Source organism: Gopherus evgoodei, chromosome 3 (genome assembly GCF_007399415.2).
Source record: "Gopherus evgoodei ecotype Sinaloan lineage chromosome 3, rGopEvg1_v1.p, whole genome shotgun sequence".
In the NCBI taxonomy this organism is placed as follows: domain Eukaryota; kingdom Metazoa; phylum Chordata; order Testudines; family Testudinidae; genus Gopherus; species Gopherus evgoodei.
In genome coordinates this window covers 217,824,588-217,967,200 of record NC_044324.1, presented here as the reverse complement: position 1 = coordinate 217,967,200, position 142,613 = coordinate 217,824,588, and the positions used below count along the sequence as shown (strand labels likewise).

The 142,613-nt window shown below is 47.2% G+C and overlaps 3 protein-coding genes across 6 annotated transcripts; 1 reads left to right on the top strand and 2 right to left on the bottom strand.

Moving 5' to 3' along the window:
• Positions 1 to 30,313: 30,313 nt before the first annotated feature.
• BANF2 (barrier to autointegration factor 2) lies at positions 30,314 to 83,708 on the bottom strand. Of its 3 annotated transcripts, none has more exons than XM_030558084.1 (3): positions 83,599 to 83,708; positions 32,296 to 32,424; positions 30,314 to 30,506 (listed from the first exon to the last, which is right to left on the bottom strand). In XM_030558084.1, the coding sequence occupies exons 2-3, from the start codon at positions 32,419 to 32,421 to the stop codon at positions 30,360 to 30,362; spliced, it is 273 nt and encodes a 90-aa protein (XP_030413944.1). In that variant the 5' UTR covers positions 32,422 to 32,424; positions 83,599 to 83,708; the 3' UTR covers positions 30,314 to 30,359. The 3 variants fall into 3 exon arrangements, with proteins under 3 accessions (XP_030413944.1, XP_030413943.1, XP_030413942.1); XM_030558083.1 differs by lacking the exon at positions 83,599 to 83,708 and adding an exon at positions 50,466 to 50,683; XM_030558082.1 differs by lacking the exon at positions 83,599 to 83,708 and adding an exon at positions 36,007 to 36,758.
• Positions 50,858 to 109,359, top strand: RRBP1 (ribosome binding protein 1). 2 transcript variants are annotated; one of them, XM_030558080.1, is made up of 24 exons: positions 50,859 to 51,026; positions 66,012 to 66,710; positions 74,773 to 74,918; positions 76,207 to 76,329; positions 78,916 to 79,068; positions 79,873 to 79,991; positions 81,760 to 81,913; positions 85,793 to 85,931; positions 87,103 to 87,290; positions 87,480 to 87,517; positions 88,934 to 89,024; positions 89,590 to 89,682; positions 90,510 to 90,602; positions 90,706 to 90,786; positions 90,951 to 91,040; positions 93,021 to 93,113; positions 95,236 to 95,307; positions 95,535 to 95,630; positions 98,639 to 98,722; positions 102,055 to 102,147; positions 103,484 to 103,567; positions 105,429 to 105,527; positions 106,892 to 107,035; positions 108,864 to 109,359. In XM_030558080.1, the coding sequence occupies exons 2-24, from the start codon at positions 66,032 to 66,034 to the stop codon at positions 108,900 to 108,902; spliced, it is 2,991 nt and encodes a 996-aa protein (XP_030413940.1). In that variant the 5' UTR covers positions 50,859 to 51,026; positions 66,012 to 66,031; the 3' UTR covers positions 108,903 to 109,359. The 2 variants fall into 2 exon arrangements, with proteins under 2 accessions (XP_030413941.1, XP_030413940.1); XM_030558081.1 differs by lacking the exon at positions 102,055 to 102,147 and having other exon boundaries at positions 50,858 to 51,026.
• A 12,163-nt stretch (positions 109,360 to 121,522) lies between these two features.
• On the bottom strand, positions 121,523 to 136,211 carry DSTN (destrin, actin depolymerizing factor). The gene is made up of 4 exons (XM_030558079.1): positions 136,004 to 136,211; positions 123,676 to 123,983; positions 123,305 to 123,381; positions 121,523 to 121,814 (listed from the first exon to the last, which is right to left on the bottom strand). Exons 1-4 carry the CDS (start codon positions 136,004 to 136,006, stop codon positions 121,705 to 121,707), a joined length of 498 nt encoding a protein of 165 aa, XP_030413939.1. The 5' UTR covers positions 136,007 to 136,211; the 3' UTR covers positions 121,523 to 121,704.
• Between the last annotated feature and the right edge of the window lie 6,402 nt (positions 136,212 to 142,613).

Here is a 142,613-nt window from a genome sequence, read left to right as displayed (position 1 = left end):
CCAACAAAACACTGCCTTAAGAGACTGATAGCAGGCTTACTCATAGAAATACTAATTTTACAAGTGCAATTATAGTTTTTTTTTTCTCAGTCCTGGCCTCCCACCTGTCAATAATTAACAGTTAATGAAGGGTTAGGATAGGACAAAGGTATTTGTGTGGCCAGATGTGGATATTTTTGTCATATTTGAACGAAAATGTCTGTATTTAAAAATACTCTTCTTTTCCCCAGGTCACCTTTCATTTATCAACCGATTTTGATAACATTTGAAATGGAATCCGTTTTTTTCTTTTTCAGAGGCCCCTCATATTGTGAGGCCCTAAGCTGTATCTTAGTTATCTTATGCCTTAATCCAGCCCTGGGTGCACATACCCCTGGGGCGAGGCAGCGGTCTGCCAGGGGGTACATCAACTCATCTAGATATTTGCCTAGTTTTACAACAGGCTACAGAAAAAGCACTAGCAAAGTCCGTACAAACAGAAATTTTCAGAGTCAGCGATTTTTCAGTAATAGTGGCTGTGACACCTTTGTATTTTTATGTCTGGTTTTGTAAGCAAGTAGTTTTTAAGTGAGTCGCAACTTGTGGGTGTGCAAGAGAAATCAGACTCCTGAAAGGGGTACAGGTGTCTGGAAAGGTTGAGTGCCATTGCTGTAAGGTATTTAGGCTCCTGAGTTCGGTGGAAGTTAGGAGCTGAAATAGCTTTGAGGATCTGGGCCTCTAAGCACTTGCGACAGCTCTGCTTTATTCTGTGAGCCGACTGCGCATAACAACCTGAGCTTCTGCACCATCCAAGCTCTCTGTCTAGGAAGCTCAGCCCTTAAAGGCACAGTCCCCAATACAGCATCAGCTAAGATGGCCTGTCGCTTGTACTTTGAAGCCACAGGTCTGCTTGTTTGTGCTTTGAGGCTGGCTGATAACTCAACCAGTGAATCAGTGTGTGTGTGTGTGTGTGTATAGCAGAGAGAAGTGAGTTTTAATCTGTATTATCAATATAATGAATCTGGCCATTCTATATTATTGGTTCCTGTCCCCTATGGAAACTCGATAATTTAATTCATTTTTTTCTTAGTAAATTTCTTGTATTATCCTTCTTATCACTTCCCCCTTCCTCACCCTCCCTTTGACTTTCCACTGGCTCATGCCACCTCTCCCTCTCCATACCCACTGAGCCCTCTTCTCAGCACTCACATTGCTTCCCCATTAACAGAGCGAAAGGCTGCGCAGCTGACAGTACGGGGCTATGGGCAGCCTGAGGCTGTGAGCTAAGCCCTACCCTGCCTTCCCGGGGAGCTGTTATAGGCTCCCCCTGCTGGAGGTGCTACAAGGGCCTTCTGCCCTCTGTTGGGGGGCAGGGGGTGCACTGGGTTGGCCTGCTGAGGAGGCTGGTATTCAGTTCTGTCGTGGATCAGAGACCTGCGAATAGCTGGAGAGTAGCTAGTTGCTCTCATTCCCTGCTGTTCCTGCTACTTTTTCTCTCTTTCTGTCTCTCTGTCTCTGGTATTTCCAAGGCTCCCAATGCTGTGGTATCTAACTGCCTGCAACATTTTTGTGTGCAAAACCCCATATTTTCACAGGCAACCATGCCCAATGAATTCATACCTCCCTAGCCTAATATTTAGAGGTGGCTCCAAGCCACAAAATTTGCATGAAGCTTTTGAACACCCCAAAAAGTCTGGGCAAGGCCCAGTTTTGGAATTTGTCTTGGTCCCATTAAAACTAGGGGTCATATTAATTGAGCAGACCCCATTCTGAGGTCATCATGCCATTATCTTCAGAATCTGCTTTTGTGGTTTATGACGCCATCAAAATCCCCTGATGTGTAAAATTACAGCCTTGTGTTATGTGTTTGCATAGGAAGCCTTTACAGCATAGTATTTGAGATGGAGCCTAATGAGGAATTTCTTCATCATAGTATGCGTCCTGCCATCCGTGTAATATGTATACACACTGCACTGAGAGCAAAATCCATTGTGTATCGACTGTTCTATGTATTGCTAAAGCGAGTTACACATTTGAGAATTCAACAGACCTAATTCCCGGGAAGGAAGACTATTTAAAAGGTGGACAAGTAAATAGGCACGAGGGGACACTAAGGAAGGGAACTTGTCTGTGCAAAGTCAATGTGAAAAGATTGGGAAGACCTATTCTTTTCAGACATCGGTGAAATGGTAACATAAACTAGGAACTGGCTAGTGTGTAGAGATAACCAATGATCTGGGGAAAAGGGTCTTATGAGGGGATAGAATCTGAGCATGTAAAGGAACCAGGAAACCTGACACTTACCTTCTACGTGCTGTCGATGGCGAGGACACAAGTATAGACAGGACACGGATAGCTTTATACTGTTCAGAGCTAGGTTAGGCAACGCAATGGGGAAAATTGTGATTATCCCACATCTGCCTAATACAAGGACTTTCCTCAGAAGTACGTGGTGCCGACCACCGCTGAAGAGAGGGTATTGGGCTAGATGGACCTTTGGTCTGATATAGTCTGGCAGTTCCTGTGTGCCTACATTTCAGTGCTCGGTCTACACTAGTGCTTCCACTGTTGCTTCCATCAATGGCGCTGCACTGTATGTCTGGTGTAGATGAGGCCAGGGGATTTTCAATGTTGCATGCAAAGGAGTTGGGGAATTTCTTGATATTTCAGAGTTCAACCAGGGCTCAGGATGAAACACATCTATTTCACTGTTAAATCAAAAATGGGGACTGAGGAACAACTGGAACAACTGGCTATTCTAGTTCAAGCCATCTCGTGGCCTGGGACTTGCCAATCCCATATCCCCTGAGTTAAGTCGGGGACAGTGGAACTTCTTCAGATGACGTGGCACTGACTATGTGATGACACAGTGTGCATGACCCTACACATCCATCGCTAGAGCAGAAGTGCAGAACCTTGAATAAAGTTAATTGGTGAGGAGGGGCCAGGGATGAAACTGCACAAGATTTCCAGCTGCATTGAGGGGGACATCAACAGGATAGCACATGTATCCTTGAATGTTTCCCACCTGTTGTAGCTACCCTCTGGAAGTTCTGCTGCTTTAGCAGTAGATTGTGCCGTTAGAAGTAGCCCTGTGATCATGGTAACCTTTCCGTGTCACAGTTCCTCCTTTGCACCCCTCCTTATGTGGGGGTGTGTGTAGCAATTTGCTACTGGCCTATACCACCAGCAAATTGTCTGGAGTGGCTTACGACCATGAGTGCCAGCCTTAGGGCAGACTGTTATGAACCAGGGCACAAACCCCAAACTGGCTGTGGTTTCTAGCTATGCATTTGTCAGTGTACAGTAAGGCTTAGGGGCCCTGGCATGAGAAGGCACCTGGTCTGCCAGCGTCACAGGGTAAAGCTAAGCTTCCGCCCTTTCTCCGTCTGATCCCTGCCCACCTGCTCTGGTGAGGGGGGCACATATCCCCACTTACTCCTGCATAGCCAGCCTCAAGGCACAGGGAAGTCTTGCAGATAAAGGGGTGGGAGTGGTTCTTATTTCTCTACCTGGGCACGTGATCCCAAGACACAGTTTTGAGTTGGTTGTGTGACGTTACACCCCATATTCTTTATGGAAATATGCGTATGATATGGATATGGCATAACTGAGATATATTTTATGCATGATGGGTCATATGAGGTATCTTTGGAAAGGTTATGATTTATTGAATGTGATTATCCAATTTGTATGCATGTATCATTTCTGTATCTAAAGTTAAGAGTATTGACAATGTAACAATTACAACTGGGTGGGCAGTTGGGAAACACCCACCAGACAACAGGCCATCAGCCTTGATTGGCAATTAGGAAGAAACAATAAGACTGTGAAGATACTAATCTCTCTCCTTCCTGAGAAGAACATCCTGGGATGTTGCTTTGATACTGCTAGGTCAGGTGGTCATGTCACCAGGTATTAAACACCATCTTGGACTTCTAGTAACTTTCCACTAAAAGGAGAGGGAGGTCAGGACTGGGAAACAAACGATTCCCATCTTATGTAAATCTTATTTAAAGCTGGGGAATAAGTTGATCTGGGTTCACTCTTCACTGAATCCCTGCCCAGGATGACTGCTGGGAATACTTAAGGTCAAAGAGAAAGCAGGAGGAGTACTGAACCCAGGCTGGAAAAGGGATCTAGTCTGTGAATAAGATACTTGAAGAGTTAAGCCACAAGCAGGGGAGCTGACCTTCAAGAATTTCTGCAACCTGCCCAAAGTCAACATTTAGGGTGAGAAATTACTTCTTAAAACCAGTCTTTCTAAGATCTTAAGCTTAGTATGTGTCTTTTGTTTTATTTGCTTAGTAATCTGCTTTGTTCTGTTTGCTGTCCTTTATAATCACTTAACATTTTCCTTTTATAGTTAATAAACTTATTTCTTCTTTATAACAACCCAGTTTGTGCAATTCATATTGGGGGTGGACAAGAAGCTGTGCATATCTCTCTCCACATTGAGGGAGAGGGCGAATTTTTATGAACTTGGGCTGTGCAGACTTTTCTATACAGCACAAGACAATATTATTTTGGGTTTACACTCCCCAAAGGGGGTGGTGCAAAGCAGTGGCCTCTCTCCCAGGGCCTCCAGCAGCAGTTGGGCCCTGCCTCCCTCCAGAGTCACAAACTCTGGAAGTGCAGGCAGCTGATGAATTCCCCACTTTCCCAGGGGTTGGGGAGGCAGGCTTTGGACATGGAGCGCTGGGTTCTGTCCACACAGGGGCAGGCTCTGGTTCCAGATTCCGGCCTCAGGCTCATCAACCCCGTCATTGTCCTGGGCTCCTCTGCCTCCCTGCCCACCTCCCCCTTCAGGGCTTAATTTGTCCCAGGGCTTGCCAGGGCTGACTAAGTCTGCTGTGAAAAGTGATATTTACAAACAAACGAATATCACTTTTCACAGCAGAAGACTTACCATCTAGCAAGTCTTTATTACTGAGTCTGAAAAAACCTACATAAATAAATCACAATGATTTGGACATGTTTATGTGCATGTTTATTTGTTTGTGCATGTTTATGTGCATGTGTATTTATTTGTTTTTTCCTAAAGTTAGTTAAGTATTTTAGGAAAAATTGTCAGTGCAGCCGGCAGCAAGATTCTAGTCATGTCCCATTAGCCATGGGTGGAGATGGGCCAGCAGGCCACAAGTATAGGAAACTCTTTGTGATTCTCTTTTACGAATGCAACTCTCTCAGCCTGCTCGGAGCAAGGCTTTTCAAGTGCAGCTGTAATCTCCTGCTGACTGTGCATAAGGATCCAAACACCTTTTCCATGTGTTCAAAATGCAAATAAAACAGAGCGCCAGGCTGCAGCCAGCAGTGGTCTTTTACTTTTAGCTCTCTTTGGCTCATCATGAGGGAGCGGAAGATGTTTCCTGAGTCCTACTTTAGATCTTTTTATTATTTTTAATCGGAAATTGAGAGAGCATGAGGTCAACAGAGCCGTGGAGAGAGGGAAGGTCTGGAGTGGAGTATGTCTCTTGGGTGGAATGTTAATAGTTACACCTGAGTACAGAATGTGTTCAAAATGGGTATGCTAGCCATTATGTTTCACATTAACATTTGCCACCCAAAGGATCATGCATTGGGAGCACTGGGGAAGTGGCGCACTGGAAAAGCTTTACAATAATGCAACTTCCATGTAGAATCCACTCACACTGGGACAGAGCCTGACACCAGTGTACATCCAGAGCAAGACCACTGAGGTCATTCAGGATTTGCGCTAGTGTAAATTAACACAGAATCTGTTTCTCTCTCTCTCTCTCCATTTTGGCCTTGGAATGAGGTTTGGTGCTGCAAGACAGAATGGAAAGGAGTGATCTGAAGGGCCAGAACATAGTCAAAAACAGGGTGGTGAAGATATGACCATTGACTAGGCTAAGGAGCTCAGCTGGTGTAAACTGGCATAGCTCCACTGACTGCACCAAAGCTGCACCAGTTTTCACCCGCCGAGGTTCTGTCTCATTGGCTTCTCTGTTGTAAAAAGTGAATTACTCACTTATTGTGTTGGAAAAGGCTTGTGGATCTGCTGAGGGCGGAAGGAAGAGAAGCATTGATGGTATCAGATAATAATATCTAGCTCTTCATAGCACTTTTCATCAGTAGATCTCTTTAGCCCCATTTAACAGATGGGAAACCTGAGGTTTAAAGAGGTGAAGCCACTTGTCCAAGGTCGCCCACCAGGCCAATGGCAGCGCTAGGTGTAGAACCTAGGTCTTGCGAAGCCAAAGCTGTATCCACTAAGCCCATTGCCTCTTAACTCCATATTGTAACTGGGATATCTCACTGAGATGCAGTAGCCCAGATGAAAGCTTCACAAAGCTAGGGCTAACAGGGGGGAAGTATGCCCATATCATGGTAGAAATGGTTAATCCAGGGGTAGGCAACCTATGGCATGTGTGCCGAAGGCGACAGGTGAGCTGATTTTCAGTGGTCCTGGCCACCGGTCTGGGGGGCTCTGCGTTTTAATTTAATTTTAAATGAAGCTTCTTAAATATTTTAAAAACCTTATTTGCTTTGCATACAACAATAGTTTAGTTATATATTATTGACTTATGAAAAGAGACCTTCTAAAAATGTTAAAATGTCTGACTGGCACACGAAACCTTAAATTCGAGTGAATAAATGAAGATTCAGCACACCACATCTGAAAGGTTGCCAACCCCTGGGTTAATCCCTTAACACACCCCTCAAACCACATCTGCCATTCAGAAACCCTTCAGAATGGAATGACGGACACCGTTGGCCTTTGGCTCCCGTCCAGTGTGTGGTGGTTTCCGTGCTGAGTTAAGTGTGTAATCAGAAGATGGCTCATGCACCTATGATATAGACCATGGTGAAAGTGTGGGTATTGGCCTAACCTCTGCGGTGGTTTTCCTTTCTAAGACATCACGACCGAGTCCATGGGCAAGAACAGCAAGGGGATGTTCCCAAGTCACCTTTGTAATAGCTCCCAGTCTGGTTTGCTGCAACACACGGTACTAGGGAGCGATAGACCCTTCCCACAGTGGGCAAGAAGCCTCGGAGTGGGTCGACCTGGAAAGCCGGATTCTTCACCGCCGTGAACCATCCCCAGAAGGGAGAATTCCGTAAGTGTTAAGAATGTATTTATCATCTTCAAGGCGAGTCCCAAGGGGTCTCCTCATTGGATATCGAGCCCATTAGATTGATCTGCAGCTAGGTTCTTAAGATGGTCTGACTCATGGTCAATTTTGTCCATCACTGGCGGTCTTACTACGCCACCTGGGCTTTTGGCAATTGCATGATTGCCAGCTGTGTAAGGGCATTCCTTGGTGAACACACTTCTACCTTGCTGGTAATTTGCCATTTATGTATGTTCCTTCCACCCTCACCTTCACAGTTCTGTGCAGCAAGCATCCCTAGTGCTTCTGGCCCTTTCCCAGGGCCTGAGAGGAGCAGAGGTCTCCCTTTGTGAAAGCTCTGTGAGACTGAGCTCAGCTAGTCCCAGTCCTCTCTCCTTTGCTTCCTTCCTGTGCCCTTCTTATTAGTTACTCTTGGGGGAATTCTGCGCCAAAAAAATTAAAAATTCTGCACACAATATTTTAAAATTCTGCAAAATTCTGCACACTTTATTGGTCAAAATAACACTGTATAACCACACTAGTTTCAATTATTTTGTTAATTTATTTCAAAATACCTGTTAGCAAGTATGTCTGTAACAATACATACACACACACAAAAATTCCCCCAGGAGTAGAGAGTTAAAGAAACCCCAATGACAACCCAGTTCCTGTTTCTCTGCCCCCTTCCCCACCCAGGGGGGTCGAACACTCACAACCCCTCTCCCCCTCAGAGCCCACCTGCAGGACGTCCCCCTAGCCAATACACCCAAACCCCTTCCTTCCCAGAGCCCAACGGTGCTGCCCCCACCCAGATATCTGTCCTTTTCACCTCTAGAACCCAGCCATAGGGCCCCCAACCCAGACACCCGCCCCTCTAGCCCTCAGAGCCCAGGGATCCAGAGGGAGAAACAACTTGATGCTTGGTCCCAGGCTTGCGTGGAGATTCCTGCCTGCTGCAGTCTCTTTCCCTCAGGATATTCTGGGAACTGCAGCTGCCAGGATCCCTCCAGTTCCTTTCCCCTCCCTCCGCCCTTGTCTTCTAGTTGTGAGCTGGGCTCTGGGTCTAGTGGCTCCTAGAGGCAACCAGCAGCACTGCAGCCCATTTCTGTGGGGAAAGGAAATTCTGCACGCACAACATTAATTTCTGCAAAATTCTGCATTCACAGTGGCACAGAATTTCCCCAGGAGTGATCAGTCTTGAGCTGATGGGATAATTTAGCTCACCCAGCCTCCACCATAAGATAAAGCACTTCAATTACCCCAATCAGCCTTCTCCCCAGGAACGAATTGGTTTCAGAATGACCAGAGTACAGGCTCACCTGTTAACTCCCTGCACTCCATGACAAGGGCTTCTTGTAAGGTAAAGCGCTGCACCATATGAGTAGAGGTTATCGTAATCTGGCCCTTATTTCCCTGCCCCTCTTGCAAACATTGCTAGCAAGATCCCCAAGCACAATCTGGTCTTTTCTAGTCAGCACTGTGCCCCACACCATCTAACCGGTGTTTCATTCTGAGTTTGTCTCATTGTTCCTACTTGTTGGTACACCTCTACCCCGATATAACGCTCTCCTCAGGAGCCAAAAAATCTTACTGCGTTATAGGTGAAATTGCGTTATATTGAACTTGCTTTGATCTGCCGAATTGAGCAACCCTGCCCCCCTGGAGCACTGCTTTACCACATTATATCCATATTAGTGTTATATCGGGGTAGAGGTGTATATAATTGTCTTCCAAAGGTAGCCCCATCCCTAGCTTCCAGGACTGGCTCTCACACACAGCTAATAATAATAATTAATTAATTAATAAAAATTCAGAAGTCGTTTTGAGAACAATGTCAAGAGTTTGAACTTGTTTTCATTTTGAAGGGTTCCAGATGGAACTGTTTTTCAATTTCTCGATTTTTTGGGGATCTTAACAAAAAAACAGTACTCCTCTCCCCCCAACACCCCACATTTTTATCAGAAAACATTATCAAAACCTTTTGTTTACCAACAAGCAAGGTTTTTTGGAAATTTGCCCAAACCTTTGTTTTGCTGGTAAATAGAAAATTACTCGAAGCATTTGGATAATGTTCTGATAAAAATTGTGTTTGTTTGTGTGTGTGGGGGAAATAAAAAAGGTATGGATTTTTTTTTACCAAAAACATGTAAAATTGTCAGCAATTTTTCATTAAAAGTCATTTTAGGCAAAAGACTTTTTTTAAAATGAAAAATCTTTTGGAAAAACATTAATCTGCTCTACCCTGCAGCAGATGCAGGACAGACCAGTCTCAGGAAGGGCTGGTCTAAGTTACTTTGCTATAACTATGCCAATCAATTTCCCATTGTAGACAAGCCCCAGAGCTCTAACATAGCGGCTGAGCCCAGATGCAAAAATCTGGAATGCATTTTTCTAGGTGTCACCCCGGGCTTCTTGGCTACCTTCCTTGGATTTCTAGGATATTTTACTGTAGAATTGCTTATGGGAATAACATAGGGATGGGCTGTTTTGCATTTTTAGGGCCTGATTCAGAGCCCATTGAAATTAGTGAGCAACTAGCCATTGATTTAAATGGTCTTTCGACCAAGCCTCCTATGACTGGCTTGGTTTCTTTTATATAAACACTATAAATATATATATGCCAGTTCCATATAAATCATATACGTAATCCTTTATATGGGGGAAAGAAAGTAGTCTGTGGTTTTTTAAAAAAGAGGTGTCAGTTGTCCCTAATTCACATGTATCCAGACACCAACTGAGATCATTCCTCTAGGCTACCTAAAAGTCTTCATAGTGTTTGGACAGTTAAAAACAAGCTTGCATTTTCAAGTGGCTGTATTCGATTTCTAGTTCCGTAGGGTAAATGGCTTTTTCCTCATTCCGCCTGCAATTTGAAACCAGCCCAGTTCGTCTCAGGGCTGTTGTACTGCATTGACCTTTTTGCTTTTAGGATAAAGATTGAAATGTCTTCCTGAACTTGCAGCGTTCTGTATGTATACATCTGACCTACAGCAAGACATATCCCTGGCATGCTCTGCCTAGGTAGATGCCATGCTCAGTGCCTTAATACTGGGTCACCTTGACAGCTTGGTGGGAAATACAACTAGCTGTGTTTTGATAACTGAATGTTGTCATTCGTCCTTTGAACTGGAAGATGACCACGACATCACTGATTGGTTTGGTTTCTGTGAACATGTGAGGCCAATTTGAGCTTTGAACAGTCTGTGGCATACTGAACAAGAGATGCCACTAGGGGTGACTTGATTAACAGTTTTCAGTGGTAGCTGTGTCAGTCTGTATCAGCAAAAAACAAACAAACAAGGAGTCCTTGTGGCACGTTAGAGACAAACAAATTTATTTGGGCATAAGCTTTCGTGGGCTAGACCAGTGGTTCTCAAATTAGGGCCGCTGCTTGTTCAGGGAAAGCCCCTGGCACGCTGGCCTGGTTTGTTTACTTGCTGCATCTGTAGGTTTGGCCAATTGTGGCTCCCACTGGCCGCGGTTCGCTGCTCCAGGCCAATGGGGGCTGCAGGAAGTGGCGCGGGCTGAGGTATGTGCTGGCCGCCGCCTCCAGCAGCCCCCATTGGCCTGGAGCAGCAAACCACGGCCAGTGGGAGCCGCGATCGGCTGAACCTGTGGATGCGGCAGGTAAACAAACCGGCCTGGCGCACCAGGGGCTTTCCCTGAACAAGTGAAAGATACAGGAGCAGGTATAAATACGTGAAAGGATGTGGGTTGCTTTACCAAGTGTGTGAAGTCAAGAAACAGATTGACAGAGCCAGAAGGGTACTGAGAAGTCACCAACTACAAGACAGGCCCAACAAAGAAAGTAACAGAACGCCACTAGCCATCACCTTCAGCCCCCAGCTAAAACCTCTCCAACATATCATCAAGGATCTACAACCTATCCTGAAGGACGATCTCTCACTGTCACAGTCCTTGGGAGACAGGCCAGTCCTCGCCTACAGACAGCCCCCCAACCTGAAGCAAATACTCACCAGCAACAACACACCACACAACAAAACCACAACCAACCCAGGAGCCAAACCCAGCTCCAAAGCCCTTTGCCAACTCTGTCCACATATCTATTCAAGGGACACCATCATAGGACCTAACCACATCAGCCACACCATCCGGGGCTCGTTCACCTGCACATCTACCAATGTGATATATGCCATCATGTGCCAGCAATGCGCCTTTGCCATGAACATTAGCCAAACTGGACAGTCTCTACGCAAAAGAATAAATGAACACAAAATGGACATCAGGAATCATAACGTTAAAAAACCAGTTGGAGAACACTTCAACCTCCCTGGTCACTCAATAACAGACCTCAAAGTGGCAATTCTTCAACAAAAAAACTTCAAAAACAGACTTCAAAGTGAAGCTGCAGAACTGGAATTAATTTGCAAACTAGATACCATCAGATTAGGTCTGAATAAAGATTGGGAGTGGTTGGGACATTGCAAAACCTAAACTTAATTTCCCCAATACTACTTTCTCCCTACTGTTGTTACTCACACCTTCTTGTCAACTGTCTGTAATGGGTCACTCTCTTACCACTTCAGAAGTTATTTCTCCTTCCTTGGTATCCTGCTGATTTATCTCGTTAGACTGACCTAACACTTGGTAAAGCAACCCACATCCTTTCATGTATTTATACCTGCTCCTGTATCTTTTACTTCATACATCTGATGAAGTGGATTCTAGCCCACAAAAGCTTATGCCCAAATAAATGTGTTAGTCTCTAAGGTGCCACAAGGACTTCTTTTTTTTTTTTTATTAACAGTGGATATGCTGCTGCTGAGAGATTTACGCTGCTGGTGCTTCTCTTCTGCCTCAGCAGTTCTCCTCCCCTCACAAACTGTAGCTCCAGTAGGGATGAGACTTCACCAGGGAGAACAATCATGAGCGAGATCTTCCCAAAACTTTAGGTCGATGTCGAAACACATCAAGGATAACTTGAGGGAAACGTTTCTTCTGGCCTCCCTGAGAGCGCTTGGTCTCTGTTAGCTCATCATAAAAGATCTTCTTCTGAAGTCACTCATCCAACATTCTGGTGACATGGCGATCTCACCTGTGATTTCATCAACAGAGTATGGATAAGACGAATACCCACCTGTAGGAGAACCTTAGTATCTGGAATCTTGCCTTGCCATCTTACCCTCATCAGTTTCCTCAGACAGCCTATAGAAAGGTGATTTAGCCTCATAGCATGGCGTCTTTACACTGTCCAGATTTCGCATGCATACATCAGAGTTGGCAATGTGGTGGCTTTGTAGACCTTCAGTTTTTTCTATGACTAGTGCCTCTGTGCTCCCACACATTTGCACATAGCCTTCTAAAGGCCACACTTGCTTTGGCAATTCTGGCATTGGTTTCATCGTCGCCGTGAACTGCACATGACAGTGTACTGCTGAGGCAGGTGAACTTCTCCACAGGCTGGAGGATTTGGCCTTTCACTGTCATAGCAGGCTCTACGTAAGTCTTTTCTGGTGCAGGCTGGTGCATCACTTCTGTCTTCTAGATGTTGATTGTGAGACCAAAATTGTCACAAACTGAAGAGAAATGGTTTGTACTCTGCTGCATGTCAGACTCAGATGTGGCATTCAGGGAACAGTCATCAGCAAACAGAAGATCACAAACAATCACTTCCTGTACCTTTATCTTCACCTGTAGTCTCTTCAGATTAAAGTTTGCCATCAGTCCTGATGTCTGATGCCAATCCCAGTGTCACAGTCATTAAAGACATCTGTAAGCATGGCAGAAAACATCATACTGTAGAGGGCTGGGACCAATACACAGCCCTGCTTGACTCCATTGGTGACTGGGAATGGTTCAGATGACTCACCCTCGTCCATAACACAAGCGAGTGTGCCATCATGGAATTGCCAAGTTATTGCAATGGATTACTGAATACTGACAATGCTATTGGCAGTATTGTGATGCTGGATCAGTTAGGAAGGAGACAATTACACCTTGATACAAGCCTGGAGCACTGCTCCGGAAATCCAGCCCCAGAGAGATCTCGCCAGGCACCTCATCCGTACTGATTGTTTTTCTTGGACCATCTGTAATGAAAGGGATAACACAATTTATTAGATTTGGCATTCTGAGCACCCCTAGCTTGGAATCTGGCCCAGTGATTGAAAATCATTACCGTCCATAGCACTGCAGTGGCCTGTGTGAAATGAATGAAGGACACTTGTCCATTAGGAACTGAGCTGTGGCCACCAAGGTTGGCAGATGCAATGGAGAAGACAAAGAGCAGCGAAACTAAACTAACCCATCAGTCCTAGAGACGGGTGCTCCTAGTCAGGGTTGAGGCACATTTGCTGAGGCAGGCCGGTTGTCCTGCACCTGTTCTGTGGCTGTGAATGGGAGGCTTCTTTCTCCAGGGCCGTCAATCTGGCACTGGATCTGCTAGGACCTACGTTTTCAAAAGTGACTAGTGATTTTGGGTGTCTCCCTTTCCGAGTGCACAACCTAGAAGATCTTAAAGGGAGCTGTTTGTGAGAAATGCTGAGCACTGACATTCCTGATAATCGGGCCCCTTTAAGGTGCTTCAAACTAGACACCCCAAAATTGAGACACCCCAAATCACTAGTTGCTTTGGGAAATGTAGGCCATTTTTTTTTTTAAAAAAAGGAGTTATGGTGGGTTTTTTCCCCTCCTTGGCTCTTTCAATGATCTTCATTTTAAACAAGTGGAGTAATTGTCAAGAGAGGGGAAAATCTGACCTTATAATGGGCAGTCCAGGAAGCAGCTATATATCCAGCAGATAAGGGGACATCTCTGATTGCATGTTTGTCTTTGGGAAACATCCTGAGCAGCTGCCCCTGCCAGTTCTTCCTTTGCCTGCAAAAGGACAGCAGGACAAATCCACAAGGTTGGCTTCAGCATCACTGAGCCAGCAGTTACTGAAAAAATAATCCCCGAAAGACTGGACCTGGAAAACGATGCCTTAATCTGCTAGGTTGGTTGCAGAAGGGGATGCATCACGGGGGGCATGCAGTTTTCCACCACTGTGCTCAAATTATAAACGCAATCCCCCATGTTTCCAAAGAGAGGAAGGATGGTGCAGCGTGAGGATCAGTGTATTAAAGATCATAAGGTGTTCAGATAGATACTATGGTGATGAGGCCATATACGTACTTAAAATAAGATATTACAGAATAGCTATGCTGGTCAATTTATCCATGTAGACAAGGCCTTATTCTACAGAGAGGAGATTCAAACCTCTCTTTTGTAAACTATTAGATGCTTGTCTGCTGGCTATATTGTAATTTCCTGCTCTTGCATTTTTTCTCGCATTTTGTCTCTAGCATTGGGGCAGTCAGAGTATTTAGGCTGGTTTACCCCAGTGTATGCTCAAGGGGTTTTGTCTATTTATTTCCTTGGCAATTCTGAAGCAAAAGACAAAAATAACCAAGTGCAATCAATACTCCGAGCTCGGCTGTCTTGTGCACAATCTGCCTTTGCAAACAGGATGCGGAAAGCCACTGGCCTAGCAGAGAGATGTTTGCACATTGGGCTTTTCCAAAACAAACACATAGAATTACTGTACTTTGTGTGCCGGGGAGAAAGCAAAGCACAAAAAGAATCCAAGTCCAAGGGAGAAGACTTCACGGAGCTCACTTCCGAGCCAGAAAAAAACTCCTGCATATGTTTTGAATGTCAGGCGCAGATTCAGGCCTGAATCGTTTATTCAGAATGCTAAGAAACCGTAAGGAATTACAACTTGTCCAAGAAGTGTTAAAGGAACATCCATCCAGTGATTCAGGGAAATGAGTTAGTGGGGGTGGCTTTATTAAAATGGTCATTTACCAGGGCAAAAAGAACGAGGTCAGAAGGAATTTAGCCCTAAGAACGTAACCCTTTAGGTAATGCAGACATATGTGACTCAGTTACAGCTGCTCTAGAAACTACCCCCTGAGAATACCGCCAGCACAGAGGCCTCCCTTGCTGACATATATCTGGCATTACAGTTCTACATGAGCAGGGTTGCCAGGTATCCAGTTTTCAACCAGAACGCCAGCTGAAAAAGGGACCCTGGCGGCTTGGTCAGCACTGCTGTCTGGGCCATTAAAAGTCCAGTCAGTGGCACAGCAGGGCTAAGGCAGGCTCCCTGCCTGCCGTGGCTCTGTGCAGTTCTTGGAAGCAGTGGCATGTCCCCCCCTCCAGCTCCTAGCATAGGGGAAGCCAGGCTGGGGCTCTGCACGCTGACCCTGCCCCAAGCGCCAGCTCCACAGCTCCCATTGGCTAGCAACCATGGCCCATGGGAGCTGTGGGGGCAGCGCATGTGGACGGGGCAGTGCGCAGAGCTGCTTGGTTACACCTCCACGTAGGAGCTGGAGGTTGGGAAAGTGCTGCTGCTGCTTCCGGGAGCCACCTGAGGTAAGCGCTGCCCAGAGCCTGCACCCCTCACCACCTCCTGCACCCCAAACCCCTGCCCCAGCCCTGATCCTCCTCCCACACTCCAAACCTCTCAGCCCTAGCCTGGAGCCCCCTTCTGTACCCCAAATCCCTTATCCCCACCCCCACCCCAGAGCCCATATCCCCAGCCAGAGCCCTCACCCCACCCCGACACTCCAACTCTCTGCCCCAGCCCGGAACCCCCTCCTGCACCCTGAACCCCTCATTTCTGGCTCCACCCCAGAGCCCTCATCCCCTCCTGCAGCCCTCACCCACTCCCACTTCCCAACCCCCAATTTTGTGAGTATCCATGGCTAGCCATACAATTTCCATATCCAGATATGGCCCTCAGGCCAAAAAGTTTCCCCATCCCTGGCTTAGTTGCTCAAAGTTTTGCAGGAAATGAAAATAAATCTGAGCAAATACTGACACTCTCTCTGCATTATTCACCCAGCTGTAAAAAGCACCATATAAGTTGTCTGTCTGGAAAATAAATTTTGTACTGTTTTTGTTTAAGCACCAGTTTAATCATCGAGGCCTAAATTTACAAAAGTGACTGGAGAAGACACATTAGCAAATGAGGACAGTTGGTTAAGCCAGTGACCTACGCCTCGGAAGATCTTGGGTCAATTCTCAGCGCTATCCCAGTGTGAGCTTGTATGCAGCTTGGTGCCTCAGTTTCCAATCTATGACATGGGGGTCGCAATCCATCCTTCATGTATTTAGACTATAAACTCTTAGGCACAGATATTGTCTCTAACTCTATGTTTGCACTTTGTATAGCACAACGATCCCATTCCTTTTTAGGCACTAATACACTGCTACCTCGATATAATGCCACCCGATATAACACGAATTCGGATATAACGCAGTAAAGCAGTGCTCCGGGGGGGCGGGGCTGCGCACTCTGGTGGATCAAAGCAAGTTCAATATAACACGGTTTCACCTATAAAGCGGTAAGATTTTTTTGGCTGCCAGTTTGTGACTCCTTAAATCAGGGGTAGGCAACCTATGGCACGCGTGCCTAAGGCGGCACCCGAGCTGATTTTCAGTGGCATTCACACTGCCCGGGTCCTGGCCACCAGTCCAGGGGGCTCTGCATTTTAATCTAATTTTACATGAAGCTTCTTAAACTTTTTAAAACCCTTATTTACTTTACATACAACAATAGTTTAGTTATATATTATAGAAAGAGACCTTCTGAAAACGTTAAAATGTATTACCGGCACGCGAAACCTTAGATCAGAGTGAATAAACGAAGACTTGGCACAGCACTTCTGAAAGGTTGCCGACCCCTGCCTTAAAGGGAGGTGGCTTTCTTAGGACGGGTGCTGAGTGCTTTCTGAAAATCAGGCCTCGGGAAGGTGACCTGAGTTGGGAACCTACAAACTGAGGCATCCAAAAAGCACAAGCCACTTTTGAAAATATAGGCCTTGACCTGGAGACAAACAGCTTCCAAAGTTTCTCCTTGAGAGCCCAACTCCCCTGGAGAGCGAGTGAGCAGAGTGATGTTGGGACTTTAACAAAGCAGCTAGTGAAGGGAGAAGTGGGTGCAGATAGCTGGCTGAAATGGAAATACCTGTTTGGCAAGTGCAGCAAGTCTAGCAAATGCAATCTGGGAAAGTCGTCCGTTTATTTGGCATCTGGGATTCACATTCTGTTTTACTGAAACGCTGCAGCTTTGATTGTCAGCCTGCAAGCAGCCTGACGGTATATGATACAGCTCTTTCCATGTGTCTGGCTATTTTGACTCTTAGGCTTCCTGAAAGCATAGGTCAGATCTTCTGCCTGGTTATTGTGAGCTATAAAATGTAAGCGTGTTGTGAAAAGCCGCATTTAATGGAATAAATAATTAGAAATGACATTTCTGATTGGCAATATACCACTTACTATCCAGGACAATTGCTCTCCTGAAATGGCAGCTTTTTATAGCATACAGTCTTTCAAATTTTGTCTGAATTAGACTTTATTGTTGGGCTTCTAAAGATTCAGGCCAAGATTTTTTCAAAAGCGACTAGGGAATTTGGTGCCCTAGTTTTTGGGTGGCTGAATCTGAGACACTTCAGGGGCTCGATTCTCCAAGGACCAGGACTCAGCACTTTCTGAAAATCAGACTTCTTTTAAAGCGTCTCAAGTTGGGCGTCCAAAAAACACATCCAACATCATGAGTCTCTTTTGAAAATGTACGACCTGGCGCCCGTTAAGTAACACAAGTCCCAGGAAATAGCCATGCTTCTCTGTCCCTCCTTGGCAACTCTATGTGACTGCCAGCTGTAGTGAGATGGATTGTACAATCCCTAATTGTCCTTCCCCCGAGGCAGCCTCTTGTATCAAGTCCTTTGATTTTCTCAGCCTGGAATGCAGGTGTTGATTAATGAATACAGCTTTATGAGTCCTGCCTGAATCATCTCCAAACTAGTGTTAGAGCGGGAAGGACTTCCGAAGTCCTTAGTCTATTATTTACAGTAAATCTCCTAATCTATAGATTTGTTAAACAGTTTTCTTTTCCATTCGGTCTGGCTCAATTATCCTACTGGTGGAGGCTCTTTATTCCCATATTAGAGGGCTAATACCATCCAGGAAAGACATAAACTCACTGCCGTGTGGGAAAAGACTAGAGTTTAGTTTCTAGTCTCACATTCTAGCTTCTCAGACAAGCAGGAGAGATGGTCCTGTTATGTTTAGGACAGTTAACTGAACCGTGAGATCCAGCCCTTTGCTTCCCCATGGAAAATCCCACATACTGCATAAGAAGTCCGATTTTCAATCACAGTTAAGTAGTTCCTGCAAAATATGCACATGCGTGTGGGCAAAAAGATGGTTGCACATAGACCTGTGCAAAAAGGCTGTTTTCCGGTTCAATGGGCAAACCGCAAAAATCAGAAAAATACATTGTTTCTGGTTAACCCAAAAATGAAAAACTTCCAACATTTTCAGGAAACTGGAAAAGTTTGAAAAAAGTAGTTTTGAGTCAAACAAAATAGTTTATTCAACCTGAAATGAAATGTTTCCTTTCATTTTTGAGGCTTTTTTTTTTACCTTTAAAAAAAATTGAAGTAAAACTGAAAACAAAAAGTCAATTGGAATCGCAAGGTTGAAAGGAAACATTGTACCTTTTCCAAACAATTTTGAGACGAATCTATGAAATATTTCGTTCGACCTGACACTGCATTTTTTTGTTTGTTTCATCCTAAAAATGTTACCCAGCTCTAATTGCACATACATCGCTTCCACTGGTGAACATAAGGGGCATAGGTCCCTGGGTGAACCTGCATAGCCACTGTAGATACAACATTAATTACCCATTCTGTGTGTGTAAATGTATGATTTGCGCACACAATTTTTTCTGCATGTACAAGTGCATAATGTGGGATAGCACTAGTAGCTCTTTAGGACATTATCTCTTTAAGATCCTTTCCTGGACTGGAAGTTAAGGCAGTGATAGGTGTTTGCTGTGCACAACAGGAACATTCGGAGCCAGTGCGAAGCAGATATCTGATGGTAGGTCTATGAACGCCATGTTCAGTGTTGGACTTTATTTCACGAAGCAATGGCCCAAATGCTCTATGGAGTAAAACGGTGCAGTTCTATTGACTGTAACGTAGCTAAGCTAATTTACACCTGCTCAGGATCTGAGCCATAGTTTTGTGATGCATTTCCAGGCTGAAAGCTGTTGTTAATATTCTAAATTAGGCCCTCTTTGTTCTGAAGGTTTATAAATGTCTAATTCTTTTCCAAAGCACACTAATATATCTAGGTACGTACACAACCCCCAGCAGTGCATTATCTAAACACCTCATGATCTTTAATGCATTTACCTTTACAATACCCCCTATGAGCTAGAAAGTGCTATTTTCCACTTAAGGCACAGGATACATATAGGATTACCAGATAGCAATTGTGAAAAAATGTGACGGGGTAGGGGATAATAGGCATCTATATAAGAAAAAGTCCCCCAAAATGCGACTGTCCCTTTAAAAATGGGACATCTGGTCACCCTAGAGACACAGGACTGGAATCTGGCTGTTCTGAGCACTAGGACAGTCCCTTAATCACAAGATTATCTTTCCTCTTTATTGCCAACTTGTTGCAATTTTATCGTGAGACTTATATGTGCTGTTTTACTTAAGGCCCTAGCTCCTGGAGTCATGTGAATATGTGAGATTTTCTGCTTTTCATTAAAAAATTTAGTTTCTAGCCTCCTGGCTATGGAGGAAATCTGGGGGGCTGTGGCTCAAACACCAGAAGGCAAATAAAAAGAAGCCAACATTTATTATTTTCAGGATTTTTAAGCCTGTCTCATGATTTTGAGGGCCTAACTTGTTATTGAATGTTTGGGGCTGGCTGGAAAACAATATTTCTGGTTTGTGAAAAAAAAATGGAGGTTTCTAAATTTGTTACACTTTCAGGGGGAAAAAATAGCCACTACTCCAGTGTTTAGGGCACTCGGTTGGGATGTGGGAGAGGCAGGTTCAAGCCACTGCTCTGAGTGAGCGTGCCTTCACCAGCAGAGTATAGAATCAGTCTCTCTCTTTTTCTCTGGCTTAGTGGACACTTAATGATTTATGCACAATAGGAGGACTTCACTTTATAGCCCTGTGGTTAGGGCACTCGCCTGGGATGTATGAGGCCTAGCTTCAAGCTCCTGCTGCAGAGTACGGGTGTGAACACATGTCCTCTACTGCTCAGGCAAGTGCTCTATTTTCTTTGGTTTAGCCAGACATTTTAGCCTGGACCTGAGAAATCTTCTTTGTTGACGAATACCCAGCTGACTGTAGTTGACAGTTCTGCTTCCTATACTATTCTCTATGAGCTTCACAGGTTAATTATATGTGATATAACTAGAATTGGCAGATTTTCATTTTTTAAATAATGTTGATGCATAATATTGATTATTTGTAAGCATTTTTTCAGTGTTTACCTATTTAAATTTTTGCAGTTGCAGGAATCGGGGAGCGGGAGAACGGGGAGGGGGCAGACATTGATTATTTAGTGGAAATAGACACAAATTCAAAAAGTTAAAGCTTTATAGCCATCAAAATACAAACCGTCAACATCACATCTCAAAATATACAAAGTAAATAGCTTTAATTCAAACTATAATGAGTTCTCAAGCAACCTTTTCTTGGCCTATCTGTTAATTTCGATCATGATCAATGGAATTATTTTTTCCATTGGTTTATGTGTGTATAGTGAAATTGACATTGACTGACGATTGATAAAAATCTAATCCCTTCAAGCCTATGTATAAAAAAAACCCCTAAATCACTTCATGGTTTTATACTGAAGTTCTAATGCTCAGGGGGTGTAACCAGTAGAGGCCCCACTGACTTTAATGGAGCTGTACTGCCCGTTTACATTAACATAGAATTTGGCCCTATATGTTCATGCAGCTCTCTCTCATTGGAATACGCACATCTGGGTGCTACTGTGATCATGTTATTGTCAGATCAGAGCTTAAAATGAGGTGCTGTTCACACAGGCGGCTGATATCTTACAAAGTAAGTTGCAGGCCTGTCTGCCAGTCACTCTCAAGTATTGTTTCGGCAGGTTATTGTGTGGGAAACAACAACAGACGGCAACCTGCATTGCACTGAGAAATGGTTTTCCTTTTGCATTTGGAGTTATTAGCCCTCCCGCCAGGACCTGGGCCCTCCCTGCAGACAACCAGATCTACTGGAGTTTTGTCAGTCGGCATTGTTTGCTCTTGGTTTCCAGGGAGTATGTAAGCGTAAAAGGCCCCTGCCTACGAACTGTTCAGGCTCACTGACAGCATATCATGGGGTTTCCTGAGCGATGTCAAGATGACCGTGTTTCTCCCCCTGCCCTTCACTTATTCAATCTGCTGTTATTTTTAAAGAATTTGTCATACACCAAAAAATGTTTCCTTTTGCCAGGGCGATCACACACCAAAAGTCAGCTTGGATCGGAATTACAGAGACATATTGTCACAACCTTCCAGCTCTTCGTCCCTAAAGCCAGTGTTCTCAGAAGGTGAGTGAGTGTGTTGAGATCCCAGGCAGGGCACTTATCAAAGGTGCTGCTTGTGAGCATATTGCATTGCATGAAGGCATTTAGCAGGTCAGATAAAACCCATGTTATCTGTCTTAGTTCAGAAGGACGTCCAAGCTCAGCTATTACTGTGTTTATTAAGGTAGCACACAGGAGCCAGTCGAGATCAGGTCCCCACTGTGCTAGGTTCTGTACAAATAAATACTAAGAGATACCCTCTGACCCGAAGAGGCTATAGCCTGACTAGACAAGAGAGACATGGGGTGGGGTAGCACAAAAGCAAAGTAATGGTTTGCAAGTGTCATGTTAGTGCCATGAGTTTTTGTTTGCCTGTTTTTTGTTTCAATCCATTTAGTCCCTATGGCTGAGAAGTGAGTATGGTGAATTTTACCTTGGAGTAATTTCACTAGTGCTGCTTTGGACCTGTGCCTGCTTTATTGTCTTCCTGTTTTCTGCTGCCTTTAAAAAGACTGGGCGAGAGCCTCAACTGGTGTAAATTGGCCTAGCTCCATTCTCCTTAATGGAGCTATACCAATATACATCATCAGCTGAGACTCTGGCCCATGGAATATAAAATGAAACACAACAGATTACTGGGGACGTGGGGCCGACAGTTCAAATAAAGTGAGGCCACTTTCTTCTTCTCTGTTAAACAAACAATACCCCCCCTCCCAGTTCACCCAATAAAAACCTAAATGTTCTGAGGTTCAAAAAACCATTTTTCTGTCATTATTTTTCATTTCTGTAAAGCTGTAGCATTGTAAGTGGCCTGGGAATAGTTAAAGCAGGACCAGCTCCCTCCCCAAGGTAGGGTGGGCTAGAGGATTGGGACTCAGGAGATCTGAGTTCTGTTGCTGGATCTGCCATGGGTCACCTGGAGCAAGTCACTTCCTCTCCCCATACCTCAGTGTCCCCAGTGGTAAAATGGGGATAATAATGAAGTGCTGTGTCACCTACTGATAACTGAGCAGGCCTAGAATGATTTCTTCAGAAGCATGTTGTTTGCTCTTCCAACTTGTCCTCGCTAGGGATCGCCGGCGGCAGGAGAGACTCTCAGATGATAATTGCAGCGTGCTGGGTTTGATTAACGGTTATAACTAAATATCTAAAAACAAATTAGACTTCCTGATTCCTAGTGTCTCCCAGTAAGACATTATCTCTGTTTGCAGCTGCTGAGTCTGGCTTTCCCCTTTTGCTTTCATTGTACAAAGAAAATCCTTCTCCAAATCTTTCTCTTTCCTTTCTGGATCGTCTCCCAGAAATTTAGTAGCAGTCCCTTCCATCTTCACAGCCTGTCCACGGGGAGATCGTCTGCTCCCCCCCAGATTGCAGGCAAATATTGTCCTAATGAAACATTTGACTAGTTGCATCTTTCAAATCTGCAATTCAGTCCCTATGGAATAATAAAAACGAATCGGAATACCTTACGCCTACTTAGTGACTCTCTGTTCTGTTCACTACCCTGTCTGCCCCTCGCAGACGTGGCAATGGCAACAGGCAGTGTAAGTTACAAAGAACAATGATTTTGCAGAGGGCAGGAGCGCTGGAACAAGGCAGGGGCGGAGAAAGGACCATGGCTCCATCACTTTTAAACATGGGGGTGGAGTCTTGGGGGAGAGAGAGTGTAGGGACAGGGCCTCGGAGGAAGGGGAGGTGTGAGAGCGGGGGCTCGGGGAGATGGGCTGGTATAGGGGCAGGGTCTTGGGGGAAGGGGCAGGGCGTCACATGGGCAGGGATGGGGCCACGGTTCGGGCACCAGTGGCCCCTCACTTTTAGGGGGCTTACAGTGCTTCTGGCTGAGAGGCATCTTTCAAATCATCCTCAGTGCTTTGGTTGCAAAGTTTTCAAAGGGGAAGTGCAGAGTAGCTGTTAGGAGGTCATGCTGTACCAACGCATGTGGAGATACTTTTCAAAAGGGGAAAGTGCTGTGGCTGAATCACAGTGATTCCTGGCTATTTTCTTTCTCCCAGACACTGCCGGAGTATAAAGTTCCTTGGGACAGAGTGAGAATCATGCTTTTTATTCATATACTCGGCACAGCCCATGTCCGTGCCTGAGACAGCTGACAAGGAAATCTGCTTTTTAGTACAGGATGTTTAGAGTGACATCGATATTAGACCCATAGAAATGTGGGGCTGGAAGGGACCTTACGAGGTCATCTAGTCCACCCCCACCACGCAGAGGCAGGATTTAGAATACCTAAGACCCAATCCCTGATGGGTGATTGTCTAACCTGTCCTTAAAAACTTCTAAGGATGGGTATCCCACAACCTCCCTTAGTAACCTATTCCAGACCTTCTCTCTCCGTATGGTTATGTAAGCGGGGGAATGGTCCTGCTATTGTGGAGAACTTTCCTGGCTTCTGCACTACCCAGGTGAAGTGGGCTAGTGAAAGGATCTGAGTCCTCGCTCCCACTTCCTTTACCCAGAGGCCTCCCTGCCCTTGAAGACTCCCCTTCCACTCTCCTGTCTGGCAGAGTCCTCGTAACCCCAACAAGACTGGGCCCAGGATTCCTGAGGGGCTCAACCCCCAACCCTGCTATGGTCACCCGGGACAGGGGCTAGGGTGTCCCCACTCCGGGGTACTCTCTTTGCACTGCCCACCTCCCTGACCCACTGCTCACATCATACAATTTAAAGCAAATACAAGTTATTTAATTAACAATTAATTAAAAAAAAGAATAAGGAAAAATGGAAAAGGTTAAAGGAAAACACATCACCCCGCGCTGTGGCAGGGACCATCACAAACAGTGTCTCTGGGCATCAGGGCAGTTCACAGTCTGTTCCTGGTAGGTCCCAGGCCTCCTTCTCAGGCCCTGGCTGTGCTGCAGGGACGCTGCGGGTTGGACACTTGCTCTGGTGGTAGCCACACACTCTCAGGCTCTGGGTGGCAGGACCCTTCTCCCCAGCATCACCCCCGCTCTGTCAGGGTTATGATCCCCCTCCAAGTCTGGCCTGCAGAGGCTCTTGGCTGAGGCGTCTCCCTGTGCTGGGCCCACTGCCCAGGGTCCCCCTCGCTCTCCCCAGCTGCTCCCCGCACCCGGCTCTGGACTGCTCCAGCCCCAGCTCCACACTGCCTCAGCACAGCTGCTGCTGCTCTGCCTTCAGCTCCCTGGGCTGCTTCTCTGGCCTCTCTGGCTCCAGTTGCTACAGCTCCGCTCCCAGGGCAGGGCTGCTCTGCAGGCTGCTTCTGTGACTCTGCTCTGAGCTCTCACCTGCTTCCTGGGCTGCTTCTCTGGCCCCTCTGGCTCTGGTGGCTGCAGCTTCCCTCCCAGGGCAGGTCTGCTCTCTCTGGGCTGTGCTCTGGTTTTTTGGGCTGCAGATCTGCTCCTCGCAGCTTAGCTTAGGCCCCTGCTCTCACCTTAGCTCAGCCCCACTCCGTCTGACCCAGGCAATTTCAGCTCAAACGGAGGATGGGACCCACCCTGGCCTTCTGTCTCTTTGATTAGCCTGCCCGCCCTGTCAATCAGGCTGACCTGGAGCATAGGCCTCTCGCCATTGTTCCTGGGGACTGTCAGTCTGAGGGTCCTGATTTGTCATCAATCCCTCCTCTTTTAGTGCGGGGAGCTAGCAACCTAACACCCCCACTGAATGTTTAGTAAGGGGATAACAGTCCTCTTACAGTTAGAAAGTTTCTCCTAATATCTAAACTAAATCTCTCCTGCTGCAGATAAAGCCGATTGCTTCTTGTCCGACCTTCAGTGGGCATGGAGAACAATTCATCTTCAGCCTCTCTATAACAGCCCTTAATATATTGGAAGACTGTAATCAGGTCTGCTTGCCCCAGCCTGCTCTTCCTGCACTAAAACTCTTTCAGCATTTCCTCACAGATCAGGTTTTCTAAAACTCTTACCATTGTTGTTGCTCTCCTCTGGACTCTCTCCAATTTGTTCACATCGTTCTTAAAGCACAGTGCCCAAAACTGGACACAATACTCCAGGTGAGGCCTCACCAGTGCTGAATAGAGCAGGACAATTACCTCCTGCGTCTGTCTTACAACACTCCTGTTCATACATCCCAGGATGACATTTGTCTTACTCTCCCTAGCCCGGCTGACTCCTTTTCAGCTTGAGATCCACTATAACCCCCAATCTTTTTCTGCCATAGGGCTGCCGAGCCAGTTATTCCCCATTTTGTAATTGTGTGTGAGACATTGCACTCCGTGGTCTTTATGAAAATGTGCTTGTGATGTGAAAATGACATAACTGAAATATACTTGATGCAAGATGGCTCATGTGAGATATCATTGGAAAAGTTATGACTTACTGAATGCGATTATCCAACTTGTATGCCTGTGTCATGTCTGTATCTGAAGTTAGGAATATTGACCATGTATCTGTATTTCAGCTATGCTGTTGTGGGTGATCCCCTCCCTCCTGCTGGCTAACACTTCAGCTACAACAAGGAGAAAGCTGGACAGTGCTGATGGCCCATCAGCAAGAGACAAAGGAGTGTAAAAGAGCTTAATCTTCCTGTGAATGTGTGGGTCAGCCTGTGAAGAATGGCTACTGGGGCCCTACAGAGGCTGGTGACCATATCACTTGATACTGGAACCTGGATAGGTTTGAGCGTTGGCCTGCTAAACCCAGGGTTGTGAGTTCAATCCTTGAGGAGAGCACTGGGGTGAAAATGTGTCTGGGGATTGGCCCTGCTTTTGAGCAAAGAGTTGGAGTAGATGACCTCCTGAGGTCCCTTCCAACCCTGATATTCTATGATCTTGAATTCTGTACTTTTCCACGAGAAGCTGGGGGATGTATTTCAAACAAGGGAAACAAAGGAAAAATCCTATTTAAGGGTGGGGAGTGAGGTGAACAATAGGAAAAATCCTATTTAAGGGTGGGGAGTGAGGTGATCCAGGCCATCAGTTCTACCTGGCTACCCCACCCAAGATGACTGCTGGAAACAATTAAGACTGAATTGGGGGAAAGAACTGGACCCAGGCTGGAAAGGCATCTGGCCTGTGAAGAAGATTATTAGAACCACATTTAGGGTGAGAACTTACATGCAGCCAGTTTCTTTAGTGTATTAAGCTTCATTTGCGTGCTCTGTTTTATTTTCTTAGTAATCTGCCTTGTTCTGTCTGCTACCTCCTTAACTACTTAAAATACACCTGTACTAGTTAATACATTTATTTCTGGTTTATCATATAACCCAGTCTATGTGATTTCTACCTGGGGGAGCGAGAAGTTGTACCCTCCTCCACACTGAGGGAAGAGGTGAATTTCATATACTTTGGGGTTTGTACTCCAAAGGGGGATGGATATCTGGGTGCTGTGGCAAGTCCCATAAGCTAAGCCTTCCCAGAGCGGATCTGTATCTGTCTGTGCAGCTGAGTGTGTCCCTGCCTGTGTGCTTGGCTGGAAAAAGCCAGGGAGCCTGGCCCAGCAAGACCAGGTAAAAGGGGGTCCAGACTGGCAGAAAAGTCTGACTCAGTGGTGGCCCAACACCCCAGGTGACATCCCAGGGGGTCCAGCCCATCACAGTGTGTTTGATTTTTAGCTTCCCAAGTGTAGTACTTTGCACTTCTCTGTGCAGAATTTCATCTTGTTGATTTCAGACCAATTCTCCAATTTTTCAAATTTTTGAATTCTAAGCTCCTGACCTCCGAAGGGCTTGAAACCCCGCCCAGCTGGTGTCACCTGCAGGTTTTATACGCATCCACTCCACTCTGTTATCCAAGTCATTAATGAAATACTAGACCCAAAACAGGCCACTGTAGGACCCCACCAGATATATCCTCCCAGCAAACCATTTGGACAGCAAACACTCAATAAGTATTCTTTGAGAATGGTCTTATGACCAGCTGTGAATCCGCCTTACAGTAATTTCATCGAGATCACATTTTCTTTGTTTGTGTATGAAAATGTCACATGGGACCATGTTACAAGCCTTATTAATGCATTAAATTGCAGCAAGGGCGGTTTAGGTTGGACATTAGGAAAAACTTCCTAACTGTCAGAATGGTTAAGCACTGCAATAAATTGCCTAGGGAGATTGTGGCATCTCCCTCATTGGGGATTTTTAAGAGCAGGTTGGACAAACACCTGGGATGTCAGGGATGGTCTAGGTAATACTTAGTATTGCCACAAGTGCAGGGAACTGTACGAGACGACCTCTCGAGGTCCCTTCCAGTTCTATGATTCTATGTGCAGATGCATCACATCTACTGCTCCTCCTGCATCCATTAGGCTGGTTACCCTGGCAAAGAAGAAAATAAGGTTGATTTGCCCTGATTTGTTCTTGACAAATCCACTTTGGCTGTTACTTATCAGATTATTATCCTCCAGATTTGAACAAATTGATGTCTGCTATTAAGCCAAGAGTGTGAGTTCAATCCTTGAGGGGCCTATTTAGGAATCTGGTGCAAAAATCTATCTGGGGATTGGTCCTGCTTTGAGCAGGGGGTTAGACTGGATGACCTCCTGAGGTCCCTTCCAACCCTGATATTCTATGGTGATATCTTCAGCGGCCTAGGGAGATACACAGAAGAAAGAGCCTGGCCTCTGTGCTGGTCAGAGGGTTTTCTGAAGAAGGGAAGATGGACCTTGTTGGATTTCTCCTCCTTTGCAACACTGGAGATGTAGAATTGGAATTCAGCCTGCCACTTTAACTGGAATGTGACCCTGGAATCTGACAGCTACATACAAATAGCACTTTCATTCTCAGCTAATCTGCTCCTTGCATCTAGTCAGAGTCCCATCTGCTGACTGCAGTGACACAAATAATATTTTCACTGCTTTTTCCTCCTGCGAGCTAGGTCAGGCATATCCATCTTCCAGGAAAGGAGCTGCAGTCTGTTGCTTCTTGTGCATCCTCATCAGAACTGCTTGTTAGTTTCTAATCTAGGACACCTGTGCTAGCCCACAGGTGTCACAGACTCTGTTCTCGCTGATCACCACGAACAGGAAATAACCCAGCTCAGCTCGGAGCCCTGGCTGAGTTTGCAGGGCTGGAAAAACCCAGCCTATCCTTTTATATGTAAAGCGAGCACCTTTGAACTGCCCTCATGGGCACCACAAACATGGAATTTCACTAGCTTTTTTTTTATGGAGCTTTTCCAGCGCAAGCAAAACTTTGCACCAGGAAGTGAAGCAACAGAAGAATCCTGCATCAGAATGCCAAGCAAACCAGATGGGGAAAGTCAGTAGGGAGAGGCAGAGCACCTCAGATTATAGCAGTGGAGCATAGGTGCAGGAACTAGGGATGCGGTGGGTGCTGCAGCACGCCCCGATTTTGTGTGGGGTCCCACCACCCTGCACCCAAGGTCCTGCCCCGCACCTGGGGTCCCAACTCTCGGCTGTCTGACCAGCATGCAGGGCTCTGTTCTCGGCCCCACACATAGAGTCCCAGAGGCCGCAGGATTTGTGCCCGAGGCTCTTTTCTCAGCCCCACAAGTGGGGTCTCATCCCCCTTATCCCTGTCCACGTTCCTCCCCCCCGAGCGATGGCCCAGCTCCTGGCCCCAGGTCTGGAGGGTGGGAGAGCATGGACTGGAGTTAAGCAGAGGGTGTGAGGTAAAGTTTGGGGTGGGGACCAGTGGCTTTCAGCACCCCCACTGTAAAAAAATTTTCCAGTGCCACTGCAGTGGGGAGACGCATATGAAAGGCCAAAAGGGGGCAGAGGGCCCAAGAATCTCGGGGGGAACTCTTCTGCCCTCCCTTTTACTCAGAGGTGGTACAGCCTAGCAGACAAAGGAGGCTTTAAGACACCTCTGCACCTCCCAAATTCTGGGTGCATCTAGTGTCAACCAGAGCTGCTCTAGATTATAGCAGCTTCCCCAGCCACAGCTCTGCCAGCCTGGACTAGCTGGGACAGCATGCTCAGGCTAGTAGACCTGTGCCCCTGGCAGGCCTAGACCTGGAGCAGCGAAGGGTCATTGTTGTGCCAAGGAAATCCAGCTTCTTTATGCCATTCCAGCAGCATCGGGGCCAGGGTGTTCCGTGCGTACTTCCACTGTGCTTATGTGAAGAGCTCCTGTCGCTTTGCAAATATCTGTATGAACACAGCCTCCCTTAGAGGTCGGGAAGTGGGTTACCTGCTTTTACAGAGCAGGAAGAAGTTAGGGCCCCTTTCCAGGGCAGTCACTGAGACATCTTGGGCCTTATTTGCTGAGGAGCTGCTGCTCCTCCCATAGAAGCAGCAAATTCTCAGCATCACATGCTCAGTGTGTCATGCAGAGTCAATGGCTGATTTTGAAAGTGTCGGCCTGAGTGAATGGGCCACGGTCACACAGGGGAGGCTGGAAATGGGACCCAGATCTCCTGGGAGCCAGCCTGGTGTCTTAACCACAAAACCAGCTTTCCCCTTTTAGCAGGAGCGCCACCAGCATTTTTGCCACACTAGGCGGCAGAAGATCCCGCCCCCAAAATGCTGCCCCCAACAGAGGCGGCAGAAGATCCAGCCACCACAGTCGCCGCCCCCTAAATGTTAGTGCCCAAGGCGATCTCCTAGGTTGCCTAATGGGTTGCGCCGGCCCTGCTTCTTAGGCTCTGATTCGGCTGGGTACTTAAACCCCTGACTAACCTTCCAGTCTATAGGTAGCCCAGTGACCCCAGTCAGGCCATTCCTGGGGTCAGCGTTGGAGCACATGCTTTTCTAACTTGCTGAGCCCGGGTCTGAGAGAGAACAGCTCGGTTAAGAGTGAGAAGTTCCAGGTTGCCCTGTGGGCAGGGGGTTGTTGGGCCAGACTCTCAGTGACTTCAGTGGGGTAGCTCAGGAATAACAAAGGACAGAATTTGACCCACTTAATCACCTCGCACAAGAACATACAACAGTTCGTACTGGGGGCAATAGAGACTCTCTTCATCTAAGAAGAAGACATTGAGGCTGGACAGTTCAAGGCAGGAGAGACTTTATTGCACGCTGCAGAACACACCATGAGGGCTGAGCAGCCAGCTCCCTAGAGGAAAGCATAGCACCAGTCCATTAGACAGGAGGCGCACCGCTGAGCCTGGCTCGGACTGGCTCCATATGCCCCTTTCAGCCACCTTTGGAAAACCGCATGGTCCTTTTTTAACAGGAGGAATTGGCCCAGAAGGATGTATGCCTAGGGGGAGGAACAGAACGAGTTAGCACTGCTAACGAGTTTCCCCCGCCCACCCATTTGACTCCATACCCTGGAGGAGCTGGTTAATTTGAAACTCTGGGCCACTTTATAGTCTAAGCTTTGCCAGTCAAGTAACTGCTTCTCTTCCTCCGATTACTTCATTAGCGGTGCTCTGCCAGGATAAGGAACTGTGCCCGTTTTTAGCCTGGTGCTCAGCTCTCCAGAACAAAAGGGGGGCCAGGTTTACTCGGACACAAGGGGGTGATAGGCTCCTCTTCTAATGGTGCTAGGAGCCTCTCTTCATTTCCTTTCTCCGGGGTAGTATCAATGCTACTACTGTGTGCAGTGCAGCCTCGGGCCTTGTCTGACCGGCTCCCTCGAAAGAGGCTGTTTTCACGATGCGAGGCTGTTGCAGGTTAACTAGGGTGACCAGATGTCCTGATTTTATAGGGACGGTCCCAATATTTGGAGCTTTTTCTTATATAGGCTCCTATTCCTCCCCCCTCCCTCCCCCCCGGTCCTGATTTCTCACACTTGCTGTCTGGTCAGCCTCAGGCTAACTCCACCCCATACCCACTGGAACAAGGTCTGTCCTAACTATTGTGCCGGAGGTGAATCAGCCAGGAACTGGTCCCCACTTCGATCCACTCTTACCCGTTTTGATTGCAGCCTGAAAGGTTAGCTATTGTAAAAAACAAGGACAGGCTCAGGGTTGTTGGGCCTAAACACTGAACTGCCTTGACCGTCACTGTCTGCTAAAGGAGTTAGCTCACGGGTTCTGCAGTTGTCCCATTAGAACTCCAGCAGGAAATGGACCAGGCAGTACCAGGTGCCCATTACCTGATCAGCAGCACAGCTCAAACCCTGCCGTCACCTGGTTACTACAGTTTAACAAAAGAAGATGGCATCAAATATCTGTTGCTGTCTGACTTGCTTCCCTTGCATCCCATGGTAACCAAAGTGATGCACGTGTACTAGGAGGAGAGAAGGCCACGCATACAGTGACCATAGCAGTCTGTTCTGCCCTAACTACTTGACTTGGTAGCGATGTTACGGGTGCAGACGGGATCCAGTAATTACACAAAACTGATCCCCAAGACAGATAGGTGGAGCAGGGTTTACTCTTCTTGAAATCTACACAGAGATCTTCCCACACCCCTTCTGTTCACTTCCTTTCAACCGACATGCACAAAAGGTTAACTGGCCTAGAAGTGGAAAAATGTTTTCCCTGTGGGGGAGATGGCTAACTAGCATTCAAGGAAAGTAGTAAGAAAGCAGAGGCGTCAGTTTCCCCAGTGATGGAATTTCCCAGGCCAGCACTAGAAACTTAATAGCTCAAACTCCTTTAGCTTAGCTGCTGCCAGACTCACCATAACGAATGCCTGACATATATATTTTTAATTCTGTATTCTCACCCTCCCATGGGAAGTCCTTGTGGCTTTCTTACAAACAAATTCTGCAACAGGGGGAAAAATGGGTTTAAAAACCCCAAAGGCATGAATATTTCCAGTTGGACTGTAAAGAATTCTCATGATGCATTCAGTTTAAGATTGAAGAGATTTGAGTTTGCCCCTTTGAACAACATTCAGTCTTGCTCCTTTGAATAATTCAGCACAACTACCCTGCAGAGTTTAGAGCAAGTGATGGTAATGAAGTGCCTTTAAGACCATAATAGCAGGAGAAACTGTCACAAGAGCAAAATCACCAGAACAGTCTTAAAATCAAGTCCTTTCACAGTCCCCATAAATAAAACAGAGGTTGGGAAGGACTGGGAGGAAAAGATGGTTACCTTGTCAAAACCCTTTGCGGCTAATTTTAGTCCAAGCTCGTCATTAATGCCATCCACTGTTGTAACGTCCTTATCGCCCATCGGCTCAGACACAAATGTTTTGAACTTCTGAGTTCTGGTCGCCATGATCTGCAACAGCGGCAGCGCGAGGGTGGGAAGGAGGCAAAGAACAATCAAAGGCCAATGTTGATATCACACCTCTGTGTCCCCCTGGAAGACCAACAGTCCCACAGAGCAAGCGTCTCCCAAGCATCCCTCCCTTGTCTTAATCCCAACGTGAGCCACGTTCCATACAAAGCCAACTCCCCATCTCCCTGCTTTGATGGCTGAAGCTTATTAACATCAGGAGTAAATTAGCATGAACCTGCGGTTAGAGAGTTGGATACTAAAGGTGCATCATTGCATGAATAGTTGGCATGTCCCTCATTTGGGTTCTTTAGCACCCCGCATTTGGGCACCAGCGGTGCACCAGGAATGCCTCAGACACCTCCCAGATAAGGCCCTTGCTCCCTGGTGACTGAACAATTTCTGTCCTATATAAACTTCATTTTCTATCCCATTTAAAACAAAAGAGAGACACTCTAGGTTACACCTAACTTGATATCTAACTTGTAATAACGTTTTGCTGCCTCTTCCGGCTCAACAGCATGTCTGAAAAGTCAGGCTGATGTCTGAGCATCAAGGCATCCAAAGTCAGGGGCCACTTTTGAGACTTTTTGCTTCAGTCAAGATGCATCCTTCTGTATCTACATTGGGAAAATCAGCGCACGTTTTCCAGCCCCGGTACAGTTGCATTGTTGCCACCAACAACGTAGATGGGGTTTATCCACCCAGTCGTGACAAGCTGCTCAGCGGCTGGTAGCAGCAGCACAGCGGCACCGCTGCTGATAAACCGGGCACTGATTTCCCCTATGTGCAGGCGAGCTCAGTGTCTAATGAGCTGCATGACCCCACAGAGAAGAGTAGCAGAGTCCTGGCCCATCCCGCACCACAGGGCAGAACCCAGGGCTCAGCTGGCTAGCTAGTTCCCTGCTGCCAATTCTAGCATAGCACCATCATCCCTCCTGTCAGTCCCCTTCACCTGCCCAGCTGGTCTGATGGGGAGAAGCCATCTGCAGAAAGGGGACGGCGGCGAAAGCAAGCCAGAGATACTGGGGCCACTTCTCTACCTTCTCACGCACCTTGGGCTTTAGAGGCCTTGATGGAGAAGCAGCAGCAGTAGGTGCTTCCCAGGCCCAAACTTCAGGTTTGTGAGTACACCTCCCTCCCCACCATGGCCTGGGCTGGATATGCCCTGGCAGACTTCAACTGCCACAGGCTTCTGGAACCCCTGTCCCTATGACATCACTGCCCCGTGCCACGGGAAGAGGCCTGTTGCTCGGCCCGGGTTTTAGCTGTCTGCAGTTTCTCCACTGAGAGAGTCCTGATTGCAGCCGATGGGCGTTTAGCAGGAAAAGTGGCTGCGGGCCCCAGGGTGAGCACTCAGCGGCTAGGAACACTCCTGTAGTTATAAATATTGGACAGTGCAGTGCAATAGAAATCAAACCCATAAATACAGCTAAGGCAGGTTACACCGCGTCCCTACCCACAGAAGGGGGATATTTTCAAGTAATAAGCAGAGAGTTTTAGCCCAACCCCGCCCATTCATTCATGCATCAGGGCCTGACTTGCAGAATCCCTGAACATTGACGACAGCGGGTGCTGAGCACTTCAGAAACTCAGGCACAGTTTCCAGCTGGGCTCAGCAGATGCAGGCTGGGCTGATTGTTGCCATTTGGGCACCTCAGTCAGTGCTCAGCTCCCAATGCCATGCCTCCCTCTCTTAGAGCTGTGGGAACCTGAGCTCTTTGGGGAGTTGGGCCTTGGCTATGCCAGTCAAGGGCTCACTCCTCCCATTGACCTCATGTGCAAGGCCAGGCCCGAACACCACCTGCCTTAGGATGGATGGGGCACGTGGCAGCGAGGGGATAGCTCTGGTGGGACATAAGGGAGAAAGAAGGTTGCTGTTTCTCCTTTGCAGATGAGCACCCTGCCCTTGGGCTTCTCCAACACCTTTTTGATTTCAGTGCCGGGAGGTGGAAGCTCAAGGATTTGTGTGGAGTGGAGGGGACTCACGGGAAGGCAAAGAGAAGGGTGTTGGACTGTCCCCGGCATGGGGTGCAGAGGATCTGGAGGGACTGTGGACAGGTGGAGATGATATTATGGAGGTGGCATCTCTTTCCACCTAAGGCTGCCTGTGTGGGAAGGGATCCCGGAGCGATCTGTTCACAGCCCTCACCAGGAAATCTGCTGCAAAGGCAACAGAGGCCCCAGCTGTGTTAGCCCGCTACTCACTGAAACCCTTTCCCTACTGCATGGAGGGATGTCTCTTCATGTCTACACTACGGTCGCCCTGGCAGGAAGCTGGAGGAGCAGAGACATCTCCAGAGCCACAGGATTTGGAGGTTGGATCACCAGTTGGTTCCATGCAGAGCCAAGACAGCCCCCTCCAGACACAGAGTCAGAGGATGATTTACAAGGGAGAATTCACAGGGTTTCGTCTCCCAGGCCCCACACCAGATTGTGCCAGAGGAGGACATGATCTGCCCCATGATTGTTGCCTGGCACAGTTTCAGCACAACAGACCTGGTGCATTTTCTAAAGATGGGAGCCACATAGACATTCAAGGTTATAATTAAACCAATAGTCCTAAAAACCCTAGATAGGTGCACCACCCACCAGCACGACTAGACACAAGGAGCCAGTTATCTGATACAACAGTTGTTTATCTACCCCTCTTAATACTCCATCACAACACCCTATGCCACACTAAATTGCAACCAGTAGTAGAAGTTTCCACTGCCCTTATACACCAGTCACTTCTTAAACCAAAAAGCAGAAACCACTTGCAAAACACACAGGGAGCCAGGGAGCAGGAGGAACAGCCAGCAAGCAAGGAAAAAGCAAAATGCCAAGGCTCCTGCTTTTATAAGGGGTAGGGGGAGGTGGCTGGCTACAGGAGCTCAAAAGGGACAAACTAGAGAAGTTAAGTGCACTAGGCTATACCTCTTAACTCTTTGTGCATTGTGCCTATAGCATTATCTAGCCTCCTAGGTAATGTATCTGTCTTCCTCTGGCTAAAATAGCGCATTCAAATCCTACAAGAGTTGCTTGTATTAAAATTTCTGCTAAGTTTTATTAATTATTATTTATTTTATTTGTGTATTTCTATAGCAGTCAAATCATGGTCAGTGCTATATAATCCTACCAAAAGAGCCCATGCCCTGAACAGGTCACATTCTAAAACCTTTATTCCATGACTGCCTCTAGAGATATTTCCCATAGCAAAACACAAGGCTTGTAAGACATGCTCCAGTGTTAGAAAAGAAATGCCGAGTGGCTAGATTGGACGGGAATGCTGCTTTGGGTGTGACTAATGTGAGGCGTGGCGTGAGGATCGTGGGCCTTATCCCACAACGAAATCTACATGAGCAAAAACCCTGCCTCCCCACGGAGCCTTGCTCATTGCAAACGCAGGCCTAAAAGTACCTCCCTGAGACATGCTTGATTTTAAGTAAACTAATAAATCAAGTGGTGAGATCTGGAAATGCACCAGCACTAAGCAACACGGCTTGCCAAAGCCTCCCTAGCTAGCAGCTAGAGGCTTAAGGCTATAAAATAACTTATCCTGTTTTAACCTCATCATTGTACAAAGCTTTATTATTTACTCACCTGATTCTATTCCTTCTTACTTCCCCCCCAGCTGGGTGGCTTGGTTGGAAACACAGAGCAACAGCCGCCTCCAATGCAGATGTTGATCAGTCACCAGGGGCCGCTTTGAGCATAGAGGTGGAATTGTGTGGCTGACTATGCTATGCTGATGGAATAATCTCTGGTGTCTGTCGGGGGCGTGGGGGGGGGAGTTCATTCTCTGGTGTGTCTTCCTGAATGACACCTGGATCAAAGTCACAGGGTGAACTTTTAGCTGCTCGCTTGCTCATTAATTAAGGGGACTCCAGAAGCCCACCATGTAGTGCAGCATTCAAGGGAGTGTAGCTACCCTTCCTCCCTGTCGCAGTATCAGACAGTTGGGGGCAGCAGTGGGAGTTGCAGTCCCATCCTGCATGGATCCTTCATCTGCAAGATGGATCCACTTGTTTGTTCAAAAGACAACTACAAACAGCCCATAGGGCTGAGATGGAAAGCAAGCTGGGCTCAGCGGTCAGTGTCCCTGGAGCCCTGTGGGCATAGGAGGATTTCTGGTCACTCAGTCACTGAGGCCATGATCCTGCCATGATCCAGTGCATTGCCCCCAGGGGTTCACGCAGGTGCAGGGATCTGCTTGCACTTTTCATTGTCTTCTCACGCAGCATCTGATGCTGCCGGCTTAGGTGCACTGGTTCTAATGATTGGATCTGAAATCCCTGCAAGAAGGTTTATTTCTACCGTTTGCATTTCCTAATTAACAAGGTGCGCCCAGCTCCGACTCCTTTCATTTCCCCCTCAGATGCAGCAAACCTTCCCTTCGTGCCATCACCTTGGGCAGCTGTTGCCAGGTCGCTGCGACATGGCATCGAACAGTTGCTTGGTTACATACCAGGATTGCTACATGTGCCCACTCTTTTAGGGGTCTGGCTGTGAACTTTCAGCACCGCTTTTACCACAGAGAATACACTTTCCTTTCGCTCTTCTCGTTTGATTAAGCTTCAGCGCTGCATGACTTCACAGATCAGGGCCGGTCTCCGGTCAGCTAGGTCTGTTTTCACAGGCACAGCGCTGAATTCTCTTCACTTGGCGTTGCTTTCTTGGCTACACGAGGACAGGAACAGACATTGCAGGTTGGCAGTAGAGCCTTTAACACCATGGGCCCCTCAGGCCCAGATCCTCACAGAGATTTTGGCACCTTGGTTCTGATGGGAAGATCTGGGCCTGACTCCTTGGGGCCAGCACAGATTCACAATTGATCGGATTTCCTCCTCTGGCTGGAGCAGAGATGGAGGGAACTCACCATCAGTTTACCCCATCAGCAGGAAGGCTGGTGAGGCACAGATATCCCCTCCACCTCTCTAGCTTGGAGCACCAAAGTTTGTAATGGGCGCCCTGGTCCAGCTTGTCTCAGTTAAATCTTCTCTAGGAATAACTTTGGGGGTAGTTAAGATGAGTGTCACTGGAGGAATAGAGCCATATAAAGAGAATCTTCCCCCTCTCCCTACTCCCTCAAAAGGTGTTATGCTTAAGCGGCTTGGGATAGGGACCGTCTTTTTGTTCTGTGTGTGCATAGCACAATGGGGTCTTGGTTCATGACTGGGGCTCCCAGGTGCTACCATAATACAAATGAATAACAATAATAATAATCATTAATAGCTGCTGCACAGTATCAAACCCAGGGGCTATCTACTACAAATTGCTTCAAGGAAGGTACAAGAAAAAATGCAGGAGATAGTAATGGGATAATCTGCTCCCAAAGAAAGTTTCCTCCTGACTCCCATTAGTTTGAGGTTGGTTTAAGCCCTGAAGCATGTGGGTTTATAGTCCTGCCAAAACTCTTGAGTCTTTTTGCTTATGTATTATTGTAACCCTAGATATTCTTTTTAATCATATAATAATAATTAATATAGCTTATCAAGTGCTTTTCATCCACAGATCTCAAAGTGTTTCACGAAAGAGGTCAGTAACATTATCACCATCTTACAGATGGGGAAACTGAGGCACAGGGTGGGGAAGTGACTTGCCTAAGGTCACCTAGAAGGCCAGTGTTAGAGCTGGAAACAGAACCCAGCTCTTCTAAGTCCCATTCCAGTGCTCTGTCCACTAGTCAACACTGCCTCTCCAATTCCTTTTCTGCCCCCTACTATTCTCTTGATTTCAATGATATCTTGTGGCAATGAGTTCCACAGGCTAGTTGTGCATTGTGTGAAAAAGTATTTCCTTCTGGGCACCAATCAATGTTTGGTGAGACTGCCCACTGTTGGGAAAATGTTATCACTGTTATGGCTGACTAGTCTCATAACAGAGAGTGACGAGAAACACTTAGTAGGATGTATTCGTCCAAACCAATAAAGAAAGTAAAAAAATCAAATGAAAATTCAGTTCATACAAGTTACCATCCTGGGGTGGCTGATGGGATGGATCACAAGTGCCAAGAGAGCAGGGGAAAGGTTCCTGCAGGCCTAGCAAGCAGCAGGTGGGCTCAGTTAAAATTATGGCCAGGGCCATGGGCATTAAATTAAACCTGGGAATTCCTGTGTCAGAGGGGTAGCCGTGTTAGTCTGGATCTGTAAAAGCAGCAAAGAGTCCTGTGGCACCTTATAGACTAACAGACGTATTGGAGCATGAGCTTTCGTGGGTGAATACCCGCTTCGTCGGATGCACGTCATGTCATGTCAATACATCTTTTAGTCTATAAGGTGCCACAGGACTCTTTGCTGCTTTTTTTGGGAATTCCTGTGGTTGACAGATGAACTAGTTGTGAACCATAAAGGGAGAAAATCAATCTCACCTTGTGACCCTTCAGCAAAGGCATTTCTTAAAGGGACAGCATCCAGTGGTGAGAGTTTTCCACAAGATGCAACTTTCCCTGCAGTGTCCTTGAGACAATGGGCCTGATCCTCCCTTGACACTGCACTGGAGCTGCCCTGTTTTACTCCAGCTGAGGACTTGACAGGTCTCCATGAGGCCAGCTTTGGAGCAGCCCTGATTGCAAGAGCTCTGTGGCTGTTGCAATCCATCAGTGGCTGCAGAGATTCAGGGCAGATCATTTAGGGTCTGGCTTCGAGATAAATAACGTGCAAGCTAATAAGAACTAATGTGCCAAAGACAATTAGCATAATCAAGCAAGAGTGCTGTGCTCCAAGATCAGGGAAATGTAATTGACAGGGGCAGCCAGAGGCTTAGGATGTGATTTCCCAGAATACCCCAGAAGATAAAGACCCCCAAAGAAAGGAAACAGAGATAAGAAGCAATATGGGGCTAGACAAAACCAGGGGAATATTAAATGTAACAATGTAAAAATAATCCCGGCCTGCCACAGATCAAAAGCCATGTGACAATGGGAAACCTTCTGCCCATGCCACTGGAAGAAGCGGATTGAGGGGTGGTTCAGTGGGGTGGTTCAGCCCTGCCATGCTGTGAGTGTTGTTTTATAGACGTGTCAATCGGAGGCCTTGAAGACTTGTTGCTAATATAGAACTTCGGGGCATTTTTGTTATGCAAAATCAGGAGGTGTCCTGGCAGAATGCTAGGGGAGCATATGCTGCCTATGTACGGTGCCTCCTCTGCAGTCCGCTGACCAAGGTATTCTTTACTTTCTGCTGTGCACAGTTGTACTGTGCTCGGTACTGAAGGGGAGGTTGCTTTGCAGTGTTGAGTGACAAGATGCTTATGCACAGAGGTCCCCTTACATCTGTGACATCAATGGGCTGCACAGGTGTAGTTTAATAATAATAATTTGAGCTATACCTATCTCATAGAGCTGGAAGGTCATTGAGTTCAGCCCCCTGCCTTCAATAGCAGGGCCAAGTACTGATTTTGCCCTAGATCCCTAAGCAGCTCCCTCAAGGATTGAACTCACAACCCTGGGTTTAGTAGGCTAATACTCAAACCACTAACTAGCCCTCCCTCTAAGTTGGGCTTAGAATGTGACCCACGGTTTGGAAATCAATTTGTAGAGCAATTTTGGTAGATGAAGGGCACTGGATAAATTCTAGGGTTGCCACCCATCCAGTTTTCACCTGGACAATCTGGGTTTCGGCTTGTATGTCTGGGTACCATTTGACAATCCTGATGTCCAGTTTTTTTGATCTGGGCAGGGGAGAGACAGAGAAGGGGGTGGAGCCCCAAGGGAAGAGGCAAAGCAGGGAGAAGAGGCGGAGTGGGGTTTGGCCTTGGAGGAAAAGGCAGGGAAGGGGGTGAGGCCTTGTGGGTCCAGTTACCACCAATTAGAAAGGTGGCCACTCTAATAAATTCACCCATTATTATTACTTTGCAAAACTGGGGGAATATGCAGGGCAGGGCAGAAGGATCTGACCATTTACAATCCACTAACATTAATAGGAGACATGCAGCTAAATCACTTGACACTGTACTGGACGTGTGTTTGATGAGTTTTATTAATATTTACATTATTGTAGCACCTAGGGGTACTAAACACTGTACAAAATAAGAGGCAGCCCATGCTCCCAAGAGCTTATAGTCTGACCTGAAGCACCACGCCCGCTTCACGGGGGGGAAGTGAGGCACACGCAGATTAAGTGACTTGCCCAAGATCACACAGGAATTTTAAGAAGCAGAAATTGAATCCAGCTCACTTTTATTCCAATCCAATGGGATAAACATAAGACCTGCCTTTCTCTCCACCTTCTTTCTTTAGGGTTACAGGCTGTTCACATGATGCACCTGGAGTGCATTTTAGTTGATTCATTTAATCAGTGTGTTTAGATCAGTGCCCTTTTTGTGTGTTGGTGGGGAGTGGGGGAGAGGAGGGGAGAGCAGCCCCAGTCCTATAAGACCCTGGCACCACGCCTGGCTGCAGTATCCAGGAAAAACATGAAAGCCCTGGAATCTCTCGCAGGCGCTGAGAATAGAGCGACTATTCTGGGATGCCATGCAGAAGTATCATTACCATAATTAGCAGAAAGTGCTCTTGATTAGCATATTTTTTTCATTTCTTTCATCACATCTGTTTGCGCAAAACACTCACTCATTCTCATCTCCACTGTGGCGAGATGTACTAGGCAATCAACGAGACCCATTGACCTTTGACAGCCCCTCTTCAATAGCAGGGCTTGTTTTCTGCGCACCAGGGGAAAGACGTCTGGCCATATCCTCTGTGGGTGTAAACCAGCGTAACTCCATTGCGGATTTACATCAACTGAGGATTTAGCCCCACAAATTCAACAACATTTTAAAATTATTTTGCTTCCCCACGCGCTTCCTTGCCATCTTGACGCTGATTCCACGAAAATATTGAATTTTAATCTCTCTGGGGCAGGGACAGTCTCTCACGATGTGTCTGAACAGCACCTACGGCACTGGAGCCTCATCTCTAATTGCTCCTGTAAAACAAATGATAGTAATAGAACATTTATGGATGTAGCCGTCAGCTACCCATTTTCCTCTTCTTCCTTCTATTATCAAAATTGCTTTTCCTCTCTTTGATCTCAGACAGTAAATGCCTTCGGGAGCGAATCCAGTTACGAGACTGTACGCTAACCGTTCTGTCTCTGACCTTACACTAGTAAGATGCGACAGCACTGACTGGAGACTTGTGTCACGGTCCTTAGACCAGTCTGGTTCCTGCCTGAAAGTTTAATCGAACATTTAGTCAGAAGTGCAGTTTTTCAGTCCTGTCACTCTCTAAGTACCTGATCCAATGCACTGGTGCTACTGCTGCTGGAGTATTGTGTCCAGTTCTGGTGCCCACAATTCAAGAAGGATGTTGATAAATTGGAGAGAGTTCAGAGAAGAGCCACGAGAATGATTAAAGGATTAGAAAACCTGCCGCATAGTGATAGACTCCAGGAGCTCAATCTACCTTAACAAAGAGAAGGTTCAGAGTGACTTGATCACAACCTGTAAGTATCTACATGGGGAACAGATATTTGATAATGGGCTCTTCAGCCTAGCAGCGAAAGATTTAACACCATCCAAAGGCTGGAAGCTGACGCTAGACAAATTCAGGCTGGAAATAACAACGAAGTTTTAATAGTCGGGGTAATTAACCATTGGAACAATTTACCAAGCGTCGTGGTGGATTCTCCATCACTGATCACTTTTAAATCAGGATTGGATGTTCTTCTACATGATCTGTTCTAGGAATTATTTTGGGGCAGTTCTCTGGCTTGTGCTATACAGGAGGTCAGACTGTGATCACAGTGGTCCCTTCCGGCCTTGGAATCTGTGAATCTATGAATGCCTATTGGAGTCACTTACTGGCTTCAGTGGGTTTTGGATCAGGCCCTAACGCAGTAGTTGCTAGTTGTTCCTGTCCTGCAGTCGGGGTGACACAGGGGCCAGCTATGCCATGACTGCAGCCATGCCAACTGGAGACTCCCATGCACCAGGGGAATCCTCAGCTGGCTGGATCTGCCTACCTTTCACAGCAGCACAAAGGGGCTGGAGTGGGGCTCAGGACTCAGCCCAGCAAATCACATTTGTACAAATGTTTTTAGTAGGAAGTAGGCAGTGAAATCCTAGATACTTTCACCCCAAATATACCCCCACACCTCGAAATCAGCCTCACCAGTGGTGGCTTTATCCCTAGCTGATAAAGATGCTTCTGAAGGGACAACGTTCTTTGCCAATTCGGAGGCACCAGTGGGAGGGTGTTTCTCAAGGGAAGATATTCCCAGACCCCTCCAGCAGGGTGCCATGCTTACAACTGGCTCACTGCACATTACTGGCTTTGAACACAGGGGCAGAGTCAGAGAGAAAGGATTACGAAAGGACGGGGCGTCATTGACATCACATGTGGAACTAGTGATGAGGGGTAATGTGACCCTTAGCAGTGCTAGACCAGAATCCGCTCCTGGGGCAAAGGTTAGGGGCTACCCCTGGTATGGGAAAAGACTGAGGGGTAGCAGGGACTTGTCCCTTAAGAGGTGACCTAGAGAAAAGCAGAGAAGAATCACACTGGTTTGACAGTCTGCAGCCAGTGCTGCTGACGACACTCAGATATTTGGGTGCTGTTCTCACTTTGGCAGCACGTTTGGGTGTTCCTCATTACCTTGGTCATGTTGCAATCTGCTGCTGCTTCAGGAATCATGCTCGTCTGGGAATGGAGCTGGGCTGGCAGGAGATTCTGACTCGCTGACTTGGGGATGGTGCCACATCTTTGGGAGGCAGGACCTAGGAGGGCATCTGATTAATGCCAGGTCTATGCAAGACAGTTAGGCTGACCCAGCTATGTCGCTCAGGGGGGTGAAAAATCCACCCCCGAGCGATGTAGTTAAACCGACCCAACCCCCGGCAGAGACAGCGCTAGGTCGACAGAAGAATTCTCCCATTGCCCTAGTGCTGCCTCTCCTGGAGGTGGATTAACTCCAGCGATGGGGAAACGCCTCCTGTGAGCAGCTGCAGTGTTTCTAGTGAAGACATAGCCTGAGAATCAGGAGACTGACAAGATTCTGTCCCCAGTTCTACCACTGACCTGGGGTGTGATATTGGGCCAGCTCTTCGTTTGCTTCATCTCTTTAGATGGGGAGTTCTCTGGGGCCGGGGATCTCTTCCTCTGTGTTTGGAGGGGTTCTCATCTTAGATGAGTCCTCTGGGTGCTTCTAGCATATAAATAGTCCAATGGGTGTGTGGAGTGGTGCATGTAGTTACTACAGGTATCATCAATCACACATTTAATTGGTACTCCTAAATGGGATATATTTGCACAAAGGCTATGACCCTGCTAAGGACTGTCTGTGAAATGTAAAAACCATCCAAGTGACCCTAGTTGTTTCTGACAGTCACCAGCACCAACACAGAGAATTAAAACTGCATATGCCAAGTTGGAGGTGTTATTTAAAAGTGTATGGTGACATCAGCCTCACTTTTCATGGCCAATTGCTGCAGCTTTGCACCAATTCAAACAATTGCTTCTGGCCAGAACTGAAATAGTTTTGATGGTCTCATCCCACCTTCTAGTTGTCTACATATAAAAACTGCATCATAATATGATGTGATTGACAGCATCTGCTCGGGACCAGACAAGAAGAAGTGGTTTAGGTCTGGGATGAGATCAGGAATGAATTTCTCATGAAAAGGCAGGGGGAGGACGGGAAGGGAGAAGAGCTGGACCCTTTCAAAGCTGCAGCCTAGTTGCAAGGTGCGATTTCAACCAGAAAAACCGTACAGCAATTGGAAACATCTAAATAAAAAAGTCCAGTAAGCTATTTAACAGGACAAAATGCAAGAGAAAAAGGACACCTGCAGAAATGGAAATAATGCAAATTTGAAATTGATCAAAGGCAATACTTTTCACACAATGCACAATTAGTCTGTGGAACTCATTGCCCCAAGATATCATGGAGCCCAAGAGTTTAGCGGAATTCAGAAAGGGATAGGACCTGAGTAACAGGAATATTCAGAGTTATCACAGGAAATAGGAAAAAATTAGGACGTTTTGGAAAGGATATAAATAGACTTGGAAAGATTAGATTTTTATCGGTAAATGTTGATAAATGTCAATTTCACCGTACACATGTAAGCCAATGAAACAATACACTTCTACCTCGATATAACTCTGTCCTCGGGAGCCAAAAAATCTTACCGCATTATAGGTGAAACCGCGTTATATCAGACTTGATTTGACCTGCCAGAGTGTGCATCCCCGCCCCCCGGAGCGCTGCTTGACCGCGTTATATCCGAATTCATGTTATGTTGGGTGGTGTTATAATGGGGTAGAGGTGTATTTCCATCTATAATAATTAAAATATATGTACAGGTAAAGTAAGAAAACTGTTGCTTACGAACTTTGGAATTTGATTTAAGAATATTTACTTTGTCAACATTACATTCCAAAATAATCATCTGTGTTTGAACGGTTATAAAGCTTTAACTTTTGGAATCCCAGCATCTACTGTCATTAAATAATTATTGCCCGACAACCCTCCCCGCCCCATTGTCTAACCCAGCTTAAGTTTGTGCAATTGTGAAAATGTAAATTGATAAAAATGGGGGCTGGAGGGAGCTTAAAAATAAATATTGATATTATCCATCAAAATGATAAAAGAGATGAATCAATCAAATTCTGGCCACGCTTAGAAATGCCCTCCCACCAGAAACATTAAGGGTATGTCTACACTTCCCGCCGAATCGGCGGGTAGCGATTGGTTTATAGGAGATCGATGTATTGCATCTCATCTAGACGTGATATATCGATCCCCGAATGTGCTCCTGTCAACTCTGGAACTCCATCAGCGGAGTCGACAGGGGAAGCCGCAGCCGTCAATCCCGTGCCGTGAGGACGGGAGGTAAGTCGAAATAAGATACGTTGACTTCAGCTATGCAATTCCTGTAGCTGAAGTTGCGTATCTTACCTCGACCCCCGCCCCCTAGTGTAGACGAGGCCTAAGGGTACATCTACCCTGGTGCTGGAGGGGTGAATTGCTGCCTGGGTGGATGTACTCATGCTACTTTGCATTGAGTTAGTAAACGAAAATGGAGCAGTGTAGCCATGAGGTGTGAGTTGCAGGAGGGTAGCTGCTGAGTTAGTGTCTAGGGTCCTGGCTGGGATTGTGCTCAGGGTGGCTAACCCATCCTGCTGCCTATTTATAGCAGCTAGCGTGATCCCAGCTAGCATGCACGGGTCTACTGGAGCTCCAGCTCGAGTGTCGAAGTAGCCTGAGAGAAGATTAGCAGACAATGGAAGGAGAAAGGGTAATGGAGGACATGGGATAATGGGGGGGAGAGGCAGGGTGTGGGAAAGTGGGGAACATTGCAGGGGCAAAGGAGGGTACAATGGTGAAAACAATCATTTCGAGGCTCACAATCATTTGTTGTCCCACACTGAAGCACTGGGAGACTGAATGTTATGAAGGACCCCTCAGGGATCACGTAAGCTGGGTCCCCTCGCCCAATGTTCCTTTTGGGAACCGCATGGGATTGTTTCCTAAAGTTCCTTATGGGGAAAATGCCTTTTCTAGCCTTATGGTGCAGCCTAGGGCACGCTCAACGCCAAGTCAGTCGCATTATCAGAATTGTTTAGGGGCGTGCCTACTTCTGTCTGCCAATTTCATCTAGTAGATGCTTTGCCACCTGCCTTGAGCATGGTTCTTTTACATCACTTTCAGTCAAGTAATGGAAAACACAGCGTGCTGCTCGGAAGCAAACAAGGGCAGTGCTTCCTGATAAGCCAGTGGGCCACAAAGCCATTGGCACCGTGAATGGTGGGCAGGAAAAGAGGGGGGGCCTTTTATGCCATGCTCCACACAGCATGGCCAAGCTGGAGAATGGCTGTTGCAAAGGAATTTCCTGAGGGATCCCACTGCATCTGCACAGCTGTTGCAGGAGGGGCACTAACTTTCCGGATGCGCACGGCGGGGTGCAAGCCACATAGGAAGCACAGCTGCCGGCAGCACCTGCTGTCCCTCAGGGAGCGGGAGAGCAGTGCTGAGTTGAGACCAGGAGCTCTCTCTCACTGCAAGAGGTTTTGTGTCCAGCTGAGCATGTCAGAGGGAGAGCGGGAGTGGAGCTGCAGGAGAACAATCTCCCGTGCCAGGCTGGGGATTCAAAACCTTCAGCAAATTCAGTTTTTCCACTTGGCGTCTCTGCTTCCCCTGTCTCTTCCCCCAGCGTGAACAGGCTGCCGGGGCAGTGATGCGATCCAGCTACAGTAACCCCATGCCCTTCCATTACTGCGCTGAACTGCTTTGCTTGTTTTGTACCCGTGCAACTAATCAGTGCCACTGCTAGCCAGTTCCTCCTCACCATGGCTTTGCCACCAGGCCCCACTGGGGATGTAAGCAGTCTTCGACGCTCCTGATTAAACACTCCCCGAAATCAATGGATGGACATCTTCCCATTGATGTCAACGGACCCTTACTCAGGCTAACATTTCGCTCCTCCTAGGTATTAAAGCTTATGGGCCAGATAGTCCACTCTGCTTCCGTTTGAGGAAGGGACCCAGATAGCGTGGATCTGCTGGTGGGGTGCGACACGTGGGGAACTCTGGCTTTTGGATGTTACCCGTCTTCACCTCAGCCAACAGAAGTGTGTCTGTGGATCCGCTCAAGCTTTTTGATACCAGGGACCAGCTTGCTGCCTTCCCAAACTGTGTCAGTGAGATCTCAGTGACCTGCGCCAGTCCCTGTACTGGTCGTTGAGAAACACTACCCTAAAGGAACTGAGATGTACACGTGTGTGCATGAGGGATGGGGCAGGAGCACCAGCAGCCACTTTCCATGACATCAGGACACCAGACCCAGGAAGAATCTCTAAACCAAATCAGGCTGCTTTCGTCACTATTACCATACACACTGTCCCCCTGAGCTGTGTGGACTTCCCTGGCTCTGAATAAAAGGCACTGGACTCCAAGGAGCTCTTGGGATACATGCAGATCTCAGGGTATAATAAAATGGAGATATAACTATCTCATAGAGCTGGAAGTGACCTTGAAAGGTCATCAAGTCCAGCCCCCTGCCTTCACTAGCAGGACCAAGTACTGACTTTGCCCCAGGTCCCAAAGCGGCCCTCTCAAAAACTGAACTCACAACCCTGGGTTTAGCAGGTCAATGCTCAAACCACTGAGCTACCCTGAGAGGGCTCAGGCCAATGCTGGGAGAGAGGAATGGAAACTCCCACCATCTGATGGATTAATGCAGTGGAAACTCACTGAATTTCCTGTCTATTTGTAGTCTCCCCCAACTCCTTTCCTCCTCCTGGCAGAGGACAGTCCAGTCTTATAGCAGAGCTGGTTGGGAATTTTTTAACAAAACATTTTTTTCCCTGAAAAAATCCATTTGTCAAAACTGAAACTGTTCGCGGCAAAGAGCCTGTTTCCACACCTTTCCTGTCTCGAAAAATGTTGGAAAAGTTTCCAAATTGCCAAGTTGTCCTCCTTTGATATTGTCAAAATGAAAAGTTGGGGGAGTTTTGGTTCAAAACAACTTTTTGTTTAGAATGTGCACTGAATTTATACCAATAATTGGTTTGAAAAAGAAAGAAAGTAAAAAAGGGTCAGATTTGTATTGAAAGGTTCCAAAATGATCAAAACCAAACACGTCACAAGACCTGAACTGAAACTTGGTTTGGTTTGTTGCCTTTGTGAACATTTTGAGATTTCAACTTTTCGTCCTGTTGTGTGATGGGAAATTTTTTCAAAATCTCAGAATTCTCCTGGGACAGAAAAACCATTTCCCACCTACTCCTAGTTTATAGGATTATACTAATTAGAGATGATGTATATGAAAAGTAAATACATCCAGCCTCCTGGATGCACCATAGAAACCCTCACAACTTGGATTGCATAGTGTTGAAGCTAGATGTATCCATTGTGTTAAATCAGCCCCTTGGCCTAATTCTAAGAGGCTAATGCTGTACTATCTCTCACCATATCCCACTTGAAATTAAGTCCAGCAAAGGAGTCTTTCTTCCCAGGGAATGTGACAAGGAGCAGGTCGGCAGCGTTTCACCAGCACTGAGAATGCTAGATATATAAAATAATGATTTAGGATCTTTTACTTCTTAGTTAGAATTAGGCTTCCACACCTGTTTGTGCAGGTAGTAATTTAAGCTTTGAAAGATCCCCTTCCAAACAAGCTCTAAAGTTGCGATGGTAACTCGAATGGGGAAGATTTTGAAAAATAACGGATGACTTTTATATATCTCATTGAAGCACACACACAAAAATCCTACACCAGCCTTAGTGTTTTAGGTGGTGCCTGCCAAAAAATTTTTCACTCTCCCACTCCCAGAAAGTGATCACGCAGGACTGAGCTGAAGACACCATGGAGGGCCAGCGAGGTTATTCTATAGGGCACTTAACCGGCTCATTTTATATAAGAAGACGATGGGATGGCCAGAGGTCTGAATGTCACCACCAGCTTCCTGCTGTATGAGGCAGCACTACATGTGTGCTGGTGTTCTTCCACAGCTGCCTGCATTTCCCAAAGTTGTGTTAGGGACAGCTGTCCGAACAAGCCACTAGCGTGATGGTTGGTACTTAGGCGCGGATCCTCAAAAGGGACGTAGGCACCTCCCTCCCTTTGGCCCTGACTCAGCAAGGTTCTTAAGCACATGCATAACTTTCATCACGTGAGGAGTCCCATTGGCTTCTGTAGAAAAACTCATGTGCTTAAAGTTACACAGCTGCTCAAGTGCCTTGCTAAATCAGGCCCACGTGCCCTGATCCCAAAGCTCATGCAGAGTTCATTGCAGGATCAAGGGCTTTACAGGGTTAATATTGGGAGGTCTCACTGTATTTGAAATCACAACAACTGGAGGGCTATGGGGGAATTGTAACACTTTACACAGTGTTTTGCAAACATTAATTAATTGTGACAATTTCTGGGAAGGGGCGGGTTGTGGGGTTGGGAAGAGTATCCCCATTTTTACAGATAGGGAAATTAAAGCAGAAAGGCCAAGGCCAAATTTTAAAGTGTCCAATAATTTTGGATGACCGACTTGGGACACCAGGGCCTGATCTTTCAGATCAGCTGGGTCTAACCAGAAAGCCCTTAAAATTGATCCTATGTGAACCAATCTCCTTGTGAATAGATATGACTTGTGGGCAGGTCTGACAAGTCTACTTATTAAGCTAATCAGGAATGTTTCATTATTTACCTTGCTCTCCTTCCATTTGTTTGTTTTATCCATCTGCTCTCTTGGTATATACAAGACTGTAAACACTTAGGGGCAAGGCCTATCTTTTTATGATATGTGTGCACAGTGCCTCGTACAAAAGTGATCCCCAAACAGGACCTAAATGCGCTTCTGAAATAATGTTCCAGGATTTGACCAAATTGAACATGCCACAACGTAATACCTGTGATCCCAAACCTTCAGTCCTTTCCAAGAGCCCAGTTCTGATATGATTTAAGCAGGTGCTTATCTTGCTTAAGCACTTGGACACAGCATGGTCCTACTGGACAGAGCACTAGTCTAGGACTAAGGAACCAGGTTTCTATTCCCAGCTCTGGGCAAGTCATAGTCCCACTGTGCCTCAGTTTCCTCATCTGTAAAATAGCAATAATGATACTGACCTTCTTTGTAAAGCACTTTGATCTCTGCTGATGAAATATAATATATAAAAGCTAGGGATTATTAATTTAACTCAGAATTAGGTCCATTTATGTCAATGGGATTATTTGTACAAGTAAAGAAAATCATATATTTAAATATTTGCAAGATCAAGGCCCTAGCTAACAGCCCCCTCCCCTCACTTTGAAGTTAAGGAGAGTTTTTCCTGAGTTAGGATGGCTGAATTTTGGGCTCCTGTAATCATTCCAGAGTATGAATTATATACTCATTTCATTTCTTTCGAGTGGAATAGCACTTAGGAACCCCAGCACAAAAAGCCCTTAGGTGCCCTAACACATAACTGATTTTGCAATCATCAGCCATAACCAGATACTATTTGTAGTGCCTAGGACACTCCAGCCAGGATCGAGGCCCCCACTGCGTCAGGTGCTGTACAATTGCATAGTGAGAGACAATCCCTGCCCCTCAAGTGCTGACAATCTTTTATTTTCACTCCTGCCACTCACCCAGTTGACAGAGGAGGTCAGAGCCTGGAGAGGCCGTGTGCAGCGCAGAGGATGCCCTAGTAAAGCGTGTGTAACTAGCAGGTGTAAAAGGGAATGCCCTTCCTTGGGGCTAGTCTCCAGGTCAAAGCCTGCAGCTGGCAAACTACAACTCCCATCATTCCACTCGCCTTCAGCGGCCCCATTGGCCTCCCTGCTCGTCCACTCGCACGAGTCCTGGAGCCCTCCCTCCAGCTGTCTTCTCGCTCACTGGGCCGCCGCAGGCTTGACTGGCGGGGCTGGCACCAACCGCAGCAGGCCCATGCTGAGCGGCGGGGGCGTGGTGGAGGGAAGCCTTGGGGAAGGCTCCGTGCCAGCGTAGAGGAAAAAGTGCCACGACTCCACAGAGGCGGCGAGCGGCGGAGGGGTGTTGGGGGGGCTACGGCCGGGGCAAGGGCAGCAGGGCGCCTCACCCAGCCAGAGGCGCTGTCTCCTGCAGCCTGGGCGTTGCATTGGCAGCCGCAGAGCTTGCAGCGGGGCGTCTCGTTGCCGGGGCGAGAGAGCGAAGTCTGAGGCTCCAGCCAGGTAGGAAAGTGGAACCCCCAACGCCGTCCTCCCCCCATTGCCCCTGCTTGCAGCGAGGCCGGTCGCAGGGAAGCGGAGCCCGCGATCTCAGCCTGCCAGCGCCAGCCGTCCGAACTCGGGGGCGCTCTGCGTTCCATGAGCCCGGGTCAGCGTTCCATAGGGGCCCCCCAGCGTTCCATAGGATCCCCCCAGCGTTCCATAGGATCCCCCCAGCGTTCCAAAGCACGCCGGGCCGGGACACCCCACGGCGGCGGCTGAAGCGAAGTGGGACAGAATCAGAAGCGGGGGGGGTGTTTCGTGGCGCAAAGGGTAGCGATACCTCTCCCCCCATAGATCTAATGGGGGAACCCCCCGGCTAACACTACGCGCCTACCCAGCAGCGTCTCTCTCCCCCCGGTAGCTAGTGGTCCGTTCCCCTGGAAGCGCCGGTGAAGTTGTGTGGCTCCGGCCACGTTCACAGCTGGAGCAGGAAAAGGTTACATGGCAGGAGCGTTCACAGCTGACGTTGCTTGACTGGAAGTCTCCAGGGGATTCAGATGCCTCCTGGAAGCCTTAAGCCAGGGCTGGATCATTGCGTGGAGCCAGGGACCGGCTTGGCGTGAGAGCCGCGGTGAGGCGGCCCCTGGACGGCGATCCTCTTGGAGGAGGGGGCTAGAAAGGTGGGCACTGGGGCGGCTTCAGGCGTTGCAGGGACGTCACGAACTGCGGCTTCGTGCCCCAAATCCCTGTGCCCGCCTCTCCCTGGCCTGGGGCGCCGGGGGGCAGGCTGCAGGGGGAGAAGGGGATTAAAACGTGGCGGCGGAGTTGCAGAACAGTTTAAGGCGGAGTTTTTCGCCTCCCAGTCCTGTCCCCGGGGCGATCCGTGCCCTGTCCTGCCGAGCCGCCGCCGGCTCCTCTTTCATAAGCGGATGGGTTTGCAGGGGTGCCGGTCCCTTCCGGATGAATGGGACCGCGCTGTGCCAGAGGCGGTGCGGAGTGGACTGACGTGCTCAGTCGGGGAGGAGGAGCGCTCCCATTGACCCGGACCCAGGGCATAGCGGACGGAGCCCGCTTGTTTCCTTCTCTGCTGTTCAGAAGCCGCGTCCCCAGGGCCCTTCGCTTCAGCGCTTGCAAAGCGGGGGTGGCCGGCCAGGAGCTCTGCCTGCTCCTTGAAAGTGCTCGAGGAGTCCCCGATCGTCCCTCGCCTGCAGCCGCTGGCACCCCTTTCCCCGATCGCTCGTGGGCCGCTGGCTCTGGCTGCGCCGGCTTCGGATGGATTAGTGGCCGAGCCCTGGCCGCTGCTGTCGCTTGGTGCAATCATAAGGCTGCCCCAAATAAAGGACCGAAGTGTTACCTTCGGGGAAACTGAGGATGTCTGCATTTCCCTCCGCCAGAAGCTTAACGGAGGGGGGGATACCAGGTAAGGGTTTCACAACCCAGGGAGAAGGATTCACCTCAAAGCAATATTTGCTTACAAATACTTAGCTACAGATGTGCATTGTGCTTCTGCCTAGCCTCTGTTGTAGCTGGTCTTATGAAATCCTGGACGGGGAAAAGTTTTCTCTTATCTGGCATACCGGACAAGGGGAGTTTTCCCCTGGACACGGAGCTGTAGTAGCTGAGAGACTGTCTCTGAAATAGAATATCCTCAGAGCTAACCTCTCCCCACTGAAACAGTCATGGCAAACTTTTAACAATCCCATCTGCTGCAAATATTTGAAACAAATTTCTCTGACCATAGTTAGAGCTGATCTGGTGAAATCCTGTAAGCTGATTAAATACAGTTACAAGAGGTCACAACACTGACAGGATTTCTTTTTTAAGGGAACAAAGGCTTTCAGCTGCGTTAACCCATAAAATGAGCCATTGACTGGTGCAGAATTAAATGAGGATAGCAATTCAGTACAGAGGGGATGCTAGAGATGCGAAAACCAGGAAGAACAGATTTCAGAGTAGCAGCTGTGTTAGTCTTATCCCCAAAAAGAACAGGAGTACTTGTAAATGTGTTAGTCTCTAAGGTGCCATAAGTACTCCTGTTCTTTTTTTTTTTTTGTTTTTTTTTTTTTTTTTTTTTTTTTTTTTTTTTTTTTTTTTTTTAGTAAGAACAGAGAAATTATACAGAGTGAAATAGCAAGCAGGACTCTGATTCTGTAATTGACTATATGACCAGTCAGGCTTGTCTGCATGTTGTCAGTTGAATGATTGGGACCTAGAGGACAGGCACTGGACTGAGACTCAGATCTGTGTTCTATTCCTGATCTACTGGTGGCCTGCTGGGTGACCTTGGGCAAGCTGTGTCACTTTTCTGCCTCAGTTTCCCCATCTGTAAAATGGGGATACTGATACTGACTTCCTTTGTAAAGTGCTTTGAGAAAAAGTTCATTAGAAAAGCTAGGTACTATATGCAACCAATGCATCTGGGGTTGTGTGGAAGAAGAACCAGATATCTACAGGAAGGAACAAAGTTCTAATGATGGCCTTAAGAGAGAGAGTGAGTATAGGAAGTACCCATGAGCTTGCAGTGAGAGGTCTCTTTGGGTTGGGTATACATAATGTAGAAGCAGAATAATAGTCTTGTGCCAAGTAGCTCTAATGTGACTGCTTCTGGAGTATGGCATTCTTCTTGAATAAGGTGACCAGAACTGATGTCCGATTGCATCAGAACAACAAAATAAATAGACAGGTAGAAAGGAGACACAAGAGTAGCATAAATTTTTCATAACACCTTCTTACTTGAAATACTCTGTAGTCACCTGAAGCTGCGGATGCTAGAAGGCCCTAGCCATGAAGAAGGGAGATGTATATTGGAAGACTTCAGCAGACTATCGCAAACTTTTTAACAATAGCTACTGGAGGATTCCTTCCAAGGGAAGATGTGAAAGTTCCACTGTTTGGAATCATTAACACTAGACCAGTGTCTTTCAACCTGTGGATCCATGAGACTCTGCAGACTATGCCTAAGATTTCTGAAGTGCTCAGCACCTCCATTCAAAATGTTTTAGGGACCTGCAAATGAAAAAAGGTGGAAACCACTGCACTAGACCAAGCACAGCACTGCCAGATGTGTAGTAGGAAAAGTATCCTGCCTTGACAAGGAGGAATCTAGAGATCTAATTCTCTTTGTGAACCTCAACTTCCATAGTCCTCCTAAGTCTAAACTTACTTATAATGTGATTTGTATTGATAGTAGTTTTACAAAGACCGTAGCTCTTTAAAGAGAACGATCAGGAAAAGCTACTGTCATTGTAACATCTAGAAAATAACAAGAGTACATCTTGCTGAAGCAAACACAGTGGAGAGAATGAAGGGAGCGTGTCATCTCTTTTTTACAAAAATAACTCTTTGGAAATGAATTCCAGACTGTTTCCTTGCCAAAAATCATTTACTTATGAGAGTGGAGGGGCCGCTTCTGAGTTCTGACAATGAACCGCTGCCTTTTTTGGGGGTATGGGATAAAATTTCAAGGACTTTAAAAATGTGTTTTAAAAATAGGCAACGTTTTAAGACCCTAACAGGGGCCTGTTTGACTCCTTTTAGTAAAAGCTGCAAAAATATACCGGAGGGGAAAAATAAAGTGTAAAGCTCCCGCTACACAGCTGCAGCTGCCTAGCTTTTGCAGTGGCTCATTAGAAGTGCCTACGTAAGCTTAAGTAACTTATAGCTGTAATACGTGGGTGGGGTCTCTTGTCTGAAAGGTCACTGCATCTCAATGTCAGTACTGAACAATATTGAATGCCTCTTTGGAATGTTAATATGTAAAAATGGAGCAGATCTGAGAGAGGTGTATACTTCTCTCCTTCTTAAACCGTGGCAGAATCTTCCTTCCAGAAGTGTGTGCAGTGGGGTAAGGCTCTGTCGGAGGTATCATCTGTGCATTAACAAACCACTCTGGTGTCCCTTTCTGGCTTACGATGTTGCCAGAATCCCTTGAAAGTTTCTGTTTGCAGGTTCAGGATCACACTCTCTTTGCAATGGCCCAGTGATCTTAATGGGACAATAAGAGTAAAGACTAATTCTAGAGTAACTGACCTTTTGAATGCTCCAGACTTGAGTTTTTTAAAGTATATTATTGCCTACTGTGTTTGGAAGAATGAGACTGTCTCTTAGGATACTAAAGAAGCAGAACACTCAGTGTACGGTTTGGATGGTCAGTCAGCATCCACCTCTATGGATTTGTGTGAAATGCGCTTTTTAACCTGTTTGAGGTGGCTCCGTCGGCCAAAGGCAGCTCTGTTGCCTGCAGTCATGCATGGCTGTGGAGCTGGACAGAGAGTGACTCCAGTTCACTTGGTAGCTCAAGTGTAACTTCTTTCTCCCTTGTGTACTTTTAACTTCAAAAGCCTTTGTGGGAAGGGAGGGGGGCCTTCTCTCGCAACTGATGGTGAGAATAAAGCAAAGTATGGAGGGTGTGATCAGTGAGATGTGACTTTCTCTGCAATAAATATCCTCCCTCCACCCATTGTGCAAGTTTTTAATGTTTTTTTAATTGACAAGGTTAGGAGCTTCCATTTAAAAAACTAGTGGGTGGAGGGCAGCTCCCCATCAGAGTGGGGTTAGAGTTCAGTAGCACTTTTAATTTCTACATCAAATATAGCTGTTTTCTTGTCCCGAGTTGTTGGCTTTCTTAATAACTGTTGTCCTGCTATGGCAAACTAATTTGCACAAAGAGTTTTTATGCACCTTTTCTCCACAGGTGTTAATTGAACTACTCGTAAGTAACAACTACCTGTGTGAGTAAAGTTCTGCAGGATCAGGTCTTAGTTTGCCATTCTATTGGAATTTACTTCTTGATTTTTAAACTTTGACTTCTGTTCTGCTAAAATCATCCCTGGTTGTTATGCTGCTAAACACGGCAGTAAATCAGCTTGGAAGACTCCTCCTGGGATTCCTTTTGTGTCTTTCACTTTCTGGTGTCCCTGGAACTGTTTTGTGAGTTATGGCACCATCTCTGATATTACAAAACGGCTCCTTCATCTCTGGCATTATTGCATTAGTCCAAGGTTACCATGCTGTGATACCAGATACTCCATCCACTCATGCTCTAGCTACAGGAACGAGCTGCAATATCACAGATACTGCTTTGAGGTAATTGGTGATCACTTATGAAAGTCAGTTACTCCTGGAAACCTACATCATTCGGTATTAAGGAGCCACCGAGCCTGAGTTTTTAATGGTGACCATGTTGCTGTAGGTATCTTTGGAAAGGCAAAGACAACTCTTCCAAATAATTTTATGCACAGATCTTTAAAAGAGCTGGTGTTAGGGTAAGCACATGAAGTCACCATAGTCAGGTTGTTCCGAGTAAACTTCTGGTGCCTTTCCTTCTGTCCTAAAAACTTGATGGTTCACTAGGGATGGCAGGATTCCTCCACTAAATTACATGGAGTCCTCCCTCTTTCAGAAACTCTAATGGGCGTAGTGCACATGTTTAACACTAACTCCTTTTATATTAAAATCATCTCCTTTTTCATAACTACAAATCATACCTCTTAGTCTTTGCCTGAACAAGAACAATTTTTGTGGGTATACTAGACCCCACACACACACACACTTCTGAATTTATAAGCATTTTGGGAAAAAAGGTTATATGTAGCTGTAATTTTGTGTGGTGAATGTGAAACTAACCCCTTAAAAATCCACCATCAGTTCTGCCCAACTAAGCTACCTTGGTGACATGTGTTCTCCCTCTTCTCCAGACAAATACTTTAAATATTAATCAAAGTAAACATGTCTCTTAAGGAGCTTAGAAGTCACCTTTATGGCTCAAATTGTTATGTGAACTAAAAACTTTAAGTTTAGGCTGTTTGAGAGAATCTTAAGGTTGTCTGACAAAGCACAAGATGGGAAATACATAGTACCCACGATTTTAACTCTGCCAGTTGTTTATGTATTGCAATATATTCTTAATTATGCATTTTCATCCTAACTACTCCAATGCACTACGATATCATGCAGTTCTGTTAGATGCAGCTGTAACCTCAGCTTTAATGGTCATAGTAACGCAGTATATCTGTACTGACTCAGGGCCAGGTCTTGCAAGTCTTACCCCAAATTATCCTACACTGGTGTATCTACACTACAATAAAACCCTGCAGCAATGACTCTCGGAGGCCCGGGCCAGCTGACTTGGGTCATGTTGTCTGGCTGTGGGGCTATAAAATGGTAGTGTAGACATTTGGACTCAGCTTGGGCTCTGAGACTCTCCCTCCTTGTCCAAGCCTTAACGTCTACAGTATAACTTTACAGCCCCGCAGCACGAGCCAGAGTCAACTGATCTGGTCCGACTGTATTTAATACAGGGTAGACATGCCTTTGAGCTGCACTGCAGTCAATGCTGAACTCTCTGCAGGACTTAGGCCCTGTGACTTCATATGCTGGAGAGGACAAACCTTAAGGCTGGCTATTGCCTAGTGATTATTAAAAATGTCTTATTTCTGTCTTCTTGGTCTGCCCTCCTTTGAGTATAATTGGGGGGATGAGGCTCTCTATGAAGCTCAGCAGCCGAGTGTAGTTGTCGATATGTTGTTGTGGAGCTAGGGAGTAGCAGGTTCCTATTAAGCTTGCCTATGATTAGCTGGAAGCAGGAGTAAAATGTGTTTTTTTTTTTGTTTGTTTTTGTTTTTTTTTTTTACCTCCCTTCTTAAGCGCAGCAGCAGGGGTTCTCAAACCGGGGTGGCCAAGGCTGGTTGCTGGGGCCTATGGCCGAGGCTGAAGGCAAAGACCCATCCCATCCTCCAGGGCCAAAGCCCCTGGGAAGGGGGCCTAAGTTATGTGTCTCCTGCCCAGGGCACAAGCCCTTGGGCTTCAGCTGTGGCCCCCAGGGCGGCAGGGCTGGGGTGGCTTTGGGCTTCAGTCCCTGCTCCTGGAGTTGTGTAGTAATATTTGTTGTCAGAGAAGGGGTTCATTGGTGCAGTGGAGTCTGAGAACCGCTGCTCTACAGACTAATTTCTTTTGGGAACTCTTGCAGTAAAAATGTTTTTTTCCTTTCAAACACCTTGGACCAGTCTTTCAAATTAGATGGTTCCCTCCTCCCAATCCCATCTAGCAAATGTCTGTCTGTGTGCTTCAAAGTCCCTGGCTAAATCAAAATTAAAATATACGTGGCATGACACTGGATGACCCTTGTGATCCCTTCTAACCCTATGATCCCATGGGAGACAGGGTGGGGCTGGAAACAGTAACATTTAGTATTGCAGTAACATCATGATAGAGCTTCCTCATGTTAGGCGCTGTACAAACATGGGCTATGCTCTTATGGCCGAAATGGGTGGATGGGATTGTTTTTAAATAACAAGATAACTAGTGCTTATTTATGGTGGGATGTGCCAACCCCACACTGGGCCTGGGGGGGGGGGCTAATGAGAGCCCCGGGGGTTAAGTCAGCCTGGCCCTGCATGGGGTATGTGTCAAGCTGGGTGGGAGGAGTTCAAAGGGCTGACCAGGAAGGAGAGCAGCCCTGCCTCTCTCTCAGGGGAAGAAGTCGGCCAGGGTCAAGGAGCTGAGCTGGGTGAGAGCCTGGCTGGAGGAAGGTACCCAGGCAGTTGGGAAGTAAAGCGGCAGGAAGTGAGTCTGCCCGGGATCCATTGCTGAGTCAGAGACTGCCCTGGGAGAGGAGGAAACTCAGCAGAGCCAGCTGGGTGGCAAACAGCTGTGAAGCGCCGCAGGGAGCCTGGGAAAGAGGCTTAGAGAGAGCTGGGCTGATGTGCTGGGAACCCAGGATGAGGCTGGAGCAAAGGCCCAAGGCAGTGAAAGGCAGAAAGTAATCCTGGGAAGGCAGCATTAAGTCTGTAGCCAGACCTTGACTGTCCATCAAGGGTCCCTGGACTGCAACCCAGAGGAGAGGGAGGGCCTGGCTTCCCTTACAAGTCCTGGTGCGCACACTTTACAATGAAGACATTGCTGTAGTAAGATGCTCTTGCCTTCAAGAGTTTACAACCTAAACAGAAAAGGCAGAGGGTGGGAGGGGAAACTGAGGCATGGGGTGGGGAAGTGATTTGTCTGGGGTCACCCAGCAGGTCACTAGCAGAACTGGGGAAGGAATCCAAGTCTGCAGAGCCCTATCAACCTGTGTTGGAAGGCAGCGTCATTACTCCTAAACTTGTCACTGGCAAATCTAAATCTACCACTGGTGACTGATAGATGTGGGAAGGTGATTTTAAAAAAAGGACTTTGTGAAATGAATTGGTGATCTACTCTTAGAACCCAGCATTCCTAGCCCTTATGAGTGAGAGAAGAGACCCTGTTTTCTTCTCAGCCATGAAGGTTAGAAATACACCTTTATACTGATTTCGGAGCATTCATTAGTCAACAAATTATAGATGCTGATGAAGTGGCAGTGCCAGTTGTGCTGAAGTTAGACATGACTTGTGGTGTTTAATTTCACAACTCTCACACTAAATAACCTTAAAATAATCTGTCCCCATGGACCTTGCTGCAACCTAGGACTGACATTCCCAGAGGAGAATTCCTCCAGCTGCACTCTAAGGTCTTTGGGCTCTTCCAGCTTCATGTGAGATTTTCTGAGAACCAGGCAGAGGAAGCTGGAATATTGCTTTTAAAGCTTTCTCCTCTGGGCATCTGTACCTCTCTAGAGGGAGCTCTGAACACTGATTCTGTAGCCCCCCTTCTGCCCCCATATCATTTAATCCATCTCTCTAGCCTTGGATCCTCTGCCTCCGTATTTGCCCATACACCTCTATCCCGATATAACGTGGTTCTTGGGAGCCAAAAAATCTCACAGCGTTATAGGTGAAACCACGTTATATCAGGGTAGCAGCGGCAGGGCTCTGACAGTGATTTAAAGAGCCCCAGACTGCGGCTGCTGCTGGGAGCCCCAGGCCCTTTAAATCCCGCCCCCAAAAGACCTAAAACAGATATGAATGTCTGGTGTTAATAGACAACTGCCCTCACAGACCTCTGACTTTTTGTAACGTGCCAGTTTTGGTTCAGGACAGAACATCTTGGAGGTGCATAATGCATTCGATAGCTTCTACGGTAACCAGCCAGCAGCATGAGACCTGACCAATCCACTGGATGGGAAAAGACTGCCAAGTTGACCAAATTAAATGGAGTAATTTAAAATCATAATGTAAATATCTAGTAAACATTATCTACAGCAACACCGTACTAAACAATAGGGTGGATTGATTTTAAACCAGCAAGGAGGAAACCTTGACTGAAATAAGTGGTTTTCATCTTGTTTTGCCTTTTTTAGTTCTTTTCCTAAAAAGAGTCTCATTCTCATCGGTTTGTTGGATAAATATTTGGTCTATTCACAACAGATACATCCTTTACACTAAATTTGTTGCTACTGTTTGCTACATGTGTGATACACTGTTTCCATGCACATTTATTTAAGCAGTTAACACACACACATGCGCGCACACACACTGTCTCAGATTTTTTGGTTAGAAATTGGTGAATGCTGCACGTTTTTACTAGTTTACTTAGTTTGGGTCAAGCTGTACGTGAATGGGAATTGGAATTCAATTAAAAATGTATCAAAACATTTTAAAATTTGTTTTATTAGTTAAATAAAAACTACCTTAAATGTGCTGGGTACATACAAAGAAAGTGAGTGTATCAAAACATATTTTGCATTTAAAACTGACTTACTAAATACAGGAAATATTAACTGTGGTTAGTGAATTGATTTTTTGGCACATGAGCCAGATTTTTCTATGCTATTTGGGCACCTAAAGATGCAGACAGATGCTTTAGGAGTGGTTTCAGAAGCTCCTATTTGCATCTTTAGGTGCCTGAATGCTTTTTTTGAAAATTCATGTCCTTCAAGGTTTTTAGAATTTTAGTAGATCTCATTGTGACGTTGCACTCCATAATGTATTATGGAAATATGCGTACGAGTGTGAATATGATGTAACAGAAATATGCTTTATGCGAAAGGTCTCTTCTAAGGTATCGTTACAAAGCTTATGATCTGTTGAGTGTGGTCATCCTATTTGTTTGCATGTATTATTTCGATGGTCTGGAGTTAGAAGAATAAGATATAAATTTGTATCACTGATGTAAACATTGTTAAGTGGAAGCCATTAAGGGTGCTTCAGAATCAATGACCTGTAAATGGCTCTGTTTACTTGCAAACCTTCGTGGATATGTGTGGGCCAGCCCTGGAAGAATGGAGGCTAGGGGTCCCACAGACATGTGAATATGTCACCTTGATACTGGAATCCATCTTAAACCTGGTGCTTTTCCATTAGAAGGAGGGGTGGGAACCCAGAGAGAGACAAGATAACCGCCTTGTGCCAAGGCTATAAAAAGGGGTGGAACAGAATAAAGGGAGCAGCCAGTCATGAGAACCCCTAGTTTCCACCTAAGATGACTGCTGGAACTAGCAAGGACTGTACTAGGGGAAAGGATTGGGCCCAGACTAGGAAGGAGTCTAATCTGTGAAAGAAGCTTATTGGAACATCTCTGAGGGTGAGATTTTACCTGTAATCAGTTTCTTAATGTATTAGGCTTAGACTTGCGTGTTTTTGCTTTATTTTACTTGGTGACTTACTTTGTTCTGTCGGTTATCACTTGAAACCACTTAAATCCTACTTTTTATTCTTTAATAAAATTGCTTTTGTTTATTAATGAACTCTGAGTAAGTGATTCATATCTAGGGGAGCAAACAGCTGTGCATCTTTCTCCATCGGTGTTATAGAGGGCGGACAATTTATGAGTTTACCCTGTGTAAGCTTTATACAGAGTAAAGCCGATTTATTTGGGGTTTGGATCCCACTGGGAGCTGGGTGTCTGGGTGCTGGAGCTAGATGACCTACTGAGCAGCTTTTGGCTAAAGTCTGCAGCTTTGAGGGCATGGACCAGACCTGGGTCTGTGTTGCAGCAGGCTAGTGTGTCTGGCCAATAAGGCAGGGTTCTGGAGACCCAAGCTGGCAGGGAAAATGGGCTCAGAGGTAATTCCAGCACATCAAGGGGGTCTCTGTGACCGAACCCGTCACACTCCTCTTCTAACTGTTCTTCCCCCCACCTGTTTTTACAGCTTGAAGAAAACAAGCTTTCCTGCTGCTTAAACTCCCAATCGGTTTCTCAACTTAAAGAAAACATTCTCTGCATGTGCTTGTTGAACTGAAACCAAAAGCAATTAAGGCAAAAACTTTTCTGCACAACAAACTCCAAGTACTGACCCTTGGAAAAATGTAAATACTAGCATTCGCTCCATTGGAAAGACTGAAAATAATTACATCATGCCGGACAGGACATGATGTCATATTTATAAAGGTTGAGTTGATGTCAAAAGTTAAAGGTGTCTTGTTGTCTCTCCACCCCAAGTCTTAATAAATTTAAGCAGCAGCACCCTTTATCTCATTAAAACATGAGGAGTGCTGCTTGATGCAGCCTTTGTAAAATGTATTTAAATCCTTAGTAAGTTTAGACCTTAACATAGGTTGTCAATTTCAAATTGAATTTGAAAATAAGCTATTTTTAAAAAATATGTAATTTAAATTAATTTTTTTTTAAATTCCAATTTAAATAAAATTTAACTTTTAATCTACATTGATTAAAGAACCATATATCAACAGTAGGCTGGCCGTTTGACCAGTCTGAAGGTGTCCTGTCCTGTCCTGTCTTTGGACAGGCTTTTTCCTGTCCGGTACTGGATGTCCGGTATCGTCACACTGCATGGGGAACGTCATTTTCTCTCTCTCTGGCGTGACCTTACATACGCTGCGTGGACAAGGTCACGCAGGTGCGGGTGGAGCAGCAGGTTCTGAAAAAGGCATTGTCTGTGCGATGGAACCTCACGTGGACTGTATGCATGACGTTACAGGGGCATGCAGGCAGGAGTGGGGCCATGCTGTTCCCAGACGTACTGGAATATCTGTTGTTCTGGGGTTGTGGCTGTGGCCACCCTAATCAGCGTAGCCTGTAGACATATTCATAATGCTATATAGTGAATCAAACTGAAAGTGATTCAGGGACTGGAAAACTGTTGCCAGTTCTGTTGTCAGCGCTTCAGAAAGGATCTTGAAAAGAGCCGCAAGAATGACTCGTGGTCTGGAAAACATGACTCTTTAGTGAGACTTCAGAAGCTCGGTTATCTGTAGCTGATCCCAGAGAGCGTTAAGAGGTGACTTGGTCATGGCCTACAAGTACGGGGGAGGGAGGGGAAAGAGATTTCTGATAGCAGAGGGCTCTATAATCTACCAGAAAAAAAGCACAGTGAGATCCAGTGGCTGGAAACTGAAGTTGGACATTTCTAACCTGAATTTAAGTTGCAGATTTTTAACAGTGAAGGTAATTAACCGTCGGAACAACTTACTTAAGTAGGGTTGCCAGTTTTGGCTGGACATATTTCCTAGAGGTTTCATCACATGATATAATCTTTAAAGCAGTGGTGCCCAAACTTTTCCTGTCTTGCCCCCCCCGTCCCTTACCAGTAATGGAATCTGTCAGCGCCCTCCCCCCCCATCCCTACATTACTGTCCAGTTGGTTCAGCAGAGGAGCTTGGGCAGAACTGGGGATGCGGGAGGAACTGGGACTGAAGGTGGAGCTGGCCTGGGGGCGGAGAGGGGATGAGGGCTAGGGCTGTAGCTGGGGATACAGCTAGATAGTGCTGCCCTCCCCCCCCCACACCCCCAAGGGCTGGCCTGAGCTCTGCTGCATCCCCCCGAATGCTGCTCCAGTTTGGGACCACTCCTTTAAAGATTAATCTTTAATTCCTAGAGACTCCAGGCCAATCTTGGAGGGTGGGCACCCCTGCAGTAGTGGATTCTCCATCGCTTGCAGTCTTTAAATCAAAGCTGGTAATTGTTCTGAGTTACGTGCCGTAGGCTAATCAGAAGTATGGGCTGGTCACAAGAACCGCTGAGTAAGGTTAGGTGACCTGTGCTTTGCAGGGAAGTCTGACTAGACGATCCGAATGGTCCCTTCAGGCTTTAGTTGTGAGTTGCAGTGTGTGCCTTGGCTCTTGCCATACACTGAGGGCATGGCTGAATTGACAGCGAGTGTGGGGTGAGAGTTGTGCTGGCCATGGCTCACCGGTGTCACGTGTGATCATTGTCTTAATTACCATTTATCGCCTTTCAGGGCTTAGATCTCGAGAAATGCACTTGAGCAACCTTGACTCTGTCTGTGTAATTGCCACTGTGCTCAGGTAACACAATGTAGTGCAGGCTCCACACCACGCAGCTGTGAACTGCATGCTCTCCCTCCACTCAGGGTCTGGTGGGAGGTGGGGGAGGGAATCCCCCACAGCCGAGGGGGCATCTGCAGAGACAGGATTGGCAGCTTTGCATGAACTGGCCCTGGCTTTTGCTTTCGAATGTTGTAGCCCGATGGATCACAGCAGAGGGGGTCAGCCAGGAGGCTGCAGCTCCTGGAGTAGGCAGGAAACTGTCCTGCATGCTGCATAGGCGTAGCAGCTCTAACTTGTGTTTATAGCCCCAGTAACTGAAACACCTATTTGCTGCAATTTGAATAAGTGCTAGAGGACATTGACCTAAACTAGCACACGAGGCAAGGGGTGTTGATATGTCCCTTATCTTAAAAGAAAAAAAAAAGATTGGGCTGGGGAGAGGTGTACTTATGTCCTTACTTGCCACACTGATACTGACTCGGACTCTTAATACATTTCCATGGGTGGTGCACCCGAGCCCACTTATCCACCGACACTTTTAAAACCCCCCACACCCCAATCTGGGTCGGAGCTGGTTATGTGCTATGTATGTATCTTATGAACCTTGTAACTGATACCTGTAATCCCTCGTAACTCCAGCCTGACCCCAGATGTACGGTACTTTCCCTCTTAACTTGTGTATATTTAATTTTAAACATTAACTTTAATAAAATCAAGAATACAGGCTGGGGTCTCTGCTTTACACTGCTCGATTTGGATAGTTTAGCAGTAAAATATATGTATTTATCTTCATGCAGTTTCATGCCTTCAGACTGGCTGTGTACCCACACAGAAAACATGGGTTAAAATAATTGAGACTTGCACTTTGATCTTGTGTCTAATACAGGTCTCAAGCATCAGATCATAGTTTAAGGACTGGCTCTAATGTGTATAGTGAGGATAACATACTGCTGCAGAGAATAATTCTTGTTGTAGATTATTAATACACACTTGGCTGTAACAGGGAACATGCAAAGAAATCTTGACATTGGCTTGTTCTCTTGTAATGTAAATGTGTTAAGGGCTGTAACAAAGAGGACAGCGATCAATTGTTCTCCATGTCCCCTGAAGGTAGAACAGGAAGAAAATGGCTTAAATTTAAGCAAGGGAGACTGAGGTTAGTTAATAAAAGTTTTCCCTCACTGTAAAGATAGTTTAAGCCTTAGACCACGTTTCTAAGGGAGATTGTGGAATCTGTATCTTTGGAGGATTTTTAAGAATTAGGCTGGACAAACAGCTGTCAGGGATAATCTGGGTATACTTGGTATTGCCTCAGCAGGGGTGTGTGTGTGGGAGGGGGAATGGGTTAGAAGGTCTCCTGAGGTCCCTTCCAGCCATACACGTCTATGATTCTGTATACCAATAACGTAGCATTCTGTTGCTAAAGGATGTGTGAAAAACTTTGCCTGATTGCAAATGGGTATTTCCCTTTAGCATCTAAAATGCTGAACGTGTTTCTGGGTTCACTAGACCTGGAAGGGAAGGAGTACAAGACTCTTGATGACTCCATGTCCCGGTTTTATCCTACTATAGTCACGCTTGGACATTGTGTAATGAATGAGCTTCTTTAAAACCTCTAGATCCGTTGGCTGACTGTAGCCTAAGAAATCAACTTGTTTAAGCTGTTCTTCACCGCATCTTTTCCGGTCTGACACACACTTAGTTTTGTAGCTTGCTAGGATGTGGATTTTCTTCTGCATTTTGTACAGTGCTTAGAATAATGGGGCCTCACACCTTGGTGGCTATGCAATAAAAAACAAGTGTTACTTACGCACACATGTACCCCCCTCTCCATCTCCACCAGAACAGATCTGGTGCTAGGAAGTGATATCTTAGCACTAACTCTTGTCCTTGTCTCTTGCAGGTAGAGAGAAGTAAGCCAGGATGGATTTGTACGATCCTCAGACGCTGGGTGTTATGGTCTTTGGTGGTTTCATGGTGATTTCAGCTATTGGGATCTTCCTGGTGTCCACCTTCTCCATGAAGGAGACCTCTTACGAGGAAGCCCTGGCTAAGCAACGCAAGGAGCTCGAGAAAACGCAGCAGCACAAAGTGGAGAAGAAAAAGAAAGAGAAACCTGTTGAGAAGAAAGGAAAGGCCAAGAAAAAAGAGGAGAAACCGAATGGGAAAATACCTGAGCAGGAGCTGGTTCCGGACGTGACTGATGCTCCCAAGGAAGTAGACCCTGAACCTGTTGCGGTGTCCGAGCCGGTGATCATTGAGTCTCCTATTTTGGCGGTTTCGGCTCCCCCTCAGGAGAAGGAGAAACCTGCCCCGTCACCTAAAGACAAGAAAAAGAAGGAAAAGAAGGTGGCCAAAGTTGAGCCAGCTCCCCCCCTTGTTACTTCTCCTTCAGTCTCTGTAGCAAAATCTTCTCCAGTCTTGGAGGTAGCTGCCAAAGAAGTGCCTATTGTGGCAGTTCCACTGGTTGGCACGCTACAAAGTGCTCCTGTAGTTCATTCTGTTGCTGTCAAAAAAGCAGAAGCTCTGGTATCCCAAGAAGAGACAAAACACGACGGAGCTGCCAGGAAGAAGGCTGTGGCCAAGAAGAAGAGTGAGCTGAGTAAGTATTTGACTCCTGCAAGCATCCTTACGGTATGTCACCAGAGGCGCTATGTGGTGGGGAAGCTGAGCATTGGTATGTCAGGTGAGGAGCAGAGGGGGATCGCCCCCTTTCTCCACTGTTAACTTGCCTAGAAATGGTGGTGTTGCCTCAGAAGGCTGTTTTTGAAGGCTCTTGTTAGACTGGGAAAGCCTCAGTGGCTTGGGTTCCTCTCTGTGAAACTCAACCACAACCTTAATTTCTTGATTCAATGCCTCTCTTTTTTTTTTTTTAATGTAGCATCTTGTGCTGGGTGCCTCTGTGTGCTCGGAGCTGGCTTATCACTCTGATTTTTTTTTTCCTATTTATTTGGGCAGGTGAGGTTTTGCAGTGTGCAGGAGGTCAGACTAGATGATCATGATGGTCCCTTCTAGCCTTAAAGTCTGAGTCTATTCCAATTCTGAATACCTGAGTCTCACCGCTTAAGTCATGTAGGTATTTGTAACATGCTCATCACAGGTACCTGAACACTTTGCAAAACTGCACGAATGCAGAATGAGTGGTAGATTTCTACCTGCCCCAGGAAAGGGGGAGACCCCTGCTTAGACATTGTGCCATCTTGGAAGAAGCAAGCATGAAGTTAGAGAGCGTGCGTGGATTGTTTCTTACAGATCCTCATAAGGGACGGTGGCTGTTGAATTTTTATATTGAAGGTGATTGGGCTAGTTGGTTGTCAACCTCTGTAATGAAAGGAATCCCACTAAGGTGGACCTGCCCATGCAAAGGCTGAGTACTGCTAGCAGACTGCTATAAATAGCTGAAAAAGGGAGCACCTTATCCGTCTGTATCCAGAAAGCAAGCTGATTGAGTTTAGTCTTGGAGGACTAATGTTTTGCATTTGATAACTGTTCAGAAACTGCTACAGTGCACCGCAGGAACTCCTCCTCTGATTAAACTGTAACTAGAGGGAAGCAAAGCAAAGTATGCTTTGGAGAGGCAGGAAGTTAGAACCTCTTTACATTCTTATTGGCTGACTTCTTTGTCTTTAGATTATTTTGCTGTCCACTGAGAGAATGGAGGATACTGCACATGCACAGCTTAACAGTTTTGCTGTTGGAATCTTAATGTTTACGCTTCCCGACTTCCTCTTAAAATCATTCTGAAACGTCTGCTAGTCTTATATGTAAATCCACTGGGAGGACAAAAAGCACTTTGTGTTTGAGAGCAGTGTTTTTGAAAATTTTAATACTATTACAAAGGTGTGTCTCTTTCTTATACTAGGCACCTTGACACAAGCTAGTGCCATTTTATTCCTGTGTAATCAGTTAACTTTCCTGGCCTATGTAGGCTTTTTCCTCTCTTGCGACAACGCAGTAGGGGAAGCATTTCTCAGCTGATCTGCAGAGACTGTTTCCCCAAGATGGGCTAACAGGCTAACCCCACAAAAGCCTATGTTTCTAATGGCTACATCTGTGCCTTGTGCAAATGGAAACACCGAAGCACTCTCCTTAAATGAAAGCCCGAGATAGTTCAGATGGTGGCCGTGACCGCAAGATTTGTGATTCTTAGTGTCCATGTTGTTCTCCTACCTCAACAAAGTAGCAGAATGTCGAGTGCTTAAATCTCCTGCATATAAACTACTTGGACATCTGCAGCTAAGAGGGGCAACCTTGCTGGGCAGAAAGTACGCACCAGTGACACATGTCACTCAACACCATGGCAGATGTCATAGACATCATAGAGTATTAGGGTTGGAAGGGACCTCAGGAGGTCATCTAGTCCAACCCCCTGCTCAAAGCAGGACCAATCCCCAGCCAGATTTTTACCCCACTTCCCTAAATGGCCCCCCTGTAAGGATTGAACTCACAATGCTGGGTTTAGAAGGCCAGTGCTCAAACGCCTGAGCTATCCCTGTCCACTGAGCAAACTCAAATGTGACCTTCACCTCCTACTTCCAGTACTCGAATTCCTCTCCTTCCTGGTCCACTGGACTGTCTTGCCGAGCATAATTTCTTCAGCTAGCTTTTGCTGTAACCCTATCATGTACAGATGTGGTAAGGCTGGACTACTTCCCATTCTCCTCCTCTTCCACTCCCCCAAAATCTTCCTGTGAAATGGATTTTGCCCAAAGCATATTTCCACTTCAGAATGCCAGGTGCAGCTGAAGCATGGAGCCGTTCATCTCCAAAGACCAATGCTTCTGAAAGCTGGTTCCATATGAGAAGTGTGTGGCTACTGCAAAGCCGGTGCCTGCTAAGAGGTCCCATTTTGGAGACCAGAATGTAGCTTGTGTGACTCCCAATAAATATGGGACCTGATCTGAAGTCAAGGGGGAAGACTCCCACTGACTTGCAAAACTGCCTCCTAAACCTAGCAGCCCTGTAGTTGGTGTGCCATATAGTGACATCTTGGGATAGAAGGAGCAGCTGGTTCACGACCTTTCCTCAAAGCTGAGAATGGTGCTCTGGCTACTGTCAGCAGTTGAGTGTTTTTACTTGGCGTAAATAGCTACACTGAGCTGCCCATATCTGGACACTGTGTAACCTTCAAGGTGTACGTTGTGGATCTACCTCCTTTAGAGAAGAGAGAGCAAAACTGGCATGTGACGGATCAGGACTTCGGGGCTCGGAAGCAGGAAGTGCACTAGCTTTTGTACTGCTATCCCTTTGATCTCTGACTGTGGACAAAGACCCAGTGAATTGCTGTCTCCATTAACTCAATGGGAGTCTTGCCATTGACTTGAACTAGGGCCATGTGTGTAGTGCATTTCTGCCCCCTTCTTCCTTACCCATGAGTTCCAACCGAACCTGAGCATAAGTTAGCATGCATCTAGGTCCTTTATTGTTAGAACAGTGAGACAACGAAAGGTGCAACTTCCATCGACACCTGCAAACGTCAAATGTAGGGGGTAGGCCTAAAGCCAGCCCTGTCATCCTGCAGGAGAAGCAAACTCCCAAGTTTCAAACTCGGATTAGCGTTACTGTGTGTTTGTGCTGCTGAATGTCCGTGTAGGTTTGAAAAGTTCTTGGCTGCTTAGCATAAAGTATTTAATGCCTAAACAAAAACACAGTTCATCTGGTATTAAGCTTTTAGTCCACGTTGCTCATTTTTGGAGGGCTATAACGTTTCAGGAATCATAGACTATCGGGGTTGGAAGGCACCTCAGGAGATCATCTAGTCCAACCCCCTGCTCAAAGCAGGACCAATCCCCAGATAAATTTTTGCCCTAAATCCCTTAATGACCCCCTCAAGGATTGAACTTACAACTGTGGGTTTAGCAGGCTAATGCTGAAACCACTGAGCTATCTCTCCCCCCCTCATCTGGCTATTTTGAAACCTCTCCACACCTCTCCATAGCGTCAGGGCCCCTATCTAAAAACAGACAGCTAGAATCCGTTTATTTGGGTGGGAGGCGGGGGGGACTACCAGTGACTGTCCATCCTCGTTCTCCTCATGTCCCAAGAAAATGCAGATTTTGGGTTGTGCTTTTCCCCTGCCTTAAAACTGAAAATGGAACAAAACCAATATTTGAAGCTCCGGCTGCTTGCTAGAAGTAATAGCAACTAGTAAGAGGATCCAAACGAAGAGGAGATGGACACCTTTCTTCCCCACGCCTTGTTGAAGAAGAATTCTGCCCGGTTCCAACTAGACGTGACCCAGACAGTGAAAGAGTTGGAAGTGGCCAGAGGCTCACTGACTGCTGCCTCGTTGGCTGTGAAGCAAAGTAGGGAGGATCGAGAACTGTCCCTTCTTTCACTTCTCTCAGTGCAATGGTAAGACCAGGTGTACGGGCTTTGGGCTGTTCAGTCCGAGCCAGACGAGTTTTTGATTATTTGTAGTTAAACTCAAAGCTGAGAGGGGGAAATGGAAGGAGGGTGGTCCCGTGGTAGTGTACTAGCCTAAGATTTAAGACTTGGGTTCAAATCTCTGCTCTGCCACAGTGTTCTTGTATAACCTTGGGCAATTCACTTAATCCTGGTCTGGCTGCGGCTCTCCTAAGGTGGGTGGCCTGCTGATTTCTCTGCTCCTGGTGGGGCTGGGTTCTCCTGAGCGCTGCTCTCTGCCCCGAGGGGTATCTCTGAAGCAGCCCTGCTTCTTGCCAGGGACGCCCCTCTTGCCCCAGCTGCGCTGAACTCCGACAGGAGGGCTCACAGGAAAGAGCGTGGCCAGGATGGAGAAGATCAGCTCCTGCCAGTGCTTGGGCAGCTCATGCTTCAGGAGCAAGAGGAGAGAAGTGCAGGGAACGGCTAGGCCAGACTGGCCTGGGTAGTGCCCATTCTCTAGCTGCTTCCCATCCTCTCTCCCCACCATTGTCAACACTTGTCCCCTCCTGCTCACATTCTGCCCCCATTGTCTGGTCTCAGTCCCGATCTGTTTAACCCTGCCCCTGTGGTAGGGCTTCCACCTCTGAAGTACCAAACCAGGGGCATGATCTGAGCCCCTAAAGAGGGGTAGCTGGTAGCACCGGGCAGATCTCAGGGTGTGAGGCCTTTGAGGTGCAGGAGGTCAGATCACAACGGTCCCTTCTGGCCTTTAAAGTCTGAGTCTGAGATTTCCCAGGACAGTGGCCTCAAAAAAGGGACGAGTCTGGTGGCAGCCCTACCCTGCAGGCAGCTCTGTGGCCTGCTTTGCCCTCCCCCACTCCCCTATTACCCATCTGGGCCCAACACTACTTTTTCATTGGGATGGGTGGGGGAGGAAGAAAGCTCCTCCCCCGTACACTGATCTGGGCTGGGACTCCCTGGGGCAAGGGGTCTCCTGGACTGGCTGGGGCTGATTTTGGGGGCTGTGGTGGGTTGTAGAGCCTGCTCCCAGACCAACAATCCCTTTCTTGTTCCTCCATCTCCCACCCTCACTGCTGAGTGGAAGGGGAAGGGCAGGCTCCCTGCTCCCCTATCTTCTCGAGTCCTTGCTAGGCTGCGGGCGGCCGCATGAGCCAGCTGGTGGCAGCCCAGTTTCTCTTCCCCCTCCCCACCAGGAGAAAAGCGGTCCCCTCAGGTGAACTAGTCCTCCGGCTTAAAGCACCAGGAAATGCAGGGAAGGGAGTAAAGTTTGGAGCCTCTTGCGTCTAGGCCGCCACTGGGGAGCTGTGCCTGGTGTCTCAGAGACCTCAGTGACATGGGTAGTTGGCCTCGTCCCACGAACACGTGTCCCTGTCGTACCAACTAGCATTCCTACTGGCGTGCCCACAGAAATCCTGTTGCCCTCACTTAAATCCTGCTTACCTCTCAACCCCAGAGTATGGTAACTGCATGTGCTTTGTTCTGGCCTGGCAAATATATGGCTGAAGCTAACTTTCGCTTTTTGTGTCAGGTGCCTGGTTGATTTAGGTTATGAGACACCATGTTTGCATGATTTCAAACAGCCACTGTTCACCTTCTCTGTAGGCTTGAGATGAGATTGTGCCTGGCACGAGGCTCACCCTTTGGCAAGAGTTCTCCAGAGCACTTGGCATGCAGTTACTGTAGTTCTGCAGTCCCTCTTATAAAAGGCTTCTGGGCTGTGACATAATTTTGCTGCTATTTAACACTTCGATCCCAAGCTGTTTGCTGCCATGCTCCTGTATAAAGAAACCGTCTCGAATCCTTTTCCAGCAAGGCTAGTGGTGGTGGTCTAATGCTTAGAGAAAGCGCTTAGTTTGATAAAACTACATAAACAAAATATCAAGCCAAAAACCCTTTGGTCTGTCTGCTAAAGCTTAAGGTCAGACTCCGCTTGCTTGCCAGATGTGTTCGTCGCTTGCGCTTGCGAATGAAGTGAATGCAGACAAAGTTCAACAAGTCAACTCTTTATCTGGGTGTGTGTTTGGTGGGGGCACAGTACTGTAGCAGCAAATTGAAGCAATAAACAGGGCCTCGTCTAGTCCGTGGTGCTTCTTGTGGCACTAACCCTGCTTGAGTCAGCAGTGGGACTGAACCCAGGAACTAAAACCGAAGGACCAATGCGGTTAATGGAAGCCGTCTGAGACCCCACCATTTTAATGGGGAACAGGCGCTCTGTGGATGGACGGGAGCCATATTTCCCCTAGTGGCGATGACGTGCACTCCAGAATCTAGTCCTCCTGGTTGTAGTGAGCTTTGGAAATGTGAATGGAGTCTCAGCCTGTGTGGTGATGCAAGATATGAACTGCCTCATCTTAATGGGTCGGAAACCTAAAGCAACAGGCTGAGGTTCATTCGCACAGGGAAGTCGAGTGGAAGAGCTATTCCAGAATAGGAATGTGTCTGTGGGGAGTTATTCCGGAATAGCTATGGTGCTGTGCTTTACATTTCATCCTATCTTGTTCTGGAATAACTTCCCATGTATAGACAGTCTGTGAGGCACACACTGAAACCACGGGGGCAACATCACATGTGATCGCTAACAGTGTGGCTCCAATGCTGACTGTATTATTCATTATCCCAGTTAATCCGCTGAAAACCTCCATTCCTAAACTGGTATGAAATTGCTGCAGGACTTTAGAACTAGATTTATGCAGAATACAAGAGGCCTTGGCCATAACTGGTTATCTTAATTTGTCTCAAGTCCAAATCAATAAACCACGATTTTCTCCACCCCCTGAACCATCGTTCTCAAACTTTTCAGACTACTGCACCCCTTTCAGGAGGCTGATTTGTCTTGCATACCCCATATTTCACCTAATTTAAAAACTACTTGCTTACAAAATCAGATATAAAAATACAGAAGTTTCACAGCACACTGTTACTGGAAAAGTGCTAACTTTCTCATTTTTATCTATCATTATATATAAAAAATGGATTGGATTATAAATATTGTACTTACATTTCAGTGTATAGTATATAGAGGAGCAGTATAAACAACTCATTGGCTGTATGAAATTTTAGTTTGTCTAGTGCTTTTTCTGTAGCCTGTTGTAAAACTAGGCAAATCTCTGGATGAGCTGATGTACCCCCTGGAAGACCTCTGCATACCCATGTACCCCTGGTTGAGAACCGCTGCTAAACTAATCATAGATCTGTCACAACAGTATTATACAACTTGTTGCAGTACTACAGAAACTGCTGTCTCTGGAGGTGATGCCACTCCAGAATCTGAATCTTGAGAACTGGCATTTTTTCACAGCTGTGTAGTTCTCCTCCATCTATGCTTTGTCTGAAGAATCTTGCACCAGTAATTACTGGAGATGATCCCATTTTTGTGAACTTCCCACGCTCTGGAAAATCAGACTGTATCTGCAAACGACCCACGTAGGCTCACCACTCAACTATGTGCAGACTAGCTGAAGATGCTGAGTTCCTGAAGGGTTCGAAATGATTAGGCTGTATTAGAATCCCAGAGCTGGAGTGTGGAACTAAAACTAATCTAGATTGGGTGTGTCCGAAATTCATTCAACTGTAGTCTATTAAACATCACTTTATAAAGTTGTGGTCTGTGAGGTTTTAACTAGGTCAGCGGTTCTCAAACTTCATTGCCGTTCTGACAACAAAAATTACTACATGACCCCAGGACGGGGACCAAATCTTGAGCCCACCTGATCCCCACCACTCCGGGAGGTGAGGGGGTAAGCCAAAGTTCAAGCCCCACCACCTTGCTCCAGCAAGTCTAACACTAGCCCTGGCGACCCCATTAAAGCAGGGGTACGATCCACTTTGGGGTCCCAACCCACAGTTTGAGAACCCCGGAACTAGGTAAATGTGTTAGTAAGAAAGAAGACAATACACCAAAGATGACTCTTACTCTTGGTGCTATAAGATAATATATGTGGTATCTGAATAGTCTCGTGAACCAGTTCAGCTGTATGTTGAGAACTGCATGTGCTGTCAAAGTCTTCCTCATTACTAATTTTGCACTACAACCTGAAGTGATATTTTTTTTAATTTAAAAAAAAATCTTTTAGTTAAACCCATGCAGAAGGCTGCTGCATGGAGACTGGTTTAACTTAAGTCAGTTTAGAAACAGTTTCAGCTAGTGAAATAAGAGGCTCTTAAACCAAAACAAGTGTGTTTGCATAGGGAGTTGCACCAGTTCGACTAAATCAGTACAAATATGCATGTGAGAACCCCCTAGTGTCCGGCTGGGGAGAATTCAATGATTTATGTGAATCTCGCTTTTCTCTCTCTAGTTCCTACAGATGCTGATGGCCCCCTCTACCTCCCATACAAGACCCTGGTTTCCACCATTAGCAGCATGGTTTTCAGCGAGGGAGAGGCTCAGCAGCTCATTGAGATCCTGACTGATAAAGCAGACGTTCAGGACACCTGGCATACGGTACCATAACTCTAGCTACAAAGCTCAATTGCTGATTTCCGAATAACGAAGGGAGACCCAACATTAACCACGTGGTGTCGTTCGTCTCTGCCTTAAATTGTTGGTACATGTTACATTCAGATGCATTGTAGAATGCCACCAGAAGATGGCGGGGGCCGCATCTGCTCCTGGTCTAAGGAATGGAGCTGTGGATCTGTTCCCTGCTCTTCAGATATAACATACTTGCCTTGCATGAGTGTAAATAAGTTTTGCAGAACTCTCCCCAAAGCACCCATCCGGTCCATAAACGTAATCAAGGAAGCTCTGACTTCCAGGGTTATGTAGTGCCAAGGCCTGCTTGTTATGCCTCGGGCGTCAGAAGCCTTGTGAGAACTCCCGCATTGGCATACATACCTCACGGGACTGAGATGATAGGATTTTGTTTCTTGGCACGCTGTGGCACTGAACAGTCCTCGGAGGTAGAACTACTAATCTCTCTAGACCCTGCCACTCCACTGAGAGCGAATCCCAGCATTGCATGCAGAGATTAAAGGCAAACTCCATCGGTTTGAGGTCAGCTGGGGGAGAATGCTGTGCAAGGGGAGGCAGTGCAGCTTACTGGACAGGACACTGGACTGGGATTCAGGAATTCTGGACGCTCTTCCCAGCTCTACAGCTGCTTTGCTGGGTGATGCTGGGCAAGTCACTTCCCCTGTCTGTGTCCCCATCTGCAAAATGGGGATAATGCTCTTGACCTCCTTTGTAAAGTGCCTTGAGATCTATTGGTGAAAAGTGCTACATCAGCACTAGGTTTTATTAATGCTTGCCTTGCAGTGTCTTGGTGCCAGCAATTCTAAAGTCCTTCTGTGGTGCATCCCCTTAAAATACAGTGTGTGCCCAGGGCTGTCTAGATCTCCTCTTACCTGCTGGTGATATCAGCAGAGTTCTGCGAGCCGAAGATCTGGTTGTTGCTTGACTGTTCAGTGTGGCTGTCCAACTGACAAGCCTTCTGGAAGGTGGGGACATGCTGGGTTGTCATACTAGCCTTCAATCCCATGCCAGGCACTCCATTTGTTGCCCTCTGCAGTGGGAAATGCCCTTCCCCCATGTGATGAGGTTAAGCTAGGGTTGGCTAGAAACCACCTTCTGCATGCTCTGTCCACCCAAGTGTTTGCATTCTTACTGAGTTTGCTTCCCTGCTGTTGCACTTGGCAGTTTAGGCACAAATTCCTGCTAATCTTTCCTATCCTGACGGAAGAAGAGATTACGAGGTGGGGTGCACAAATAACATGTGATCTCTGCTTCGCAGGCGACTCAGAAAGGGGACCCGGTTACTACTCTGAAACGTCAGTTGGAAGAGAAAGAAAAGCAACTTGCTACTGAACAAGAGGATGCATCTGCTGCCAAAAACAAACTGAGGGAGCTGACTAAGGTGAGGACAGTGTGGTCTCCTGCATTCCCTGTAGCCTGGACTGCTCACATCGGCTTTAGCCTGAATGATGGAGGAAGATGAAGAAAGTGTCTCTCTGACATAGAATCATAGAATATCAGGGCTGGAAGGGACCTCAGGAGGTATCTAGTCCAACCCCCTGCTCAAAGCAGGACCAATTTCCAACTAAATCATCCCAGCCAGGGCTTTGTCAAGCCTGACCTTAAAAACCTCTAAGGAAGGAGATTCCACCCAGGGCCGGCTCCAGGCCCCAGCACGCCAAGCGCACGCTTGGGGTGGCATGCCGTGGGGGGCGCTCTGCTGCTTGCCGGGAGGGCGGCAGGCGGCTCCGGTGGATCTCCCGCAGGCGTGCCTGCGCAGGGTCCGCTGGTCCCACGGCTCCAGTGGAGCAGCTGCAGGCACGTCTGCAGGAGATCCACCGGAGCTGCGGGACTGGCAAGCGGCAGAGCGCCCCCCACGGCGTGCTGCTGTGCTTGGAGCAGCAAAATGGCTAGAGCCAGCCCTGATTCCACCACCTCCCTGGGTAACACATTCCAGTGCTTCACCACTCTTTGAGTGAAAAAGTTTTTCCTAATATCCAACCTAAACCTCCCCCACTGCAACTTGAGACCATTACTCCTTGTTCTCTCATCTGCTACCACTGAGAACAGTCTAGATCCATCCACTTTGGAACCCCCTTTCCGGTAGTTGAAAGCAGCTATCAAATCCCCCCTCATTCTTCTCTTCTGCAGCCTAAACAATCCCAGTTCCCTCAGCCTCTCCTCATAAGTCATGTGCTCCAGCCCCCTAATCATTTTTGTTGCCCTCCGCTGGACTCTTTCCAATTTTTCCACATCCTTCTTGTAGTGCAGGGCCCAAAACTGGACACAGTACTCCAGATGAGGCCTCACCAATGTCGAATAGAGGGGAATGATCACATCCCTCGATCTGCTGGCAATGCCCCTACTTATACAGCCCAAAATGCCATTAGCCTTCTTGGCAACAAGGGCACATTGTTGACTCATATCCAGCTTCTCATCCACTGTAACCCCTAGGTCCTTTTCTGCAGAACTGCTGCCTAGCCATTCGGTCCCTAGTCTGTAACAGTGCATGGGATTCTTCCATCCGAAGTGCCAGACTCTGCACTTGTCCTTGTTGACATGCTCCCCTGCTGCCAGTATTTCTCAGTGGGCTCTCAAATCTAGCTGTCTGCCATGTAAAATTCTTCAGAGAGCTCATTTCTGGTGTGACACTGATTCTATACAAGGCACGTTTACGATCTGAACTGTGGTAGCACCTAGGGATCGTACTAGGTGTTGTATGAACAGAGAAGAAAAAGACAGTCCCTGTGCAAAAGAGCTCACCCATGGAAGTCTGTGTCACATGCTCACAGGGCGGTGGCTATCCAGAAAAACACCTTCTGCAAAATTCCAACAAATGTTTTTGCGTTCTTTGTTTGGGGGAAAATTCTGCACAGTTTAATGGGTCCGAGGCAGCTTCGCGCATGTTCAGTGTAAAACTACCGACCATGTCCTTGCTCTCCTTCACTGGCAGGACGATGCTTTTTAAATCCAAATGAGTTGTACAGTATAACCATACGAATTTTGTTTCTGAGCCTTCCTCCAGAATCCAGCCAAAATCTAAAATCCTAGTGTTGACTTTTAATGCAAATATTTTCTGAGACTGTGCAGTCAATGAGGGCCAGAACAGGTCAAAACTAGTCACCTGTCCTAAGCTCCTGGATTCGCTGTGTAATAGCAAGGTGGGTTATTGGCCATAAGGGGGAGAAGAGTGGAAAGAACCAAACTCATCTGTATCGACCCTAATCATAGAGATTCTTCTCCTCCTCTTGCAAATAATGAACGTGAAAATTGCAGTGTAGTGTCTTCATTAGAGCCCGAGATGGGTGGTACTCTGACGACACGTTAGCTTCTCTGCCTCCTTGCACTCTGGAACCAAACTTCAACTCGTCCTGCTCTAATTAAAGCTGAAAGCCAATAAGCAAGTCCTTACACCTCCTGTTCAGGCCAAGCCATGATCTGGACCTGATTTAATAAGTGGTGTGTGTGAGACTCCAGAAATTACACAGAGCAACAATTCTCCTCTCTTTTGTTGTCCTTCATTATCCACCCATCCTGCAAATATTCTCTAATCCCGTCCTAGCTGGTGTCACAAATCTGCTTGTGACCCGTGCGAGTTAATGGAGCAGAATAGTGCAATGGGACAGCGAAACTAAAGAACAGTGGTGCCGCCTTCTGGTGTGGCTTCCTCGCTTGGACACGTGTGTGTAATAGAAAGGTTATTGATCTGGAGAAACTCTAGGGTGTCTTACTCCTTTCCCTTAGCTGACCTCATGTTGAACTAGAGCGGCTACGGCACTCAAAACAGCATTCGGAAACAAACAAACATAAGGTTTTGTTGGAGTTGAATAATTCAGATCAACGGTGCCGGCTAATGCTGTGTTAGCATGGGATTGGATGGATGTCCTCTGGCTATAAAATTGCTGAATGCTTAAATGTTTTAGATTGTGAGGTGTCTCTTTTTTAAAAAAAAGTTGCTGAGAATTAAAAGCATCTCCTCTTCTTGAAGGAGCTTGCAGCTGAGAAGGCCAAGACAGTCGCTGTCGAAACCAAGTTGAAAGAGCAGCTGTTGGCACGTGAACAAGAGATTACTGCCGTGCAAGCTCGTATGCAGGCTAGTTACCAGGATCACGTGAACGAAACCCAGCAGTTGCAAGGAAAGGTAGGAGACGCATTTATGCTTCAAAACACAGACTCTCTACTAGACTTAATCCTGCACTCTGGCAGCACTGGGAGCAGAGATTGGTTTGCAGGGCTTAGTTTCCTTGGAGATATAAGGTAAACTTCATTCAAAACCCCAAAGGGACCCCCAACTCCACCTGCTTTGGCATGGCTGAAGCTATGACCACGGGCTTTAACATCTGAGTACTTCCCACTGCTGTACTTCTCAGGAAATACCACTGGAGTTCCCTCTTGGAGTTTAGGATTAATGGATCTTAAGGCTAGAATGGAACAAAGTAACTTTATAAACACTTCTGAAGCTGTAGAAAGTGGCATCCCATTTCCTCCCCACCCCCAAAATACCTTTCCAAACTTACTTAATTGGGGTAGGAGGAGAGGTGAAAGGATCTCACAGGAACTGCCTAAGATTTAGATCTTGTTACAGAAGTTCTCCTATTCAATGGCTTCTTGGGGGGGGGGTGTATGTGTGGGTGGGGGGTAGATCTCCTCCCCCCTTTCTCAAATGCTTTGTTTTGGGCTCTGCATTTGGTTATAACCAATATGGTAAAAGATGTAATAAAAAGGGAGGACCCTTTAAGAGGGCAAGGGATTTGGGGGCAGAGGGGCCCATCTGTGGAAAGCCAGGCTTTTGTTACAGTGTACAAGTAGGGGAAAAAAATCATGGTTTCTGTGGGTGACTTAAATAAAGGAAAATTATTGCTGTAGTTTGGGCTCAGCATGGTGGGCTCCGGAGCCTGCGCGCCATGGGAGGCGTCCCCGTGTACTGATGTCCTTGCTCTTCCAGATTCGGACTCTTCAAGAACAGCTTGAGAACGGCCCCAGCACGCAGCTAGCTCGCTTGCAGCAGGAGAACTCGATCCTGCGGGATGCTCTGAACCAAGCCACGAGCCAGACGGAGAGCAAGTAAGAAACCTGTGTTTTGGTGAATACACGGACGTGAGCTGCAGACATGGGTCGTCTAGGGGAGCTTTACTACACTGTCTTCCTCCCTTCCAAAAGTCCAACCTGCCAACCACCATAGGGCACATCCAGTGCCTATGAAAGTTAGGCAGCTCCAAGCTTCCTCATTTCTCTGCCAGTTAGAGCTGGTTGCAAGCTTTCTGTTGAATCATCTCTCTTTTGAAATCAGTTGTGTTTTTTTTGATGACTCCGTTTTCTTGAGGAAAAGTGTCTGTGTTGTCTGAAGAAAACGTGGGTGTTTTCGAGGGGGGCACTTGGAGTGTTAAGTCAATGTTTTCTGCTGGAAAAGCACATGGTCACTATGGTGCTTTATGGGAGTTAGAGTTCAGGTGCCCCTATTCATGCACAGCCGTCCCTTGATAGGAAGTGAAATTGACACCCAGGCACTGTAGTCTGACTGCAGAGCATGGCTGATAGAAGACAGTATGAGAATGAGGTACCCAAACTACAACTTCCAGGAGGCACCAGGGCAGTGCTCTAGGGTGGTGGTTTGTTTTTGTTTTTTTGTTTTCCTTCCCATTAAACCCCTTCAGTCTTCTGTGGGTGGGAACCCATTCTCCAGCCAGCATTATTACTGATGTATTTCCAAATGCTGGCCTTCCCGCACCCCATCATTCTACTTCTGGAGCAGACTGCTAATTCACACTGAATTATGGGGCAGTTAAATTGTGATGTAAATGATAGAACTCCTTCGCCCCATCTAACCAGGGCTGGAATTAAGCCCAACTCTGTAACACTCAGCACTGAAATATCATTTTCTGAAGTACAGTAAAATTCAAAATTCAGTTTAGCTGCCACCTGTGAAGATTAACACACTCCTGACTCATGTATTGTGATGGGGCTCTTTGTGTTTGAGGGGTTCAGAATATTTGGTGATTAAACTTGGATCATGTTTCTAGCTTTATAGTTTCATAGAGTTCAAGTCCAGAAGGGACCACTAGATTGGTAAACCATAGGTGTCTTGGTTAGTGCACGTAAATTATAGTGTTCAGTTTCACTCTTTGCAGTGTCTATCTAACCTAGATCTAAACTACCCTGGTTAATTATCCACCTTGATTTAAAATAACCTTGCATAAGTGATTGATGGAAAATATTGTACTTCCTAATTGGGTTTTAAAAAAAACTCCAATTTTTTTTGGCTGTGGAATAAGAGAAAAGGAAGAGTAACAATAGGGAAACAAGAACTAGCCAGTGCATATTAAACAAATCTCTTATTTTAAAGAGATCATTGACGATTTAGTTTTTATATAAAAGCTTTAAAGTAATTGTTGACTCAACTCCAAATGCATAGAGAACTTCCTTTTTATGTCCGGAAGCATAAATCCTCAGATTTTTACATCCTAAGAATGAAACTCCCATCTCTTGCAAAGGTGATTTAACTTCACTGTGACTTTTCTTGCTAAAGTGGTTCTCTCCCAAGAAGGAGATTACACATTTGGGGAAGCAGGAAAATGACCTGTCTCTAAATAGTTGCATCTTAAGTAATGCATTAAAATATGTTTCAAATGTACAGGGGCACTGGAACAATATGTATAGTGGGGGTGCTGAGAGCCACTGAACCAATCTATAAACCCTGTTTAGAATGGAAACCACTTCAAGCCAGGGGGTGCGGCCGCAGCTCTACTTCCAGTACCTATGCAAGTGTAGGATTGAGGCTGAGCTGGAATAGTATGAGTCTAATCAGAAATGTAACTGATCTCCGTCGGTCCAGGCAAAATGCGGAATTAGCCAAGCTGCGGCAGGAGTGCAGTAAACTAATGAAAGAGCTGTCTGAAAAATCGGAGACGCTTCATCAGGAGGAGCAACAGAAAAAGAACCTGGAGATAAAGGCTGCTGCATATGAAAAACAAATCAACCAACTCCAGGTCAGCACTGTGCCAACAAACCACTGTTTTGTTTTTCTGCTAGTCATGTGGCTTTCTTCTCCGAAGTATCTACATTTATTGTAGCCACTGCTTAAACAGAGGAAAGGCGGTCTTGTAGTTAGGCATCGGACTGGGACTCTGGAGATCTGGCTGTTTGATCTTAAGCAAGTCATGTAAAGCTTGATGCCTCCGTTTCTCCTCTGTAAAATGGGGATAAAACGTAGGCGAATGATGGCGTGGTCTGTTACGAACTGAAGCTGTTTCTTGCTGTCTGTGCAGCATGCGGCACAACAGGGTCCTAATTAAGCTGTGGAGCAGTGGGTGCTATTCCAGTTAGAGCTGGGGGAGGGAGTTTTTTGATGAAATATCTTTCTGTCAAAATACTGATTAGCCAAAATGGAAGCTTTGCGGGAAAGGGTGGTGGGCTTGATGAATTGTTTCCCCTGGGGGGGAGTGACAGTCCAAACGTTGTTCCATTTTGACCTTTTAGAAATGAAATATTTCTGGTTCAGAGCAGTGGGTTTGAAATTTTAAGCTAATTGGTTTAAAAAAAAATTGGCCAAAAGCAAAACAAAAATACTTCTCTGAAATGATGATTCTGGATTTTCAGCTCATGAAAATTGCTGACTTTTTATTCTTCCTCCTGGTCACAGTTCTGGACCGAAACATTTTTTTCCCCCACAGCAGGTTTGTGTGGGGCTGGGAACAGTTTCCTGCCCAGCTGTAATGGCCAAACAAGCAGCTAATAAGGTGGAATATTTAGACTGTGAATTGGTAAAGGCTTCTTGATAAGGAAGAGTATTGTCTCAGGCCTATTTCTTGCTGAAAAATCAACCTCTTCACACCCCTTCCCCTCCCCCTCATAGTAGCCTGTAGCTCAGACTTACAAGATGGGCCTATTGCATCACTGACAAACTCAAAGGGTAGTACAAAGCATAACATGTGGGGTGGGGATCTGCATTTAAAAACAAATTCCTCGGGACACCAAAAATGCAGTTGATGATGATAAACCTAGGGTTGATTTGATAGGCCTTAACACCACGTAGCCGGGCCCGTTTCTATTCTGATGGAAACTGGTGGTCAAACTGACCGTTGGCCGCATTCACCCCCTGCAGCTTCTTCCCTGTCCCAGAGAGTGTCAGTTGCCACCAGCAAGACAAGCCTAGCCTGACATGAGGTCAAACCAACTAAAAATACTATTTGTGTAATGGGGGGATTAACAGTGAGTGCTGCTGAAGATACCTGATGCTGGTCAGAAGTCATCTGGCACATTAGTGCTGTCCTCACACCAGACTGCCATACCAGTGATTTCTCCTATTCTTGTATCCCACCTCAGACAGGGGCTGGCACAAGATGCCTCAGGGGAAGATTGAAGAATCCTGCATAAGCAATTGGGAGATAATCTGCCCCCAGGGAAAATTCCCTCCTGACCCCCAGTACTCCAGATGCTGGTGCTCGCCCTGGAGCATGAGGGTTTACAATCCTGCCTAAGCTCTTGTTTGGCTTTTAAAATAACTCTGCGTATTCTCAGCCATATAAATGTGCAACCCAACTGTGCCACTGCCAAGTGCCGCTGCAGCACAGAGCGGGTCAAAGTGACACATGACTGGGGCGCCATAGAACAATGATTTGCCATCTGCTTGATAACAGGAGCATCATAAAAATAGTTCCACTGTGAAACTTACCAGCAACGTGCCTCTCGTGTGAGGGGGTTCATGATATGAAACGAACCAGAATGCTCTCACAACAGGGACTTTGCACTCTCTCTCTCTCAACCTCTGCTCTGTCTGAGCTTGTTTACCTGCAGATAGGTGAGAAAACTGCTTTTGCATTACTGATGAGGAATGTTTTCCTGTAGACTGGATTTTTAGTAGCTTGTTTTGTTGCCACTTGGGAGGCTCTTAAACACTATAGCGCTGGGTGTCAATATAAGCCGTGGATACGTGGTGTGTAGCGTATGGACCTTAACTTTAAACCTACAACCTTAATATTGCTCTGCTATAAACTCCCTCCTCTCTACTGAGATATGGTTTTATGTCTTTGATAGCTCCCAATTCAGAACAGGCTACTCCCAATATGCATTAGTACATGTACAAAGCATGCGCACTTCTGTTGAACTGTGCGCTTACCCGGCTGCAATAAGATTGAATGGAACTGGGGAATGGGTCAAGTCTCAGGAGGGAGCTCCTTTGTAGTGGCCACAGGGGCTCAGGCATGCAAGCTTGAGGGCCACGTGGCTACCAGACAAACACAGATCTCTTGACACGTAACACTGGCCTCTCTGCATGATCTGCAACTCAGCCTACCTGCTGCATCCTTTAATATTAACAAAACAATGAGCACCTGGCTGAAATATTTCCAAGTGAATCATCTCTGTATCACCATGTTGCCTTAATTAGGGTATCTTTATAGGGAAAGAGAGCTAGTTGTGACCATGGCTGGTATGTAGATATGTTGTGTGTGTATGTAGATCCTGTCTTGGAGATTGAGTCAGTCTCAAGTGACTTAGGAACTTTTAAGTGTTGCCCAGTATCTGAGCTAAGTTTGTGTGGTTGCACCATGTTGTCATCCCTCTGAAAAGCTTTCAGTTTCAGATATGTACTTTTAAAATCTGCCTCCCTGCCGGCAGCTGGAGGAACAGGACAGATGGAAGGGAATGTTGGCCACAGATCGCCATAACTTTATCCTCCCTGGGGTTTCTCGTCGGAAAGGGGGTAGGGGAGGAGAAATGAAGAGTTTCTCTTTTAGCGTGATCATCGCATTGTTTGCTCTTGTGCCTCCATGAAGGGCCGGCCAGTGCACGCTCTTCTCTTGCCACTTCTTGATGTGGAAGGATTGCATCAAACCACACAGAAAAATCCACTGAGCCGAACACACTCAACCATAATAACATATCGAGTACCTCTATTCCTAGCCAGCTGAATTCTATAGCTGCGTGTGCCACTGGCAAGCAAAATAAGCAGGACTTCCTTACCATGGGGAGCAAATGCCCTTCCCCTGGGAACCCTGCCCCCTGAAGGGGTGAGAACGGGCAGCAAAAACACAGTAACTGCGGGGCCTGGGTAAAGCATGAGACGGTGGTACCAAAATAGACGGATCCTAGGCTAGGAAGGCTCTGGCCAGTCCCTCGAATTGTTCCCAGCACAGGAATGCAGGGCGGAGATTTCAGCATGGACCATGCTCCCTACCCCACTGGCTAGGTAAGCAGCAGTGTCCTGTGCCAGCTGGAGCTTTGGGCTTGACTTTAAAGGTGGCTCACCCCAGTGGTTCATCACCCCCAGGCAATGTAAAGGCTGGAGGGGTGACGCCCCCAGAGAGACACATTGCTTCAGAATGAGAATTCCCCTCACTGAAAAAAAACGCTCATTCAAAAGAAGCAAACATTTCTGATCACTCCATTGAGAATCTTCCCAACAGGAAACATTCTTCAATAAGACTTTTTTTGGACCAGCCCTAAATATCAGATGCGCAAACTGGGCACACCTGACATGCACGTGGAATTTCCCTGGTCGTGCATGAATAGCTGGATGCACTTGCATCCCTAGCTATCCGGCTTGTGACATGCTGGAAATTGTAGGTCCGCTTCAAAAATCTCATCCTAGGAATATACAGTAACAAGCATGGTCCAAAACTGGGGAATGGGGTGGGGGCGGTATACACAGAACGACGTTGCTGTCACCTTAGGGAAGAAGGAGGCCGCTGACAGGTTCGTGTACCTCCAATCCAGGCACCGTGCCTGCGGACACTTCCTGCCTGGATAATGCTGCGGGAAGACTGGGTTTCAAACCCCGGCTTACAGACCGGGCTTGAACTGGCAGACGTGCAGTGGGGCTGCTCTCTCTAGCACTCTCACTTTTGATTTTTCTCTCCTTCATGCAGACTTCTCAAAAAGAAACTGAGGCAACACTGCAGAAAAGGCTGGATGAAGTAAGTGAGGAGCTCCGCAAATCCCAGACCAGCTACAAGAACCTGCTGGCGGAGGCGGAGAAGGCGAAGGACCAGCAGCAGAGCATTGCTGGTGAGAGGACTCTGCCTGGACGCCCAGGGTGCGCGCATGCTCTGACCTGGAGCTCAAACAGGGCCCTTAAGCTGTGGTCTTAGCCTCGCAAATGCTATCGCATTTCTTTCTGAAGCTGAACAGGGCAGGCCTCTGTGTCTGAGTTTCGGTGGCTGGCCCAGCGGGAGTGGGGAAAATCCAAGGGTGATCGTTTGGGGGCCTGTGGGTGCTGCTGGTGAAGTGCTGAGAGCAGGAGTGGGGAGAATTGGGCTCTTGTGGGGAGCTCGGGTAGGGTGTCCAGAGAGGGGCAGCTGCACTAGCGATGACGAATACGTGAGAAGACGGGAGGTTCCCAATTTTAGCCTCTCTGAGGCTCCGTCCTGCCTGGCCGAAGGTGTTGCGCTAAGGGTCTGAATCTCAGAGCTGAAGTGCTGGTGAAGTCGCTGCTTTATGTGAAGTGCTGCGGCGCAGTCACAGTTATACTCCTGCCTCGGGGTGGCAGTTGGGTGACTCAGCTGCCTGCATGTTGAGGTCTGCATGTAAGTCCGGATCTCCGACATGCCTCTCCTCTACCTGCAGCCTGTGCCATTTAGCTGGCACAGGTTTTGGTATGGTAGATCCTCCACTCCCCCTTGCACTAGAGGACAACAAGCGTGTGCTCCCTGCTGTATCACGCACAAGGACTTGCAGGTTAAAGCCAATACTTGGGGTGTGGTTTTTGGCCAACCATATTGTCAAAAATCCATCACTCTCTCACTGAAGTGAGAGCTACAATCAAACACGAGCATTCTTCCGGGTGAGCCTGCAAATAACCATCCGTGGTGGCTGATCTCTCTGAACGTGTTCTTTCCCTGTCTGCCCAGAGCCAGTAACAGTCCTTTGTGGCTGATCTCTCTGCTTGTGTTCTTTCCCTGTCTGCCCAGGACCAGTAACCATCCGTGGTGGCTGATATCTCTCTCGCGTGTTCTTTCCCTGTCTGCCCGGAGCCAGTAACCGTCCATGGTGGCTGATCTCTCTGCGCGTGTTCTTTCCCTGTCTGCCCAGGACCTTGCTGTCTGAAACATGCTCATGATCCAAAGCCCTGTCATCTGTAGGGCTACCTTTAGCTCCAGGTGCCTGCGTTCTCTCTGCCTCTTTGAATTTGTACACTGCTAACTTGTCTCTTTCTGCTCTACCCACCGTCCTCTGGCAGAGTCTGAAGCCAAGCTGCTGTCCTATGAAGCAGAGGTGAAAAGTAAATCGGAGGAGCTGAGCAGCCTGAAAGTGAAGCTGCTAGAAGCCAGCTCTGAAAATGAGCAGCTCGCGGAGAGGATCAAATCCATCGAAGCTCTCCTGGAGGCAGGCCGTGCGAAGGAAGTGGAGAAAGACGCAGACTTGCAGGTCAGAGGCTTTGCTAACATCCTAGCACCATGGTGGTGGTCCCTACATCTGAAGGGGAAAGCAGGCCTGGGATGAAGGGTGACTTATGCTTATGGTGCATGCAATGCTATACTGGAGATGGGGCCGGGGGGCTGTCCTGCCCTGTGTTTCTAATGCATGTAGTAAAGGCAACCTCTGTCTAACTTTCAGGCAGCTAATCAAGCAGAAATGAGCCAGCTGCAGCTAAGGTAAGACTGATGAATGTACTGATGTGCTAAAAGGCTGCAACAAAGGAATATGGGCTGGGATCCCATGAGCTGTTCATGTGCTGACGTTACTGGGGCACGGTCTCCAGTTTGCTGCCACTAGAAGGCACAGTTACATCTAATTGACTTCTGGCAGGTGTAGACCGTGGAAATGTTGCGTCAAATGCTGGCCTATAACAACGGCTGGTCCATTTTGAAGTGACGCTTTTTGCAAATGCACATACAGCTGAAGACCTCCGGTGCCTTTTAGAGCTGACTGCATTGTAGTTCTGTAAAAGCTTCCTGTTCTTGAGAGATGCTGAAGTAGAGGCCAATTTCGTGTCAATCAAAATGAAGTTTGCCTGCCAATCAGAGCAACTTCTCAATACCCTCTTTAAACCCCCCCCCCCCCAACAAATGGATTGCAGACTTCCCGAAAATAAATAGATGGGCCTGACTTTTCAGACTGGCTTTCTGTCCACAAACACCATTGACCGACCGAGCACACCCATCGCTTACCTGAGTGTCTCCATACAGCTCTAGGAGCCTTGGCCCAAAACTTTCAGAAGTAACTAGTGATTTGAGTGCTTCAGTTTTTGGGTGGCGCCTTAAAAGGGACCTATAGCTGGGTGCCCAATGCTGCTGGGAAAACCAGGCTCCCTTCAAGGTCCCAAGCTGATGGACAGAAACTGTGGCACCCAAGTAACTAGTCGTTTCTGGAGATTTGGGCCCTTTGCTCTCAGTAGCCATTTTTGAAAACTCTTGGCCTAGTTTAATTTCACACAGAGGTGAGCTAAGAGCAGTTTCAAGTCCTGCATCTCCCCCTACAGAGTTCATGGCTTGACAAATTGCACTCTTGTTTTGAATGCTTGTTTTCCTTTCCTGGTGCCGTTTTGAAGACCCACCTAGCCAGTTTCTTCTGTCTAATTAGCTGATGTCACAGGGGGAAATGGTACAGGTAACAGTACTCAGCAAACTAGTTCTAACTTGAGCAATGGGATTCTGTTCTCCCCCAAAAAATCTGCCTGCCATTTGCTTTGGGGAAAGATCTTTGTTTTGTTTTTATTTTAAAATAAAGAGAGCCCCAAAACACACTGGTGCATATTTGGTGGAATCTCCATCATTGGGGATTTTTAGGAGCAGGTTGGACAAACACCTGTCGGGGCGGTCTAGATAATACTTTGCCCTGCCATGAGTGCAGGGGACTGGACTAGATGACCTCTCGAGGTCCCTTCCAGTCCTATGGTTCTCTGTTGCTGCTGGCACAGTCTGGCTGCATGTCACTGGGGTCTGCAGGGATTTCTGGCGCTACATCGCTGTCCTGTTAGCACTCTGGGGTGTGTGGGGGAATTGGATCACGACTGCTGAGAGCCTCAGAGATAAGCACCACTCCAGACACACCCTCTTGTTTCATTGCAGACTTCAAGCGAAGGCTGACCAGGTCTCCTCGCTCGAAAAGGAAGCTCTGGAGCTGAGAGAGATAATCGAACAGCAGAAAACGAAAAACAACGTGAGCGACTGGACGAGCCGAACCCTTGTTCTGCCAGCGCAAACCTGAACAAACCCCTGGTTTGCACTTGACCGACAATTGGGTTTTAAAAGTTGCCCGATTAAAATTTAAAATGTAGCACTGGGCAAGTCAAAGGCCTAACTTGTGTGCCCTGAGGGATGCTCATCTCTATCCTAGGTGGCTAGGCTACTGTTACCCTTGCTAGGAGAGAAGCTGGCTGACTTCCGAGTAGCAGAAAGCGAAGTCTTCGGTGGGGGAGTCTGACAGAAGAACGAGCAAAGCTATGGTCTGGCCCTGGCAACCCTCTGGCTGGGTGGGGGTGGAGAAGGGATTCCAGCTAGCCGAGCGGCCTCTGTAGGCTTAGTGTCTCCATCCCATGAAGGAACACTAGGAACAAGGGCTGAAGTTCACCGTGGGACTGGGTGAACCACTGAAGCAGCCTCCCCCGCTCCCTTGATGTGGATTCATAACTTCCAACAGTGGCAAGTAACATCATGCTAAACAAACCCTGTGGTGGTCTCCACGGCAGTGTGTGGCTTATTCCTGCATGCGTCTGTCCCAACAGGATCTTCGCGAGAAGAACTGGAAAGCAATGGAGGCTTTGGCCTCAGCTGAGAAAGCACATGAAGAAAAGCAGCTTTCTTCCACAAAAGCAAAGGTGAGTCTTGCTTCAATCAGTAACAAAGTGGGGCTGTTCTTTGGAGCTGTATTCTGCTGCCAGGGAGTAGCTATGGAATTAGGGCCCTGTTCAGTTTCTAAACTGAATTTCAGCAACTCTCTGTTTGCACAGATTCTGTTTAAAACCTGTGATTACCCTCTGTACATGTTGACTCCTTGGAGCTCTTCTAAAAAAAGTCTGCCAGAATTGTTTTCCCTTGGGGCTTGACCCTGCAGCCTTCACGCATGGTGAAGGAACAGGGCAGGGAGACTATTGAGCGCTACAGTGAAATGATCTTTTCAACGGTCTCCCGTAACTTACCCGCCTGAACTCTTTGAAAACAAACTTTGTACAGAGCTGTTGGTGTTTTCCCCTCTCAATATTTATGGTGGTTAATGTCCCTGGTCATGGTGTGGGAAGGTGGCGATGTTACAACATTCTGTAAATGTTATGATGAAAGGAGGATGACTCAAATGGCTCGTCAATATTTCCGCGTTTCTGACTCCTCCAAAGATGTGCAGCGTCACTGCCCGGGATGCTGACATGCTCAGATGTACGTACGGGCGTCTCAGAATGGGAACTTGCCTCCTCTGTTCTTGCATAATTAGCCTCGTGGAGATTTGTGCAAGTTTTGTTGTTTTTGTCTCTTTTCCCCTCCCCTCTTCCACAGTGACGTATCGACTACTAAACAAAGGCCAGGCCCTCAGTTTTGTGTAAATCAGCATCATGCTGTTGACCTCGGTGAAATTAGAACAGCTGGGATCTGTCCCCAGCTGAAAGGTGCTGGTGTAAGTTTAGTTCATGAAAACCTATGTTCTCTCTTTCAGGAAGATTTGGAGCAGCAGCTTAATGCAATTCAGACGCAAACAAAGCAGACGCTGCTTTCTCTCTTCCCACAGATCACTCTAGTTCCACAGCAGGTAGGCACTGACCTTCCAATATTTTTGGAACGTCATCAGACAGCTGTGCCAGTGAAAGAATGGGATAGACCAACTGACGCTCTGTTGTTGTTTGTTTAATCAGGCTTATGAGGAGTGGCTACAGGAATTTAAGGAGAAGAGTCTGGGAATGCTAAAGCAGCAGACAGCTAAAACAGAATCTCTTGTAAGTGATCTCTTCAGGACTGGACAGCCATGCCCCAAACATCTTGCTTTCTGTGGATGTTGGGTGTAAGGCTTAGCAGCTACAGACAAACATCAAATCTAGCAGCCGCTATTAAGGGGGCGTGGTGAGAAGGGGGAACCCTATAAAACTCCTTTTTCTTTCAGGATTCAGCACTTAAATTAAAAAAAGCAGAAGAGGCGCAGAGCACTTTACAAGCAGAATGTGAGCAGTACAGAACTATTCTTGCTGAGACGGTAGGTTAAGCCATTCAGGCCATTTCTCTTCTTCACTTTCTCTTCTACCACTGACTTGGTAACTGCCAATCCATGCCTATAGTCTCTCAAGACATTGTACAGATGTGATGCATGTGAATCTTGCAGCCTTTGTTTGGAGGCTTTTGCAGAGCTTGGTTAAAAATATTCCTCTCCGCTTCACTGTCCGATTACATCTAACATTCTTATTTCTGAGTATTCACAATAGAACTGCCCTTGTAAATTCTACAGCTCTGCTACAACGTGGTCTGAGAACATCCTGTGAAAGGGGTGGTCTGGAGCAGGTAGAGGCAGGGTGGTGGTGTGATGTTGCACTCCATATGATTTTAAAAAAATTTGATAGTGAATAGAATGTCACTGGAATATGCTTCATGCAAAAGGTCTCTTGTAAGGTATCATTACAAAGCTTTATTGTCTGCTGAGTGTGGTCATCCTATTTGTATCAAGGTATCACTCTTGTATCTGAAACTAGAAATATGAAGAATAACTCTGAGGACCTATTGTAATTATGCAAAGTGTGGACCGTTAATGGTGGTTTGGAATCTTAATGGCTTCCATTAACCAGGACAATTGACTGGGTGGCTCTGTTTGCAGGCAGGCCTTCCTGTGAGTCAGGCTGGGAGGAATGAAGGCTTGAAGTCTTACAGTGACATGTGATCATGTCACCTGAACTGGAATCCATCTTTAACCTGGTGCTTTTCTGGTGGGGCTGGGGGTGGGAACCCAGAGAGGGACAAAGAATTCCTGCCTTATGCAAAAGATATATATAAGTGGGTGGAATAGAACAAAGGGGGAAGAGGAGCCATCATGAGGAATCCCCTAGCTACCACCTGAGCTGTAACAAGAGCTGTACCAGGGAAAGAATTGTGCCAGGCCTGGAAGGTGTCCAGTCTGAGGAAAAAACGTACTGAAGCACCTCTAAGGGTGAGATTATCTGTACTCAGTTTGATTAGACACAGATTTGCGCATTTTATTTTATTTTGCTTGGTGACTTACTTTGTTCTGTCTGTTACTACTTGGAACCACTTAAATCCTATTTTCTGTATTTAATAAAATCACTTTTTACTTATTAATTCACTCAGAGTATGTATTAATACCAGGGGAGGCAAACAGCTGTGCAGATCTCTCTGTTAGTGTTATAGAGGGTGGACAATTTATGAGTTTAACCTGCATAAGCTTTATACAGGGTAAAATGGATTTATTTGGGAATCTAAGTGTTAAAGACAGGAACGTTTCTGTGAGCTGCTTTCAGGTAAACCTGCAGCTTTGGGGCAAGTAATTCAGACTCCGGGTCTGTGTTGGAGCAGATGGGAGTGTCTGGCTCAGCAAGACGGGGTGCTGGGGCCCCGAACTGGCAGGGAAGGCGGGGATAGAAGTAGTCTTGGCACATTGGGTGGCAGATCCCAAGAGGGTTTCTGTGATCCAACCCGTCACAGGTGTAGTGGGTAAGGTGCTAGCCTAGGGCCAGGTCTACATTACTGCCTCTTGGGGAGGTGGATTAACTGTGCTGATGGGAGAAGCTCTGCCATTGGCTTAGTAGGGTCTTCACTATAGCACTGTACATGAAGACAAGCCCTAAGAGGTGGGGGACCTGGGTTCTCTTCCTGACTCTGATGCTGATGTACTGTGACCCTGGGCAAGTCAATTCCCCCCTTAGTACCTCCGTCCCCCCCCCCACCCGTTATCAGGTGCTTGATACAATGTGAGAATACGCCCAGCAGTACAGGTCCCTTCCTCCCCTAGCTTTGCAGAGACAGTCCAGTGCTGAGTCCAGCAGGAGGCTGCTTCTGTAAAGAACCTAGAACCCAAGCCGACCTATTGATTTCAGTGGGAACTGGACCATGCCCATAACTTCCTGCCTTGACAGCAGTTTTCTGAATGCCTGCCTTGAATGCTCTGCCCCGTGAGCCTTCCCCTCTCTGCCTGCCCAGCCTCATGCCTCTGTCCCTTCTCCCTCGGCAGGAAAGAATGCTCAAAGACCTGCAGAAGAGTGTGGAGGAGGAGGAGCATGTGTGGAAAGCAAAGCTAACAGCGTCGGAAGAGGAACTGCAAAAGGTGCATCCTAAAGAGTCTTGCCTGTGTGTGAGCAGGAACCCCTGGTGACTGGCTGCCTATAGGTGCTGGAAACCAATGGGCTGGTGACAGGTCTAACCCTGTAAATAACAAAGGGATCCTAATGATCCCTTCTGGCCTCAATCTAGGGGTATGGCTACACTTGCAGCTGTATAGCGCTGGGAGTTACAGCTGTCTTCCTACAGCTGTGTAGGGAAAGCGCTGCAGTGTGACCACACTGACAGCTACCAGCACTGCAGTGTGGCCACATTTGCAGCACTATTGGGAGTGGCTGAACAGGCATTCTGGGATACCTCCAAATACCTCTGGAGGCCAATTACAGCGCTTTTGGTGGCCACGCTGGCGGAGCAGCGCTGCATCACCAGCGCTGCAATCGTTATACCCCAGGCAGAGCAGGAGTACAGCCAGTGCTGCAGCCAGGGAGATACAGCGCTGTATGTGCCTTGCAAGTGTGGATGGTGAGTAAGTTGCAGCGCTGTAAACCCACCACCAGCGCTGCAACTCTCCAGTGTAGCCAAGCCCTATGAAAGGCGAGAGCTTTAGAGGTCCCTTGCTAGGGAGGGGCACAGCGTTAAAAGGCTGTAGGGTTGAACTTGGTGTAAAAACACATCTTCTGAAATAAAGGTAAACTCCAGGGCGATACCACGTCCGTTGCCCTCTGCAATACTGCGTGTGCGCATGCTGAAAGGTGAGAAGGAAAGATGCCCTCCATATAATCTTCTGCCTCCCTGAGATCCTGACACACACTTTCTGCCTCTTGAGCTGGTGACAGGATTCCACTACTTACGTTACAACATTCGCATCCAAGCTCGAGAATCAAACTCCGGCACCTCCACTCCATCCAGGGGAGGCTGGAAAGCCGCCTGAACGTTGATGTGCCAATGTACGTTGCCAAAGAGCCACAGTAGTACGTCAGTAGCCCCCCCCCCCCCCGCCTGCACCTCCTGAGGGTACTACAGAATCAGGGGAGGGAGTTGGAAGTGGTGGCGTGGCGGCAGAGCCTGGGGTTGAGCAGTGAGCACTCCCCAGCCCATTGGAAAGCTGGCGCCTGTAGCTCCAGCCCCGGAGTTGGTGCCTACGCAAGGAGCTGCATGTGGCTCTGGAACCACAGGTTGGCCACCCCTGCTATAGTGAGTGTGGGAATGAAGGGGTGTTGCTGATCTCTTATTTCTTAGCTGATGTTCCTGAGAACCTGCCTGGGCACACTACAGTATAAAATAATTTAAAATGTCCCTCTAAAAAGATTTCACACTGAGAAGTAACTAAGCATAGCATTGTGGAATTCAGTATTTGTGTCAAATAGATAATGTTAAATTTCCTCTGGTTAGAAGGGGTGTGTGTAATTCCCACTCCTGTGAACGCCAGAGGTTTGAGAGAAGCTGGCTTCTTTTCTTCAGTCGTGGTGCGTGAAATCCAAGATTCTGTTGGCCATATGCTGTTCTTCCTTGCCCGTGTGCGTAATGTGGGGTTGGTGAGGTTGCAGGGATGTAGCTGAGCATAATATGGCCAACAGATTTGTCATGGTTGGTGACTAGAGTTGGTCAGGAAATGATGTTTTCCTCCTGGAAAAACAAAAATTGTGAGTGGTGGGTTTTTTTGTGTTCATTTTCCTTTGAGGATTTCACTGAAAAACCCAAACTTCAAAAATGTTCAGTTTAAAACCAAAAAAATTTCAGATTTTTTAAATTTAATTTAATTTTTTGGATTCTTCAGCAAAAATTTCAATGCCCTCAAAAAGGCAGTTTTTGCATCAAATGCGGCCAGCAGAAAACATTCTATTGATGTCAGTGTTGACTCGCCAGAAGGGAGGAACCCAGCTTGACTCTCAGATCCTTTGATTAATTTGCAGGGATGACTATCATCATTCTTATTTGGATGCTGTTAGTAAAGGTCCCAATCCTGGATCAGGAGCCCAGTTGTGCCAGGTGCTGTACGAACACAACAAATGGTCTCTTCCCTCAAAGAGTTTGCAGGGTAACTCCACTGTGCCATTTTTAGTCGCTTGTAAGAGACGTTTTAGAGGAGAGTCCAAGCTGAGAAATGCTGCTTACTAACACTTGGTTTCTTTATTTTCCATTTTTTGGGGGGTCAACGCTTGGTGTAGTCACAAGTCCGAGTGAAATCTCTTGCAGAGGCTGTGGACCAGCTGAGGGTAGAGCTCCAGAACACAGATCAGGTATGGACATTCTCACCTACTCCAAAAGGAAAAGGTACTGATTTCTGCTGCACCCCAGGAACTTCCCTTTAATGTTGCCAGGAGAGAAGCGATTATAATTTCTTCTCAACCCCTCCGGGGGAGGTCAGGAGAACTGGTCTTGCTGGTCTAGAGAGGCTAGATATGCAAACAGATGAACGCCTACATCATTACCGATCAAATCACCGTGCTCTCCTTGTTTTAATCAGCTAAAGGAATATACTTCTCTTCTGGAAGCACAGCTGGAAAATCACTTGGAGACGGCCAGTTCCGAACGCCAGAACTACACAAAAGAAGTTGAAGCAGTAAGTGTTGGTCATTTCTTTGGGGCAGGTGGGGAGAGACTAAAGCTAATCAGGGCCAGGAATCTCCAGAGCTGTAGTCCAGTTTGCTAGCCACAAGCTCATCCTTCCCCCTTGGAGAATACTTTAGGTGGTGTCTGCCTAGTGTGACAAAGTTCCTCCTCTACCTTGGTGGGTCCTGTGCTTATTGGCGGATTTGCTCATCTCACAGATTCATCACGTGGGTCGGGAAACAGCCCAGAGACCTTCCCCTCTGGTAGAAACCACAGTCCAGGTCAATTCCTCTTGTGTCTGATCAGGAGTTGGGAGGTTTAGGGGGAACCTGGGCCCGCCCTCTACTCCAGGTTCCAGACCAGGGCGCTGTGGGTTGCAGCTATCTAGAGTGCCTCCTGGTACAGTTGCACGACAACTACAACTCCCTGGGCTACTTCCCCATGGCCTCCTCCCAACACCTTCTTTATTCTCACCACCGGCCCTTCCTCCTGATGTCTGGTAACGCTTGTACTCCTTAGTCTTCCAGCAATATGTCTTCTCACTCTCAGCTCCTCGCATGCACTTCACTGACTAACAGGGAGACTTTTAACTAATTCCAGCCTGCCCTTGATTGGCTTCAGGTGTCCCAATCAATGTAGCTATCTCCACTGCCTTCTAGAAGGATCTTAATTGGCCCCAGGTGTCTTGATTAACCTGGAGCAACAGGCTATTTGGTTACCATGGTACCAGGGATTTGTTTAGTCTGGGGCTAACATACCTGTTCCTCACTACTTTGCTGTAGCCATCTGGCCTTGCCCCATCACACTAGTTAACAGCTGGATGCATTCCTGACTTGAAATGCACAGGGAGTTGTGCAGAAGCGTCTCCACTTGTGAGGTTTTTAAACACTCCTCGCATCTCTGAATGGCTGATAATTAATTCCCCTGGCATTAGGGTTTAGAAGGAGTAGATAAATGAAGCCACAGGTGTCAGAAGACACAGAGGGCACTGCGCACTCCTCTCCCTGCAGACCACCAGGCTTTGCCTTAACATCAAATCCGGTGTTTGAAGACCAAGCAGTTGACTTGACTTTTAGGTGGGACCAAGCTAGAGCCGCTTGTGTACTGTACAGAGTGTGGGGGTTTGTTTGTAGGAGAGCGGAACTCCTTAGTCATCCATGGCTTTGCAAAGCGTAAAGGAAACCTTGTGTCTGGATATAAATATGCTATCTGCCGTCCACCTTGCTGAACTAGCCAGCCAGGTGAGGGCTTAGATGCCCCAGCTCCTGTGCCTGTAGAAGCTAAAGAACTGCTTAAACAGACAAGTCTTCGATTTGCAGAATAACTCTCTGGAGGATTTGAAAGGGAAGGAGCGGCTCCGAAATGGGCAGCAGGTTGGCATGGCGACCACTAGGCCCTGGCTGGACCCGCTAGGCCTTCACTAGCCAGAGATGCAGATCCTACTTCGCTAGCCTGCGTCTGCTCGCAGAAGGACAAACAACCTCTTTAAAATGGGCTTTACAAGACTTCAGGCTTGGCTCTGAAACGTGTCATTTTTTTGAAGGTGCCTCAGAGTCGGGCACCCGAGTTCTGTTAAATTGTAGTGGGAGTTGGGTACTTAACTCAGGCTCCTTTGGCCATCCAGCCATAGATCTTTCAAGATGCTGGCAGGAAAAGAGGCTGCTTTGACTGATGATTTAGCTGTTCTGGTCTGTCTGATGGTCCTAGCCATCGCACCATAAGAATACATGGTGGTGAAGTGGGAGGAGAGAGGCCTAGCGTGTTTGCAAACCAACTAGCAAACAGTAGCGGCAAACAGGCAAGTTTTGCGAGGGGACTCTCTGGGTGCAGGAGGAGTGACTACGTGATCTTAGGGGATGAGTGAGATTTTTGTTTGTGTGCTTGCTTGATGGGTGCATTTTTCTAGTGTGGTCTGTTCTAGGGGCTGAGTGCTGGGCCTAGCGGCCTGCTGGGCAAGGCTGAGAGCTTCCAAAGGAGGCTGTAGCCTCCCATCCTCTGCTCCCTGATCCCTGGACAAGAGGGCAGGGCTAAGTCGGGGAGATCAGTTGATAAGTGCAAACTAATACACATTGGAAAACATAATCCCAACTAGCTCTACAAAATGATGGACTCTAAATTAGCTGTTACCACTCAAGCAAGATCTTGGAGGAGTCATGGATAGTTCTCTGAAACCATCTGCTCAATGTGCCGTAGCAGTCAAAAATATCAACAGATTGTTAGGAACCATAAGGAAAAGGCTAGATAAGAGAACCAGAGAATATCCTAACGCCACTATATAAATCCGCGGTACACCCACACCTTAAATACGGTGTTCGGTTCTGGTTTTCCCATTTCAAAGAAGATCAAAAAAGGTACAGAGAAAGGCAATGAAAATGATCAGGGGTCTGGAACAGTTTATATCTGAGGCGAGAGTGAAAAGTCTGGGACTGTTAAGCTTGGAAAAGAGACAACTTGGGTGGGATATGCTCGAGGTCTATAAAATCATGACTGGTGTTGAGAAAGCGAGTAAGGAAGTGTTGTTGTTTGTCCATCACGTAATACAAGAATGCGGTCACCCAATGAAATGAATAGGCAGCAGGTTTAAAGCAGACCTCACACAGCTCATATTCAACCTGTGGAACTCATTGCCAGGGGATGTTGTAAAGGTCAAATGTATAACTGGGTTCAAAAAAGAATTAGAGAAGTTTACAGAGGATAGGCCCCATTAATGCCCATTAGACATAATGGGCAGGGACGCAACCCCATGCTGTGGGTGTCTCTAAACTTCTTACTAGCAGAAGCTGGGACTGGATGATGGGATGGATCCCTTGCTAATTGCCATGTTCTGTGCCTTCCCTCTGAAGCATCTGGAACTTGTCGCTGTCGGAGGACAGGATATTGGGTTAAATGGGCCTTTGGTCTGACTCAGCATGTCAGTTCTTATGTAACTGATATGCTGCTGCTTCTCCCTGCCACTCCAAACCCCAAGCTTCTTCCAGACACTAACACAGCTGCTGACTTCCCTCTTCTTTTTTCCAGTTGAGGCAGCTCCTCTCTGAATCCCAAGAACATCTGGATGCAGCAAAAGCAGAAGCACAGAAACAAAGCCAGGAGCTTGCATTGGTAACGGTTAATTTCTCGTTAATATCTACTCTAAGGTCGGGTCTACACTTAAAAGTTGTTGTCTCTACAGAACTATTTTGGTTAGGGGGGTGATTCCTGTTACAGATTTATCGGTACAATCTGTAGAGTGGGTGCAGCTATACTGATGTAAAGGTGCCTATACCTGCGTATCTTTAGAGCTTGTCTACATGGGAATACTCAAAATTGTTCTCAATTAACTTATAAAGTGGATTAAAGTCCCCTTTGTGTTCAGGAATAGCTATACTGGCATAAAGCACTTTTATCCTGGCATAACTCTGCCAACACTAGAAGGGGATTGTAGCACTTCAGTTATACCAGTACCTCTTTAACTCCATAACTTTCCAGTGTCTGAGACCTAACATAGAGGCGCTCTTCGGTGGAGAGCGGCAGGCTGGGAAGCTGTGGTTAGTTGGAAGGGACGTAAGACTCTGTGACACTGATGAATTTCCCAAATCTCCACAGAATTCAGCGTGGGGTCAGACTTCAAGTATGTCCAACTCCAAGTGCCCATCGAACCATCTGCCAGGGGGATTTGTATTTTGAAAATGCTGAAGAAGGCAGCGAAGGGTTTCACACCATGAAACTCTTCGCGATTCTCATTGCTGCTTTCTTGATTAGGCCATTTTTTCAGCTATGCTGGATGATTCCCAGGCAGAAGCCTGAATCTAAGCTGCTGTAAAATATATACAACCCAGCCAGCACTTAAGCACTGCTGGGTCATCTTCAGAATGTCAAGGAGTTACCATGTGAACTAACTCTCTGGGCACAGGGAATGATGCTCTCATGGGTCCAGGGATCAAATAACAAATTGACTCACTCTCTGTACCTTGCGCTCACACACAGCTATATTAGAAGACTGTTAAGGTTGCGAAGTCTAGCACGTAAATTGGGAAATGCTAGTGTAAACTTTTCATCGACTTTGCATGGTCTCTTCTGGCCTTAAATCATCTAATCTGACCGCCTGCGTAATACAAGCCAAGGCTGCAAAGGTAGCCTTAATTCTGGCATTTCCTGTGTTCAGAGTGCTTGATTCTGCAACCTGAATATTATTGTAGTGTAGAGTGTCTGTCTAATACGTATGTGCACACATTCCTTTGTTGGTTGCAATTGGATTTGGTAGTAGGTCCCCTTATGGGAGGGATCCTGAGGGCGTCTGGGGTCCCTCAGATGTCCTTACAGATCATCTGTTGGCTGGAGGAAACTTACTTCGGGTTCCTTTTGAAACTGGCTTTTCTGTATGTAGGAATTAGCCATAGAAATCTATGAAGGTTGCCTGCCTGTCTCTGAAATGGGGGAGGTTTAGGTTGGATGTTAGGAAAAACATTTTCACTAGGAGGATGGTGAAGCACTGGAATGGGTTACCTAGGGAGGTGGTGGAATCTCCTTCCTTAGAGGTTTTTAAGGCTGGCTTGACAAAGCCCTGGCTGGGATGATTTAGTTGGGGATTGGTCCTGCTTTGAGCAGGAGGTTGGACTAGATGACCTCCTAAGGTCCCTTCCAACCCTGATATTCTATGATTCTATGAACCCATTTGAGCAATGTGATGTGACTACCCTGTAAGAAGGGGGAGTATTAAGAAGTTAACAGGAGTGCCACTCCTAAGCGTTAAGAAATCATGAGGTTTGTCTAAAAATGCCGGAATCTTATATGATAGATTCTTATTAGCTTTCTGGAGTTGGGAACCTTATGGCTCACATTTCAGGCTTTTCTTTCCCAATATGCGGGCTAGAAGCTTTATATTTTTATTTTATTTTTTTTAAACAAAACCTGTGATTCTCACGTAGCTGTGTAACTCCAGGAACTGGCACTTTCAGAAAAGGAGTTTTGATATTGGGAGACATGTAATAAAATCCTGAGGGCTGGTTACTTTTTAAATGGACGAGAGCCGGGCAGTTCAAAATCTCCTTCCACAGTGCACCAGCTGATGTCTGGTTATAGCGTCTTTGGAATAATGAAAGCCTCCCTTGCACTGTAAGTCTAATCATTTGGATCATTCAGGTCGTTGTCACAGATCTGTACCTGCTGCTGAGGACTAATTAGACCAATTAAACAGGGAAGCAGTTGCAGGTATTTAGCAACTTGTATTTTGATGGAGCATCTCTTTTCCCAGAACAGGACCCATTGTAAATCTTCTAACCTTCAAACCCACGTCTCCGTAAAGGGCAGCACCACACTGTGGATGGGCTGAGCAACTGCAGGGCTCCTTGGCAGACTTAGCAGAAATATACGCAGGCTTCTCTTGATAGCAGCCTCTGGCTCTGCAGCTCTCATTGGAAATGTTGCTCCTCATAATGGAAGTGGAGACAACTTAAAAATAAATGTCCTTAAACAAATGCAAGGAAGGTGAAGTGTCAAATTTTGGCCTGTGTGGCTTAGAAAAAAGTTGTAGAAAGACCCCATTTAAGACATTCCCCCACCCCCCATCATGTTTGAGTCATTTTTGTGTGATAAGCTGCTAACCAAGGAGTTGTCCCACTGTTATGCTGCAGGCAGTTAATGGAGTGTTGTATTAAAGTGGTTTCCCTGCCTTTCTGTTGCTATTGCACAGTGAATGTCACAGCTCCACATAGAAGTAAACTCTTTACAGAATCTGAATGCAGGTGTAGTGTCTTCTGGATCCATTGCAAAATCAACTGTGTTTGGGATTCCTTCCGCAGATGACCTGTTGGAAAGCAAGACTGAATCTATCAGCCCCATGCCCTCCCTTTAATGTTACCGACTGTCCAAAACCATGGACAGAATGCCCTGCCCCTAATCCTCCAGTTGGCTCCACCTAGATCTGATCCTTGTGTCTCTGAGGACCCCCAGGAACACATGTGAACACAGAAATCTGAATGTGGGGATTCAGAATCAGGGTCTGTTCTTGTAACTCTTCCATAGGGTTGAGTTTGTGACAGATGAATTTCACTGCTGAGGGTACCTGGCGAACCCCATCCATACCAGTGGCGTTGCAGCTGTTCTTATGTCACTGAGTCTGGTCTGATAAACTTTGAACTGTTACTTTTGGGCAGTTTCAGGAGGACATTCTGTGTTTGATCATCATGGATCCCTTCTGGGATTTCTGACGGAGTGCAGTGGGATTTGGGTGTCTCATCCCCTTAGGCAACTCTGTGAATCTCTTCCCCTGTTGCTCAGCTAACTTCCTGTTGACTTGTTCAGGCAGCAGAACAAATCTGGCTGCAGCTGCGTTCCTACATTTGCTGGCCACGAGGTGCGTTTTCCATTGGCCACCCTCCCTACCTCAAAGCTTCGCCCACACCTTGGCTGCCACTGTGTTGTCACTGAGCCAGGCTTGCTGGTCCTTGTTTCAGGTCAGGCAGCAGTTGAGGGAGATGAAGAGCCATGTGCATGATGGAGAAGCAGCTGGGTCGCGGGCTGACCCAAGCGAGCATGAGCCCCTCGAGGTTAGGGCGGTGAGACCACTGCACGCTAAGGCACTGATTAACGACTGCACTTGTCTCGTCTTCCGCTCACCACCTGCATGATAATTGTATATGGCTTCACTGATGACTGTAGAATGTGTGTGTTGTGCTGTTTCTGTGGGGCTTCTGTTGAGGTAGTTAATTTTCTTAAATAGATAAGGGAGGGGAACTAGCTTCACGTAACAAATATTCGTACCATGGCCCATTTGTAAAGAGAGGATTCAGAATACCCACTTTCTTATGGTAGTTCTAATGGGCCCCAGTTGAGATCAGGGCCCCATTGTACAGACAGCTCCTGCCCCAGAGCGCTTTTTGGAAGTAGATACCACGCAGGGTGAGAGGAAGGAAGTGGCATTACAGATGGGGGGGGGGGAGGACTGATGAAGTGACTTGCCCAGGGGTCATACAGGAAATCTGTGGCAGAGCTGGCAATCCAGCCCAGATCACCAGAGTCCCAGCTCAATGCCTTAGCAGTGAGACCATCATCTGGTCACTTTCTGAGCAGGAATGAGATCTGGCTTTGATCAGTGCTCTCTGCTTTTGAGACCTCCTTGGTCGATGATAGTGAGTTGGCCGCTGGGCTTAGTGGCAGCACTATGCTTTAGGGGATCCGGGGTCAGACGATGGGTGGGCAGGGAGTCCTGCAGAGTTGAGGCACTGGGTCCTTGAAGTGAGGGAATCATTACACTGCACTCCATATCTTTCTCTGGCTGGTTTTATGGGGTGCTGTCTTGTCTACTCAACGGGTGGGCAGTCACCATGTGAGGCCCTGGAGGGTGGAGAATTCTGGTCTTACAGGACTTCTTGGGCTAAGGATCAGAATTCAGAGGGGCAAGGACTTTGTGTAGGAATGGATTTCTAATCTCACTAACCAGAGTTGGGTTCCAGGAATTAACTGAGAATCTTTCAGCCTAACCTTTCTCTCTTCACTAGCTTACTGACCCCACAAGCTGTGTTCTCTGCTCTGTGGGTCTTAATTCTTTCCATTGTGGAGTTTTCCCCAAGGTGCTGTGTTTTCTAAGAGGTGGGGAGCCGTCAGATGAGACGGGTGGGGTCAGTCTGCTCTTGGCCTTTGCAGCCGACTCCAGTTCAAGTTGCTGGGGCTGGAACAAGGGTGGAATATTGCACCAAATTGGGGAAAGACTAGAAGATTTCCCTTGGCTTAATCCTTTGGGGATTAGAGATTGGAAGCAGGGCCTGGCAGCTTTGGGGAAAGCTCTAGAGTCTGTCTCTGTTTATCTATGTGTAGCAGCTTCGGGGTCCCATCTGCTCCAGTTGATCTTTCCGATGTGACTGATTCACTTTGGTTTCTGTGCAGTTGAAAACGCAGCTGGAACAAACTGAAGCCAACGTGGATAACGAGCAAGTGCTGAGACAGAAGCTAGTGCTGGAGTTTGAAGAAGTAAGTTCAGGCCTGTGTGTGCATGGGACACTCTCTGGCCTGCTGTCTGTGACATGGGATTGGGGGCTTTGCTTCCCTCCGGACAGAAGGTCTGTATTTAAACCGATGGAGAAGGGAAAGTCCCTTTGAAAAGCTGTATGTGATCACCAGCATAGCAGAATTTCCAGGATGCTTGCTCTTCCGAGCTTTTAATGTGGGTGGGATTGCAGAAGGTCAGAACAGATGGTCATCATCCCTTCTGGCCTTTCCTCTGCCTCTTACTGACAAAGACCTAAAACTGAAAGCAACACGTTTGGTCCTTTAATCATCTTCTACTTGTTGTAAAATGCTGGTAACGACCCAATGAGTGTCAGGTTAAGCAGTGAAGTGTTCTCTCTTTCCCCCATTTGGGATTTGCCTTTTCAGCCGTGCTCACTTTTTAAAAAACTTAAGGCAGCAGCTTGCTGCTGCAGGACTAAAACTGTAGCAAAAAGAACATTGTCCAAACACACGTCTCCAATTCCTCTACCTGTTTCCAAGCGTCCTCATAATGCCAAAGAACTTACATGTGCTACTTCCTAAATACTGGTTGGCAAACGGGAAGAGTCTGAAGCTGCAGTAGCAAACCCCAAGGAACATCTGCGTGCCGGCGAGTGTTTATTTTGGAGAGGCTCTTTCACCTACAGGTGGCAGTTGGCCTGTGTTCTCCAAGTTTTGGGGTACGCACATTGAGGCATTTAAAGGGGCAGGTGCATGGCACTTTGACAGTTTGGGGATCCCTTTGGAAGGTTTCAAATTAGGCGCCAGAGTAGCTAGTTGCTCCTGAAAATCTCAGCAGGCTTTACCTGTCTTGCAGGACTGAAACGGTTCCTCTGTCAGCCTGTTTCACCACGTGCATTTGGTCTTTTTCTTCTCGCTAAAATCTTTGGGACTCCTCTAGCCTGCTTGTCTGTGTCAGGGCTGCAGGAAAACGACTCTCGCAGTCTGCTTCTGTTGGGTCGAGTTGGCTGTCACTGGACCTTTTTTTTAAAATGCAGCTCTACAAAAAATTGGAAAACCAGCTTGAATTTAACCAGTAGGACCCTGGCCTGTAAACGAGGGGAGGACAGGCTGGCTGCTTCTGGGGCAAATGCTACAATGTCCCACCCAGCTGCTCATGGGGTGGTGGAAAGGCAGAACACAAGTCTGTGACCTGTGTGTCCTTGTGCAGCCTCCCCCCACAACTCAAAAGTATGAAGTGCCGAGTGGCTGCAGCTTCCATCATTCCCTTTTACCGGCCATAGCACATGGGTGCACATGCTAGCCAGTTAATTCGAGCATTAAGTGAAGGCTGTTTGAATATTGCCTTGGCTTGCCTCTTTCCAAGGAGCAAACCAGCATGGCTGCTGGGAGGTGCGTGGCTGTAGGGAGATCTTTAAAACTTCCTGAGCCTGATATGAAAAGACATATGTGCATTTTGCTGGCAAACTCGCATGCCCAAGCAATACCAAGGCCTGCCATTAATGCATTAGCTAGTTTCTATTCACAGCCTGCCACGAGTACATGCAAACCAGCGCCACGGGTGGGAAAACGTAGCGCGTGGTGGTCGTGAAGAGGGTTTATCTTGAAAATTGAAGCTGAGATTAGTCTGAGAAGGTTTCTTAATGTAGCCACTGAGAGCAGTGTGTGCACTGCAGTGTAACGTAGCTCTGCGCGGCGGGCGAAGGATAAGTGTCGCTATACCTGCTGCTGTGTGGCGCTGGGATTGTTAGCTAGAGAGCTTCCCCTCTGCTCTTCTGGGATGTGCCTTCTGGACCCCTATTTGTCCTGTCTGCTGACCATCCATTTGAGTGTCAAGGATCCTAGTAGGGTAGGACTGACCTCTCGCTTCCTGGAATCGCAGGCGCAGAGCTCTGTGTGCAGTTTGCAAGCCGAACTGGAAAAGCTGAGATCCGCTGCAAACGTAGCGTCCTCGGAAACGGAGGAGGTTCAGCACCTGAAGGTAATTCCCTGCACACTTCCTTGCGGCGTGGGGTCTGCAAGCCCAGGAGAGCGAAGGGCGCCTTGGGCCAGATTCTGGTTCCAGTCTCTGTCTGCCGCTCTGGTAGCATAGCGGTCCCACCGCAGGCTGGGTGAGAATTCTCTAGCTTGCGGGCCTAACCCTGTGAGCGGGCAGGGGCACTGCATTCAGTGCTGGCAGCTGCTGGGCCAGATGCAATCTACAAAGTGGGAAGTCTGGGTCCCCATAGCAGCCCAGAATGCAGCCCTGCCCTCTGATGCAGTTCAGAACCGATCCCAGCAGTGTGGCCTGAGCAGCACCGTTTGGGGCGGGGGCTGGGAATAGCTCTGTGGTTTGAGCATTGGCCTGCTAAACCTAGGGTTGTGAGTTCAGTCCTTGAGGGGGCCATTTAGGGATCCGGGGCAAAAATCTGTCTGGGGATTGGTCCTGCTTTGAGCAGGGGGTTGGACTAGATGACCTCCTGAGGTTGCTGCCAACCCTGATAGTCTATGATGCTATGTTGTGCATTAAGGGGGAATGTCTGCCAAGCCAGGGAAAGGAAGCCATAAGTAGGGGCACGCTCACTGCTGTCGCTGTGGTCCCTGACTCAGGCCTGAGAGCTGGATCCTGAAGCCACTTCTCACATCGGGCGTTGCACGGTGCACCTTCAGCCCTTCCTTGTGTGATGTCTCGCTGCAGCCGGCGAGCTCCCCTGGCTTGGGCTGTGGGATCTGGCCCTTGTAGGATGGCAGAGCAGAGAAAATAAGACTCCAAGGGCTGCTTCTTCCTTCAACCCTGGCATCAAGTGTGGCAGGGGTTTAGGTGAATCCGAGCCCCATCCTGCCCATTCCCATGGGTTCATGGCACTAGTGGGGAGGGAGAGCAGGCAGGTGAGGAGCAGGTCTGAGACTCTGCCTCTGATAGCCAGAGACTGGCAACCAGCGTGTCGTCCTCAGACACCAGTCGGATTCATACAGGAAGGAATGGGGCCTGCTGACTGTGTGGGACAGGCCATCCATTGCTTTGGCCCCATCACAGAAGGTGGCTAGACAGTTAGTGGGGAGATGAGATCCTGGCAAATGTCTGTTGTGCAGAAGCAAGTCTTGATTCTATGTTCCTGCACAGACACTCTCATTAAGGGTGACCGACCTGTGAAATGTGGGGATGAACATCAGTTACATCTAGAGGGAGCTGAGCAGATGTTTCTCCACTGTCAAACAAAAACCAGAGTGCAACCCCATAGCAAAAACCTCTCCAAGGGCTCTGCAAGGTGGGAATGGCCTGTGAATGCTGCTGCTCTGTATCCAGTAATCAGTAAATGATTGATCTAGTTATCGCAAATAATAGTTTACTTCAATTGTGTGCAGGAAAGACTTGAGAAGGAGAAGAAGCTAACGAAGGACTTGGGACAAGCTGCTACCAAACTCCAAGAACTATTGAAGATTACCCAGGGACAACTGGCCAAAGAAAGAGAAGCAGTGAAGAAATTGAAAGAGCAGCTTCAAGAAACGGTATTGCATCTGTCTTCAAATGGAACGTAATGGTGTGCAGTTAGAACTAGAAAGCCACAACCGAGACTGGGACCCTGTTATGCTAAGCACTGCACAGACACGTAGGAAGGGACCATCTCTGCCCTGAAGACCTTACAGTTGAAATAGATGAATCAAAGGATGGGGAACGGCAGGGCCGTCTATCCTGTTTTTGCTGCCCCAAGCAGCATGCCGAATTGCTGCTGCTGACGGCGGGGACAGTCTGTGTGCTGTTAGGGCAGCACGCGCGTTTCCGTGGCGGTGTCAATTCGGCGTCTTCACCCAGAAGACAGAACCTGCACCGCTGCTGACAGCTGAACATAGAAGCTGCCGCTGAATTGCTGCCACCATGGTAACGCTCGTGCGCCCTAACGGCACACGGACTGCCTCCGCCATCTGGGGTGGCAATTCGGCGCGCTGCTTGGGGGCAAGAACACACGGACTGCCGCCCCTTGAGATTGCCACCTCAAGCACCTGCTTGGAATGCTGTGCCTGGAGCCGGCCCTGGGGAACAGCGACTCTGAGATGAAGTGATTTGCCCAAGGATGCAGGGAATCCAACAGTTGGCAACAGAATACAGATCTTTCGAGTCCCGGCCCAGTGCTTTAACCATTAGACTCTCTTTCCTATTCAAGTATCAGAGGGGTAGCGGTGTTAGTCTGGCTCTGTAAAAGCAGCAAAGAGTCATGTGACACCTTATAGACTGACAGACGTATTGAAGCATGAGCTTCTGTGGGTGAATACCCGCTTCCTATTCAAGACGTGCATAATGCACAAAAACAGGAATTTTACAAAGGGGCACTGCCTGGGCTGTTCTTAGCGGTGGCAGAACATAGAGTAGAGAAATCCATTTCCCCTTATCAACTTTTTCAACAAAAATTCAGATTCTGGACAGCATGACTGGTAGTTCAGCCATGTTGGTTTCAGGATATGAGAGACACATGGTGGGTGAGGTAATCTCTCTTATTGGATCAACTCCACTTGGTGGAAGAGATGAGCCCATGAGCTCCACAGAACTCTTCTTCAGATCTGGGAAAGGTACTTGGAGCCTCACAGAATTTAAGCTTCCAGGCTTTTATCTTTTGGAGGTTCTGTGCAGGTTTCCTTTGAGGATGAGGACTGAGAGGTCAGATATGGAGTGATCACTTTATAGCAAGTGTTCACCCACAGGTGATAGGATGTTTTTTTTTTTTGTCTTTTTATCATTTTCCTGTGTGAGTTCATTTGAGAGTATAGTTTTGTTCGGTTTTACACATGTAGTTAGTGCATTTGATGCACCTTCTAAAGATGAGCTTGGGAACTTAAATTCATAACTGTGCTAGACACCAAAAATTATGGATTCAATAGAGACCTTGGTTTTATGTCTCGCTACAAGGATCTGTAACCTACTCTTCCTTTTTCCTATGAGTGCAGAGGTGTTAATTACCCCCTTCATTTTGAATGGTTTCTTGCAACATGTGTTAACTCCTTATGCTTAATCTCTTCCACCTTGTATTTAGCTGTGACTCTGAGTATGTTTCCCAGACTTGAGGAAAAAGTCTATGGAGCTCAAAAGCTTATCACTTTCACCAACAAAAGTTAATCTGACTGCATGGCCAGAAGGCCAGATCTGGCCTGTAGGGCATTAGTGTTAACATCACTGGATCGGGGTTCTTTGAGTCAAATGTTGAATCCAGTCTCTGCCATTATGATATTCACATAATTGTTAGATAAAACTCTGTCCCTAAGAATACCTGCTTACTCAACTACTAAAAACATAATACGTGTTCTATATACAATCCTATAACCTGTTCTGCTCTCTCGCTTCCAGGGGGAAGACAACGGTTCAAAGGAAGGAACTTCTGTCTGATGGGTCTAAGATCTAGAATTTACTATTCCACTTACCAAAATGCCTTACACCTTCCTAAAAATATATGCTCAGTTCTTTTCAGATAAAGACACACAAGCCATTAGTGACCCCAGAAACCTCCTAGTTTGAGATTTAAAAGGATACAAGTACACACTGCAGACGTACATCGGTAAAGGAATTTTCATACTGTTTTTTTTGTAAAACTGTGTTCCCTGGGGAAAGCCCTGACTGTGTCAGCCAGCTGCTTCCAAGCCTTTACCTTCTGTAGTAACAGAATCCATGAATGTGCGAAAAGGGAAGACTCTGTGTGTGTTCATCAATCAGTGCAATTTTTGTCTTTTTTGGAGTGAATGAAGCCTGGAAGGTACATGATGCCCCTGTTCGTCGTACCAGGCGGCTGTTGGCAAGTGTCCTTGTGAATTTCTGGATGGTAATGCAATTAAATCAATGGTGTAGCTAACTAGGGGTTGTGCTGGTCTTATTTTGAGGCACTAGTAGCAAATGCTCCTGGTGATGGTATAAAGCACTACGATCGTAACAGACCTGGAGTCCTCCATGTCCCAAAGGCCCCATCCCTCAGCCGTAGGACGGAACAGAAAGGTGGCACGCTGCTTTTTTTTTGCTCTTCCATGAGTGATGTGAGCAGAGGGGGGAGTTTACAACACTCCTAATTCCACGGTGTGAGGGAGGGACAGAGATGGTCCTGAGGCATCAGGGGAATGTGTCCTGAACACAGCAGTGGGAGCTGGAGACGGGTGTGACATGGTGGGAGCGCCAGCTGCTCTGGTGTATCTTGGGCATCCAGGAAGTTTCCCTGCTGCTGGTCACGTGCATTTTCACTGCGTCCCACGGGAGCCTCGAACCTGGAGTTGTCCAGGAGGGGAAGAGCTGTATGGAGAAGTCAGGCCAAGCTATGACTTCAGCTTTTCTGAACGCAGGTGAGCCATGAGCCCATCTCTGCTGCCATTGATGTTGGTGACGAAACTCCTGTTGACTTTGGTTCGGTAGGAGCTGAGCTGGGTCGGCACTTGGTGCTTTCAGGAGTGAGATTTTTCCCTCGAAAGATCTAATTCCTCCCTCTCTGTCCCCCGCTGGTCACTTGTAAATGTTCGATAGAGTGGCCTGATTGGAGGAGGTGAAAGCACAGGGGCTGGTCTGATCCTGTGGGGATCAGATGGGAGGCTTGTGTGTATGTAGCCAAGTCCCTCTCTGTTTAAGGGCAGGTTTAACTGGTTCTTGGTGCACGTGCTGGTCTGTACAACCTACTTGGACTTGCTGATGTTAAACCAGCCCCTTTGCGCCCCGTGCTGCTTAAGCACTCATTTTGTTCCTTGAACTGTCCTGTGTCTGCAGGGGTCCCAGGCGTTCGTGTGCAGAGCCAGGTTGGAGTAGGGTTAGTCGGGGCAGAGTCTGGGGCTCTGTCAGTAGAGGATAGAGACCCTTCTCTTTGTTCCCAGCAGGGCTCTAGGGGTCCGGGTGTGGGTGGAACCAGCGCTCATGTTTGTCTTTGTACCTTCTATATTCCCCTCCCCTGTATTTACACCTGAAATCAGATTCCTGCCCAGGCTCTGGCTGCCCCCAGCACATCATGGCACAACAGAATCCCAGCAGCAATTCGAGTGGTTGGCTGCCTGATGTCCTGCCGAAACGGCCCCCTCCAGAGGCTCCCTCCTACCCCTTCTAGGCTGGGTGTGGCACTGCCTCCGCCTGCTCGAACTGGTGCCTTTTGCAGCATGCCGGGAAGGTAGCCCGTTTGGGCTTGGTGGGAAGGAAGGAGCAAGCTGAATAGCCCTCCCAGGCTGAGAGGCCCGACTGCAGGAGAGGGTTCAGGGCTGTGCAGCCCAAATGGAGGGAGGGGCCTAACTCATTTGAGGGGCAGGGCCTAGGCCACACCCCTCTCCTGAGCGTTTCCTATTGGCTAGCTTTGGTAGCTCCCAGCCCAGCCTGCTGGCTTCCGTGAATGCCATTCATAGGCTGCTAACTGCCCAGGTGTGGTATAGGGACTCAGGATTGTGAAGTCCACCAAGCGGCAGGGCCCGAAGACTGAGCAGCACAGTGCCTCTAAGTGACTCTAGTTCCAGGAGTTCCTCGAATGTCCTGGCAGACCAGGGATGTATTTATGCAGCAGCCACCTGACCGGTGCTTCTGGGCCAGCCAGGATTCTTGGGCATCTCGCCGTGCATTGTTGTGCTGCCTAGTGAAGCCGTACCCGGCTGGGAGGTCCTTTGCTCCCCCCATTACACCAGACCGGTGCCCCTCGTTTGCTTTTGAGAGGTGAGTCCAGATCCCGTACGATGCTGAGCTGGAGTAAAGCCTTATGCTCACTGCACCTCGCGGTTTGGGAACCGACAAGGGCTATGTGGACATGTGGATGGCTGAGTCCTGCTTTGCTCCTGGAGGTGAGCCGGACGAGGGATGTTCTGTGCTGCTTGCGTGCTGACTCTCGGAGGAGTTCAGTTTCTGTCCTGATGTGCTTATCTCCCTCGGCCGAACACTGCTGCAGCAGTAACCACTTCACTGATTTAAACAGCGACGGGAGGGAGGATTCGCCATCTGCGTGGAGGTGCCATCCTGCCCGCAGCCCAGCTCCAGGAATCCAGCCATGTGCCAGGCTCAGCAGCCACCAGAGGCCGGGCATGGTGAAGACTCACTGGTGGCTATTACCTGCTCACTAACCTTGGGCATGCAGCTGTGAGCTGTGTTTCCAGCTGGCCATGTCCCTGGCTGGCTGCAGGTGTGGGCCAATGTCACTGCATGGCTGGGCCGGCCCCTAGCTTTTCATTCCAAGCCCGGGATCCACCCCTCTTGCCTTCAGGGAAACCACTAGACCCTAGGCTGTCTGTCGCTGCCTTGGCAACTGGCCCTGTGCCCAGCCTTCCATTTACTGGCACATGGCACCTAAACATCACCAGCGGCTCCTGGGCTAGTCTCTTACTCCTGGATATGGCAGCCTGTGCTGGATATGGACTGTGCTGTACCACCTCATAGCTCAAAACTGGGCTGCAGATCCCAGGGAGGTGGGGATATGGCCTCTCAGCCTGCGGGTCCCAGGCCAAGTCCTCCCACGATTGCCCACCAAAGGCAGGAGGGTAACATGGCAGCTAATTAATTCTAATTGAAATAACTTTCCATAGAAGGTCGGGTGGGTCTTTAAAGGCCCAGGAAGGGTGGGTAGGCACCTGCCTCCCATGGACTAGCCGCTGGGCAGTAACTGCTAGTGGTGCCTTGGAGAATCTCCCCTGCAACCTAACTTTAATCTACCTGGAGCTGTCTGCATCCAGCAGCCAGGGAGCAGGGAAGGGGATTCCTCAGCTCTGCACTGGTGCCTGAGGCCCAGGTCCTCAAAGCTATTCAGGCTCCTACTATCCACCTCAATCAGTGGATGTCAGGGGCCTCATCTCCTTCAGGGATCTGGGCCTAAGTCTCTCTCAAGGTATAGACATCCCCCAAATGTCAGGGGCTGAGAGTCGTTGATTCAAATTAAATTTGTGCATTAGGAACTGGAATTCCTGTAGCCTGCAGCCATGTGACAACGTCCTGTGCTCAACTCTGTGGGTGGGACATGAGGATTTGCGCTTCTTCCATTCATTCACGTCCCCTTCTTGGCCATCAGCCTGTGAGCAGTAACTCCGCTTGAGGCCATGGCTTTGCCACATGCTGTGGTTCCTTGCCTGGTATCTACACCAGCCGCTTTCCCTGCAGAAAAGAGGGCATAGGATTGTGCAGGGAGGTTTCCCAGCGTTAGCATGAGTCTGCCTTCACAGCACCACTTCACCATTCAAAATCCAGCTTCCCTTTGTGGTGGTGGTTCTTGCCGCCTAATCCTCTTTGCTTTATGCTCTTTGTAAGCACATGCACGACCCCGGCTCCCATGCCCCTCTGCTCCAGCCCTGTCCTCTCCGCTGCGTGTATTGTTCGGGAGGAGGTGGCTGCCCAAGTGAGAAATATTGCTTTCTGGACTGGAAGGCAGAACTGCAGGGTAGCAGGCTGCAGCTAGTGGCACGGGCTGGTGTCTGTGGGTATTAGTTGTATAATAGATTAATAAAAAAATAAGGCCTTGTCCACATGACAGAGCCTTTGCTGCTATTGCTATGCTAACAGAGCCCCCTACTGGAGAAGCAGTTTATGTTGGGATGCCAGCAGAGCTCCTGCTACCTTCCTGAGGCTACGTCTACACTGGGGCAGGAGGGGGTCGACCTAAGATACGCAACTTCAGCTACGCAAATAGCGTAGCTGAAGTCGGCATATCTTAGGTTGTTTTACCTGGCGTGTATTCTGTAAGACTGTTTTCTGCCAAAGCAACTCTCTCTCCCTTCATTGACACAGTACAGCAACTGCCTATTCTTAGGGCTGGTCAACACTACGAGGGGGAAATCGATCTTAGATACGCAACTTCAGCTACGTGAATAACGTAGCTGAAGTCGAATATCTAAGATCGGATTACTCACCCGTCCTCACCGCGCGGGATCGATGTTCGTGGCTCTCCCTGTCGATTCCGGAACTCCGTTGGGGTTGATGAAGTTCCGAAATCGATATAAGCGCGCTCGGGGATCGATATATCGCGTCTAGATTAGACGCGATATATCGATCCCCGAGCAATCGATTTTAACCCGCCGATACGGCAGGTAGTCTGGGCGTGGTCCTAGAGAGAGGCCATGTCACTGCCTGTTCTCCTGGGATGAGGCTGAATTGCCCCAGCAAAGCAGCGTGGCTGGAACGAGCTGACTTCTTTTCCAAAGACCTAATGAAAGGAACGAGAGTCTTTTTAAAATCACCCAGATCAATATCAAAACTAGGACTGACCTGGAAGCTCAGGGGGCGGGGCTGAGTTTAAATACCTTCGGTAAGAGCATGGAAGGAAGTCACCAGGGTGACTGAAATCATGCTCCCTTTACAGCTCTGCATTAATAATACTACTTGGCTTCCTGTAGCGCTCCAAGAGCGTAACAAAGTGTCTAGAGGGGAATATAGGCACATACAGCAGGGAAGAGAGTGGCTCTAGGTCACACAAGAAATTCATGGCAGAGGCTGGAAAAGGACCCAGGTCAACTGGCTCACACTCACCACTGTCTGTGCAGAGTGCTAGAAGCAATCAGAACCCTACCCGTTCGGCGCTGTGCTGAGCAGCTGCAGCTCGGACGTGGAGGAAGAAAACAATAGTTAACGGTGGTACTTGCACCACTTTGAAACAAGTGTTAATTACTCTGAACCAGGCAGGGGGGAGCTGGTGCTTCCTGGGGCAGAGCAGCCTGCTCCAGGTGAATATAGCAAGCAGGGCATCAGTTCTACTTCCGCATGCCCCAGGCCTCCCTTGGATGGATTTTTGTTTTTTGTGGGGGAGAAGTATCTCTTGCTGCTGTACTGCATTGTCTGCATCGTACCCTGCTCCTAGTAAAACCTAACCCTATGTCTAAGCCGAGACAGCCTTCTGTTCTGTGTCAGTTGTGATCCCATGTTCACCACCGCAGCAGCTCAGCACTGAGCCTGACATCTGCCAGGCGTTCTTACCCTCTCTCCAGCTGCAGAAGTGTCAGCTGTGGGGCTTGCTTCAGTATTAGCCACAGCCCTAAATCTACTGCTCAGACACTGAGTTCCCAGGTGCCTGTTCATCTGGAAAAGGCAGGGTCAGGGGATGAGTGAGGGAGAGAAACTTTGGGGAAAATCTTATCAAAAGCCGCTCAAGTGGATAGTGCACTAATCATTGAGAAGTGGCATTGGTCCATGTCCTTTGCTGTTTAGAAGCAGCAACAATTAGGACTCTCACCACATTAGGGATGTCATAAACAGATAATTAAGGGTTAATGTCTCTTTTACCTCTAAAGGGTTAAGAAGCTCAGTAAACCTGGCTGACATCTGACCAGAGGACCAATAGGGGGACAAGATATTTTCAAATCTTGGTGGAGGGAAGTTTTTTGTTTGTGCTGTTTGTGGTGGTGGTGTTTGCTCTCGGGACTGAGAGGGACAGGACATCAATCCAGGCTCTCCAAATCTTTCTGAATCAGTCTCTCATGTTTCAAACTTGTAAGTAATTAGTCAGGCAAGGCGTGTTAGTCTTATGTTTTCTCAACGTGAATGTCTCTTTTTACTGGAAAGATTTTACCGCTGTTTGCTGTAACTTTGAACCTAAGGCTAGAGGGGGTCCCTCTGGGCTATATGAATCTGAGTACCCTGTAAAGCATTTTCCAGCCTGATTTTACAGAAATGATTTTTACCTTTTCTTTCTTTAATTAAAAGTTTTCTTTTTAAGAACCTGATTAATTTTTCCTTGTTTTAAGATCCAAGGGGTTTGGATCTGTGTTCACCAGGGAATTGGTGAAGTCCCTCAAGGCAGCCCAAGGGGGGAGGAGATTAGGGGGACAGAGAGCGCCCCAGATACTGAAATTCTGGTTGGTGGCAGTGTTACCAGATCTAAGCTAGCAATTAAGCTTAGAAGGGTCCATGCAGGTCCCCATATTTGTACCCTAAAGTTCAAAGTGGGGAAAGAAATCTTGACAAGGGAACAGCACACTAACTTCACCCTTCATTTTTGCAATGATTATGTAAAAGAGCCTGGGCTAATAAGAAGCACCAGTGCTCGGGGGGGGGGGGGGGCATAGCAATGAGGACTGGTTGTGCTGCACAACAGGTCTGTGGCATTGTTAAAGGGATACTAGCACTGGAAATGGGGGTCACATACAGGACTGCTACATTGCTGTGTGGTAACGGGCTTGTCTTCAATGCCATGGCCACAATGGCCCCTAGGCATGGGCTACATATTTTCCTGGAGGAAGAGGGGTAGGACTGAAGGATGGAGGCAAAGCCAGCACCAGAGTCAGCAAAACACGGCCCAGTGGAGCAGGGGCTGAGAGCTGTAGCTGATGAGCTGGGCAGCCTCACGCTTTGCTCTAAGAGGCCTAGCGTGGAAGAGGTAGGATACGCCAGTGAAGTTGTGTCCTCTGCTGAGCTCTAACACTAAGCAGCCTCGCTATGAGAAGAGATCTAGCTCCCCCTTCCCCCGTGTACAAGGCAGTAACAGAACAACATGTCCTGGTGGTAGCTGTACAAGTCTGCAACCCACACCCTGCATGCAGCTGTGCCTGGACACAGACTAAGGCCCTGAGCATATTTTGGTCCCCTTTAGCTGAACACTAGGCTATGCTCCCCTGGAGCGCGGTGAGTGGCTCACACATGGGTGCATCTATAACGCAGAAACCACATTGGCCACTGATGAGCAGGGCTGGAGCTAACTACGGCAGAGGGGTGGGGTGGCTGAGTGCATCTTGCCCAGGAGGGCAGAAGAGCTCTACAGTATTGTAAGGGGGTCAGGCCAGCCGCCTCAGGGAGAGCACTGCTGATCCACTCCAGAAAGTGAAGGAACAAAACACCCCAGTCCCCTGTTGTCAGCTGGACTGGAACAGCAGGGTGGGGGGCCTGGCCCCTGAGGCATGTACTTGTAATTTCAGCCTTTGGACAGCAGAGGTCAGCATTCTGAGCCAGCTCCCCACGTTATATGGCAGTGCAGGCAGCATCACCCTCTCTGCTTTCCTTGGGTGGGGTTCAGGCTGCACCTCTGGATTTGGTAACACCCCTTTGCTGTCCTCCCACCCCAACCATCCTCCTTGTCTCGCTGCACAGTGCTGTCACTCAGCCGGACATGCTGGCAGCGCATGGCCCCGCCTCTAGTTCTATTACTGTAGAACAGGGGGCTCAAACTCAAATGCCCACAAGGGCCACACGAGGGGCTAGTTCATTGGCCCAAGGGCCACATTACTCACACACCCCTCACTTCTCCTGGCCCTGTCCCCATTCCAACCTTCCCTGAAGTCGCTGCCCCCTCCCTGCCCCCAGAGGGGTGCAGTAGGGGTTCAGGGCAGGGAGTTGAGGTGCAGCAGGGGCTGGGGCAATCCCGTGGGTGTAGTTTGCCCACCCCTGGCCTGGAGGTAGGCCGTTGGGGTGTGTGTGCATGCAGACTGCTTGGCAGGCCGCAGGAAATCGGGCCGCGTGTTTGAGACCCCCCTGACCGTGTCATGCTGGTTTCTCTTCGTTCCCCTTCAGCACATGCTCCCTAATGGCCTGCCCTAGCTCTGTGTCACTTGCCGTGTCTCTGCAGCAGAGATTTGCTGGATTTCAGCCAGTGCCATCGCTATACCAGTCCAAATGCCTACAGGGAGCAGGCTAAACTGCTCTCAGCCTGACATCTCACCCAGGCAGTTTAACCTTGGTTTCAATCAAGTGTAGGCTTTGCTGAGCTACCTACAGGTCTGCATCATCAGCTGGTGCCCGATGGTTATGTGACTCAGGCAAAGCCGCAGCCTGAGGAAAGCCTCAGTCTCCATCCCCTCCCATCCAGGGGCAGAGTTAGCCCTGAGAGCCTCCCAGCTGACTTGGCCCTTGTCTTCACGCCAGCTGCTGCTCCCAGAGCAGGGCTGCGAGGGTCACACTTCTCCATGCCGCATGCACCTATCTGCAGGGCTGCAGCGGGCACTGCACAGACACTGGCTGAACCCTCGCCTTTCTGCAGCGTGCCGAGGAGTGGCAGGCAGGTCCCAGTTTCTTCACTCCTCTCCCTGCCAGGAGAGGGCCGCTCCTCCAGCAGCTGTATTTGCTTAGGGACTGCTGTAGCCTGTATGCCAAGTGCTCCCCCCTTCCAGGAGGAGCCCAATGCTGTGATGGCAGCTCTGCTTATTTTACCATAAAAGGGAAGCGAGGGTGAAGGGACACATGGGCAGCGGGGGGGGGGGGGGGGGAGGGAACAGTCCACCAGTAGCATGGCCTGTAGAGGAAGGATAATACAACTGTAGGAGTCAGGAGACCTGGCACCTTCCCCGTCCCGTCCCCCCACCCTCTTAGACAGTGGGTAGATGTCTTAGGCAAAACTTTTTGAACTGTTTTTTCAGAAGGCCACAGGAACTGCAGGTACTCAGCAGCTTTCACACTCAAGACTGGTGAAGAGACCAAATTCAAACTGTTGGGCTTTTTAAATGTCTCTGCTCAGCATTGCCATCTAGAGGACAGGGCCCTGATATGCCTAACCTCCTTCGTGAAGAAACCCACTGCAATCTCTGCCACACAGCTGAGAATGTTCTGAGTAGACTTATTCCTACCCCCACCCCCTCCGCTAGCAACGCCGACAGGTTGGTGCAAGACAGACGGGACTCGTTTCCTTTTGCCTGTGGCTCCTAGGTTAGGCTCCCCCGCAACGGTGCCTGTGATGAAATCCCTTTGACACTAAGCTTCTCCCCCTTCACACTCAGTCATACAAGCAGAGGCCTTGTAAGGAAGGTTGAAGAGAAGTTTTGTTCGGTAACTCACCCTGGGACTGGTAGGGTGTGGTTAGTGCCTGCAGAGAGCCTGGCGTAGCAAGACCCTTGGTCACCCTCTGGCAGTAGTATCAATGTTTCCTGCCAAGGAATATTGCCAGCACCAAGAACCATTTTACGCCAAACACCAGTATCCTATCCACTAGCAGGGGAAGGCAGCCATGAGCTGCTCCTATCAGCTGGAACTGGGAAGACGGGGCATTATCCTCCCAGGGCCAGCGAGCGTGACTGCGTCTCATCTCTATGCTCCTGACTCCTCATCAAGAGGATAGTCAATGTGCCTGCCAGGCTAAGCCATTCCAGTTGGTTTCTTTACTCTTCCATTTAGCAATGAATCCTGTTAAATAGGGAATGAAATCCTGGGCCCACAGAACTCCCCTTGACATAAGTGGAGCAGGAATTTTCCCTAGAGATTTTGATCCAGTGCTTGACAATCTTTTCTGGATTGTAGCTCCACCTTAACCACCAGCTCTCTTTATTTGTTAAAGCAAAGTCTGAGTAAGGAACTAGGAGCGGCATTTATTTGAAAGCAGACTTTAACCAGACCTTTACTCCAGCCAGCTGAGAAAGGTATTACTCACTCCAGTTAGCAGAGGAGTGAGTCAGGACAAATGCTCAAAGACATACATAGCCTACTTCCTTTTCTTGACTGAAGGAAGCATTTCTGATGCCTCATGGATCTTCATAGATTTCAATCACAAAAGCAGAAGCCTGTGGATACCACATGAGCAGCTGCCCAGTTAATCAGACAATGCAAGTGTGAAGGTTTCAACAGCAATGCAGCAGAGACCATGCAGGGCAGGGAGTGTGTTTGTGCATCATGCAACGATCATTTAACCAGAAAAACAGGTCTCGGCCGTAGCAGATGTGCACTGTGACTACCTAAGCGTCACTATTGGAACCTTTCCTTTCATTGAAAACAGAGTCCTGTGGCACCTTATAGGATAACAGATGTATTGGAGCATTAGCTTTCATGGGTGAAAACCCACTTCATCAGATGCACGTAGTGGAAATTTCCAGGGGCTGATATATATATGCATGCAAGAAGCAGGCTAGAGATAAATGAGGTTAGTTCCATCAGGGAGGATGAGGCCCTCTTATAGCAGTTGAGGTGTGAAAACCAAGGGAGAAGCCACAGGATTCTTTGCTGCGTTTACAGATCCAGACTAACACAGCTACCCCTCTGATACTTCACTTTCATTGTATTTTCCCAGTTAAACAGGGCAAACCCTCCCATTGCTGACCCTATTCACTGCCACATCAACCTGGAAAGCAGAGAGAGCTTCAGCTTATAAGAAACTCTACTGTGGTGTTTCTGGCATTCAAGTTGAGGAGCAGGCAAAGTATACGATAGCAAGAGCGGAGACCACTTTGGGCTGCTGACTAGCTCCCCATGCAAGCTTTATAGCACAATAATGGAAGTTCCACAGCAGCTGCTTCCTATTTCTAGATGGTGAGGAAGTGGGGCTGGCTCTGGAAGGTACTGAAAGAAGAAGAGATGTATTGATGTTGAGAGATTGTGTCTGCTGTTCACATGATGTGTAGGACAGAAGCAGCTGCTTTTAGATATGCAGGCCAGCAGCTGCCACTGTCTGTGGGGTGGGGAGGAAATCCCTGCTTCAACTAAGCACTTGCTTTCTCTCCTGAGCAGGTCCCCTGCCACAGGGCATCTAGAAATAGGGAACTAGAGTGGTGCCAGGAGTCCCAGCTACACGAGTCCCACAGCAACAAGGGTATTGGGATGAGAGCCCAAGGGAACCTTAACAAGCCAGCTCACGTACTGCATCATGGCTGGCATTCTGCTCCTGGAGCATCACTAACAGTGCAGGAACACCACCATGCTTCCAGTACCTGCAGCTGGCAGCAGGGCTTGTCTGGGTAGAGTAGCAGAACTTTGCTCTCCAAGGATCACTGAGCACACTAAAGGTTGATAGTACTGTTGAAACTTGGGTACTCACAGTCCCTTCACTTGTACAGAAATGGAGGCACAAGAAGAGTGATTGATAGAGTCACCTAGCCCTGAGTGTTGTGGTCTGTGTCCCATGCAACACTCCTTCCCCACCCTAATCCTGGTTTGAAAGTGTGTGCAGTGAGTCACAGAAAAATAACCTGCATCAAGGTGACCCTACGATCATGCAGGAGTACAGCTAAAGAGGAGCACTGCGCACTTCATCACTCATACCAAGTGTGTAAATGTGTGGGACATGCAGGGTTTTGGCTTGTACTGCCCTGGAGTACAGTCCTTGCTGTACACCTCACAAGGTACATCTAATGCCAGGCCTTGCCACTAACCCAGTGGAGAGAGACTCCCTGCTGGAGATTGTTAGGTCTGCCAGCCCAGAACATAAGTTAGTGCTGAGAAGCTATAGATACACCCTATACAATTGCACAAGTGACAGTGTCCGAGAGACTGGTTAAAAGTCCTTCCTTTATAGAGCTGATTGGTAGAGGTAAAACTTGGAAGCTTGATGGTGTATTTGGGTGGAATGGTCTCTGTATTTATTGAAAGGCAGCTGTAAGTCATGTGCTTTGAAGTCTGACTACAGATTTCTATGGAAAACAGGGTTGAGGAGTCTCTACAGGTCCCTACAGCAGTTTAGCTCAAACCAGTGTAATGAAAATGGCTTCATTCCAAGCTTGAGAAACACAGGGTAGTTTACATCCCTATTCCACTGGTCTGAGTCAGATCAGAGGTTCAGAACATTGCCCAGGGGAGTTAAAATGTCCCTCCAGAACCCTGCCACCACCTATGGCACAACTGAAATAAGAGCTTCTCATTGACACTTATAAGTTGACTTGTTAGTATTTGTGTACAAGTTTGATTTAGCAGAGCTATTTAGTACTACACAACTTGCACTACGTGTACACAGAACTGTTCTAAAGCAGTTATCGGAGAAATCACTCCAAGGGAGCTTTCAGACACTAATAAAAGACCAGGAGTTTACAAGAAAGGGTTTAGGATTATTTCCCCCAGCAAAGTTGCCTTTGTGCGCTTTGATTTTAACTATTTGCTAGGGTACACCAGAGCTTGATGTGTTTCAATATAAAAAGAGTTTTGAGCAGTAAACTGATGGGTTAAGATAACAGACAGCATTCCTTTTAGCATATGACATTTAATAAAGCTGTATTAATCTTGTCCTAAGACACTAGCCAGGAAGAAAAAAGGGCTGCGTGACTTGGCTGATGGCTACAGAGAAAATTTAAGATTGTGATGTTTGCTACAATTTAGATCAACTCCTGCGCCCCGGACTTCACTGCACAGTACTCAAGCCAGAGTTCAGTATTAAACTTGTTTGTGAGAAGACTGCTCAGGCAAGAGAAATCCTTAGACTTGATTTATTTAGGATCATTTGTACATATCAACTACGTCTCCAAAGTCTACTTTATTCTACAAGACAGACAGCTTCCCCACCATTAGTGAAACCCTGGTTTAGAATGGTTGCTTTACATCATTGATATATTAAAACATGGAATGCTTGTAGAGTTGTGGCACTGTATGGCATCTACACAGGACAGCCTTCAAAGGCTACGATTAGGGAGCCTCCTAGCTTATCGGCAATGTAAGCTCGGTTAAGGTCCTCTGGCCCATTTGCTTGACATTCGTGCTTTATGCCTAGAAGAAAGGCAAAAAGTTCAGTGATTCACAAGTTCTCCCATATGCTAGTAATTCTCACTAGAAACTTGTATATGTAGCCAAGAGTGTTTGAGCAGGTACTCCAACAATTCAAGCACATGACAGTCCCATCTAGAATTTTAAGAACCCAAGGGATTTAGGTGCTCAAGTGCCATTGAATTTCAGTGGGAGTTCAGTCTCCGTGCTTGCACATCACTAAGTACGAGGCATTTGGACATGTTAGGGCATTGGATACTTGAACTGGATGTGTATGTTTTGGTCTTCCCAGTTGCAGATTTTGCTGGAGTGAAGCTGGGAGTTTCAGCATTACAAAAAACCCACTGAAGTGGCATGGGACCCTGGAGGCGTGCAGTTGAAGAGCCATGGACTAGTTGGCAAGGACGCCATGCTCACAGAGAGGGATTAGGGACTGGGGGAATCTCAAAAGCAAGCTTTGAATAAATGGCTAAAAAGCCAATTCAAAATAGAAAGACCAAATTCAGTGAAGTAGTGAAGAGAAGATTAAGTCACCTCTCTGTACCAGCAAGGCCTTGCTAGTTTGGGGAGATGACCAATACACCAGAAATGGCAATATCTGCTCCTTTCTATGGAGGGCAGCTTTAACTCCTTCATGCACTACAGTCAGGACCACTCCTGACCAATGCCAATTCGTTTTTTGGACTGTGCAGGCTACTTGTGAACCCCAACTGGTTGTTCAGCACTGCTACATTCTTGTCCCGTTCTGCCACTGCAGACTTGTGTAAGCCTGGAGCAAGTTTAGGCTTAGGTGCCAATACATGTTCACTCCAAACTATTTTAATGAGTTTACATATTAATCAGTGGAAAAATTTAGGAAGCGTGAAGGTGAAGATTAAGGGGTCATAATACAACAAACAAAAAAACCAAACATACATGGGATATGCAGTCCTACTCCACTAGTGATTACAGTTGCTGACTATGCCTTAGTAACCAGGATAGCATCTTGGTTGCTTACTCGGCTACCTTACCCCTTTAAAGAGCAATACAGTAAGGTTTGCTACAGAATGTTCAGTATCTCACTGAATGCAGGATTGAAATACCCTGAGCCATGGGGACAGCTGCCAAGAAGATCCAGTTTAGTAGGAAAAATTTATCCCCCCATTCCCAAGTTATGCCATTGAACACTAAGCAGAACAGTGTCTGTGCTTATTCTCCCATCCGCCCCCCCACACCACACACACACACTTTGAAATATCTGCTCTAACATCACATGTTGGTCTTGCCTCACTCTTCAAAATGCAGTTCTACTGCACGTGCCCTTTGAACACTTTTGCTATGCTGTGTTTTAATCATGTTTCAAGAAGTTTCACTTGCTAAGTAATCATCTTTGACTGGTATTTCTAAACAAACACTAGTCAATTAGCAACTGTTAAGTCCTGTGTGTCAGCAGTTCTATGGTGCAAGACAGATTTAATTGGGCCAAGTCAGGAAGCGTTGCCTGTATTACATACCTTGAAATTTCTTTTTGATTGCATCCTTAGAGCTTGCATAGATCATCTTACTCTTGAGAGGCGCTTGGTCTGGTGCCCTAGTTGGATATACCAAGGGTAAAGTAATTAAGACAATGATGTTCAATATCCAACGTGTATCAGAATAAGACCTACAGACTCAAGTGACTGAAGCAGTGGTCCTAAAAGTTTATGACCATTTGACACCCACATCAATATATTGCATGCAGTTGGATCAGATGAGTGTGTCACCACATTTCAGTGTCTTCTACATTAACGTAGACCCTCTGCACATGCCAGGCATGGCAGATAGGTAGGTACATTGGGGAAGCCAAGAGACCACATCCCACATATAAGCCAGGTTTCCAGCTTACCACAGGACGAACATCAGCTCTTCTTTTTTTGACTCCTTTGTTTCAAAGCTTGCATCGTACAAGGCATAACGGCAATCCTTTTCAGGGAGCATCTGCACAAACTGCTTGAAAGGATCAAAAACCGTTACGCCAATATCTCCCACCAGGATTTCTTTGCCTTCTTCCACAACAATGCACTTTTTGTCTTCACTGAGACAGAAGATAACTGCCTTCTTCCTTTTCTTGATTTCCTCTGGCGTGGAGCACTTCCGAACTTTCATGTCATAAAAGATACGGCATACTTCATCAGCCACTTGTACTCCTGATGCCTATGACAGAAAAATGCTTTAAGTCAATTTCAGTCCTGGACTATGCACTTAATATAACTCCTGCATAACCTCACCATAATGCATTCGGCCCATGAGACTGGAAGACAAGCAATACTTCCTAGAGTATCAAAGGCTTGAGTGGCAGATACAGAAAGCCTGAAGTAGTTAACACCAGAAGAAGTTTATATAGGAAAGACAGGGTCTAAACTAAGTCTCCCATTCTGGCTATAGTTAACTTTTAAAATCATAGTTCCTAATGCACATAAACTACATTTTTGAAAAGTGACTGACAGAGAAGGAAGAGCCTGCTTGCACTGAAGGCTTTATACTGAGGGACAGGAACTTGCAGCTCCAGAGGTCTGTTTAATGGACAATCTTGAAGTGAATGCTTATATCCGATCATCTGGAAACACCAAAAGTAGCATATACGAGGCAGTCATTTTGAGACAGCATTCTTTAGCTATTTGACAAGTCTCAACCTGCCACTATTTTGACTAGCCATTTTAGTCTACAGGAAAATAAAGCAGCGCTATCAGATTCTACCTGTATAGTCACACGTATCTGTGGTTCAGGTTTACAAGTGGTGTACTGGAGCAAAACGTGTTTATGAAAAATGCTGGGTTTTAAGCTCAAGATTGACTAGAGTGAGAAGTCCGCACTGAAGTTACTCAAAGAAAATGCCATGTTTTTATTAAAGGGTTAGAATCTCTCTGGAAACTGGTTGATAAGTTCTCTAGTTCTTCGGTTTTGCTGCTGGCTCTCTGTTAAATTAAAATAATCCAACAGGGAATTTTGACTACATAATAGAATCCTCTTATATGGCCCATCTATGCCACAAACTCAGCCACATCAAGGGCCTCTCATATATAGACACCAAGATTTAAGGTAAGACATTAATAGAATAAAAGCCTGCTGCTCCTTCAGAACTGAAGGATGGCTGGGGTTATACCTACCGTTATACATATACTCTGTGCAGTAGATGCACGTGTGGCCCTGACAGCTCTAAGTTTGTCCATCAGGGCATACTTCTCTCATCTAAACTATTCCCACAGAGATATCATTTAGGCTAGACATGCTTCAGTCTAATCTAATCTGTTCAAAATGATACATGCTTCAATGTAATTAGCCTGCCATATTGAGCGTTAAACCTCTTCATCCTTGCAATGATTGGAGAGACATGTTCACAGATCTGAGTTCAGCACATGCAAACGTCCTTCGATTATTAAAGTGCCCTTGGTAGGCTGCAATATTACACCACATTATAACTGATTTTGGTGCTCACAAACAATCAAGTGCAGCAAGCTTACAAAGCAGTTGATTAACGTTTAGGACTGAGGTTAGAGAAAAGTCTTTTATATGCATCTGACAGCTGTTTATCTAGAGTATTGTCACTTGTTTGTAGAGGTCTTTCATAGCAAGAGAAAAATTGTTAAGAGACAATAGTTCAATTGTAGCACCATGGAAGTCATTAAGAGACTCCAGGCGCAGTGTTTGAAGTCACTCATAGAAGCTTGGACGGATTTCAGTTTGGTACCCATTTAAGGATGTTACTCTAATGTGACTAACATGTACCTTCTTACTCACAGCTGTGTATTTTAAGTCTTGTTTAATGAGGTATTCTTGCAAAGAAAGAAATAGAGCCATGATGTCTGTGGCTTTGCACGAAGTTGTTGCACAGTTCTAATGGGTTAGAATGCACCTGTGCCAGCCTACTGATGACGCAGAGTTGCATGGTTGTCATGCAGAGCATGATTTGAAGACCTCAGAGGTGATAAAGCCTGCAGAATCTTTATTAGTGCACTGAAGTATGAAAAAAAACCTTGCTTTTCAGATGTCAGGTTGAATCTGCAAGGCTAGCAGTAAGATACATTACATGATAGGAAAATGGAGAGGGAATAAAGCCCTGCTTTTCAGTGAGACTAACAGCCTTTAAGGATTTAACTTAACCCCCCCGTCATTCCTTCCTCACCCCCCCCCCCCAAGAAAATGAATTGAGTCAAGCCACTCAGCTATTGAACTGTAGTCTCACTGAATACATGTTAATTCTCTTGTTCAGACATCTGCCATGCTGGTAGATACCACCTGAAATCTGGTTCATTCCCTGTAGCTAGGATTTATGTGAAATCTGAAGTGCCATCCTGAGAGCAGCATTTAGAGATAAGTCACCTAGAAGTGGGCAACAATCTGTTTCAGGATAGCCTACCATGTAAACATTACATTTCCAGTTAAAGTTGCAAGATGCTACAATGTTTAGAACTCGTGGCCTATGAAATTTGAATCACATAGTACTCGTCATTCCCTACATTCCATATGGAAATGGCAAAAGCCATATGGCTTCTCTTATGAGCCCTCAACCTTGGCTCCAGCTCCCACACTGACCTGCTTTCCTAAACCCAGACCTGCTAGTGATCTTACTGTGGATAAGAACACAAGCTTAGAAAACCAGAGAAAAGCTACAGCAGAGCTCTGAGTCTCAACAATACAGCCAAGAGACTATTTTTGTTTATTGCATAGAGCCAGTAATTCATATCGAGGCAGGAAACTACTTGTTTCCTTACAAAGAAATCCAACATGTCCAGCAAGTTATTTAAGATTCAAAAAGGGTTCAGGGTTAAATTTGGGAACTCAAGTTGATTGTTTAACAACTGCTGTTGAATGGCTCTCTCCCAGGGGATGTAAACTTTGCACAGCCAACAAGGCTGGTAAGTGTGGCCTGGTCTACACTATGCGTTTAAACCGAAATTAGCAATGTTAAACTGATTTACCCTGCACCCACACAAGGCCCTTTATATCGATATAAACTATATACTTTAAACCAGTTTCTGTACTCCTCTCGTCAGAGGAGTAGCACTGAAATCGATATTGTCATGTCGGATTAAGGTTAGTGTGGCTGCAAATCGACGGTATTGGCCTCCGGGTGATATCCCACAGTGCATCGTGACCGCTCTGGAAAGCGGTCTGAACTTGGATGCACTGGCCAGGTAGGCAGGAAAATCCCTGCAAACTTTTGAATTTCATTTCCTGTTTGCCCAGTGTGGAGCTCTGATCAGTACGGGTGGCGATGCAGTCCCAAATCCAAAAAGAGCTCCAGCATGGACCGTATGGGAGATACTGGATCTGATCGCTGTATGGGGAGACAAATCATTTCTATCAGAGCTCCGTTACAGAAGACAAAATGACAAAGCATTTGAAAAAAAATCTCCAGGCTATGATAGACAGAGGCCACACCACAATGCTGTGTGACAAGCATAATGGAAAGCCAAAAGAATCAAATGGACGCTCATGGAGGCAGGGAGGGGGTACTGAGGACTCCAGCTATCCCATGGTAACCGTCTCTGCTACCTTGCAAAGGTAAATGAATGCTGCTGCATAGCACTGCAGTACCGCCTCTGTCAACAGCATCCAGTACACATACTGTGACAGTGACAAAAGGCAAAACGGGCTCCATGGCTGCCATGCTATGACATCTGCTAGGGCAATCCAGGGAAAAAGGGCGTGAAATGATTGAAAGCAACAGCAGACACGGAGGAAGGATTGAGTGACGACATTTACCCAGAATCACCCGCGACACTGTTTTTGCACTGGGATCTCAACCCAGAATTCCAATGGGCGGGGGAGACTGTGGGAACTATGGAATAGCTACGGGATAGCTACCCACAGTGCAACGCTCTGGAAATCAACGCTAGCCTCGGTACATTGACGCACACCACCAAATTAATTTGCTTAGTGTGGCCACATGCACTCGATTTTATACAATCTGTTTTACAAAACCAATCTATGTAAAATCAGAATAATCCCGTAGTGCAGACATACCCTGTAAGTGTTCTTTATAGAAGACAGCCAATTTTAGTTGCAGTAGGAAGCAACAGTTCTATGAAAGCATATGCAGATTACTGCAATGGGGATTACTACTTCCTTGGCCCCAATCAGACCTCTGCACATCTTTTAGTTACTTGAAACATCTTGTAGCTAAGTGAGTTTTCCCAGTCTCCTGGTCAATGGATTCTTTGGAGGAGAAAAAATTTCCCCAGCATTTGGAACACTGATCTTCCATAGCTGCTCACTACTGGTGTTCAGGTCAGAGGAGTGCATATTGCACACATCACTATTTATGCTGTCTTGACTTGGCAAATGAAATGGAGCAACACTACCGTTAACACTGCAGGACTAGCACAGATCTAGTGAAAAAAAACTAACTCTATTCTACTCCATCTTGGGCATCAAAATTGTTAGCCAAGATCTAGACTTATGGCTGCTTATTTAAAATGTGAAGCTCCTGGTAGTTGTGTGAGGCAAGGCCAGGTCACCACTGGAATATATTCTGATTTAGCATATAGACAAAGACAAATTTTGACTCTGATTCCCAGAACAGAGGCATGAATCCACCCTGATCTGCTTCCACAGGTGCCCACTGCAAGAGCCCTCAAGCCTGTTAAAGCATCTGAAACCCCCTCCCCAACTTACTAGCAACTCTACTAGGAGGAAGAAGAGATGGTTTCTTTCCTATTACAAGGGTGGAAGAACCTAGGAGAGAGGGGGCCAGGTGGTAAAAATGCAAGAAATAGGAGACACAGGAAGAGTACAGAGTTCTTTAAAATGGATAAAGTTCTATATTAGTTAGGAATAGATTCACAATACTAATTTCCATTCAACAGGGATGTTATATGATGGAAAGCATGGAGGGAAGCATGTCTCATGGACTGTTATTAAATAGCGCAATAGTTCCCAAACTGCAGGTTGGGAGTAGGGTGTCATGAGATGAGAGAAAAATGCAGGAAAGCATCAGAGCAAACAGCTCTCACAGCAGCAAGGCAGTGCCAGCTGCTACCAGATCAACAAAGCACTCACCACAGCAGCTGGCCAACTAGGCAGCATTGACTGCTACCAGAGCAATAGAAGCACTCTCACAGCAGCATGCCTTCTATGGCCAAGAGCCGGTCACATGAGTGGAGGTGGAGGATGCAAAAGCAACATGGTGAAACTGGAAAGGAGTGCGGGGGAGGAAGAGAAGGGGAAGAATACCTCCCTTCCAGCACACAGGGTAGCAGACCAAATAAAGGGATCTGACAAGCTGGATGTGACCCTCAAGCCACCACCTGTCCATCCCTTTTTCGGTCTGGCACTCCTGAGCCCTGCCAGAGACAGGGGCCCTATACAAGTGCACCACGTACATACTGGTTAATCCAGGCTTGGCTGTCCATGCATAGTTTTCAAAGCAGACTCTTAAAATTGAGAGTTCATTTGTGCAAAGCCTACCTGAATACTGAGTTCCAGAGGTAAGCCCAAAGGGAGCTGCAGCATGAACATTTGTGAATTCTTGCAACCCAGCCTGTAAACCTGTCTAGACTACTGCAGGCACATGAGGTCTGCTAATATACAAGAGATGCCAAGTACAAATGCATGACAGTGACAGCCCATTTCTCATCTCTTTTCTTAATGTGCAGCACTTTTCCTACACCTTGCATGCTGATGCTCTGATGTCTTGTGCTAGAGGAATGCCTTACTTAACCACTATGTACTAAAAGCAAGAGACCTTTCCTTTTAAAGAGTCTCCCTCCAGACCTGCTGCATCCCATCTTGATGGATGCAGATAAAGGTTGTATATGACAGTCATGTCAGCTTACCACATTTTGCTTTCTTTAATTATGTTCAACTAGTGCCCGAAAACCTTGCACAAAATCTAAACTAGAGTTATTCCTTTAGTACAGTTTTGAAGTTAGAGAGGCCCTGCAAGTTGCCACCAAAACCTATGTATTTCTACAAGGATATTAGAATTTGGGAAGAAAGTTTGCATTTGCAAAGCAAGTTCAAGATAGGACACACATACTAGACATCTGGCAGTTTGAATTTATAGCTCATAATTCTGCATTCCATTGTGTCCAAAGTTGTATTGAAGCTAGTGCTTCCCAACAAAACCTTGGACTCTGAACTTTAGGATTTTCCTTTAGTACTTGATTATGCCAAAAATAAAAAAGCTTTAATTAATCTTTCCCTCTTTCTCAACTGCAGAGGAGCCAAAAAGCCTTTAAGCTGCTTGGGAGTTTTGCACAAAGGTGATGGGGGGGGGGGGGGAAGGTGGTGGCAGCAAGGGAGAAGAGATGAGGAGGAGGCCAGCAGTATAGAACTAATACCAGTGTTAAATTTACATATGGTAAACCAGTTCAACTGGTTTACCAATTATTCTTGAGACCTGGGTCTCGATGTAAGATTTTGCTTTATTTGGGAGCTATATTAACTGCATGCATGTGTTCTAAGTAATGTGAACTACCCATATCCACCTGAGCGAAAATATTTGCTTATTGGAACAAAGATTCAGTTCTTAAGTTCAGTTGTACACAGAGCCTGAAAGCTACATTCCTCAAGCATGCCTAGCCAAATATAGAAGGAATGAGTAGAGACTCAAACTTTGTATTTTTTCAGTCTAAAGAAAGGATTGCTAGACAGAATGCACTTAATTCCCTACTTCCAAGCAACAGTATGTTCTGATTGAACTTGACGTCCTCTCCCACTGCATAAAACTGGGGACCTATCTATACTGAAAACGCGAATGCATTTTTGTAGCTCTGTGGCATTTATATCAGACCCAGTAACCGTTGATTTGTCACAGTACCTCTTTCTGAGAGCTGGTCAAATTTTCCTTAGTCGGTTACCATGCGGCAGAAGTGAACATTCCTTTTAGGAAGAACTGGACAGCTATGCTAGATTTACTTATTTCCCACATGCTGCTGTGCAAAACCCTAGGATGTCCTTTGCACTGAAAGCTGGAAGGCAGAAGCAATGGACAAACAAGCTGACGGAGGCTATGATCAACTGATTTGGGGAAGACTACCTTGTATCAAGCCAGGCCCTTGACAGGTTAAAACATGATTAAATAGTGACAAAAAAGTCTGTACATAGTATCGTAAGTAACTGATTATGAACTCTTATAAGTTGTGGTATAAGGCTGGACCTCAGGCAGCAGTACCTTGGACAACTGTTCTATACAGTGCAGGAAGTCTAAATTTCTGCAAAAGGGTACTTCAGATATGATTGTTCGCATATCACATTTAAGATAACTGCTATTTACTGCTAGTGTGTGAGACACCATTTACAAATCATAGGGCAGCAAAGAGTACAAAGTTTTTCTGCGTATCATATCCTAGCCTGGCTGGCATGATTTGCCTATCAAATAAGTCACTCTGTATTAACCTAGTTTCTTTCCAAACCAGAGTCAAGACTCCACTCGGCCTTGTCTACTAATAAGAGATCTTACTAGCTAGACAAAGGCAGAGGAAGATTAGGAAATAGCTGGAATACAAACCCTTCCCTGTGAATTCCTGGCATTACTCCATCACTCCTAGCTGAAGGAATCCACTTCCATCAGTTGGATCATCAGGTCAGTCCCTGAAGGTGGTCAGAGATTGTATGAATCTCTCCAGTACTCACTGGTATGGAGTAATCCCAGCCCATGCCAGAGAAAAATGAGAACTGTGACACCCAAAACTGGGGTGTAGAGAAGAATGCTGTCGGAGGGTTGGTACATGAGTGTCGATGCTGCTCTCTGAAACAGGATGCAGGGTGCTGGTAGAATGATTTAAGGCTCTTTTACAGAAGTTAGGCTTCACAATACAGTAGTCAGCAGGCCTCTATTGCTCATGAGGAGGAAGTTCTGTCTGAATTATCCCTAGTATCTAAAGATTGCCTTGGTAGCAGATTTATAGATACCCAGGGATTTTGGTGTGACCCTAGAAAGCTTTAGGGCATGTAACAAGTCATCTGAAGGGCGTTAAGAGATATGGTCTTTTAAAGGTTCCCCCTTTCGGTTATTTGAATTTCTCTGAATCCCTGAGAATTGTAACCAGGATGCCCTTTTCATGGTGATAGTTGCAGAGAGAGACAAGACTGCTGTATCAGAGACATCCAGGGCTACTTGGAGCAAAGTTCTGATTATCAGTTGCCTCTCAAGTAAGCCCCAGTTTCCTGTGGGAGCTTGTCAATGAATGGTGATACTCTGGAGTGTATGGGAGGACATGCAGAGTGCCATGCCTAGTCCCAAAACACAGCTGGTCAAAAGCTTCCTATCACACGTGATGTCAGTGCATCACAAGGTAGCCCACAAAGTCTATAAGGTAATGTTGGCAGAATTATGTTTATTTAAAGCCACTGTTGATTTAAATTTTTTTTAAACAGTTGTAGGAAATCATTGGGCTCAGAATTATGGCAGATGTTGATATTAGGGTGTCCAGACAGCAAGTGTGAAAAATTAGGACCAGGGTGCAGAGTAATAGGAGCCTATAACAAAAAGGCCTCAACATTAGGTTTGTCTCTATAAAATCAGGACATCTGGTCACCCTGGCTGAGATTCAAGAAGTAGGCTTTATTGCTGTTAACACAAAATCACATCATATAAAAAATAAATATTCCTAAATCAAACCAAGTTTGAGAAGCATTTCTCACTTTTGCCTATATGTAGATCTCAATCAATGGAAGCATTTTTGCCCATTTCTATGTATGGCAAAATTAATGTTTACCAACATTTACTAATAAGTCATCTTTCCAAGCCTAGTTATAGGGATTATAGGCTTTAAGAATTAGCCAATGCCGTTGCAAAAAAAACCAAAAAAACAAAAAGACAAACAAAAAAAACACCAAGGTACTGTGAAGCTGTTTCAAGAGTGAGAAAGTTTCTAGAGGTCATTAGTCAAACGCATATAAATGTTTATGAGCAGAGAACACGGAACTTATTGGGTGCAGTAATCCACACAGGACAAACCAGTGCTCTACAAGATGAGCACTACATTCTTAAAGCACGTTTGTCTTTTGTTGGAGGATTCTTTAAACTGGTCCTTGCTCCAACATGGAGGCCATCATCACGAAAACTGGTTTCTCATGAAAGATTTTGGGACCTTATAACTACTCTCAATCATACATTGCTATGTTAGAAGCAAACATAAAGCTTGTACACAGACAATAAGTTTCAAGATCTTCATCAAATACAATAATTCTAAACTGGATTTTCCATGCTGTAGTACAGGTATAGACTTGATTGAACAAGCCAGTTTCAACATTTTCCACAAAGAACAAGAGCCAACAGATACGCACTTTTTAAATTCTCCTTTAAGGAAACCTCAATGTTTAACATCAAGTTTAGTCTAAATGATAACTACACATTCTTAAAGTGGACTGAAAAGTTTAATTAGTTTCTGAAAGCAACTCTGTCAGAGTTTTATTCCTTCCAACAGTACTCCCATTAGCAAGATCCTATCCTGTAGGGGCTGATCTAGACAAAGATTTCCTCTAACCTGTTTTCACACAAGGCAGTGGGGGGACAGTCATACACTCCACCAACAGGCTGTGCATAAAGGAGTATCAGAGGGGTAGTCGTGTTAGTCTGGATCTGTAAAAGCAGCAAAGAATCCTGTGGCACCTTATAGACTAACAGACATATTGGAGCATGAGCTTTCGTGGATCAATACCCACTTCGTCGCATGCATGTATTCGCTCCAATACGTCCGTTAGTTTATAAGGTGCCACAGGACTCTTGGCTGCTAAAGCAGTTGAGTATTTTATTAGCTATATAGATGGAAATGTTTGGAAAGCTACGTTTATGCTTTGTAGCCCTGTTTTAAATGAGAGTAAATTAGGAACAGACTCAAATTAGCTAACATTTGTAAATACTAACCTAGACAATTCAAATATTGTTCCAGGACAAGTATTTGTGGTTTATCTTAGGCTTAGCCTAAGGTAGCATTTATCAGAGTAGCTAACAAGGTAATTGCAAACCTCATTAGTTTGTGGCCTGGTAGCACCTCAAGCCCTACTGCAGACGAAGCCATAAAGGTGAACAGCAAAGCTAACAGAAACTGAACTTAGCCCAAATGCTAACACCAACTCCCTCCTGTCCCACTCACAGAAAACCATTTCTGATTTATTTAAGTTACTTCTGCAACCGATTAAGGACAGGGAGAGAAGCAGCACATTTCTATTTACTTCAATTTTTATTTTCAGCACTTCACTGTAAAGCTGCACTACACAGACCAAAGTATGGCAATACAATCTTTGCCTCCTAGGTACATCAGTTAACAGCTTTGAAGTTTCAATGGTGTGGCAGCATTAAAGAGGTTATGCTTGAGAGTTTATTGTAGTAAAGTTGATTTACCTCTCATCCTTCTATTGGCTATTAAAAGTTGATTTCAGACAACAAAACTGATTAATTAGAATCAAAGAGGCTTGATCACCCCACCCAGTATACTGGAACACAGAGGAATACAGTGGTAATTAATAGAGAGAAGTGTCAGTAGCCAGCAAGAGATGGGAGAAAACATTCTCTGGTGAGTCACAGTTCTGGTTTTGAGACAGTCATTTCTATGACAACACAACCTGCATACCGCTTTCTAACTTCATTATAATATCAAATGAGAACAGAAACAGCTTCGAGGAAGAATGCTCTTTAAATAGGTTTAATAAGTTACAGACTAGAGACTGCCTGGTTAAATATGGGCAAGCATTCTTTTGGATGACCTCTGAAGAAGTCCTTTTGTAGCTAGATGCTAGTTTTCTTTAAAAAAGATTTCAACCAGACCCACCAAATCAAGTTTCATAGTGAACTGTAAACTGAACAACGTATATTCAGCAGAAGCAGCAAATCCAGGCCTCAGTACAAGTTATCATCCCAACATGTAATGTCTCTTCAACTAGCCTTTTCAGTATGAGTCTACTAGCGTTAGGCAAGTCAAGCCTAAAAACTTTTAAAAGTTTAATTCCTTGTTAAATTCTGCATAGCTAATTACATGGGGAGCAAAGGTATTTTTTAACCTGACAAGTAGGGTTAACCCCCTCGCCCATAACAGGTGATTAGATTTTTGCCTACAGAGCTTAAGAATTTCAAAATTAAGTTGTATACACTTAACATTGGGCAATGAACGTTACTCTCACGGAAAACCAAATCCTGAAGTCAAGTTTTCACATGTACAGGAGTTAGGGTGACCAGACAGCAAGTGTAAAAAAATCGGGACATGGGGTGGGAGGTAATAGGTGCCCATATAAGAAAGTGTCCCTAAAAACGGGAGTGTCCCTATAAAATCAGGACGTCTGGTCACCCTAACAGGAGTCGATGTCTGAAAGCAAATAAGCCACTGGATTGCTCCCAAGTCAGCCACTGTCTGAGAGGGACTGGAGAAGTCCCAGCTGTCAATGCGCAAAGGACCCGTGCCAAGGCCTTGCCCGCCAGATGTCAGCCTGGAGTCACGGTCCCTGCAGCGAGGTGCCCGGGGCGCAGATACCCACCCAGGGATCCCGGGGCACAAGCGAGCCTGTCCCGGGAGGGAGGGAGGGAGGCAGCCCGCCAGCAGCCGAAGGGTCAACACCTCCCCTGCGGCCCGGGAACGGCTGCGGCCGCGCCCCCACGTGCTGCAGGGCAGGCCCGGTCCACAGGGAGCCATCGCGAGGGCCCGGGAGAACCGCGCGCGGAGGGGGGAGACAGTGACACCCCCCCCAGCACCCCCGCCCCTGCTCTTCCAGGCCGCCGCCCTCTCCGCCCCCACCCCGCGCGTACCCAACCACGGCCGACTGGGGGGAGGGGCGTTGGCGCAGGGCTGAGCCAGGCCGCCGCTCCGCCTCACCCCCGGGGGCGCCCGCCAGCTCCCCGCCCCTCACGGCCGGGCGGGAACGGAAGGGCCCATCCGCAGCGCCTCAGCGGGACACGCCCTACGATGAGGGGAGGATGGAAGCCTGAGGAGCCACGCGGAGCGACAAGAAGTGACGCTGCGCCACCCCCCGGGCCGCGATGGACGCGCCGGCGCCAGCGCGTATAAAGGGGGGAGGGAGGTACCATTGGCTGAGGAGGGGGTCGCCAAGCCAGGGAGCGGAAGGCTCCATCGCCCCGGGCTCCGCGGCGGGCGGTACCATCGGGGAGTGCGGGGGGAGGTGGGAAGAAGCGATGGAAGGGGTCGGGATGCGGCGGACGGTGCGGTTGCTCATGGGGACAATGCGCAGCCGGTGCACAGCCCGGGTTCCCCGGCGAGCGCTGCCCGGATTCTCACCATGGTCTCGGCGGGGATCGGAGTCCGGGGAGCGGCTGCCTCACTCGGTGCTGCTGCTGGGCGAGGCGCGGGAACAGGAAGGAGCGAGAGAGAGGCGCGAGCCGGGCGGAAGCGCTGCCGACGTCACGCCGCCGAGCCTGGACGAAACGGTTGCTATGGAGGGGGAGCCCTACTGGCAGCGCCCGAACGCAGCCTGCTCTGCGCCGCGCTCTGATTTCCATCGCCCGGGGGGCGGGGCCTTTATATAGGAGGAGGGGCCGGCGGGCTGCCAATCAGACAGGGCGCTGCCAGGTGGGCTCACGTGCCCGCTGGCCAATTGCAGCGCCGCGGGGGGGGGGGGGAGGTACGTGCCCCCAGGTGAGGCAGAGGTGGCAGGGACTGAGGGGAGAGAGGCGATGGGGGCGGAGTCAGGATGTGGGGGGAGGGTGACCAGATGTCCCGATTTTATAGGGAGCGTCCTGATATTTGCGGCTTTTTCTTATATAGGCTCCTATTACCCCCCACCCCCACCCCGATTTTTCACACTTGCTGTCTGGTCACCCTACGTGGGGGGACGCAGGGGGGAAGCAGGCAGGGCGGGAGCAGGGGTGCGAGGGGAGGTGGGGTGGGAGGGGACGCAGAGGGGAAGCAGGAGGGGTGGGAGGGGGAGGCAAGGAGAGAAGGGGAGGGGAGGCAGAGGGGAAGCAGGAGGGGTGGGAGGGGGAGGCAGGGAGAGAAGGGGAGGGGACGCAGAGGGGAAGCAGGAGGGGTGGGAGGGGGAGGCAGGGAGAGAAGGGGAGGGGAGGCAGAGGGGAAGCAGGAGGGGTGGGAGGGGGAGGCAAGGAGAGAAGGGGAGGGGAGGCAGAGGGGAAGCAGGAGGGGTGGGAGGGGGAGGCAAGGAGAGAAGGGGAGGGGAGGCAGAGGGGAAGCAGGCAGGGAAAGGGGAGGCAAGGAGAGAAGGGGAGGGGAGGCGGGGGGGAGGCAGGGTGGAAGGGGGCAGGACAAGGAAGGGGGGTGGGAGGGGAGGCAGAGAGGAAGCAGGCAGGGGTGGGAGGGGGAGGCAGGCATGGAGTGAGGCAAGCAGGGAGTGGGAGGCAAAGAGAGAAGGGGAGGAGAGGTGGGGGAAGCGGAGGAGGAGAATCAGTGAAAAGATGAGGGAAGGAGCCCTCATTTTTACCTACTTTGGTGCGATTATAGCAAACTACCCCCTATTGGTTCAATTCACCAGATTCGCTGTGTGCTATAAGGAAACCCTGTGTATTTCTTCCCAGAGGTGACTTGGCAGCTGCGGAAGAAGCAGTAGCTCCACTGTGTATGAGTCAGACTCTGAGTCATTTTTGTTTCAGGTTTCCAAAACAACACAGGGTTTGTTTTTGAGACAGGAGAAGTGAGAGATGGCAGAAAGGTGTTTCTGAGAAAAGGCTTAAAGAAACTGTGTTTCCCTTTTTACTGTAGTGTGCTCCTGGTAAGGTTGTGTCTGAAAAATCAATCTCACGGAAACTCTGATTTCCCTGGAGTTTCTGTGCAAGGAAGAAAGAAGGATTTCTATAACCCGAGCACAAGCTTAATTTAAAAATAATTTTAAAAATTGTAAAAATACTGTAGTATTATACTACTTATGAATCAAAAGACTGGCTGATATTTCTGGCCCAGCTGCAGAGGCTCCTCTCAATTCAGGAGCACCACCAAAAGGAAAATCATTCCTTTAGTCTCAGTCCTGTGCGATCATACACATGGGTGGACCCCTGTGCCTGCAGAATCCCGTAATTACTCACAAGCATTATGTTAAGCATCTGCTTAAATGTTTGCAGGATCAGGGTCTAAGATAATCTATCATGCAAAGTCACAGTTCTTTGCCACAGGTAGTGTAAGAAAAGTCCTACTGCTAAGTTTTGGTCTACACTTAATGCATTACTGTCATAGCTACATGTCATTTAGGGGGTCTGATTCTTTTACCTACATAGATATGCTAGTAAAAGCCCCAGGGTAGATGCAGTATACCAGTGTAAGACTTTGTCTTCATTAGAAAGGATTTGCTAGTACAGTTATACAGTACAGCTATATTGGCAAACCCTCCCTGAGTGAATGTAGCTTTTACTGGCAAAAGAATGCTTTTGCCAGTATAGTTTATACCAGTTCCCCAAATGAAGTAAATTATACCAGCAAAGGGGCTTTTTTTCCCCAGAATAACTGCAACTTTGTTAGGGCCTTAGCTAGCATATTGGTTGGGGTGTGATTTTTTCATTCAAACTCCTAACTCACATAGTTATGCCAGCAAAATGAAGTATAAACCAGGCCTAAGATCATTTTAGTGCTTTTGAAAATGATGAAAGCTTCTCTGTTAAGAACTAACGATCAGACATACCTATGACTTTTACAAAAATACAAACCTAAAACAAGTGAGACTTAGAAGGTTTGCCAATTTACCTGACTGCTCTTTGAGTGAAAAATCCATATTATCTTTCTAGACTCCCAAAATAAAATCCTTCTTTCTCCTTCTGCCTACCTATTCCTCCTGTCACTCCTCTCCTTGCCTCTTTATTACATTCTTTAGAAATTCAACTGAGAGCCTTTACTCAGGTCCCTAAATTAAATTCATGTTAAACACTGATCTAAATGCCATTTCTCCACTGCAGGAGCTTGGTGGGCAACGTAAGGTGCATTTCCCCAGTGCCAGTGGTTAGAACAGCTCACCCAACAAGCACCCCAGCCTGGATGGGGCAGAGATCAAATAAACATTCTGATTGGCCAGTGGTGCACAGCTGGCACCCCTCTTGAACTACACAGAGAATCTGATCCGATGCCCATGGAAGTCCGTAGGAGTTAATGACTTCAATCGCTGCTAGATTGGACCAAGAAAATCACTATACCCATTATGTTATGGGGGAAGGGGTGCACAGAGATATTAAGACATCATTTGGGGCTGAAGTGAGGTAGCTGGGGTGGGGAAGGAGAAAAAGTGATCGTTTCAAACTGTCTTCCCCTCCCCATCAAATACCAGGTATCAATTTGTGGCTCTTTCAGACTTTTGATCTCACTCTCTACTGTAAAAGCCAAACGGGCTGGTTCCATAATCTATGCTTACCTTTTATAAAAGAAAATGAGTTGAAGCTGGCTTCTGGGCAACAAAGTGCTGCAGAAGGGGCAACGGAGCTTCTGGGGGCATTGCATTTGGGAAGAAGGGGCCCATGTAACCCAGGGAACCTGAAAAAAAAGGGGAAGGGGGTTTGAAAAAAACCAAAACCACCTATCTAGTTAAAACAGTAGAGAGAAGGTATGCGTAACCCTTCCTTATTACTATCTCTTATCTTTTCATAGGGACTGTTCTTCACGCTGGAAGGACATGCTAGGAGAAACCTATAAACTATTTTGTCAAGGTTTTATTAAAAATGAAATGCAAAGTAGCAATAAACCACTCTAGCATGTGCATCCTGATAGGCGATGGATATGCTTTTCAGGTGGCTAAAGGCATGAGATATACCACCAAGTTATCAAAATTTAGCAACCCGAGGACCCCTATTTTGATTTAAAATTTTTCACAGACCCCCCTCAAGTCCTCTGCTCAGTTCCAGGACCCGCCCCCACTCCACCCCTTCCCCCAAGGCCCTACACCTATGCCACCTCTTTCTGTCCCCACTCCACCCCTGCCCCTCTTCTTCCCCTCCTCTTTCCACCCCCTCCCCTGAGCATGCCCCATCCCCACGTCTCCCTCTCCCTCCCAGTGCGTCTTGCACACTGCGGAACAGCTGTTCCACGGTGTGCAGGAGGTGGTAGGAGGGAGGGGGAAGAATTGAGGGAGGGAGGGGGAAGAGTTGATCACAGGGGCCCGTGAACCCCCTAGAGCATTGGTCCCCAGTGTGGTGCCTGCAGGCATCTGTGTGCGCCTGTGTACTGTCTGGCAGACGAGCATCCACCGAAATGCGCCGAGAAGCAGATTTTCGGCAGTGACGCCTCTGGATACTGCTGCTTGTTGGCAGCATTTTGGCAGATGCTCGTTCACTGGCTATGGTCCTCAGTGGCTTGTTGTCCAACACCCGCCAGATGAAAAAGGCTAGAGACCACTGCCCTAGATCAACTATTTTGATTGTGCACCCCTATCAGTAAAAAAATTTTGAGCAGGGCCGGGTCTACCATTTTTGCCTCCCCAAGCAAAAAAAAAAAAAAAAAAAGCCCCAACTGCTGAAGCAAAAAAATGCCCCCAAACCGCTCAGACTCCCGACTGAACTGTCAAGGCAAAAAAATAAAATAAAAAAAGCTGCCCAAACTGCTGAAGCAGCACTGCTCCGGCGACGCACCCTGATGGATTCTCGTCTTGTGTACCCCACTTTTGAGACCACTTCCCTAGAGTGACCCCAGTTTGAGAAACACTGAGCTATACCCATGTTGCAATATACATGGGTTACTGCTGTACTGATGCACACACTAGGTGAAATCCCACGTTGTGCCTCTAAAAGGAGCAGCACAGAATTCCTAACCCGCATGGTGCATGGTGAATGGGGCAGGGGGAGGTTGTGAGGGAAGACGGACTTCCTTTGGGCTGCTCCAGGGCCCCTGGTGTAACTGAAGACTACTCTGCACAGGGAATTTGACCAGCATAGCTATAGCAGAATAACTATTGTAAAATAGTGAATTTATTATTGTTTGTATTACAATAGTGCCTACGAGCCCTAGTCATGGACCATGATCCAATTGTGCTAGGTGCTGTATAAACAGAACAAAAAGATGGTTCCCTCCTCAAAGAGCTTATTGGGTATAATTCTCCTGTGTGGACACTCTGCTCCAGAATAAAAGTATCTGGAATAATTACTCCACTTCCAAAGCGCACCCCCATCACCATTTCCCCTACAATAGGGCTTGCAAAAGGGTCTTCAAAAGGCAGTTGAATGGCTGTCTTCCACATTGCTTGTAGTGGGAGAACCCTCCCCCAGCTAGAAATGGGGCTTTTGCTGCACCTTTACACCATCCCTGCCCTTTTAGGTGGTGTAAAGGGGTCAGAGTGCAGGTGAGGATGTCACTCCCTATCATAGCTTATTGCTGTTGTATGCATCTGCTCATTGTTTACTGCTACATTAATGCACATCCTGCCATGGCTTATTTTAAGAAAAAACTCAGGCTTCTGTGGGTCAGAATTTCCTTTTGGGATTTATGTGCAATACAAGGGTGCTGGTTGGTCTAGGATTGTGAAACAAAAGAACTAAGAATAAATAACGGCTCGCTTTAGCATCCCTAAAATGGCATATTGGACCAGATTTTCTATATTTCTCTCCTAATTATCTCCAGCATTCCACCCAGCATTATTAAAGAGTCCAGTGCATTAGTCCTGATGGAGGATACTTATGGATAGAAAATGAATCTGAAGTGTTTACAATAAACCATTTTAAGATACGTATGTCAAAAAGTAAAAACCCACAAATTTTCGAAGTCTCATAACTCAGAAACAGCACGTCTAATTAACCTGAAACTTCACCTCCCCCAAATTTTGTCCTCACCATCATGGAGGATACGTCCATCAATGGCTATTTGCCAAGATGGTCAGGGAGGCAACGCCATGCTCTGGGTGTCCCTATGCCTCTGACTGCCAGAAGTGGGACTGGATGACGGGATGGATCATTCAGTAATTGCCCTGATTTGTTCATTCTGAAGCATATGGCAGTGACCACTGTCAGTAGACAGGATACTGCACTAGATGGACCATTGGTTTGACCCAATGTGACCATTCTTACATTCTGATCTGAGAAAGAGCTCTAGACGTTTCAGACAGGAAGGTGCTTTCTTCAGGACGTTAAAAGACTTTTGTGTCAAAATGCAGCTTATAACATCAATGGACTCATTACTTTGACTCCATTCTGTGATACTTTGGCTTTAATTCCAGCTGTTGGGACTTACGGTCAGGCATAGCCTGCTCCAAAGCCCAGTGAACATAAGAACGGCCATACTGGGTCAGACCAAAGGTCCATCCAGCTCAATATCCTGTCTACTGACGGTGGCCAATGCCAGGTGCCCCAGAGGGAGTGAACCTAACAGGTAATGATCAAGTGATCTCTCTCCTGGCATCCATCTCCATCCTCTGACAAACAGAGGTTAGAGACACCATTCCTAATGGAATTAACTTCTATGAATTCATCTAGTTCTCTTTTGAACCCTGTTATAGTCCTAGCCTTCACAACCTCCTCAGGTAAGCAGTTCCACAGGTTGACTGAGCGCTCTGTGAAGAACTTCCTTTTATTTGTTTTAAACCTGCTGCCCATTAATTTCATTTGGTGGCCCCTAGTTCTTGTGTTATGGGAACAAATAAATAACTTTGCCTCATTCGCTTTCTCCACACCACTCATGATTTTATAGACCTCTATCATATCCCCCCTTAGTCTCCTCTTTTCAGAAGGACTCTCATTGACTTCAGTATCTCTGGGTATGTCTACATCTACAATTTTGCAGCGCTGGTTGTTACAGCTGTATTAGTACAGCTGTATAGGGCCAGCGCTGCAGAGTGGCCACACTTACAGCAACCAGCGCTGCAAGGGGTGTTAGATGTGGCCACACTGCAGCGCTATTGGGCGGCTTCAAGGGGGGTTCGGGGAACGCGAGAGCAAACCGGGGAAGGAGACCAGCTTCGCCGCGGTTTGCTCTCGCG

Bases quoted from the DNA above. Each gene is read 5' to 3' on its own strand.
- RRBP1 (XM_030558080.1), top strand. From the start codon at position 66,032: ATGGATTTGTACGATCCTCAGACGCTGGGTGTTATGGTCTTTGGTGGT. The intron at 76,330-78,915 runs GTGAGGACAGTG...CTCTTCTTGAAG, and splicing joins AACTGAGGGAGCTGACTAAG to GAGCTTGCAGCTGAGAAGGC. The intron at 95,631-98,638 runs GTAAGTGTTGGT...TCTTTTTTCCAG, and splicing joins ACACAAAAGAAGTTGAAGCA to TTGAGGCAGCTCCTCTCTGA.
- BANF2 (XM_030558084.1), bottom strand. From the start codon at position 32,421: ATGGCGACCAGAACTCAGAAGTTCAAAACATTTGTGTCTGAGCCGATG. The intron at 30,507-32,295 runs GTAACCATCTTT...TCCTCCCCCTAG, and splicing joins CCGCAAAGGGTTTTGACAAG to GCATACATCCTTCTGGGCCA.
- DSTN (XM_030558079.1), bottom strand. The intron at 123,382-123,675 runs GTAAGCTGGAAA...ATATCCAACTAG, and splicing joins GAGCTGATGTTCGTCCTGTG to GGCACCAGACCAAGCGCCTC. The intron at 121,815-123,304 runs GTATGTAATACA...CCTTTCTTCTAG, and splicing joins AATCAAAAAGAAATTTCAAG to GCATAAAGCACGAATGTCAA.